At 42.7% G+C, this 108,017-nt stretch overlaps 1 protein-coding gene across 1 annotated transcript; it reads right to left on the bottom strand.

Annotated features, from left to right (window-relative positions):
* Window positions 1-5,807: 5,807 nt before the first annotated feature.
* Casq2 (calsequestrin 2) lies at window positions 5,808-67,459 on the bottom strand. The gene is made up of 11 exons (XM_046458319.2): window positions 67,048-67,459; window positions 45,601-45,685; window positions 42,554-42,654; window positions 40,442-40,553; window positions 35,167-35,240; window positions 28,693-28,823; window positions 27,247-27,292; window positions 21,312-21,366; window positions 10,980-11,080; window positions 8,758-8,832; window positions 5,808-7,104 (listed from the first exon to the last, which is right to left on the bottom strand). Exons 1-11 carry the CDS (start codon window positions 67,279-67,281, stop codon window positions 6,877-6,879), a joined length of 1,242 nt encoding a protein of 413 aa, XP_046314275.1. The 5' UTR covers window positions 67,282-67,459; the 3' UTR covers window positions 5,808-6,876.
* Between the last annotated feature and the right edge of the window lie 40,558 nt (window positions 67,460-108,017).

Below are 108,017 nucleotides of genomic sequence, written 5' to 3'. Positions count from 1 at the left end.
GCTTTCCTAACCCTATCATTTCTCCTCTAAACCTTCTTGCCACTGTCTCACACATGAGCTTTTGGGGGACACCTCACATCCAAACCAAAACAACAACCTGTCATGTTTTTATGAAAACCAAGACAGTTTAATAGATTTGGAAAGTAGAATTACTATTGTAGCAAAAACTACTGGTTGCTTTTTATGATCATTTTATGGTGCAGAAAATGTTTGGAATGAATGGATAACTAAAAATGGAAACTTTAGGCCCTAAAACTTGGAAATGAAGCAGGCCTTTAGATTTTGAGTAAATCCACTGAAAAAGATACTGAGTCAATTAAAGAGGAAAAGTGCCAGACCCTGGATTGGGGTGAGGGGTGAGTACTGGATTGTTTTTGTGAGTGGCTTGCTTGACAATTCAATTTAAATTACTTATTTTAGGTAGGTCTGTTTAAAGAGAACTTGATTATTTGACAGAGAAATGTTGATAATTACCTACTGCTAAACTCAGATATCCTTTACCTACATGGAATGTTGATAGTATACGATTATATTCTTATCAGTTGCGTGGTCAAAGATCAAAGAAAGCAACTGACTTGAAGATATTCATTGTGCAGATTATTGATAAGCTTTTTCTTCGGGCCATCGGCCAAGATGTGCACAGCTCATAACTGTGCATGCAAACCCTCCTAGAGAAAAGACTGAAGCCGTATGCAGATAGAATCCAAAGGCTCTTCTTTTCATTCATTACCCATGACATAGCTATAGAATTTGGAGGTGTTTTAAGAATCTCAGATGACACACCATCTGATCATGGCAGTGGAGTGAGGGATATTGGGATGGCACCAGGTACAGCAGGAGCCAGAGAAAACCCCCCAGTAGGAGGGTGTGCATGGGTGGGATTCCCGCTGTAGGAGACATGAGGCGATTCCCCATCCGTGTTCCTGAAAGTATTCTCTAATCACACAGGCTCACATGGGCATGGACAATCCAAAATCATCGTTGACTTTTGGGTATGCACACTGTGTTCGTATCTGCATGTGCTTCTATGATCTGAGACTTTAAAATGTCTTAGGCAAAATGAAGATGCATTTGTAGAACAGACACAGGTGACTCAAACATTTTTTTCCTTCCTAGCTTTCTGGTCAGTTCTTCCATTCACCCCCACATTTTTGCCTTCAGTCACCTACACATGGTTAGATTTAAGGGTCCATCCTTTTATTTTATTTTTTCTCTTTTTTGTATTTGTTCTATTTAGATATACAGGACAATAGAGAATATTTTGACATATTATACATACATGGAGTATATCTTATTGTAATATCTGTTGAATTTTTGAATGAGCAAATGTTTATTCAAATGAGAACATGATAGTATGCTCAATGCCAAAACTACCAGCTACAATCTAACTGTATATGATTTGGGGGGAATTATTAGAGTTTTATGAGGTCCCAAGATTATTATTAAGAATTCTAGTCATCATTGCTCTAAAGAGTTCAGATTGTTAATTTGTCATATTAATCCCCAAAGAGATTGTTAATTCACCTTGCAAACATTTGGGTCTGTGGATGCATTAAGTAGATGGCTGCGGCCAACCCACTCCCAGAGTGTGGGGCTTGGCGCTTCTCCTTTCCCCCCACCCCACCTTAGTCTGCTTTACTTCTCATGATGACTGTTTTGAAAGACTTTACTCACTTCATAAAAATAGACTATCCCACACTGGAAATTTTCTCACTAACTAAACCAAGGAGATTTTCTGTTCCCATTTATGTAGTGAAATTTATGTAGCAATTAGCTATCCTAAGAAAATCTGAATAGATGATGGTGTGTGGCCAAAAATCTTTTTCTGATAAGATTTACCTTCAATAATCACTAGATTTGGGTTTTTTTTTTTTGCATATTCTTATTAGAGATAATCCTTATAAAATTCACTTTGCATTGTGATTAAAGAGTATTTAGATAAGATTTGTTAAGTACCTATCAAAACGTAGGCACTGAAGATGTAACTAAATCAGCCTGTCTTTTCCCTAAGGTTAATTTCAGACTAACAAGTGAGAAACATGCTGGGGAATGAATGGTCAATCCGTTGTAGATTCCATAAGAGAAGGCTGCGCAGGATGAAGTGAGGATTCAGTGGAGGAAATGGCCATTTTGCCTGAGGCATGACTGAAAAAGGGTCATGGTATTAAGACAGCCGGGAATTTGCTGGGGCAGGACAGGCATTCCAACAGACAGAAGGGCATGAACCACAAGGCTTGGAGGTTTTAAGCAACCAGGTGGCTTCCACCAACTTCAGGTTCTAAGATTAGAGGGTTAGGGAGTGGGAGATGGCATGAGAGATGTGACAGGAAGCAGCTCATACTGATCTTAGAAGTCCTACAGAGGAAATTGACTTTTTCCCATGACAAAGCTAGACTTATCCCCCTATCTTTTGCCACTGGTGCTAACTTGACTTCTGCTAAATTAACAAATGGGTGCCATAATCCTGAACTAGGTAGTTGGATGCCATAATCCCAAGATGAACACTCCATGTGTGATCCATGTATATGGTGGAGGTCACGCCAGCTAGTCCAGTGCTTCTCTAACCTGTGAGTCTGGCATCACTAGACTCAGTGCCACTCAGACTTGGCTCTTCTCATAGGGAGGAAAGGACTTTGGGTTTTTACAAGACATACTTGTAACTCCTCCCCAACCTCAGACCCCATATCCTAGACTCCACATTTGGCAGTCAAAATGTTTCCATTCAGAGTTTACTATTTGGCCTCTTAGGCTAAAAAATAATGTATAAACATCTATCGGGATGGCATAGCATATCAGGAATAGAGTGCCATTAAAAAATGTCAAGCATGAGCATGGCGTGATCAATTTTCTGCTGTGGAATGATCACTTGATTTCAGTACGCAGTCTGGACTGGAGCTGAGAGGCCAGTTGGAACCTTGGAGGAATCCAGATGAGAGAAAAAAAAGCCTTGTCAATGTAGTGATGGTGGTGGAAGAGAGGAGGGCAGGGCTTGCTCTCCACCAGACGTAGGAGTGAGAGGCACTGAAGGGCCCTAGGGCTTCTGGCTTGAACACTGTCAGAGGGGGGTGCCCCTTCCCACCACCCTTCTTTATGAAGATGGACCTTTTCCAAAATGCTGCTGAGCTTTTTTTTCTAGCCCTGATTACTGTCCTGGTTAGTAGGTGACCACCTCTTGTCCAAGTTTCTAAGGGTAAAGTTCCTATGTGGGGGGTCTAGACTTTCGATCCTCCTTAGGCAGGCTCAGTTGGGGGCAGGAAACTGGGAAGTGCATTTTCTTAAACTCTAGTCTCCTAAGTTCTGCTTTTCCATAATAACGGTGATATTTTGGAATGTGCTGACTTTTTGACCTGATTTTTCAATTGGTAAATATCTTAGAAAGAGAGCTACCTTTTAAGGAAATCGCTTTAGAGCCCCAAAGCTTTGTTGATCCCAGATGCCCATGGGACACACAGAGGAAGCTTGCCAGGGGCAGTGGACTCGGGGCTTAGAACTCAGAGAGGCCAGGCCACAGAGAGAGGAAGTGGGGAAGCCACAGGTGGGATAAGATGACCCAATCAAATGGGAAGTTGGGTGGTCCCCAACCTTGGCTTGTGTCAGTCCCCGTGACTATGGAGATGTTCAGTACCCAGCTTTGGGGATGGCATGGACATAGCTCTGGGCTGGTGAGAGGTGTCTGTGTTTTCTAAAAAAAAAACTTGAGTGTGATCCTGATGCTCACTTCACAGGGCTGCAAAACCCTGGAACTTAACCTGGAAATGTTAAGTTTTCAGACAGAGCCTCAGGAACCAGCATTTAAGAGGAATCTGGGTTGTCAGGGTCTGTGGATCAAAAACCATTTGATAATGACTTATAATGAATAATATTAACATGATGGGATTCCCAAGGACCTGCATGGGACACAAGCTTGTTACAGAAGAGACAAGTTCATTTCAAGTTCTGGGATTTGTTTTTTAAACAGTAATACATTAAAAATGTTCATTCTGGATAACATAATGAATCTGATCTCTTTTTTTTTTTCTTTTTCCAACAGCATGGCCAAATCTTGTGTTTCTAATTAGTCCACATTTCAAATGTTATTTAAGTTGATTATGGTCTCAGAATGAAAGAAAAAGGGGCATTTGGTTGTAGCGATAAAAAATATTATGGGAAATTCACTGAGTCCATCTTTGCACAGTATCTAAGAAAAATAAGCAATCCTTTGATCTTTAAGGAATCAATTTAATTTAAATCCTTGTAAACAAAAAAATGGGGTTGCATTTACATTCCTTCCAAGTGTTTGTGTGATCATGGGAAAACTACTTGAGTCCTTTGTCTTAGTTTCCTCATCTGTAAAATAAGGACAATAGCAAGATGTGTCTCATAAACCACTGAGGATTAAATGAGAATGAGATAACACATGTGAAGCACTTAACACAGTACTCTAGGTACATAACAAATGTTCCATGACTGCCAACCTAAAACATTAAGACTAAAAGGCCCTAGGACTTACAGACAGGACTGGCTTAACTCCTCGTGATTCTAATGTGGGAGCACCATAACAAGATTTTAACTTAATGCACATTTCTCAGGCCTCTGAGAATGAGGAAATTTTCTCTGTCTGTGAAATAGAGACCACATTCGTTATGGACCACACTCCTTGGCTGCATGAAGGATTAGCATCATGGACTGCTTTGTACAGTTCCTTCTCTAAGAGCTTATTTAGGGTGACTGGACCTGGGTGGATAGCAACACAGTACAGCTTGAAGAGCATCTCCCTGATTTTGTGAGAGGAGAAATACATACATAATGAGGCCCTGTATTGTAGACCAAAGTGTGCTCCCCAAATTTATGTTCAAGCCTTAACCTCCAATGTGACTGTATTGGGCTTTATGGAGGGAATCAAAGGTAAATAAAGTCATAGGAATGGGGCCCAATCTGATAGGACAGGTATCCTCATAAGAAGAGGAAGAGACATCAGAACTTGCCTGTGCACCCTCTCTCTGTCTCTGTGCTGCTGAGGAAAGGCCTTTCCAGAACATAAATGCCAGGAAGAGAGCTTTTACCAGGAACCAACCCTGTTGACAACTTCATCTTGGACTTCTGACCTCTGGAACTGTGAGAAAATTTTCTGTTGTTTAAGCCACTGGATCTGTGGTCTTCTGTTATAGCAGCCCAAGCTGCCTAATACACTCTATAAGCTCCATTATCCAGTAGTGCTGGAGAATTATAGCTCTACAATTATTAGCTCCATAGAGGAGCACCTACTTTGTGATGAGCAAAGTACTAAGTACTGGAGAGTCAAAGATAAGCAAATTTCTTGCTGCTAGGGAGCCTGCAATTTAGTGAAAGGACAGATGCGCAAATATAGGTTATAATTAAAATGATAAATGTCATGACCGAGAGCATGCACAAAATGCCATGGAAGCAGAAGGGAACAGGGTGCACAGACAACGGTAGAGATGGCCAAACTGGGACTCCACGAGGAGGAGGAGAAGCTGTTTCAGGTGGACGGTAATAACTACATGTTGTGTTGTGTTGAGTTTGAAGTGTGTGAAGTGCATTAGAACCAAGATGACCAGAGGCAGTTGAGCAAGTGGATCTAAAACTAAGGCAAGAAAGAAGTCAAGGTTAGAGAGCTATATTGGAAAGGAGTAGCACACAGGTGGTAGTTGATGTGCAAGGGTGATATTGCCATGGACGAGTGGACACAGTGCAGAGACAGTGAAAAAACACCAACAAAACAGAGAAGAAAGAGAAAGGAAGGACTGGACCAAAGGAGAATGAATGGAATCCGAAACACCAAGACAGGATTTTCAAGGTAGTCTCAATATTTTCAAAATACGAGTTTAATGACCATTAGTTAACTACTATTCCACAAAAAAAAAATTTGCCCTAATTTCAAAAAATTTGCATAGTATCTTATATTTGTTAACAGATTGAGAAAATAAATTAGAAATTGTACTGCACACTTAATACTAAACCTATCAAGCATAACGTAACTTTTAGACAGTTCAGAAGGCACTTTGGGTCTTGGTTTTTTCCCTTTCCCCATGGCCTCAGGGCATCATTATGAACTCCAATTATTTTATTGCCCTGGTCAACTGTGGGAGTGCTGATAAATTGACCACTGGATAAAGTGACCTTTACATGGGGAGACTCACTAGCAGCACAGAGAAGGGGTATTCAATGCCCTGCTCAAACTAAGGGGTAGCCCATTCCCAGGAGAAAAATAAAGAGCCTCTGAGCCTTCAGTCTCTTCCCTTCTTCCCCACTGCTGGTGAATACGTGAGACTTGTCACCTGGTAGGAAGTTCAGAGAGCAAATCAACCTCCCGCCCCAGCATCCGAATAGCCTGGAAATGACAGTGACATCTAAACAGAAGTCCTGAGGCCTCTCAATAGCCATCCAAGGGCTCCGGTCAGAGTCCACCGATGTTCTAGGTCTGGGGGCTGAATTGATAAATAGTGTGCCCTCCCTGGGCTCTGATGACAAGGTCACACCATGCTTGTGAACTAGCAAAGGGTCATCTCTGTTACTGGCACAGTCAAAGGTGACAAGTAAACTTAAGTAGAGGTGTTAGGAGATGGTTCTGCCCAGACTGCCAGATTCAGGCATGGCTAGGACCCTGGATGGTCTAGGAAAGAACCAGAACTGTTGTGTGACAGTCAGGACAGGTCAACATGGAACGTGCCTCTCCTGTCCCTGCTGAGTCGGACTGCTGGATTTGAAAAGGCATCTGCTGAACTGTATCGCTCCTGATGAGCAGGGTGACATTGTTGGGAAAAGGAACACAGAGTCGGCTAGGTGTGAGGCGGGGCTGCTCTCTGCCACCCTGGCCATCATATGGTTGGAGGTGGCTGGGATTTTTTCTTCATCCAGAACCATTTGGAGTCAGAGCTATTCATCATCATCATCACTGTCATCATTCTCCTCTTCATCAGAATCATCATCGTCATCCTCATCGTCCTCCTCGTCATTGTTGTTATCATCGTCATCATCTTCGTCTTCGTTGTCATCATCTTCAGTGTTGATCTTTCCAGAAAGCACATCCTCAATCCAGTCTTCCAGCTCCTCCGCTGTGGGCAGGTCATCATCGTCTGGAATCTCCATCCAGACACTGTCCGCCTGCAGCAGGGGACACAATGAACCAGTGAGCAGGTGCATGAGGGCAGGGTCAGACCAGAAGGTTCCAAGCAGCTGTGTGGAGTGGCCCCCATGTCTCTTACACCTACCAGGAATATGTACACATTGTTAAATGCCAAGGTGCAGAATGGTATGTGCAGTGCTCTGTTCGAGTAACATAAAATGAAATGTGCATCCCACTGCCCAGTGGCTATACACATATATGAAATTTCTGGTAGGACACTCATGCAGCAAGCAGGCATGGTAGTGCATGCCTATACTCCCAGCTCCTGGAAGGGTGGAGGTGGGGGCTGAGGCAGGAGGATTGCAAGTTCAAAGCCAGCCTCAGCAACTTAGCGCACATCTAAACAACTTAGCAAGACCCTATCTTAAAATTAAAAATCAAAAGGACTGGACATATGGCTCAGGGGTAAAGTGCCCCTGGGTTCAATCCCCAGTACTGCAGAAACAAAACAGAACAAAACAAAATAACAACAAACTCAATGTAACAAGAACCAATGATTTGTCAAGGAATGGGACTAGGGATGAAGTTAAGGCAGTGAGAGGGGGAAAAAAAACACTTTTCCTTTTCATTTATTATCCTACTATTTCATTTTTATCATTTATATCACCTATTTCATTTATACCCCCCCTATTTTATTTAAATTGTTTTAACTTGAACATATATTCATTTATTCATATTTAGGTACTGGGGATTGAACCACTGAGTTACACCCCCAGCCTTTTTTATTTTTTTCGATAAGACAGGGTCTCACTAAGTTGCTGAAGCTGGCATCCAACTTGCAATCCTCCTGATTCAGCCTCCCAAATCTCTGGGATTACAGACATGGACCACCAAGCCCAGAAAGCATATTTTTTAAAAATTATTTTTTATTATTACTAATTTTAAAAGTAGTTTACAAAGTAAATGAATGTAGAGCTCCCTGGGTGATTGAACAACTAACAACAAGGCGAGAGGACATTGCTAATGGTCCCTGTTCACAAGATGGTCGACTTCAATTACTATGGCTCTATTGCGGGCTCTGGTGACCATCGGTTCTGTCTGCTGTTTGCCTGGTTGAATCTGTTCTCACTTGTTATGGTGGAATTGCTTCAGAGTCTGGACTGAGGTCTGAAATTCCTCACACTCTGCCAGTCCAGCTCACTGGTTCTTCTCACCTTAGTTCACCAGCACCTGAACTGTGAGAAGAATCCCCTTAACTGTGTAGGATTTTCTTCCTTCTCTTCATAGCCTGCTCTCCAGCTGTGGGACAGCTGTCTGCATGAGCTTCTGCACCACAACGACCCCTCACTGGGGATGCAATGACCGCTCCAGGTGTGGGCTCCCTTATGTGAACAGACCTTGTTGTCTGGCGTTGGGAAGAGGATTTTCTTGGGTGGAAGGTTATAGATGGATGAGTTGGACCAGGCTGGTCTCAAGCAAGGGAATGTACCCAGGGAGCAAAGCCACGGAACTGTAGCTTAAGACTGGCTTCAGAGACCAGGTTTGGCCACAGTGGCAAGTTTCCCGAGCTCGGGCAGGGCCAAGGGTTCTGCCCGTCGCTAAAGCAGCTGATGATCTCACAGTCTGGGCCACAGAGCAGCAAACCATGCCCGCTGAGGGTGCCTGAGCAAACCTTCATGGGAGATACTCACGTCTGTCACATTCACCACCCCAATCTGTGGCTTGAATAGATCAATCTTGAAAGTCTTCTCCCAGTAAGCAACAAGCTGCAACAACAACAACAAAAAAATCAGATTAGACAGCAAGCAGAGGGTGATCCCTGTTACAGCCACTTTTTGTGGCTGGACTCACCTGCCATTCTACCATAGTAACTGGGTCACCATTGGTTCAAGGTCTTCCGCACACTTGTGGGTACTTAGGAAATTGAAGACTTGGCCCCAGCCCTCAGGCACTTTAAATAAGCACTTAATAAAAGATGTCATAGCCCAAACTACGAAAACATATAATATAAAAGCTTCTACAGCTGTAAGGAAGAAAATTACAGAGATGGTCCAACAATGATTCCCAAATTACTTGTGGCTCTTTTATAGTTCAAGGGTGATGAAAGAGCTGTTTCCCTCCATCTCTCTCTCAGTGTTCCATTCGAAAAAAATCCCTTATCTTGTGCCACTTTGATACAAGAAATGGCAAAAAAAAAGCAGTGATCTACCATAAGTTGGCATAAAAAATAAATAAAAGGAAGATTTCTTCATTCAGCCAGGCTTGGGCTCCATGTGGACAAATATCTGGGACAGGACTGCAGGAGCCAGAGGCCATCGGGCTGAGAAAATGGAGATACCCTGTGGTAAAAAGTGTCCCAGGGAAATATAGGGACTGATGAGCACTGAGATTTTCAGGAATCTGGAAATCACAATAGTGTTAAGCTTACTCCTTTGCAAAAACCAAGTCAAACACACAGAAGTGACCAAGAGCATTGCAGATTATCTACAAGCTTACATAACAAAATAGTAAGATAAACAAGAAATACAACCAGGCAGAAGCAAAAAAAAATTTTTTTTAAAAAAAAGCTGTGCTCTGTTCAGTCATATATGGCCAGGACTTTCTAGAATTACTCAGAATTACAACATTGGTTTCAAGTGTCATAGAAGTCTCTGCCTTTGATTCACCCATCTCCACACAGGATTGGATATTAGGATACTTGAGATCATTATATCCCTCAATTTTCTGTATTTAATCATAGTATTCATGATTTTCTGGATTTAATCATCATTTATAACCTACACAACTAATATTAATTCCTGGGAGATAAAGTTTTTATTTACTGAATGATAACTTATACTCATTACGTGCAGTTAGCTCTACTGGAAATGATCACCATAGACTTGGGTTGGCAGATCTCTTCAGCTGTCATTCTTTTCATCTGTCTGATAGAGATCATGATAGCACCTGTGTCACAGGGTTGTTGAGGGGAGGAGTTGTGATGGTGCATGGACAGAACTCCCTGTAGTTGCAGATACCCAGTAGAGGGCATTATCTATATTCATAATCATTACTACCGGATTCACGTACCATACAAATTCTCTTCATTCTTTTTAAAGCCAAGCATAATGAAAGCTTCCTTGATCATTGACACTGGTTAGAGTTCGGACTCTAAGGTTCTTGCACCTTTAATACATGTTAGATACTCCCCAGCTCCTGGGGGACGCACCATGGATGAGGTAGGCATGGTCTCTGCCCTCAAAGAGGTCTCTCCACCAAGTTCTTAACTCTACAAAAAAATATTAATCTCTGGATTTTATTATGTAGTAATTCGAGTTGCTTCAAAATGATGGTCCCTGCTGGCCAGAGCAGTGCATGCCTGTAATCCCAGCAGCTCAGGAGGCTGAGGCAAGAGGATCACAAGTTCAAAGCCAGCCTCAGCAATGGCGAGTCGCTAAGTAACTCAGTAAGACCCTGACTCTAAATAAAATACAAAATAGGGCTGGGGATGTGGCTCAGTGGTTGAGTGCCCCTCAGTTCAATCCCTGGTACCCCCTTCCCACAAAAATGATGGTCCTCACCCAGAAAATGAAAGGAGTTACAGGGAGGGAGAGTGGTGGGATGAGGGGCATCGATGGAGAATGGCAGAAGGAATCCACCCTGCTCACTTGGGTGGGTCTCTCTGAGAGTCTCCAACTCCTATCTCTGGGTTATGAGAACAGTAGTAAGTCTGGCCATTTCAGTGACTGCACCAGGCCCCAAGTTCAATGCTCTCCCATGAGCCAGGATCTCCTACACCATAACGGGTGGCCCCTGGGCTTCTTTAAGTGTCCTTACTTATTTTATCTCCTCCTTCATGCATGAGAGCCTCATGCTACACACAAACATGAGACTGAAGGAGACCAGAAATGGGGCCCTGGCCTGAGCCACTTACCAGAGGAAAGTCATCTGGGTCGATCCACACGATGCTCAGGTCAGGGTTGTCAGTGTTGTCCCGGGCCACCTGTTTCAGGATCTCCAGGAACTCATAGCCATCTGAAGTAGGATTCAAGAAGGTTGAGTAACCCCTGCACACACATGGGTTCCCACACGGAGAGCGGAGAGCTCATCTTTCCATGAGGGTGTCTTAGGCCATTTGGTGTGTACCCTCAATTATAGGATTAGTCTATAAAATGAGTCATGTGAGGGTTCCAGCCACAAAGCATCTTATATGAAGGAAACCATAAAAGTTTTCAATAAAGAAATTAAAAGCTCACACAGAACTGACCAGTTTCTAACCTAAAGCCAAATCCCATTTTTTCACTTGCATAGCCTTAGTGAAAAAGCTTAGTGCCCAAGCAGATGACCCTTGCCTGTTCCCAGTGACCCTGAGCCATCTCTTACAGCATGTGCTATCCGTCAGAGTTTCCCCACATCTGCTCTATGGGCCAAGAACATTTAAGTCTTCCCTTGGTTCTGTGCAACCTGGAATTCCTAAAATCTTCCAACAAAGTGTGCTCCTGTTCCACAGTCAAATGGGGCTTCCCACTCCCTCCTTCACCAGTTCTGTTTATACTCTGCCCTCCCTCCATTCAGTCAGCAGTATTCACTGCCCTCAGGGAGGGATGATTCATATAGGAAAAGCAAAGACAAGGCTTCTAACCTTCAAGAAACAAACTTTCAAAAGCCTAAACCTTAAAGAGCTGGTGCATAAAATCTTCACTATAAGCAAAAATCCTAGAAGAACTCTTTGGTAAGAGATGGCATACTATAAACCCTCAGTGCCACTATTCTATCCTTAGCTAGAACAGATAAGAGTTTAGATTCTGGCTTGTCCCTGAGAATAAACAGTGTGTGTGTGTGTAAATGTGTGTGTGTAAGTGTGTGCAGGAACCCAAGCTGTGTGTGCATATGTGTCCACCTATAGAATCTCCATAAGGTCAGGGAATCCAAAAGTAGAGAGGACTCACACTTTGCTTCAGAATAAAACTCAGGCAAATGGAGGTCCCCAGAGTGTTTTAGAGACGCCCTTAGCACGAGGGCAGAAGGAGTCAGGAGGCTTCATGGAGCTGTCTGTGCTTCTGAGAAACATGACTAGAGTCAAGGTGGAGGCAGACCTGATGATTTACTACAGGTAAATAGTAAGGGACCGGGCCAGTGGTGACCTGCTTAGAACAAGGGCTACCTGGCAGAGAGAATGACAGACTTCTCTGAAGAAGCCCATGTGGACAGATGATGATGATCCCACCAGCTATGCCTGGGAACCAGCAAGACCCGAGTCCTTAGGATGGTTGGGTGGGGTTGAGGGACAATTAATTCGGTGGTACACAACTCCAAGTAGACATTTAGGTTCAGCTCTAAACGATTCAGTTACTTTCTCGCATAGCTGAATTTATGGCCTGAAGTTTAGACGTTTATTATAAACAGCTCACCAACTGCTTGAGAATTCAGTCCAGCAACTTCCCTTTCTTTGAAAAGCATCTTCCTTCCTCCCAACTTCCCACCCATGCCCCATGGCCTCAGTTTAACAAAACTCCCTCTCCAGCAACTGGCCTCTGTTTGGCTATTTCAGCCCTTTGGCCAAAGTGTTGCTTACAATTCTTCTTCTCTAATATATTCCAGATATAACGCATACTATTAGCAGCTCTGCTTTGGGTCTAACTAACTCATACTGAGGAGTCCCACTGGTGCCCTTAGGCATTATTACCTGGAAATCAAAGTGACATTAATGGAGAAGAGGGTCTTTATGGCCTGCAGTCTCTTCCTGCAGAGATGACTGTGTTGGCCTAAGTGGTTTGTCAATCTCTGCTCATCCTTATATTGCAAATGAGATTATATGGCAGTCACCTGAGATTGACAGGTCCTGTGCTTTAGAGTTTGTGCATCTATCACCTCAGGGATGAGGACAGGGATAGAGGAGGCAGGGGTGGGGTTCTGCTCCTGCTTCCTGTAGGTGTGACTGAGAAGGTCAAGCCCCTCCAGAATGTCACCAGCTGCTCTATGTGGTGACTGTGGCTCTCCTCCAGGAACGTGCCCATGTCATAGGAGAAGGAAATAAGGAAATGCACAGAGCATTTGTGGATTCATGGATCATAATGCACAGACAGCTAGGAGGAAGCCCCCCCCCCAAAAAAAATCTACAGTTACTGCTTTCAGCAGCAGAGTAGAAAAGGAAGAATAATTGAGGTGACATTGCCTATTTTCTGGAAGATGAGATTCTAATATTAAAGTGACCTTGACGGATCTATAAAACAAAGAGGATGAAACCCAACAACACAGACCCAAAGGCAAGTAGAGAGTAAACCTGAGGTGCAACCTGAGACTGATTTACATAAAGAAAAGGAGAGAACTGAGGCCACAGAGAGGAGCTCAAGTTCTCCAGAAGCCATGCTTAGAGATGCAGAGGGCACTGTCTGTAGTCAGAACTACAGGCTGCATGACAACAGAGCACTGCAGTTTTCTGATGGAAAAAAATTCACATAATGTTAGGGTTCATAAAAAGGAATGTTCCGTGAAAGAACCAACAGCACATTTCTATTCTACATTTTATAGCAGGTTCAGAGATAAAAACAATGGAAGAATAAAAATCCAGTTGTAGAAGAAAAAATAAAGTGGATTAGAATTTTGACATAAATAAAATAATTCAAAAGTGGGGGTTTAAAGCCTGTTTTTAAGAATATGAATGGTGTTTGTGAAGAGAATATTCTTCTTGCCTACAAAGGAACAAGGAAAGCTCAAAAACCATTCAAAGAAAAAAATAAATAAGATTGGCATTAAAGCAGAGAAATTTCATTGAGATCCAAGGGCAGCCCTTTTTGGGAGTGGGTACCAGATATTTTACTCAGGAGCACTCAGCCACTGAGCCACACCCCCAGCCCTATCTTGTATTTTATTTAGAGACAGGGTCTCACTGAGTTGCTTAGCTGAGGCTGGCTTTGGATTCACCATCCTTCTGCCTTAGCCTCTCAAGCCGCTGGGAATACAGGTGTGCACCAATGCGTCCAGCAAGGGCAGCCCATTCACTTGTGGGGTGAGAGATTCCATAATGGGCACTCATCAATGGCCCCGGATATTTTCAATAACAGAATAGCCCGTTCTTCAAGGAGGTAGCCATCACAACACTGAAACACATGGGTTCTGGGGCCAAATGACCTTGTCTAAATCAGCATGTGATTCAGGCCACATTATTTAATGTCTTGTTTCCTTGTGAGTAAAATGGGGCAATGATGATACTACCTACTTCATGGGGTGATAGTATGTTAAACGAGTATCTCTGAGGCACTTAAGACAGTGCCTGGCACGCAGTAAGGTTCAGCCATTATTTTTCCTCAATGATCTGACATTTTTCTGAATGCAAGGAAGCTGAAGAGCCCCCAGAAGCCCAGCCATTCATCTGTGTATTCTACACATATGTATTAAGAGCAGTGACCTGGGTGCCAGGAGAAGGTTAGGAACAGTCTTGGACCCATAAGACAGTGTGTCCAGGGGTGGTTCTTTGTGGCTCCTGTTGCTGATTCTGTGAATGAAGAGTTTTGGGACATCTGTACCAGCTGGTTGATGGAGAACCTTGCCTTCATAATTGAATTAGAGCCAGTTTAACTGCTTTGTTTGTAAGGCATTAGCTCACTTGAATCTTCCTGATTCAAGGGGTGCAAGCCGCCAAGGCTGTCCCCTCTTCAGTCTCCAGCCCGGAGTAGAGCTGTTTGAATGGCTTCTCATCAGGCTGGGAAACCTAAATTAGGGCAGCTCACCTTGTGTCATATGTATTCCATTGCTAAAATCCTAAGTTTTAAGTTCCTTTTTCTGCTCTGGAGAGCTTCAGTTTCTTGGTAAAACTGGCAGATACCCTGAACAAGGAAAATAGCCACTGGGGAGCCCCCTCTGCCCAGGACGGCAGCTGCAGAAAGCCTATTTCACTTTTGTAATTAGACATTAAGCACAGGATTAGAGCACAGCTGGAATTGTGAGAGTGGACCAGTGAGTTTGAAGTGAATAAATGTTTCCTTTATCAGTGATGGACCTGGCTTCAAGTTCTTTTTAGCTTGTGACCAGCTAGCTTTCAGAAGGAATAGCCCATAATTCAAAAACTACATGTAGAGAAAAGGGGGGGGGTGGGATGCTATTCAGAGACCCGCAGGCCGAAAGCCCCCTAGATTTGGCAGCTAGAGGACTATTCCCTGAGGCTATTAGAGAAACACCAATTTCCAGAGCCACAGAAAATCCCCAACATCCTGAACACCAGGCAGGTGCACAGCCCCCTGTCTTTTCTTTTGAATATCTGCAGGGTTAAAATCCTTTGACCCTCCTAAAGGCCAAAAATGAGATTGATAATCCTTAACAGTCAAGAATGTCTTCTTTGCACCCAACTCCTTGTGAAATCTCCTTCTTCACAAGAAGTTCATTTCCACATTTCTTCCTTTATAGACACAGGACTTTGTTCTTTGTATGCAGAAAGTCCATAATCATGCTGCCCCGACATTTACTTGTTGAGCACTTACTGAGCACAGAGTACTTTTGCATTTAGTCTTCACGTCTGGTCTTGATGGTCTTATCTTCATTTCACAAAGAAAGGAAGCAAGATACAGGGAGAGGAAGTGACTTGTTCAGACACATATGAGCAAGTGGAAGATCCAGGAGTCTAACTCAGATCTTTAGTCTGTATGTCTGGAGCTGTTTCCACCATTCATCTTCCTTCTAGGGTCTCAGCCCTCTTCACAGTAATGCTGCCATCTTCCTTCCTTCCTTAAATCTGTGCCCCCCGAGAACCTCAAACCCTGAGTAACAGCTTCAACATCAGGGAGGCAGGGGCTGGGTCACAGAGGGACCAGTCCGTGTTGTAGCCGTGGCACTGGTGGGCTGCTCCTGCCTTTCCCATGTTGCAGGGTAGTCCCGCCCTACCTCTGATCACACTCCTGAGCCCTGTCCTCCCCACAGCCACCGTGAGATGGGTGGGTTAGCCTGGTGATGATGTTGAATACGACGACTAGAATCTCAGATATGGACCAAAGTAAAGAGGAGGGCCCTGCGAACTCCAATTCCTTTCCAGCTACTTGGGCTTTAGTCCCCAGAGTCCAGGACCCAGAAGGTTTCCCACGGAAAGCAAGTGGCCTCTGGGAATCATATCTTTGTGGGAAGAGAAACCGGTGATTATCCTTTCCTGATTCCCTGGCAGAGGCTGGTGGGAATGAGCCTGTACCAAGCCCTTGGGGACTAGCTCCAGGCTGGGAGCAGCCATGATGGGAGCCAAGGCCCCATCTGGCAGAGGCACATGTCTTAGTCAAAGCCATGGCCCAGGAGCAGACAGGCCTGCCGTGCTGCCCCCCTGCCCTTAACCTCTGTCCTGTAAGCTAATCCTGGGGAACTGGCTGTGCTTAACCTACTAGGCACTGGAAGGATCCCTCCCCCGACTCCACATCATGGAGAGTTGTGAGCCTTAGGGTCTCTGCCTAGGCATAGAGACTGAGGGTTGGGACAGCCATGTGACAGGTACACAAATAAGTAGGCCAGGGGCCAGCCCGTCGCGCAGCTTAGAGGTTATGTCTGGAGAGGACATTAGGTCTGAAGTTGGGGGACCTCACACAGGTTCCTTAACCCCTCTGGGTCCTCCATTTCTCCCTCTGGAAATGGAGCAAATAGCTGCCTTGTTACTCCATAGGCTTGCTGATAATTAGGAGACGCTATTGTCATCATGTAAAGACGGTGGGGCACCTGTCCTGGGCCTTCTTCCTTTCCCTCCTATACTCATATCAACCTTTTATTCATTTGAAGTTTTTTCTCACTACTTTCATTTTTCATTGATGGGAAGGTTTTTTTCTTTCTTCTTATTGCCTTCGGTAGGTATATTTTGAATCTTCACAATGTTCCAGGCCCAGGGCCAGGTGCTGGGACACACAGGTCTTCTCTCAGAAAGGCTCAGGGGGTCCTCAGGCCAAAGCCTACTTAGTAGGTATGGAATTCTCCATCAGCAGAATTCTGTGGGCCTGTGCCCTATAGGGAGCCTCAGAAGGACAGACACGGCTGGCAGTTCTCCCTGACAAAACACAGTCACCCAGAAGCCACATGTGAGCGCAAGATGTCTACTTAGAACGGGGGACATTGTGTGGGCCGCGTATTTTTGAGATGGTGCCTGAGACATAGGACCCTGCTGCTCCTTACTTAGACTTATTTCTATGTTCTGTCTTCTCCTAATCCTTGAACCCCAGAATTCGAGAGACAGATGCATTTTCATGATGGAGAGAAGCATAAGGTGGTGGTTACAGAGCCCAGACTTGAGGCTGGATTGCTGGGTTTGAATCCCATTTCTACCTGTTACTTGATATATGACTGTGGGATACTCTTTAATTTCTCTGTACCTGTGCATCCTCATCTGTACCCTGGGGAAGATGAAATAACAGCCCTTATCCAGAGAATTATTGTAAAGATTACGTGCACTAATGTTTGGAATAATGTTTAGCATCTAAGCTAGTAAGAATCAAATATCGAACTTGCTAAACCAACTTTAAATTTAAAAAACTTAAAGAAGCATTTAGTGTTCCTGATGGAGACAATTGGTCTCAAAATCATTTTTACAAGAACCTGAGGCAGTGGAAGCTCAGGTGCAACAGGGCTTGGAGACTTGCTTCTAGGGCCTGTCACTAATTCTGTTCCACTCCTCAAGACAGCAGCCTGTCCTTGCCTTTCCAGCTTGTTAGTGCTAATATTCCTGGTGCCCTTGGAGGATATCCATCCAGCACGCGCTCATGTAGAAACGCTGCTTTGCAAACCTTTCATCAAGTGTTATAAAGAAGATGTCAGCCTGATGCAGACACATCTGGGGGAGGCAGGCAAGAAAGCCGTTCATTTTCAAAGCTGTCAAACAAGCAGCTCTGGGCCGGCACTTGAGTGCTGCTGTGGGAAAGAAGGTTTGGGTGGAGGTACTTGGGCTGCTGTGGGTCCCCAGCAAGACAACAGAACCCAGGCAATGTCCTTCCCAGCCAGGTCTCCCTGCCAGCACTGGGATGGGAGCTTGCTGCAAGGAGGAACCTGACGGTTTCGCTCCAGGGTCAGGACAGAGGGCACTGCCTTCTCCCAGGAGGCCTGCCTATCCTCAGCTTTCTGTGGTGGGCCACCATAGCCCTGTGAAGGTCAGAACTGCAACAAGAGTCCTTGTGGGTCCAGGCCACTGGGAGAGATATGAGTGATGGATGCTGCTTTATAATCTCAGATTCCAAATCCCGGAACATCAGTGAGCAGCAAAGAAAGTGGGATTCGTCTTCATTAACTGGGCACTCAAGCTCCCAGATGGCTCTGCTCTCTTCTCGCTTTCCTGCCCTCCTCCTGCTCACACAGCCCTTGCCCTTTCTCCCTACACTGCAGCAGCACTGAGCATGCTCAGAGCCCGAGGCCTGCCGATTGGCAGGGGCACTGTTGGAGAGGTGGTGTGATAGGGTGGACTTTTTCCCAGAAGAAGCCCTCAGGAAATCTAAGCTCACATTTCTGTGGTCCCACAGCCCTGTGATCTTGAGCATGCTACTGAACTTGTTGGGTTTCCATTTTCTTGTCCTTCAAATACTGGAGGTGGAGGGGGTGGTGAAAGACAGCGGAGAAGGGAGAAGGTGTACTGAATGGTAGGACTCAGAATGGCATATAAGTAAATGTCTGCAGCATGTCTCCCCATAAGGGTGTGGGTGGGGAGCCACACAGCCCTCAGCTTAATGCCACTGCTTCCCAGCAAGTTAACCTCTCTCAGCCTCAGCTTCCTCCACTCCTAAAATGGGTATAAAAATAGAACCTCCCTTGTGGGATTATGTCATATAAGCACACAGTGAATGACATTATCACCACCTTCATCATAATCACGATACCTAATCCTGATGCTCTAGAGAGCCTACTAGAATGTGAACTTTAGTTTAGGTGCTGTGGGTGCTACAGGCAAGTTACTTAATCTCTAAGACTCCCTTTCCTCATATGTCACTGGAATAATAATTAAATCACCATCTACACATCACCGAATGACTTTAGGACTAAATGAAATCATCTACAGAAAACTCCCAGCTCAGTTCTTCAATACTGTTAGCTCTTTAAGAAGAATCGTGCTGCTTTCCTGGATGTATACCCTTCCTCCTTTGGCAGGGCAGGTAGCAGTCTGGTCAGGCAATAGGTCCTGCGCAACTTGTTAGCAAGAGCAAAGTTATCCAAGGAACTGTCCTGGGCAGAATTGAAATTCTTAATCCTGTAGCCAGGCCTCTGGGCCCAGGTTACACATGGATGCCCTGCAGGTAAATCACTGACTAACCACAAAGTCAAAGTCAGGGACCAGAATGGAAAAGCCCTTCATTTTTCCAGTCTGATTGGCAAGGTCCTCCCTCTGGTGAAAGATGATGCTTTCAGAGCTCCTCCCCCTCCCCTCAGTGCAGTGCTTCGGCTTCTGAGAAACAAGCCCCAGCTTGGTCTCCTTGGGAGAAAGGCAGAGCTTTCAGGCCCAGGGATATTTGTGTAGGGAGGAGGTAGAAGAAGTTTCAGGAGCTTGATTCATTGCAGCAGCAATCTCGGTCAAACAGGTTTCTGCAATTCAGGGAGGGCTCTTTGTTCCATTGTTGCAGAGAGCCAGACAGGCCTCCCCACAATCCTGGAAGGGGGCAGTGGGGCGGGAAGGAAGTTCCCTGGAGTCCTGCCAGCCAGCAGCTGCCAGTAGCAACTTCATCTCAGTTCACACAACACCAGGGATCCGATTCTGTTTGATTATTGCTTGTAAACCTTGGGCAACTGGCTTCCTTTGGTATTTTCTCCCCCAGGGATAGAGGATGGTCAGAAACTGTGAAAAGAAGTTGAAACTATTCTGGCTTTTATTTATTTACTCACTTATTTATGGACAAGGCCACAATCTCCTTGAAGAGGTTTTCCAACTGTGCAAATTTATAATAAGAAATCTGGCACATTAACAGATATTCAAAAAAATGAACAGGAGAGGTAGAGGAAGCTCTCAGGTGATTTGGAGTATAAATTTGATTTTGATGTAATGGAATATTATTTGATCCTAAAAATGAATGAAATACTGATACACGCTGTATCACGGGTACACCTAGGAAACATCATGCAGGATGAAAATGTTATAGACTTAAGTAGTATCACAAAGTTGCACAACTTGGTGATATCCAAAACCCCACTGAACTGTGCATTTTAAAAGGGTAATGATGATGTGGATGATATTTTCATTTTTTTTAATTGTAAAAGAATTTGGGTTGCAGTCAATCTGACAATCTGTCCCACAAATATTTTTTGGGCACCTGCCATGTGTCAAGGCATTTTGAAGAATTAGGTATACTGAAAGACATCTGTCTCTCCTTCATGATGTTCCACCAAGTGTGTTTCTTGGATAGCTAGTAAAATTTCTCTGAGCCTGTTGGAGGTCACCTCTCGATGTCTCCCTCCAAGAGTAGCTAAAGTCCTGACAAACACCTTTCGAGTCCACATTTCCTAGAGCAGTGCTTCCTAAGTCTGATGGTGCATACAACTTGGCTAAGGTCTGTCTCAGGTAGCTCAAGGGATCTTTGGTACTTTGCAGTCTGGACACTGTCAGGTTTTGGAATCCTGCCCAGGCACCTCATGGCCCAAGGCCTGGCTGCTAAGCCATTCATGATGGAGCTCCTTGCATCCTAGGTTGCATTCTGGATGGTTTCAGGTCTCTAAAAGGACACAGGATCTCTATTTTCACTTTCTTTTGGGGACCACTGTATCTCACAGAGCATCACCCTAGGGAACCAGCATTTCACCTCCTGCAAAATTCAATTTTTCTGCACTTCACCAGGGAAAAGTTGTGCAAGTTGCAATAAAAAGAATTACTCATTCAATTATAGAGTCAGTCTTGCACTTTGTAAAATAAGCTGCTTGGTTTGCTTAGTTCTCATAGTTTAGGGAAATATGTTTTATTCTGTTGAAGGATACATGTGTTATTATATTAACATAAGATGTGATTTATGTAGGCTAGATCATGAAATTGGTGACTAAATATTTAAAGTGAACAGAAGTTCATACACACATGTCCTGTCGAGCTTGCATATTCTAGTGCTCTCGCCAGTGCCCAACACTCCTCTAGTTGGGGCCGCTAAGCAGAATGTCTAAAGTTCTAATTTGTCCACACCTCCTCTTCCCTTAGCTGTGTGCACAACTGAAGACAGATTCACACCTAACAGGTGACCACCAGGGGGTGCCCAATATCTTGCGGTTGCCACATAGAAAGGATGCGAGGGAGGAGAAGGTAAGGTGAGACAGTTTCTGCTAACAGCTAAGCAGATGGGGGGTGTCCTACCTGGGTCACTCCTCTCTGCAAAGGCCACGATATGGATCCCATTCAAGTCATCCTCCTGAAGGAGAAAAGAAACCAAGGTCACACTCTCAGATGGAGGAGTGAGCCAGGGACAGGGACACAGAGGTTTGGACTGGAAATGGGTGGGTGGAGGTTTGCAGGACGTGGAAGGGGAACGGACATGGAGATACAGAGGAACAGAGCAGGGCATACATTAAGGAAGGGGACAGAGATGAGCAGCTGGCAGGAATGCATAGAATTTTGATCAGGGATTTGGATAAATGGGTTTGCTAGATGGGAGAACACCAGCTACACATACCAAGACATAAGCACTACATGGATCTCACTCCTGGGTTTGGTCAGTCCAGAAGAGCAGCAGTAAAAAGTGAAATGAGGAAGAATGTGAGTCTGGCTTATCAGGAGCTTCCGGGGAAGCAAGCATGCAGAGGCAGCTCAGTGACTGTGGCTACCAGTCTGTTTCAAGAATTTGCCACCAGGAGGTATCATCAGCAATATATCAGATTATGGGAACTTCTGCATGCTGCTGATAGATCCTGAAACCATCCCCAAGTGGGCAGCAGATGAGAACCCTCCAGGTCTATTAGGATGTGGGTTGTTGTTGTTTATACAAGTTAGGACTCTGGTTGAAGAAACAGCCCATGAAGTTAGTAGGGGGACACCCTGCTGGCTGTGACCTCCAGGGGTTTCCTTGGGGTCCTTTCTGCTCTCAATCCAAAGCTTGCCAAATCAGTATGAGCATTTCTATGAGTGTGGGAGGCCTCAAGAAGACTCATGAATTGGGGTGTCTGGAAGATTGAGGGTATATGATTGAGGGAATAGTGAGTGTGGCGGTGGGGGCCAGGACAAGGAAAAGAAACCAGAGAGAGTATTTCAGATAATGGGCAAGCAAGAGGCATTTTGTGTTTCCACATCCTGGACACAAAGGGCCTTCTGCCTTGTGTCTCCTTTGCATTGATTGTTGCAGGAGGAGGAAAAGTAGGAGCATCGGAGGGGCCCTGTGAAAAGAAATGTGATGCCTAGGAGACTTGGAGAGGAATATGTGTGAGATAGAGGCACCTGGGGACAAAGCCAAGTGAATACTGATTATGACATGGGAGAGGTATTCACTGGGCACCCTGAATGGCATACCAGAATCATCTTATAGGGGAAAAAAAACAAAACTCCATGCATCTCAACCCTCCCCAGATCTCCGTTTCCATTTCAATTGATTTTAATGCTGTTGCAATCCTATCTAAATGCTAATTTTTCCCCTATGAGTATAGAATGGACAAAACCCCAAAAAAATTCTAAGAGAGATTAAATAGAAAATATTATTATTAAAAACAAGACAGTGGGCACTGCCTTGGTCAGATTCTTTGGGGAATTGAATTTTACAGATATAGATATGTGTGTGCGTGCCAGTTTATTACACAAATCCGATAGCAACCAGAAGGGGAGTCTGAGGTCTCACTGTTTTACATTTGCTATTCTTGCCAGATGGAATATCCCGGTCAGTTCTCATTAGGCTGCCCTGCATCTCTGTCTCCTGCCATCAGTTGGAAGTGAGTGCTGTTAACTCTCTGAAGCAGGCCTCATTTCTGTGTGCCCTTCTAGAAGGCGTTTGGAAATTGGTTTTTGAATTAAGAATCCATATTCGTTTTCTAAGAGGCTGCTCGTAATATGCCTGTCACTCTCCAAGGCCTGACATTGTCCCTGGCTGGAGAGCTGTAACCAAGGGACAGAGCCCCTCTCTGCCTGCATCTCACAGATTCAGCACACAAACCTCTTTTGAACACCCAAGAAGAAGCAGGTGCATGCTAGGGGCCAGGCATTTTCAGTAATAAACTCACAAGAGTCCATGGCAAGCCCATGAGTCGGTAAGAACCCAGTGTGCACAGGCCAGAAAGAGGTGAGCTCCCTGCAGGACTGAGAAAACTAAGGGCTTTCTCTGAACCTGGAAGTCTTTGCTACCTAGAGCAACCATCTGGCCTTTACATCATACTGCCTTGGAAATTCCCTTTTTAATTGCACAAATATTTTCTTATCAACTAGGTGGTCAGCTCTCTAGGAGAATTATCATGCTTCAAAATAACAATGATGAGGGGCTGGAGTTGTGGCTCAGTGGTAGAGCACTTGCCTGGCATGTGTGAGGCCCTGGGTTCAATCCTCAGGACTGCATATAAATAAATGGGTAAATAATTTTTTTTAAAAGATCCATTGACAACTTAAGAATATTTTGAAAAAATGATGATTCAAATGTTGACAGTATCTTCCACTTGCCACTTTTGTATAAGTACTTTGTAAATATATTATCTCTAAATCTCAAATAAAAATCCTATTCCTACTTAATACTTAAAGAATTGGTGACTTACCCAAGGCTGCAGAGCTAGTAATTGACATAGTGGGATTCCAGCCAGTTCTTTCTGGCCCCAAAGCCCACTGCCTTGGTCCATTCTGACTGCCATAACAAAATATCAAAGTGGGGAGCTTATAAATAACAGAAATCAATGAACTTTATTTCTTACTTTTCTTGAGGCTGGGAAGTCAAAGAGGAAGTCACTGTCAGATTCAGAGTTTGGATTTTCCCTGCACTTTGGCTCATAGATAAAAGGGTTAACTAGTTCTTGTGACTTTTTGCATAAAGGTAATAACCCCAATCATGAGGGCCCCCCATGATCCAACCACCCTTAAAGGCCCCACCTTCTAATACCATCACCTTGGACATGAGATTTCATAGAAACCAATGTTATAGGTTCTTTTTTCTTTCTTTCTTTTTAGTTGTAGATAGACACGATACCTTTATTTTATTTATTTATTTTTACATGGCACTGAGGATCGAACTCAGTGCCTCACACGTGCCAGACAAGCTCTTTACCACTGAGCCATAACCCCAGCCCTATAATTCTTATTAATGTTGATTGATTAAAAAAAGAGTGTGACTATAAAAATCTTAGATTGTCACTAAGGAAAACTAGATACTAGTAGAGATACTAAGAAGAAATTAGCCTTATCACTTTTCTAAGAACCAGATATGTTGCCAGTGTCAATATTTTATTTCCTTCATCTCTTTTGAATGTTCTCCTATTGAATGAAGAGGCACAGAGGGGAAAAATAAGTAGTTTAGGCTAACAGGCTTCCTAACTGAGGTGCAGTGTAGCGGCCTCGGCCTTGTCTAGGAGTCTTTGGCCTCATTTTGGAAGTGCCTTGCTATTGCAATAGAGAGAGGATTGTTTTAGAAGAAAGCAGTGATTCTCATCCCCTCTGGACACTTGCCAAGGACTCTGACTGACCATTTGCCAGGATGGGGGTGGAGTGTCCAAGGAGAATGACAGGTCAGCACTGCGTTTGGATTGCCCTGCCTCACCTTGAAATTTTTCTAGTGTTATAAATAAATAAGTGTTCTTGGATTTACACATACCAAATATTACTAGGCACCAATTTCTTTAGTAATAATACGATAGGTTGCAGATGATCTGTGACTTTAGAAACCTGCATAGGGCTTGGGATGTGGCTCAAGTGGTAGCGCGCTCGCCTGGCATGCATGTGGCCGGGGTTTGATCCTCAGCACCACATACAAACAAAGACGTTGTGTCCGCCGAAAAAATAAAAATACATAAATAAATAAATTCTCTTTCTCTCTCTCTCTCTCTCTCAAAAAAAAAAAAAAGAAAGAAAAGAAAAGAAACCTGCATAATTGGAGTGGGGGGTAGAAAAAGGTAAATAGTTACTGTATTCTAGCTAGCTTTCCTATCTTATTTAAAAGTTTTTCAATGTCTGAGAAAGTGGCTGTTGAAGATAAAGATTCTTAAGTTCATTAACTGGTCACTTTCCATAATATCTGATTAGGTGGTCTATGAGGATATCACTCTGGAGAAGTGCTCTCCAGTTGGACATGCACATTCTGGACCAGTCACAGAAGCCCTAACCAGACCCAGACAGCCCTCATCCAAGTTTCCCAACAGGGAGGAAGGCAAAGCAGGGGTGTTAGGAAAGAGCAAACCATTCTAGAGTCCTTTCTCGACTTGGTTAAACTAAATACCCTTGCCTAGATCATGGAGAATTGTTTTGTAGGGATAAGGGAAATAGAAAAACTAAAGATAAAGACACAACAGAACAGACTGGGAGTGATCGTTCTCAATTTAAAATGGTAATTTGTTTTATGAAAGAGAGAAAGATCATGAATCTATTCAGGATTAAAGGCCGCTAAAGAAACATAGCAACTGAATGCAAATGTGGGATCTGGCATTGGCTCCTAGGCCAGGAAAAAAATAAAAGTTTTTCTTTTGCAATGAAGGACATTAATGAAATAACTGGTCAGTATAAATAACGTCTATGGATTAGATAGCAGAGTTAGATCAGTGATGATTTTGACCATTGTTCTATGACTATTAGAAAAAATGCTTACGTTTAGAAATTCTTGAAGTATTTAGGATAAAGGGGAATCACATCTGCTACTTACTCTCAAACAGTTCTCTCTTTCTCTCTCTCTCTCTCTCTCTCTCTCTCTCTCTCTCTCTCTCACACACACACACACACAAATATTCATGGAGAGAGGGAGAGAGAGAGACAGGAAGTCATGATGGCAAAATGTTAACATTTGGGGAATTTGGGTGAAGAAATAATGAAATTCTTTGCACTACTTTTGTTAAGCTGAAATTATTTTAGAGTAAAAGGTTAGATCAATTTTTAAAAGGAATATTACATTTAAAGCATTGTTATACCCTTTTGTTGTTATTATTTTTAAACTTAGGAACGAGACCTTTTAAAGGTTAATTTTTTGAAAGGCTTAAATGTTAGGAAAATAGGTTTTTAACTATACTTGGTTTTTCTTAAATAATGCACTCCTCTAGACTCAGTTATTCGTCCTTCAGTGTCTATGAAATATTTTCTCTCCTTTCAGAAATTCATCTGAGTTACATGCCGACAAAACAGTATGTATAAAGTTACTCCATGGTCCTGTTTATCCATCATCCCTGATCATGAATTAGAGTATTTAAAAAAAATGCTTCCATGTTAATCCTTTAACCCCTACTCCTACCCCAAATGGCACCTGGTGGGGACAGGGTCACTCTAGGGAGGCATACTGGAGACAACATGAGAGTTGGCTTCAGATGGCCTTAATTAAAGTCCCCCAAACTAATGAGTTATGTTTCTTTGAGTAATTAACCTAATCTGCATGATCATCATTTTTTCCATATGTAAAATGGGCTAAAGTGATACTTGTTCTACCCCAGTTTCTAGAACTGTTGAGAGGCCCAATAAAAAGGACATGCGAAATACCTTGGAAAATGCTCCACAGACTTTGGTTGTTATTGTTGATGGAATCTGTACAAATCTGAAGCCAGGGTGAGGAGTATATCTCCAGGGGCCTCTTTCTAATTACTATCTGGCATAGTGTCTATGTCACTGACCACAAGGACATTCTGATTCAGTCACTTTCCAGTGCCTTGAGTTGATATTTTTTTAAATGTTACCTTTCACTAATGGAGTACTTACCATATTCTAAACTCTTCATCTCACTTATCCTTACAGAAAGTCCTGATTTTAGATGGGGAAACTAAAGCTTAGCCAGACCACATGGCTTGATGTAGGATACTAAGCTACTAGGTGGCACATTCTGAACTTGAGCCCAAGTCTCTATGACTCTATAGCCTGAGCTCCTTCTACTATATTACTCTGGGTCTCTGATGGTCTATCAATGGAAGTCATCAAAACATGTGAGAAATGAGCTCAACACAGTAATTTTGCCCAGTGAAAAATACCGAAGAGGGTTACATTGGATCCACGGAAAACTGGGTTCAAACTGAGCATGGCACTGTCCACGTTCCAAATAGTCCACCATCTAGACATCCACCCCAGCCAAATAAGACCTAGTTTGAGTCCTGGGACTTAACCAAAGGGGTGTCTACAAGGCAGGAAGAGTTTGCCAGTTTCTTACCCATGTTTCAAACATATCTTCTGGGCGCAGGCGACGTAGAGTAGGTCTGAAAAAAAGGAGGAGCTTCCTTGAGGAGAGATCGCCATGTGGGAGACCAGCCTCAGCCCCACCAGGTGTAGATGAGACATGATGAAGAGCCCTGAACTCCTCTCTGCCTAGGAAAGCAGAGCTGCTCTACCCTGCTGTATGGGGCTCGGAGCTGGGTCTCAGTCACTCAGCCTCTTCATAGGCCCATTTGATCCAAGGCATGTAAAGCCTACTACAAACAATGGGTCAGAGGCTTCAGGGGCCATTCATACCCAGGGCAAGAAGCATTTCCCTCCTAACTGACAGCTCCACTCCTGAGAGCCCAGAACAGGCCCAGAAGGAGGAAGCTGGAGAGAAAAAACAGGAAGTTTTGGTTGTCCCAGCCCAGAATCTGCCATTGTTTGTTATCAGAGTCCATCCATCAAAAGCTCCTTAGGAATCTTTGAGGGGGGAAGGAAGGATCTACATTTGCTCACAGTTTCATTTCTTTCTGAATGTTGGCAAATAGTGCTAGACTTATTAATATTTGTTCCTCCAAGTGCTGCCTCCCTACAGAGACTAGGACTATCCAGGCACTGGGATCATGATTCTCCAGGTTCAATGGACACACTTTTGCATGTGCGGGGTAGGAAGGATGGGCGAGGCAGTGAACCCACTGACATGGTCCATGTTCCAGTATTGTCTCTCCACCAAGAGCACAGCCAGCAAACTACAGCTGGTGGGCCCAATCAGCCAGTGACTCTTGTTTTTGTAAACAAACTTTGATTGGGACATGGCCACATCCATGTGTTTATGCATGGTCTATGGATGCTTTCATGCTACAGGGGCAGAGTTGAGCAGCTTCAAGACAGGCCATCTGGCCCACAGAACCTGGAATATTTACTAGCTGTTCCTTTAGGGAAAAAGTTTGTTGATCTCTGCTAGAGCTACTCTAAGTGGTATCAAATATTCCTCTCCCAGAAGTTGTATGTATAGAATGTTTATCCTTGACTCGTTGTTTAAATACTCTGAGTCTTATTCCCTGGTCTGTCAAACTGGGATAATAATGATCACCTCGTAATATTGGAGATGAGATCAAGTAGCTCCCATAAAGCACCCAGCACGGTGCTTGACACAGAGGAAGTTTTCACTAAACAGATATCGTTATTAGGGTAGAATTTTACTTATATTTTACTATGACTTTGAGGGGGCTTGCTGGTGAGGGGAGGCAGTCTGACCTACTTTCAAGGACAGACCCATATTCATCAATAATAACTTATGGGAGTAATGCTGATAAGCATATCAATGACTAACAAAGCCATACTACTGAGTTCTCTTCTGCTAGGGAACTTACTCTATCTAGGTTGCTGCTCTTGTGGGTCTGAGAGGTTCTTCCTAATTCCCCAGCCCCCCACTCTCCCCATCTGCCATCTTTGGCACCTTTGGTGTTCCTTCACAAACTCCACAAGTTCATCTTCTGTGTGAGGTTTGTTGGGGATGGTAACGGGCTCGTCCATAAATGGCTCGTAGAAATCGACCTCATTCATCTTCAAGGACAATTTCTTTGCAACCTGTAGCACAAACAAGACAATAGTTTAGTTTGTGTGTTTGGATAGTGATTCAGAGTAGCAGTGGGTTGCCCATCCGACAGAAGTGTTCGTATTCTCTGATGAAGACATGAGAGCGTATGTGCAGTTTTAGCCCGAAGGTTGGAACAACAGGACCTCATCACATGTGGCCTGGGCTGGACCAATCTCCTTCTGTGATCAAAGAGGCAAATGAAGGTCAAGCAGGGGCAGGGAAGAGTTGGAATGCAAAGTTAACTGTATAATCACCATCTCTCTAGTGCATTTGCCAGCGCTGGAGGAGGAAGGAAATGCCAATGGAGCACGTTTAATACACTGGGTTGAATGGATTTAATTGAACCCATTTTGATGAAACAGGTAATTGATGGAAACTGTTAAAGCATACAAGTACACAGAATCAAGAGTCAATCCATTAATCTGTCCTGCACCAGCTCTTGCACCCTAACTTCTGTTTAGGTGGAAGCTCGGGCCCTAGGATTCAGTCTCTCAGTACCAGCCTTGCCTGGTTTGGCAGGCTCTGGGAACTGCCCAGCCTATTAACCAACAGTTGTAAAGTGACCATTCATCCTGCTTTGTTCAAGGCAGAGGGGTTTCCTGGGATGTGGGAATTTCAGTGCTAAAATCTGGATAGTTCCCAGGAACCCAGGATGAGTGGCTCACCCTATAATAGATAAAAAGCTTGGGGGCCGAGGCCTTAACCTGGAACACATTTTCCCTCTTGATTAAAGTGGCTACATGTCTGTGTTTGCCTGCAAAGCCACTGAACTCAGGATCTTTCTTCGTGACATGATTTGAGAGGCCTGGAATGTGCAATACTCAATAGAAAACCCATGCCATTCTTTTCTAGCTCAGAGCTTTAGTCCAAGAAAGTGCTGGGATGAACAGTGGTTCCCTTGAAACTACAGAGGAATTGCCTAAGAGCTGACGCCCTGTGGTGGTAACCACAATGCAGTGACCCAGTGACCTGAGGGCTGTGACTAATTGGGGAGGGGGAGGAACTGGGTGTTACATAAGCTCTTACACAAGGAGGTCCATTCTGAGGAAACACTTGGTTTCATATGGCTTTTGTCATCAGTTGCTGTTAATTCCAGGTCACTATATCCCAAAAGATATTTCTTATAGTACTTAGGGAAAGAAATCCCCGCAGCCTACCCAGAGTTAAAGAAACAGGCCACGTGAAGAGTAAGATCATGCAGTCTACAGTCTTATTGTCATGTTGATTTTATTTTAAGAGAGAGAGAAATGTGGGGTTTTCCTTACTTTCCTCGCTCTCTTTGTTGGGGTGAGTATGCAGTGTGGATGAGGAAGTGATCAGGCAGGAAGCCAGGGAGGAGAGGAAGAGCAAACATACAACCAGAGTCTGGGTTTACTAACAATTCTTTGTTTTGGAAGGGGTGTATTCTATTTATTAGACATAAGGCATTAGCTCCAGCCCACATTCAAGGAGAAGGGTATGAAAACTAGGAGTTGGGGCCCTGCCAGAGAGGTCCCATGGGGGGCTGAGATGGCTAGGTATTTCTGCCCCCCCGCCCAACACACACACAATTCTTTGCAAAGCTGGATCTAAGCTAGAATGAACTTGAAAAATGACATTGGATTCTGGTTTCTTTGAGATTACTTGATATGTTTTCTAGGAACCAAGAACCTGGGCTTCTCTGAAACAGGAAGCCATTGGGAGAACAAAAGGGGTAATAGCAAACACAAGGAGTGCTTACTGTCTGTCAGGCAAAGGGTTTCAGGTGGATTACTTTATTTAGTCCTCATTTTGTATGAGGTAAAAACTGTTTTAACTGTTTTATTTTACAAATGAGAAACCTGAGGCACAATTTGGGTTACCACTTCATGAGGGTCACATATCTGGTGATGGTTAGAGTTAGAATTCAGAATTTGAAAACATCAGTGAAGCACTGCAAACCTCCAGCTTGCCTGTCATCCAACTGTCTTTTTATTTGAAAATAAATGATAATTTATTTTAAGAATGAGAGAAAAGGATCTTCTGGGAGACAAGATGAGGGCATTTTTACAAGGTGCACAGGTTTGGGACCTACACTGCCCGTTCCCCATGACGGACTGAAGAAAGTTGGACTGACTGAAGCATTTATTTATTTATTTATTTCACCAATAAATATTTAGTGGAGTCTTCTGTATCCAAGGCATGGATCTAGGAACAGAACTGCTACAGGGGCATTGCAATTATCTCTTGATGGCATAAGGGAAGGATATAAATGTCTCCCTATAAACATTACGTTGGTGCTGCACATGTTTTATTGAGATGTTTCTTTGTGTTTCTTGTAATATGTTCTCATCAATTCACCCCCTTTATGATCTGCTATATTTCTGGCTTCCTGACAGTGGTAGAGAGCTGGTCAGAACCACTGTCAAGGCAAGCAGAATGGGCATTCCTGCGCGCGTGTGTGTGTGTGTGTGTGTATGGGTGTGTGTGTGTGTGTGATGGTGGTGGAGGTGGTGGCCCTCTGGCAAGTGTCTGAGTGTTAAGTCTATGAATGTAAAATTGGATTGTCACATTCTTAGCTGGAATACTGGGAAATCTGAATAAAATTTTCCAGAAGTTCTGTTATGATTTAGATATGAGGTGTCCCCCCAAAAGCACAGGTGTGAAACAATGCAAGGAATCTTAGAAGTGAAATGACTGGGTTATGAGAGCCATAAACTAATCAGGGCATTAAACCACTGATAGGGATTCACTTGGCTGTAACTGGAGCAGGGAGGGCGTGGCTGGAGGAGGTGGGACATTGGGGGTGTGCCTTAGGAGTATATATTTTGTCCTTGGAGCGTCGCGGAGCCTGGGGATCCTTCCCTCTCTCCTTCCTCCTCTCTCTCTCTCTCTCTCTCTCTCTCTCTCTCTCTCCCTCCTTCCTGTTGCCATGTCCCCAGCTGCTTTCCTCTGCCACACATTTTCACCATGATGTTCTGCCTCATATCAGGTCCCAAAGAATGGAGTTGGCCATCTATGCACTGAGACCTCTGAAACCCTGAACCCCCAAATAGACTTTTCCTCCTTAAAATTGTTCACATCAGATCCTTTGGTCATAGCGGTGAGAAATCTGAGCGAAACAAGGTTCTTCACTCTCTTCCCTCCACCCTCAGGGAGTGACCTCATCTTGTCTCCCAGAAGATCCTTTTCTCTTTCTTACAATCGTGCCTTGGGTGACAAGGACTGAAGGAGGTTTGACTGTCTGAGGCATTTATTCATTTATTTCATCAATAAATATTTAGTGGAGTCTTCTGTATCCGAGGCATGGATCTAGGAACAGACCCTGCTACAGGGGCATTGCAATTAAATAAGAATATTTTCTACTCTTAAAAGTCAAGTTGGGTCTACAACACTGAGAAAAACTGATTCCTGCCCTTATAGAATTTAGATTTTAGTGTGGGAGAGAAGATGGGAAAACAGAAAGTAAATAAGTGAATAAACTGAAACCTTTACCATGAGTTGAAGAACTGTAAGGACAGGGACATGTCAAAGATGGTCATGTAGATGTGGAAGTCAGTAGTCCTTTACCACTGTCAATATTGGTATTTGCCCAGGAGCTTTTAAAAGTAATGATCTGTGATATCACTCCTGGAATTCGGTTGTGACAGGGCCCAGGAATCTGCATTATCAGTTACCTTCCCGGGGACTTTTACAAGATGCACAGGTTTGGGACCTACACTGCCCGTTCGTTCCCCATGATGGATGCAATAGCCTCTGTGTTCTATGTGGAGAAAACGCGTCTCTTTTTAAATGTTATGAAAAACCCACATGAACAGTGGTGCTTATGATTCAGTGTCTGTCGGAGTTTTTTGAGAAGCTTTTTAAAAGAAGGTTTTGGAGTTTTTAATTATAGCCTGACCTCACCTTCTTTACAGGCCACAGATGTGAAACCATCCAGAGGGACTGGGAAGAACTTCTGAAAACAAATACTACCCTGAGCTCAGAATGGAACCACCCCTCCAAAAAACTAGGGCTTTGTCGCCTGGCCAAGTCCATCTGCCTGACTCTCTTCCCTTCAGATGGGTTCCTAACCAGCAGCCCCTCAGCCACTCCTGGCCTGTCAGAATTGAATGCCAGAGATGGACTCAGCCTGGGCTTCTGTGTTCCTTCTTCTCTAAGTTCCCATCCCAACCTCTCATCATCATGGGCCTAGATGTCCACTGTCTTATTAATAACATTCTGGCTAACACTGAATGAATATTTACTACATGCCCAACACCAGTTAGCATTTTACCAATGCTGCTGCTTTCTCTGGAGTATGGGAATAGAGAACCTACATCAGGCTTCACCATTCTCAACTATGTGACCAAAAATCGCTTGATCTCTCCTTGCCTCAGCTTCATCCTCTATGGAATACTTATTCTTCTCTTACAGGCCCAGTAAGAGACTAGAATGAGAAAATCCACAAGAAGCTCTTAGCACAGAGCCAAGCACATAGCAAGTACTTAATAAGCAATAGTTGTTACTGTTTGGGTGTCGTTGCTTAAGATCTCTTTCAACTCTAAAATATGATCAAGTACAGTACACTTGCTTAGGTTCAGATAACATTACATAGATTATAGACTTTTCTCCTGAATTGTAGGCTTAAAGACAGGGGCCACATCCACAGAAGAGGATATAAAACAGAATGTGATCTCTTTATTGTGCCCCTTCCCTAATCCAGCATCTACTGGTCCTGGTTTCCCTTATTTTTTTGAGAATATTTGAAGCCATCATGACATAAAGGCCCATGAGCACTGCCCACCAACTACCTTACTCCTTAGGAGGCCACTCTGATTAACTTTTATGTGAGTTTGATCTCAAATTTAGTTTGTCTTAGATTTTCTTGTTCTAGTAAATGTGTTAGTTTATGGTTTTCAGTTGGGGTGTGTGTGTGAGTGTTTTCTCTCTGTGTGTGATGTGTGTGTTATGTATATGTGTATCATGTGTTGTGTGTGTTCATGCGTCCTGAATCTTAAGGGCAGGTATAGGATCTTCTTTTTAATGTCATGATATAGGAGAAAACACACAGGTTTGGGGCACAGATTGTCCTAAATTGGGATGTCAGCACTACCATTAATTATCTTAAGACCTTAGATGCTACCTAGTTTTATATATACATATATATGTGTGTATATATATTAGTTGTAGGTGGACACAATGCCTTTATTTTATTTATTTATTTTTATGTGATACTGAGGATCGAACCCAGTGCCTCACACATGCTAGGCAAGCACTTTTCCCTCTACCTAAGCCCCAGCCCCACTACCTAATCTTTCTAAGTCTCTTTTCTCTGATAAATAGGAGTCTTACCTCTCAAGGTGGTTTAAAGGGTTAGAGATCATATAGATGAAATACAGTCATCCCTCAGTACCTGACGGGGGATGGTTCTCTGGGACCTTCAAGGACACCAAAATCTCTAGATGCTCTGGTCCCTTTGATTGAACGGCATGTTATTTGCTTATGATCAAGTAACATCTTCTGTATAGTTTAAGTCATCTCTAGACTACTTATAATACCTAATATGATGTAAATGCTATGTAAATAGGTGTCAAACTGTATTATTTAGGAAATAATTACAAGAAAAAAGTGGACACATGTTCAGTTCAAACAGGCCTTTTTTTCCCCAATTATTTTCTGCCTGAAGTTGGTTGAATCCTTGGATGCAGAACCCACAGATACAGAGTTGAATTTATATCAAACTTGCCAAACTCAGGAAAACACTTAATAAGTAGTGGTCATAACAGTAGTTATGAGAACCAGAGGGGAGTACTCTGATTGTAATAGACCCCAAGTAAACTACCCATTGGTTTAAGGTCTATTGGTCTCTGCTGTTGTTTGGCTTATAAAATCGCATGTAACAACCAGTCAGAAAAAGCAATTGGATTATAGAAAATTACATCAACGACATTTCCTGAAGGTAACTTTCTAAAGCACTGGGGCTTCATGTGGTCAGTGTTCCTCCCCATTTAATTCCCCATTTTAACTCAGCAGAAGAGGTCATGTGCAACCCCAGGAAGGGAGAGGAACAGGAAAAGGATGGCTAGTGCCCTGCACACTCTGGGGTCACCTGCTTCCCATTCTTAGTGCATGGGAAATTAAGAGGTGGCCCTCATCTTTCACTGGCTGTGTTAAGAAATATGCTTACATCCTCTGAATTAATCATCTTTGCATTCATCTCTCAATCAATACTGAAACAAAACTTCTAACTCTTCTGGAGAAAGAGGCAAAGGAGGATGGTTCAGGCTGCCAAAAAAAAAAAAAAAGAAAAGAAAAAGTGATAGAAAATTCAGTCTTTAATTCTTCTTGCGTTTAACCGGGGGGGGGGGGGGGTTGGGGTTCATAGGTACTCACCCCTTTGTCAAAGGTGGCAAAAAACTTGATATAAGGCTGAAAGTGTTCAGCTGCCTCTTCAAAAGCCTTGTAATCTAGGAGAAAAAAAAAACAATCAAAAGAGACAAATATTTTCAAGAAAAACTGCAACTTCTATTTCTTCTTTTCAGTGCTTTGGTTGGCACCCAGGGCCTTTGTGTGCTAGGCAAGCACTCTACCACTGAGCAGCGGCCCCAACCCCACATTTCTTTTTAAATGATGTAGAGAGAGTACAAAGCCATGAATCCTGATTGAATAATTATTTAACAGGTATTATTTAGATAGCTAGTTATTGAGTGCTATCTAAACCCATATTTTCTTCAATGTGTTTGAATTGACTGGCACTCAATTGCCAAAGAAAAGGTCTCTTCACCATACTATAAAGAAGATTTTGGATGGAAAGCAGGAAACAGGAAAGAGAGGGAAAAGTGAGATTTAAAAAAAAAACATGTAAAAAGTCAAAAGAAAGTCCACTTGAAGAGCTGTTAGTTATGCATTGACTAGACAGAGTACAGTTAGCTATATAAATGAGCCCTGATAAAAAGGAAATTCACCTAAGTGAAGTAATCTCAATCAAAAATGTCATCACACAAGGTATTTTAAACTTCTTAAAGCAGGAGTATAGGTTTCGGTGAGTTCTAACTTTCTTTCCTTTTATTTTTATTATTTTTTAAAGTTTTCTTTTCTCTCCCTCCTATCATTTTTGAGAGAATTATTTAAATTTAATCAAGCCTCTGCTTGACTCTGGTCCTAAACTTGAGTCCAAACTGGCCAAGGTAGGCATGCATGCCCATGTGATGTGGGGATGCTGTGCCCTGGTACACCGAGGCAGGTACTTGGTAAAGATACCCACAATGGAGGCTTAGTTGTGTGGGTGATGGTAATGGCAGTAGCAGTGGTTGTTCCAAATAAATTTAATAATCCTGAGACTCCCTGAGTTTATGATTTATTCTTTTTTTTAAAAGAGAGAGAGAGAGAGAGAGGAGAGATTTTTTTTTTAAATTTTTATTATTGGTTGTTCAAAACATTATATAGATCTTGACATATCATATTTCATACATTTGATTCAAGTGGGTTATGAACTCCCATTTTTACCCCGTATACAGATTGCAGAATCACATCGGTTACACATCCACTGATTTACATATTGCCATACTAGTGTCTGTTGTATTCTGCTGCCTTTCCTATCCTCTACTATCCCCCCTCCCCTCCCCTCCCCTCCCCTCCCATCTTCTCTCTCTTCCCCATCTACTGTAATTCATTTCTCCCCCTTGTTTTTTTTTCCCTTTCCCCTCACTTCCTCTTGAATTTTAATATTTATTTTTTTTTAGTTTTCGGTGGACATAACATCTTTGTTTGTATGTGGTGCTGAGGATCGAACCCAGGCCACACACATGCCAGGCGAGCGCGCTACCGCTTGAGCCACATCCCCAACCCCTTTATGATTTATTCTTAACAAGATTAACTTTCTTCTATTTCATGGAATTCCATATCCTTTATCCATCAGGAGTGTAGCTTTTGATAGGATTCTGGGACCGTGCAGGATTTTCTAAGATCCTATCAAAAAATATTTTGAGAATAATGCTGGTTTAAGGGGGGATATTTTTAAGATGAGTTTTTTAAAAAAGACTGATCTTAAAAGCCCCAGGGAGGGCTATGGATGCTTTAAAGAATCACGGTGCAGGGTGACAGCTGCTCTAATGGAGATGACAGCCGCATGCATAGGAGACGGGGCTGAAGATTTACAAGAACACTGGTACTGATCATACGATCAAACCCCATCCCCCACAGTAAAGGGAAGTCAGGAAAGATGCCCTGCAGCCTGATAATTGCAGTACAGGTTTGGGTACAGGGGGAGAAAACAGGTGAGGGCATTTGAAGAATGAGGAGACAGATAGGGAGGAAGTGGAATGGTTAGAGCAACACCAAAGAAGCAGTGGGCACCTTAAGAATCCCCTGTTCCCACTTCTCCAGTGTTCCCAGTGAGTCTCTCAAACTCAGACTCTGATGGAAAGGATTTACTGGTCCTGTGTCAGGAGCCTCTTCTCTTGGAGATCCAATGGGCTCTGGGATGAAGGATGGAGCAAGATGACTCACCAGGTTGGTGATTCAAAATGTGGTTGAACTTTTAGCACTTGTCTTCCAGAACACCTGGTCTTCTTGTGTGTTCTGTCTAGGGTCCAATAATCCTGAACATTCATCCCTCAAGCTCTAGCTTACCGAAGACTTAGGGTTCCCTCATGTCCCCCTTCTCTCAGGGTTTTTTCCCACTGGGATATTAGTATATCAGACTTGAGTAGCTGGGTGTGGCTAATTGCACCAGTTAGAAACCTTGAAGAGAAATGATTGAGATAACATCTTTTGTCTTATAAAGAAGAATCAAACCATGTTTTGAGGCATGAAATACTCAAAAGGGTAGACGAATGCCATCTCAACAGATTTTGGAAAACTTCTAGTTTGTTCACTAATGATGCAACTGCAGCAATGAGAAGGTGTTAAGGCTTATACATAGTTCTTTCTGAGGATCTTGAGATTCTGTGACATTCATTCACAGAAAAGCTCTGTCATATAAAGTTTTGCCTATGAGTCTGAACTGCACATAAAATGAGAAGGTACCTCCCTGGGCATGGTGGTGCACCCTTGTAATCCCAGCAACTTGGGAGGCTGAGGCAGAAGGATGTCAAGTTCAAAGCCAGCCTCAGAAATTTAACAAGGTCATAATCAATTTAGTGAGACCCTGTCTCAAAAAAATAAAAGTAAATTTAAAAAAGAAGGTGACTTAACATCCAAACCAATTAAACCCTCCTTTTGGTAAAGAACCCCCCACTTGTTCTGTATCACAGTGATGCAGATTAACTCTCCAAGGAGAATCTTAAGAGTTTATCAGCAAAGATATGAATTAAAAACTAAATTGTGAACTGTACTCACTTTGGAAAAATTTTGGAGGATAATCATTGACTTTGAAAAACACTGAATCTTGCAGAGCATTTTACTGAACTTAATTAAAATATGCCCATGTGAAACATATAATGTACTGAAAATGTTTAGCAATACTGAAGTAATAATTCCACTTAAAAAAAGGAAATAAAAATGGCCTACTAGTAGTTTTGTTATTTAGATTTTAAGAATGATTATAAAGACCAGGAAAATAGTACCTATAAATTCCTAAGAAAAAGCTTTATTATTATTTCAAAATATACAATATGATGTAAAAGGATTTGATTTGATTTGAAATTCAATCAAATTATCACAAGAAATATGAACATTATATTTGTCAATGAAAAGCAGAGTCATAGCTGTCAAATTGAATGGATTATCCAAGATTGAATTATTATTATTAATTATTAATGATCTGAACTATGTCCAAAGACAAGAAAGAATTTTCATCAGTTAAAGAAAAAGCAATGAATGCTATCCAGTCATTGGCCACCATTTATATGTGTAAGCAAGTCTCTTATCAGTGGTGACCATCAAGAATTTGAAGAGCTCTTCACTAAAAACCTTGGTCAGGAGTTACATGCTGCGACTTCAAGCATAATGCTTGATATCAAAAGGCTTCATGCTTGGAAACAAGCTCAAGATTCTTATTCAAATTCTAAAAAATACTTTATCTGAAAAATTTTTACAGCGTGATATGGTGATGTGTTTCCTATTTTACCTTCTACCATTATTATATAAAATAAACTCTTTTTTTTTTTTTTTTTTACTAAGCCCCAATCCCTTCCAGTTTACCCTCATTCTGTGCTTTTAAGCATTATCATATTTTTGGTGTGCCATGACCTGAAGTCTCAAAAGTATAACCCAGTAGTTCTAGTAACTCTAAAGTTCTGGAATTAGAATCGTGGTTCCCCCATCTACTAGCTGCATGATCCTGGTTGAGTTCATTGACTCTTTTGCTCCACCCCTTCCTCATTATTAAAATGCAGATACAGTGATAACTACCTCACCGGCTTATTGTGATGATGAAATTCTCCATATGAAGCTCCTAGCTCAGGCCCTGGACTGTGATAGGTGTTAATTAAATGGAGCTATTATGATTATTAGCTCAGAGGAAGAAAGGTAGGAAAGGTGCTCCTCATGCTTAGCTTCACCTTTGACCTTACCAGCCACCTGAGCTCAGTGGAGAAGGAGAGAGAAACAATGAAGAGGGAAGGACTGAACAGCAAATGGGAAACAGAAGTAAATTATACAAAGAGGAGAAAGCAGAAGACGGGAGAAGCTTCCTGGAGTAGTCAGTGCCCAAAGAATTGGGGTGAAATTCTCTGGGGCTGGCACTGTTCCTGAAGGCACCCCTTTTGAGCACTGGGAATGGAGGTTTTAATGAAGCGAGTGAGAAGAGGGTTAAGTTGGGGCATGGAAGAGAGAAAACAGGTGGGTTGTTGTTGATGAGGTGACTGAGGGTGCCAGTGGGCAGACTGAGTAAAGACACAGCTTTGCAAATAATTTCAAAATATTTGGAGGTTTCCAGAAATAGTCAGAAGCAGACCATATTTGTACCTCCTACTTGTACTATGCTACCACCAGATTCTCTCATCCTTATCCCCACCCTCTTTCATTTTTCCTCTCTCCAAGGCTGAGACACAAGGAAAAGGCTCAGTTCATTGGGTCCAGACTGCCAAAGCAATTTTTTTTTTAAATGCACTCAGTAGTTGCCCTTTCTACCTTTCTGGTCCCTTCTTCCTGCTCTGCCTGACTCCCACCCACCACCATCTCAACCTTGAATGGGCTGTGATAATGCTCTGCTCAGTTCCTGTGCCCACCCCAAACCTGGCCACAAAGCCTTCATAAGGAAGATGCCCAAGGGTGTGGTGGCACTGGGGCTGGCAGCCTGGTCATCAGCTGTGGGTTTGACCAGCAATTTCCACAGTCGGTAGCAGCTGCTAAGCCCATCCCCATCCAAATTTTCCTCTAATTCTTTCTCAGTTGACTGAGAAGCTCTCCAACTGGTGACCACAAGAACTACCAGTATCAGGGAGATGACATACTGTGTGTTCCAGTTTAGAGGAGAATCCAACTGGAAGGTGGATGGGTAGGAAAGTGGAGGAAAGGGGCTTTCTCCTTGCGGAAAGGCCAGAGATCATGGCCCCACTTTAATGTTCTTCCAGCACGTGTTCCCCTGCACAGGGAAGAGGAGGGATTCTAACCACTATCCTGCCCAGAAAAGAGATGCTGAAGACACATCCTCCATTAAGATAATCTAACATCCTTGCTGGGAATCTGGCCTTTAGACTTGCAGGCAGGGGTGGACGGAACTTACATTCCGAGTCTTCACTCTTGAAAAAGCCAAGGAGTTTGATCTGGTCCTCGAGGCGTTCGAAGGCCTGGACTTCCAGCTTGGTATTGATGATCTCCACTGGGTCTTCGATCACCTGAAATGTCACACACACACACACACACACACACAAATATGTTCAAATCAGAGAACTCTGTCCTCCCCAGCGGGGAAACAGAGTGCTTCCTGGGGAAGCTGTAGCAGGCTTTGCGGTTGGGACCTGAAGCATCCATCCCCCACTCCCCAAGCAGCTCAGCCACAGTACTTTTGAAGAAACTGACCTTATAATAGAGGGATGAGATGATTGTTCTGGGGGCCACTCTTTTCCTATTGCCATTTTTTTAATATATATATATATATATATATATATATTAACAGTAAATTGACAAATTGTGATTGTATATATGTGTGGGGTATGAAGTGATGTTATGAATTATGGTATGATGCCAAATAATTAAATCAAGCTAATTAAAATAAGCACCACCTCATATATTTGTCTCATCACAAAAAGTGACGAGAACATTTGAAATTTAGTGATTTTTTAAATGTACAATCTGTTACTATTTACTGTGCTTGCCATGCTATGCAACGCATCTCACAGGGAAAAAAACTTACTCCTTCTGTCTGATCAAGGCTTGGCCCCATTTGATCATCTTCCCATTCCCCCGCCCCCACTGGAGTCTCTGGCACCATTATGCTACTCTCTGCTTCTTTTTCGTTCAGTTGCTTTCAGTTCCACATATAAGCAAGAACATGCAATATTTGTCTCTGGGGGTCTGGCTTCTTTCACTCAGCATAATGGTCTCCAGTTCCATCCATATTGTTGCTAATAACAAATTCTCTTTTTCTAAAGCTAGATAGTACTTTATTGTGTAGATGCACTACATTTTCTTTATCTATTCATGAATTGATGGACACTTGGGTTCATTCCATCACTTCACTTGCCTCTTATTGATTCATGAATGGACATGTGGCCTATTTCTGGCCCTACGAGGCTCTGGGAAAGTTTGGGATTCTTAAGGGAACAATGAGAAGCCAGAGTTGGGGTTTTTCTCTCATGGATATCAATGAGGAAACATCAGCCATCTTCCGGCCACCTTATAATTAACTTGAGAATAGTCAGCTGAGGACCAAGGCCAGATTCTGAAAGCAGAATTATCTGTGATTTACAGAGCTAGAACCCTGATTGGATAAAGTCTGCCCTAACTCTGACTTTCTACCTATGTTGGTCAATCACATGGCTTATTGTTTGAAGAAGGTAGAGACTCATTTGCAAAGCCCCATCCTCATTGATAAAGCTGCAGGGGCAAGGGGCACCATGGTGGTCCAGAGTTATTACTATGCTACTTCTCTCAACTTTTTCAGGGCTTATAAGTGTAAGCCAACAAGATGGCAGAGAGAGAACAGGTCAGAATTGAGTTGTAGACTGTAGACAGGAAGCAATAAACCACGGGGTGCCATCTGGTAGACAAGGAATGATCAGTATGGACAGAGATTCAATGGTAGATCCTTTATCTTGCAGAATTTGTGTTCCAAAGCATTTAGCTCCACAGCTGGTATTGAAAATGTGAGTTTATCTATGAGTAAAATATTTTTATAGCATTTACTCCGGTTTCTCTGAGCTTATGGATCTGAGGTTGTAGTACCTCTTCTGCTGGGAGTGAGTGTGATTTTGGGGGGCTCTTTAGTGCTCCCTGCCTCTCCTTGATGCTGTTCTGAGGAAACTTGGGACAACTCAGCCTTTTGGTCCCTCCTCTCTCTTCCAGTGACAGGTTTCCCACTCTCTCCCATAATCCCCAGCTCCTCCTCAGCAGCACTGGAGCCCAGCTGAGGGAATTTCAGTGGACGTCAATGTCTACTGGTAAGAAAACCCTTGTGTTACTACTGCATGGTCCCAATCTGTGACTCTTTGATCACTGATATGCAATTTCTAGGGTGATTTAGGGGCCAAATCCCAGGAAAAATAGTTAGCACGGGGATAGAATTGTTCTTTCATTTTTTCTTGAAGCCTGAGAAACCTGTCTTCTCACCATCTCCTCTGTTCTTCCTTGTGGCTTTACCTCCCTCCATGCAAGACCACTGTGCATAAATGCTCACATCCAAAAGAAACTCCACCAAGACATCAGCTGCAAACTCGCCATCAAACTCAATTGTGCGATCCCCCTTGAGAATGTACAGGCTTCCTTCTTCATTGAAACCTGGAAGATACAAAGAGGCCCAAGAATAAGGTCGTTCTGATGTAGGAAGTCACCACATTGGCCCTGAGTGGCAGCAGGATTGGGATTAGTGGAAATAGCCTTAACCCAAGGACGGGTCTTCTCAAAACAACCCATCTAAAAGGCTCTCAAAGTGGGCATAATTTGAAATAGCCAAGAACTAACAATTGCATCTGTATTTTAACTTAAAAGAAAAATCTATTCTCTATCCTACCACTATGTTTTAAAAACAAAACAAAACAAAAAACCACTGCTGGTCCCACATCATTCTCCTTATTGGAAAAATTTAACACCCACTACCCACCTCACTCCTTAGCCTGGTGTTCAAGTCCCTCTGCCCCTGTGACAACCCTATGTCTTCCACCCTCCCTTGGCTACACCCTCTCCTTTGAGACCTGCTCTCTGGCCACTCATACCGTTCCCTTTGCTTCCTGCCCACATGCTGAAATGACAGGCTGTGGAAAGGAAGAGTCCCAGAGCAGGGTTCTGTACATTTAGGTTCTCCTTGCTCCCCAAGCCTGGGGTGACCTCCACTGGGCCACCCTCCACCCTGTCTTCATTAGCTCCTTCAGGTCTTAGCTTAGGACTCATTTTTTTTTCCTGAGAACATCACTGCGATCTCACAGGGCTCATGCCATTATTGATCTTCCCTCAGTTCCATTTGCAGGGACTCACTTTAACAGGTTCTCTGAGGATAGGGTCATTGTCTTCTTGGTGTCGTAGCAATTTGCACAGAGCTGTACACATTGATCGGTACCCCATAAATGCATGTGGACAGCCTGCATTTCTATTCTAACTGAAAGGCACATCTTCCTTACTCCACTGATAGATTAAAGCAAAGACGGCTCTATATCTTCTTTGCTACCCTCCAGTGCCCTTGGTGTACTGACATGTACTTCAACAAATGCTTATTGAAAAACTGCATTTCCAGCCCCTCAGTGATGGTAAGTAGGTGAGGCTGGTATTTACTCCAATTGCAGAACATCCCTAATTCCTTACATTAATTTTTTTCCAAATTCTCTATTAGTTGGAGAATGCTTTCTCCAAATGAACTCTTCTGCCTAACCTCCAGGGGCAGGAAGGCTGGATTGCTGAGGAACCCTTGGCATATCAGAGAGCGTTGTTCATAAATAAAAAGGAGCAATGTGCTAGGTGTCCTTGAGGCTGGCAATAGCTGATCTTGGAAGGGACTACAGGGAACATCAGCCAGCGTCCTGCTGATGTTGTGTTTGAAAGAATGTCCAGTAAATTTAGCTAGAAGAAAATGCTAGTGTTCTAGCAATCTACAAATGTAGTTAGAACAAGGTGGACAAGAGTGCATAAAAATAGATCAGCAAAAGACATGAAGGGGCTTGATAGGTCTAAATAAACTTTTTGTCCTGAGCAGAACCAGTTACCAAAGACCAGACTATGGCCAATGGAAGAGTGGTCAAGGATAAAAGGGCTCATTAACAAAGTGTGATCACATCCTGTGGACCCCAAGGATCAAACAGTCAGAAGAAACCTCCTGCAATTCCCCCAAGGTGAGCTTGTTTTTAAATTTTGTATTTATTATTTATATAGTTATCACAGTGCTGGGGATTAAAACCAGGGCCATATGCATGCTAGGCAAGTGTTCTACCTCTCACTACCCCCCAGCCCTTCCTCACTGAGCCTAGAAAACAGTTTACTTGGACATACCAAGCCCTATCCCAACTTTTGCTGTTTTTTTTTTTTACTTACTTACTAACTCTTGCCCATCTTGTCCTAACTGAATTTATAGATTGCTAGATACAAGCAGGTTCTTCTAGCTAAATCTACCAAAAATTCTCCCAAATGCAACATACTCGTTAAAACAATGGCTAGGAGACAACTAGGACTCAGTCGGCTATCAGGGGAAGAGGCAGAATTCATAAAATTGATTTTGATTCTAGGAAAACAGTTCAATGTATTTTGCTCCCATACTCAAGGAGAAAAAAAAAAAACTATTCCTTAATATTTTTTTCCAGGGAAAGAGATATCCTAGGCATTCTTCATAAGTCATTATCATTTTCTAGGCATGAGTTCTTCCTTGTGTCTGACGTAAATAGTTTTCCATAATTTAAGTCTTCTCTAGAAAATAAAATAGAAAATGTTTTTTTTTTTTTTGTAATTCTCCAGAATAACGAACTTTCATGTACCTGAACCACCACTAAGCTATTTTTTTTTCTTTCTGTGCTTACTACTCCAAATCCAATTAACCTTTCTTCAAAGGTCCTGTTTTATAACCTCCTGCTATTTTTTTTTAATAGCCATTCTTCACTGGTCATGCAGAAAATGCCAAATGGGCAGTACATACAAGTGGCTGTTTGGAAACTAGAGGAGTTACCTATATCCTCTCTCCTTGGGATTGTAGAGTGAGAATCTTAAAGGGCACTTGCACTTAAGCATGACATATTGACACGAGAGATTATAGCTCCCACCTTGTAGTCACTTAACCGTACCTCCCCTAAATCCTCCTCCTCATCCTTGGTGATAATGTCCAGCTGGGGCTGATCCTTAAGTTTAGAAACTCCTGAGGCCCTGGAGTCACAGCCATCAATAGTATCTTTTGCTGGCTGCTTTAGCCAAGAGGCAAGAAAATAGTAGTGATGGAATAAGAGAGCGTAGCTTTCTCCAAGAGAGGGAGGAGAAGCCTTCAGCTGTTTTAGGAGCTAGAAATAAAGGCTGGAGTCTTTAGAGTCAGCTTCTAAACCAGAAACCTTCTGTTAAACTGATAACAAAGATGCATTCAATGATTAATATGATGAGATTTAGTTTAGGCGTAGATTTACATGAGGTATGCAAGATCATTTTACAGGTATTTAAAAATAGTCCAAGTTAGCATGCAAGGATAAATGCAACTATACTTTTTTTTTTAATAGAATACACCATTGTCTCTTCCTCGTATATCTCAAAAATCACACTTACCCAGTTTCTTGGCAAGCTTGGCTTCTTTCTTGGCATCCACCATCACGAAGCCTATATCCTTATGTTCCAGGACCTGGGCCACAAGCTAGGGGACAAATAAGAGGATAAGTGGGCTAAGGGAAGAGAGACGGTAGAAAATACCCCAGGATAATACTTCAGCGTGTTGACAGGAGGGTTCTCCTCCAGACTTCTGCTATTCTGACCTATTCCAGAGCAGCGAAGGGACTCGATACTTATCCCCGAGGAGGATGAGTCCGCAAAATGATGAGAATCAAAGGCAGAAAATGAGAGGAACAGACCTATGATATAAGATTTGGAAGACTATAACCACTGTCAGATACCCTTTTGTGTCATCAGGGTAGATACACTTTGAATTGAAAGAAAGGAGTATCAGAAAGGAAACAAAGAGTAACTGATCACCCATGGATATCCGTCAAGGGGCCCTGAGCCCTTCCCCAGCTGCCAAATGAACCCAGGCAGGGGGATCATCAGCCCCAAAGATGAGGAGGTACAGCAGTGAACTAGATGGACAGGTGGCTGGAAACTGCTCTGGGTGGACACCAGCACAGAAGACGACACCAAGTGCAAGACTGGCATCGAGTTAAGTTTCCTGAAACATAGAAATAAGTATTGTGGGAGACTCAACTGACCAAGATCTAATTCTTGGCATCTAACTAAAATGGGGTTTGAAATAGAATTGAGGAGAAGTTACCAGAGAGATCATGAGATACCAATACTATTTTTTTTTTGGTGGTGTTGGGGATTGAACCCAGGATCATGCGCATGACAGGCAAGTGCTGTACTACTGAGCTTCACCTCCCCCGACTTGATATTACTTTTTTAAAGGTAAGCTTTAAAAAAATCATTGATTAATATGCAGTTATAAGAAATAATGCAGAGAGATCTTTCATTAATTTTATCCAGTTTTCTCCTATAGTAAGATCTTATGAAACTGAGGTACAGTCACACAACCTGGATATGAACATGGTTACAGTGAAGATATAGAACATTTCCATCACCGTAAGGACCTCTCTGTTGTCCTTTATAGTCATATCCACTGGCCCCTGCCCCATCTCCTGTTTAGCCCCTGGGAACCACTAATTAATCTGTTCTCCTCTTCTATAATTTTGTCATTTTCAAGAATGTTATGTAAATAAAATCGTATAATACCTAAAGGGATTGTCTTCTTTCACTCAGCGTAGTTATCTAGAGGTTCGTATTGCTGCATGTACCAACAAGTTGTTGTTGAGGAGAAATCCATGGTGTATGTGAACGTTGTGTTTAACCATTTGCCCATGGAAGCTAGTCTGCATTTTTTTCCAGTTATTGACTATTATTATATTGAAGAGAGTTGACATAAATATTTGTATAAAGGTTTTTGAGTTGAATACTAGTTTTAAGTTCTCTGGGATAAATGTCTAGGAGTAGATAGCCTGAGTTACATGGTGGTTTCCCATCTAGTTTTTACTGGAACTCTCAGAGCACTTTCTGGAGTGCTATTCTCATGAGCAATGGGTGAGTGATTCAGCTCCACGTCCTTGGTAGCAGTTGGTGGTATCACTATTTTTTTTTATATTAGTCATTCTGATATGTGTGTAGTGATATTTTGTTGTGGTTTTAATTTGCATTTTTCTAATAGCTTATGATTTTGAACATTCTTTCCAATATGCTTATTCACCTTATGTATGCTGTCCTCTCTGAAATACCTATTCATGTGTTTTGCCCATTTTTGAATTGGGTTGTTTTTTTGCTTGCTTTTAGGGTTCTTAAATATTTGCTCTTTTTTTTCCCCTGATATGTGGTTTATAAATATCTTCTCCCACTTGTGTTTTTATCTTCTTAACCAGGATCTTTCACAGAAAGTCTTCAATTCTGCTGCATTTTGATCTATCAATTTTTCCACTTATAAGTTGGGCTTTGGGTGTTCTTCTCCGCGTATTAACCCTGGGGTGACAACTCACTCTCTATGTCCCTCTACTCTCTGACTGCTCTTTAATTTCCCGTTTCATTCCCATGTCTTCTTTCACTGAGCCTGGCACCTCCTCCCTTGAGTTTCCTCTCCTGAGTTTCCTTAGGTCTTTCCTTACCTCTCTGTGCTTCCTCCCCTCACCTTCTCACCTGATCCCCACTCCTTTTCCTTATCTCTGGCTCCTAACCATTCCTTTTTCTCTAAGGTTAAGGTTGTATGACAGAGTGCAGAGAAGCACGCTGAAGAGTGCCCTCCTGAAGGCGGAGGGAAGGATGGAGGGGCAGAGAACAAACTACATCCCCTGCCCCTCGTGTAGTTTTCTCTTCTGTCTTGGATTTTGGCTGGGACCACAGAAGCTTAGTGTGAAAGGGTTCGTGTCAGTGTTCTTGCAGTGCCTAAACAGGTGCAGTGTTTGTAAAGTCCCTGGGCTCGTTAGGCTGCTGCATTGAATCTATCAAAGTTATTTTAATGGCTGGTTTTCAATGTAAGTCACTCTGTCCTATTTAGTGCTGTAAGAAACCTCAACTTAAATATTCCTTTGTCTATCATTCAAAGTCAATAATGATGAGATTTAAAGGCCTTCTGATATGGTAGGTTGCCTATTTCCAGAGCATGAGCCTCTGACAGTGGTTCTTAAACTTCAGTGTGCATAAGAATCAGCTGGGGAACTGGTTAATAGGGGTTCCTGGGCCTCAGCACCAGAGAGTAAAGAACAGAGCTGGGCTGAGTTCAGGAATTCACATTTGTATCAACCACACTACCACACCCCATGATTCTGATGCATCAGATCTTCAAACCACACTTGGAAAACAGCTATAAACAATTGTTGGTTCATCCAAAAGTGATATGACATAGTGCTCTTTTATGTTACGGTATGAGTCCATGTTGGCTCTTTTGGCCTCTCTACTTTTGGTGCAGGAGAAGAGTGGTAATAATAGGAAGAATAACATCCAAGAAGGAAAATAAATTAACTCTAAGAATTCAACAAGGAATTGAACTCAGACTTCCCCTAGGTCCATGCTATCCACATTTTGTTTATTTTTAGGTAAATACAAATGTGTCTCTCTTAAGCATGCAGAACATGGTCTTCTAGTTACCATGTTGATACTTCACGTGACTTCTGAGGCTATATGAGTTAAGAGGTGCTATCTCAGATTAACCCAGTTCTGTTTTCCTGATTTCCTGGCAAACTAAGCCCAGCTGAACACTGTCCCCTGTGGTGCATAGATAGACAGAACAGGCAATTAGAGATGGCCAGCAGGCCACATCAGCCGAGACCTGCCCACCTCTTCCTCAGCACCCTGATGCACATAACCTCCAGTGCCTCTGGTCACTCTCACCTCCCACCCTGACTGGGCCCAAAGCCTGTTCATTTGAGCTCATCACTGCCATCAGCCCTTGCAAGCACCCTTTTTGGGCCTGAATTCAGTGTGGCCAGGGCTGGCAGCAACTGTAAAGTGCCTTGAGACTGGGTATAGAGAGTGGCTATAGTGGAAGCCTGGGGCCTTCTGGATCCCTCAGGACCAGGGTCCCCTGTTGGACTGTTTGTCTCTCACACTGGGCTTGACCTTGTCTCCACCCTACTCCAGCCATAAGTCTCTAGCTTACTTCTTCTCTTCTCTCCTGCAATCCAGTCTCACCACACTCAGGTGACTGCCAGCCCTGGCCACCCTTGGCTGCAAAGCTCAACTCTAAGCTCATCTTTCACCTCATTCTCTTTTCTGGAATTTCAATACCCCATCACAGGGACAGCACTTGGGTACCCAGTTTGTAATCGTTAGAGTTGGGTGTAAGTCTCTTCCATATTGAGACTCGTTCGTTCCTCCCTAGGAGAGAGACTCTGCTGTGTGCTTCTTTTGTATCTTGCACAGCTCTTTGGAGACACTCAGCACACTTGTGGATAAATGCATGAGTTCAGCTGAGTGCTTCACAAGTTCCAAGGGCTTGTCAGCTAAAGGGGCAAGAAGCAATTTTCACCAGAAACCGAGACTAAGAGTTACTCTTCGAGTATGAGGAGAAGCAAAGGTAGAGTCAATGTTTTCCTAAATGCCCAGAAACCTGGAATACTCTCCAGTCATGATTGCAGTTTTCTTTGGTTAATTTGCAACTATTCGTCTGCTGGTTTTGTTTTTTGGCCTGTTGGTTACTTCTCAGTTTTACCTGATGGGTCCAACCTAGAGAATGGGCTTGTCTACTGGTTGGTAATGTGAAACACCTGGGCATTGGTACTGTGTTCAGTCCTTCCAAAAACATGAAGATTTGCTTTAACCATCCATAATTTTTTAAGTACAAAAAGAACTTTTTATAAAGTTCTACATAAATAACATGCATCGCAATAGTGAAGAAGGGGATGTTTACAGTATATCCTTACTGTATACTGTATTCTGTAAGTATTTATTGCACCTCTGTAATGATGAGATCCAAGTAAATGTCATCTTTAAATGAATGCCCCATGGGTCCCAGTGGTTAATAACACAGAACTTGGCATCAGAGACCTGAATTCTTTACTTGGTCAGAAGCCTTTGCTGTGACTCCACTGTCAATTTTAGACAATGGCAATATCTATTTCATAGGACTGTTTTGAAGACAAACTGAGATAATGCATGTGAAGTGCTTGACACTAATCTTGACAATGCAGTAAGTTCTCAATGGATGCTACATTTCCTTCTAAATATTATGGCAACTGGATAAGGTTATGGATCTTGTGCTAATTCAAAAATACCAAAGTCCAAATTATCAGAATGGAAAGAGAACCACAGTCATCAATTGGGGACCTACTATGTTCCAGGTAATTTGCAAAACAAAAAATGTGTAAAGTATAAGACACATGTCAGTTGTGAGGATCTTGTGATTTATCAAGGGATGAAGGTAAGGCATGAGGTCAGAAAATAAGGGATACAGAGACAAGGAAGTCAAATCACACAGGGTCTAGAGGGCTGTGATAAGTATTGTGGATTTGATTTCCATGCACTCAGGGTGGATCTAAAATCCCCCCAAAGGTCCTGCCTGGTTGGGCTGACCACTGCACCAGCCTCGTTGGGGGCGGGGGCACTCTCTATCTTACTTAATACACTCTTCTGCAACTCCTCAAAATTGGAGCTCTTTCCTGCCTCTAGTCTTTGCATGGGATCACCTCATTCAGCTTTGCTCCCAAGCCCTAGGTCTGGTCACAGGCTCAGCTGCCTACAAGGAGAACCTGTCCCAAATTTACACAAAGTCACAAAAACACACTCTGCTTTCACATATGTCCTTCACTCTATCTAGAGGACTTCTGCACACACCCCCACCCCTGCATTTCTTCAACTCCAGCCATCCTTGAAGTCCACAATTAAGCCTCAGCTCCTCAAAAGGCATTCCCTGACTCCCATCTTCAATCAGGTGCTCTTTTTAGCCTTGACTGTGTCACCTTGTACTTTTCCCATTGCAGCTCTTTCTCAGTTTGTAAGTACCCATTCATTGCTATGATTGCCTTCCTATCAACTGCCCATGTTGAAGCCTGTGGGCTTTATATCTGTGTCTGTCTTTCTCTCCATGCTATCTCTAGCACCTAGGATAGTACAGGAATGGAGCACATTTAAAAAAAAAAATCTTGAATGAATGAATGAATGAAAGGGGAAGTTTCATGGAAGGGCTGAGGCCAGTAAGATCTTGAAAGAAGAATGGGTGGCTGGGCAGAGGAGAGCAGCACAGACATCCCAGGAAGAAGAAAGGACATAAGCAAAGGTTTGGAGACGGGACTATGCAGGGGGCTGTAGGAGATCAGGCTGATTGATTCAGGTGGGGCAACTCAACTTTAGCAGAATATATTTGGGGGAACTGAAAGGAGTCCTGTGTTTAAGACATATTGGAAAAAGCATGAGGACCTTGAATATTAGGACTGGGAGTTCTGATTTGGGAGTTGTCTGATTGAAAGAACAATATAACTCATTTGAAGGTGAATCTGAGGACACAGACCAGACAGAGAGAAAGGGGAGAGGGAAGGAAGGTGGTCAGTTGGGAGGAGGATGCTATGATCTGACCAGGAGACGGCCCTGGTCTCAGACGAAGGCAGAGGCATGAGGAGAAGTAACTGGAGCAGGTGACGCTGTCAGTCAGACCTGATGGCTCCTCCTTGGCTTTGGAGAGAGAAAGGGATCTAGAACAAAGGGGAGGAGAAGGCAAGATGGTGTCAGGGCCTCTAGCCAGGGAATGGAGTCAAGGACAAACAGTGACAATAGGAGGGCGTGACAGAGCCAGGGGCCAGTTTCTCGGTGTGGATTCAGATGCAGTGAGTTCGTGGTCACAGAGGTCCAGCCAAGAGCTGGGGGTGCCAGCTAGGAAGGGAGGCCCCAAACAGATTTGTGGAAGTTAGAGCTGGAGGCATGAGGCTGGTGACATCTTTGGAAGGCAAGTGCATGAGAAAGCCACAGGATTCAGGGCCTGCCATCTTGAAGGCCAACACAACGAAGAAGAGCCTGCCCTGGAGCAAGAGAGGAGCTTTGGGGAAGCTGGAGGAGGAAGGGATCACTGTGCCCCCATGACTCCAAAGTCACGAAGGAGCCAGCAGTCGTGTTACATGTCAGGCCGACAAGGAGGCGTGGGACCCCCGTGAGGTCTCTCCTTTCAGGACTGGTAAGTCATGGGTGACCTTGTAGAGAAGAGCTGGGACAGAAGCCAAAGCACTGGGAGCTAAGCAGTCAAGTGGGTGGCAAGGACAGGCTAGAGCAGGTGTGGGTCACTTGTTCAAGAAGTCTGCCCAGGAAGGGAGGGGGGGACACACATTGCTGCGAGAGGGGCATGCTCCCTGTGCTGCCCGACTGTCCCCTGGGCCTCCGAGGACAGCACATCCAATACGCCTATGTCTTCCAAGTCCAGTCCCTTCATGGAATTCATCAGCCCTAATCCAGGGAGAGGGAGGAAGAATCCAGGGAGGAAGAAAGTTACTTTTGTACCACTTGCCAAGATCTGCCTTTGTAGAAAAGACTAATTTCCCTCCTGATTAGAGGGGAGGTGAGAGAGAGATGGAGCTACAAAGAAAGAGGAGGATGTCCCTTACTCAAGGGAGATGGGTGGGGATTACTTTCTATAGAGGCAAGAATCTGAAAAAAAAATTAAAAAATCAAGAACTGAGATGCCTGAGGGGAAATATCACAGATCTCTGCTCAAAGTGAATGTCCCTCAGGCCAGTCATTAAAAATACTCTGGCTGCCATCCTGCTCTTTCCACATAAGCCAAGAGCCAAATGGCTGTTTTTACCCACTGTCCCTGATACCATCTGGCAACATGTCAAACTTTTCAACAACTGTGTGCCCTCCTCTGAAACCAGAGAGCTGACGTTTATCTCCGGTAATCTCCTGTCACTTTCGGCTGCCCTCACATTGGACCTGGGCTATGTATAGCTAGCTGGGCAGTTGGCACGTGATGTGTCCAGAATGAGTCTGGTTGAGGGAAGACAGCAGCTACTTTATGAGAATCAAGACTATAGAGGTTTCTCAGGGATGGAATAAGTGGTCCCTCAAAGAGCTTTTGGGGAGGGGGAGGATGTGGATTATTTTTATTAGCACTTTTGGGACCATCACCTTGACCGACGCCTAGGAAGAGACCCGAGTGCTTATGCTGTTTGCTTATTGCACCCACCAGACTGAGAGGCAGTAAAACGGCAACAATAAAAATCGAATTTGTTAGGTGTTCACTGTGCCAGCAACTGCCCCAACTACCTTCCATGAATTGGCTTTTTGAAGTTTCACAAAATTCTCCTGCGATAGAGGTTTGCAGATGAGGAAATAGAGGCACAGAGCTTAATCAACATGCCCTAGGCCCACAAAGCCCTCACCCACCCTGGGATTTCAACCTGGACACTAGCCCCAGAGTCCAGGCTTTTGACCTTTACATCTAATCTGTGTGAGGTCCTCAAAGGCACCTGGCCCAAATCCTGCCTCTCCTGCTTATCAGCTGTGAGACTGAAAAGGTTACAACTTCTCTGGCCTTCAATTTTCTAATCTAAAACAAAAAGAGAGAAAGAAAGAAATCTAATGCTTGCAGGAGTAACACGTATGCCAGTGTTTAATGAACATTTATTCCCTATGAATTCATTACAGGGCCGATCCCATTTTGCTAAGCCTATGGTTCTCAAACACAAGTGAGTGCACATCAGCATTTCCAGGAAGGAAGGCTGATAACAATCCAGAGTGGTCTGCCCTGGAGGTCTGATCCAGCAGGTCTTGGACAAAACCCAAGTGAATGCATTTCTGACCAGGTCCCAGGTATTGGATGTGCCTGGCCCTGGGGACATATGTGAAGAACCTTGGCTCTACTATCTCAACATGCAATCATAACCTTTTATTGTGTAGCATTTTGTGATGTCCAAACAGACAGACTGTCCCTGGGACCAGGGGTTTTGTTTTGGTTTTTAATTTTATACTAACAATACTGTTGCATGGGATTTTAAAAAATTAATCTGATCCCCAAGACTATCAAAAATGAAACCACAAAATACCTAAGATAATATTTTATCTTAGGACTGGGGGTGTAGCCCGGTGATATAGCATTTGCCTATCATGAGCAAGGCCCTGGGATCCATCCTCAGTACTGCAAAGACATAAAATAAATAAAATTTAAAGATCGATTTGACGGACATGGGGCTAGTCCATGCCCTTTTCCAATTTTTCTCAGCAGAGGTCTATGCTCAAAAGCTTTTTAAAATGCAGTCCAGCAGCTTGAACCCCAACATGCCCAGGAAACGCCCTCTCCCACGCAGTATTTAGTAACTTTCTGGAGGCAGAGAGAACTCATCCCTTTTTAGATTAAGCTTTCATAGTTGGTGTCTTTGTTAAAAGGGAGGTGGGGTGGATTCTTTATGGAGAGATCTCCTAAATGTTAAAATAATGGCCAGATGAAGGCAACCTTGACTTTTCTCTCCCATTGTGCACATTAATAAAGCAGAATAGGGGCCTGTTACTGCTTGGCTGAATTTTACAAAATGTCTGTTGGTGTTTATTTTGATAGCATCAGCTAACGCCAGCAGACATCATGGATAACTAACGTGCACAGAGAGGTGTAGGATTCAGGGGCTCACACATCCACAATGAGTTCAAGATCAGCCCTCCACTGAGCCCCAAACCTGTGATGGCACTTTACACATGCCAAACACCTCTTATCATCATAAGATGTCCTGGGAGGAAGGAACATATTGTGGTTTATATTTTACAAAACAAAACAAACACAGTCTTGGGGAGTTACGTGACCTGCCTGCAGCCACACAGGACTCAAACCAAGGAGTGTCTGAACCTTAAAGCCTGGGCTTCCTACACTGCTTGGTGCTGTCGGTGGTTGTTGATTTATGTGTTGTAATCACTTTTTCCTGAATTCAGGGAACGTTCTCATTTCCTTCATAGAGAAATTGGGGGGTTTTGGTCACGCTCATTAATGGTTTGATATCCTGAGCCAGAGTGTGTGTGTGTGTCAGTGTGAGGCAGAGGCAGGTGAGCATGGAAGGGCCGACCTGTTGGCTCCCTTGGCCCACCCCGCACACAGCAGATGGGGAGGAGAGGCCTGCCTGGCTTGGGGTACTCGGCAGCAGGAGGGAGCTCCTGGAACCAGGCACCTCGGCACACAGAAGCGGCCCTGGCTTGCCTACCCACAGCACTGCAAGATGGCACGCTGGCCATCTTCCCATGTGGCTGTCCAAACAGAAACTGCTATCTGGGTAATTCTGGCCTTGTGCTTTCAATTCATAAACTAGGGAAGTCTCAGATGCTACTTTAGACATGCTCAATACTTGAGGGGGATGGCTTTCTAGGTGGAACAAGTCATTTTTAGATAAGCACTAAGTCATTTACACTCCTCACTAGCCTATAAAGCACAGACAGCAAGAGAGGAGGCCAGTTGATTTAAAGAAAACTCTTGTGATTCTAAAACTGATTTTTACCTTACTTTTTATGGGAGTACTTTATATTGTAAAATAAAACTTACCATATCTCCATGATGATGACTTTCTTGATACCTGTGTCCCCCTCTAAAAAATGGGGACAGAAGTCTACCTCAGAAATATGATGACTAGGTACCCTCTTTGGTCTTGAGTACTAACGGGCGTTTCCCAGGGTGGAGTAATGAGAATGTTCCAGTGGTCTAAACACTTATGCATCAACAGTGTGTCTTCTATTTTGTAGAATCTTTATTCCTTATTGATTCTATACCTAGAAGGAACAACTTAACTACAGTCAACTCAATCCATGCATTTACAGCAGCACTTCTTGTTCGTTCACCATCTCACTCCAAACATTAGTTGCATTACTTAACAGTGTCCAGCAAATGCTCGTCTAATAGCTCCACGGCTTTGGGATTTTACCACGGACTGCAGTTTAAAAGTGAGTCTCTCCTGGGACAGCATGGGCTCCACATGAGGATTCGTTCTCAAAGCCAAACCAAAATAAGCCTGACCTCATCTGATTTTTCAGAGTGGAGCAGGTGTGAGTTTCAAGACTGCCATCTTTGGGGCAGTGAGCAGTTGGAAAAAATATCCAAATCCTGTGTGTGTTGCTATTCTCTGCCCAGTATTCCCACATCTCTCCATCTGTAGATCTACTTGACTCCAGCAACTTTGTTTTGCCTTGAGGTTTGGAAAAGCAATCACTGGGACATTTGCCAGTACTAAATAGGTTCAGAATACAGGTCAGCCCTACAGAGCCTAGAAGTTTCTGCCCATGTGTATTTATGTCTATATATGTATATGTGTATGTGTGAATGAATATGCATATATCTGTGGTGTGTGTGTGTGTGTGTGTGTGTGTGTATGTATTCCCTAGTTGACAAAAATCTGTTTTACCCACTGTTACAATTTGGTTCTATAATGTCTCCCAAAGTTTCATGAGTTAAAGGGTTTGTTGCAAGCCTGTGATACTATTAGGATGTGGTAGAAACATAGGAAGTGAAGCCTAGTAGAAAGAATTTAGTCATTGTGGTCAAGGTCATTGTGGCATGACCTTGAAGGGGATATTGGTACTCCTGTCCCCTTCTTCTATCTTTTTGCTTTCTGATCACCATGAGACCAACAGCTTTGCTCCGCCATGCACTCTTGACCAGGATGTTCTTTCTCACCACAGGCTTAAAGTGATGGGTCCAAGTAGCCATTGACTGAAATCTTTGAAACTATGAGCCAAAAATAAACATTTCCTCCTTTTAAGTTAATTTTCTCAGGTATTTTGTCATAGCAACAAAATAATGTCTAACACACCCATATTTCATTAAGCTTAAGCAAGTGTTTCACACAGGTCCCTGGATCTGATAAATTCAAACTCCTTATTATTGTACTCAATACTTTAAAAAAATATGTAACAATTTTAAAAAGAGATCAGGAGGGCTGGGGATGTGGCTCAAGTGGTAGTGCGCTCACCTGGAATGCGCAGGGCACTGGGTTCGATTCTCAGCACCACATAAAAATAAAATATTGTGTCCACTGAAAAAACTAAAAAATACTTTTAAAAAATCCCCCCCCCCCTCTCTCTCTTAAAAAAGACCAGGAAACATATATTTCCAATTTAGGTGATGTATTTATAATTCCTTGCCTTTTCCTTCTCTCTCCTAGCATTTATCTAGGCAACATTTATTAAATTCCAAGCAAGTGCTAAGTATTTGTCCATTTAATCTCGCTAGTCATTTAGGCTCCACACAGAGTTAATGCAGTTGTACAATTTAACCTTGATAAGTGTGGGTGAAAATCCAGAGTATAAAGATACTTGCCCTTTCCTAAGTTGTTACTGCTTATGAACACGAAGGTATTCCTATCAGCTGTGCCTTGCTGTAGCAGAAGGCACATGCTATTTAGAACCAAAGAGGTATATGTTAAAATCCTGATTCATGTTCTGCTATTTTGTAAATTTGCAGTTTGGGGCAATTTTTTTTACTCAATTCTCTTGTTCATTTCTCTGTAATATGTTATAAGAAAGAAGTAAAATATGTAAGTACCAGCTTGGGCCTGGTTTATGATAAGTGAATGATAAGATACTCCCTCCCTCTCCTTCTTCCCCTTCAGTTCATTCAACATTGGATCAAGAATACTATTCAATACCCACTGAGTCAGACCCTGATGTAGGTGCTTGGGTACAACAACAAATAGAACAAAGTCCTTACCTTTGTGGATTTTTTATATTCTATGGGGCATGTCAGACAGTGTGCAATATGTCGCCCAAGTACTATGGAGACAGATAAAGCAGGATAGAGGAGGAAAACCGGGTCTTGGAGGGTGTGATTTATATAGGTGGTCAGGGAGATAACCTCTTTGATAAGCTGACATTTAAGTATAGACCTAAAGGAAGTGACTTCTTATCATCAACAAAAGAGGACCATCTTAGATATTGGGCACATGCCGTCTGCATCTTTCAAAATAAGATGAATATTCGATGAATAAAGGCAAACATGAATATTTCCATTTGGGCTTCCACAGGACTTAGCTTCACATTATAGAACACTCACCAGTTTGCTCTAAGAAACCTTCCTGTAGGTTCCCATTAAACATCTTCATATCCCACATCCATATGCCTCCAAGATTTTCAGAGTTTCCATCTTTTTTTGTAGAAAGGGATAATAGGACTCAGCAATCCAACAGACGCATGTCTTCCCTTTTCTAAGGTGAATCCTGGACCCACTGAGACTTAGAAGGGCACTTTCTGATTTGGTCTTAGAAAAACTAGGAAATTCAATAGGAAAGCTCCCAAAGAGCACAAGATTTCTCGAGTACCCAGACCATTTCCTTTTAAGGAGGCTCAACATACAAATTTCTAACTGTGTGACTGTAGAATCAGTGGGAGAACCCTGGGAGGTCTGGCCGAGTCCCAGAATAAAGCCGGATCCCTGTAATCTCAGACCCAATTTATTATCTCAGCCCTCCTTTAAATCAGAGGAATGATGACAGGTCTTAATATCACTCAGGAGAGTCAGAAGACCAAAGGTCCAACAGGTGCAACACGATCCAGTCATCTGAAAAAAAATCTTTCCAACCCTGTAGATCTGTATAGTGCTTTGCAAATTGGAATGGACCTTGTCATCTAGGGAACCCATTTAAATGTAATCCTGTTTCTGGGATGAGACCTGGGGTTCTTCATTTTTAGCATGTTCTCAGGCAATGTCACTACGATTGGCTTGAGGTCTATATTTTCAGCACCGAGGCTCAAGTGGTCCTTAAACTTGGCCATACATTAGAATCACCCAGGGAGTTTTAAAATTATAGTGTCTGGCATCACTCCTTGTGCAGTTAAAGCAGTGTCTAGGGGGAATAAGGTCCAGGAATCAGTATTTTTAAAAACTCTTTAGGTGATCCCAGTATGCAAAGTTGAGAACTACTGAAATTGGCCAACAACATGCTTGAAAGTTCGATGACAGATAAAGGAAAACCCTATTTGGTAAACACCAGCTATATTGCTATATTTCAAGTACTCAGGCATTCTACATAGATGAATTTCCTCAACAGCAATTGACATACAAAAAAACAGGAATACCTAACTCTTGTACAGCTTCTTATAGTTTTAAATGACATTCTTATTCCTTTGTTTTCATTGAATTTTCTTAATTCATTGACATAAATGATATGGTTGATTTTATGCAAGAATATGAGGAGGTAAGTCTTTTTGGCTTGCTGCATATCAAGTAAATGGGAGAGAATTCAGGTCCTCTGATGTCCATTTGTCTGCTTTTCCCAATCACAGCTACCTCAGTTGAGGTTGGACACACAATGACAACCATGTTCAAGTACTCTAGAGAGTCTTGTCAATGATGCTGGGCTCATTGCAGATTGTGAAAAGGCCATAGTCACTCCCAGCTAAAGATTGGTTTGCACAGATATACAGATCAGTTAGGGACTGAGATTTGCACAAAGAAGGGAGCTTAGCTGTTAGGGACCCTCATAGCCTGAGAGCAGAGGTATCAGGAGATTCACCTAATAGCTGCAGAACCCAGAGGCCTACACTGCATGAGATTCTGATTCTGGATTCTGCTGTGGATGATAGAACCAGCCTCATCCTTCCTATAGTGCCTAATGGATCATCTGTGCTAAAAATTATTAGAAAGTAACCTGCATCCCAGCACGGGGAAATTAGTCTTAATGGTAATTTTTCTTGCTATGGATAAGTTGTTTCCTGCCATTAACACTCAAGAGGCTTTAGTAGAGTGAATCTATGAACGTTCTGATTGGATGACAGAAGAGTCCCCATAGCTTCTCTATGGTGAGCTAAAGTGGGACCTTCTTAAACAGGAAGAATAGGTGTCCCCACAGAGGGGACACTGAAAGATAGCTCCAGACCTCAAACTCTAACTGCTGCCTATCGAGAAGCTGGTCAACCTTTTGTCTGACTATCAAGATGATATAGCTCTCTTTGTGCCAAGCCCCAGGCCTGTCAGTCCAATGGACCTTGCTCACCCAAAACAAATAAGCTTCGAATATTCACAATATAGAAAGTGTTGCTGGTTTATCATCCATAGGTTCACTCTTTCATTCATTTTATCATGCTAAGATTGTGGTGTGTTTGCTGAGGGCAATGAATATTTGATGAATGAATGAATATTTCTATTCAGGATTCATAGTATGTATTTTCATGTTCCAAAGCACTAACTTGACTGAGGGAAAAAACCTAGGACTTGCCTCAGTCCAATAAATGTTACCAGTTGGTCTATTTAGTTATTCCCCACCTCCCACACCCTCTCTAAATACATACACTCAGTTAATAGCATCAACTTTAAATTTAATATATGTGAGTTCAAAACAGAAAGCACCCAAATTGTCTAAAACTGAGCTCTCAGATCGCCTTCCTCCTTTCCTTCTGGAGAAAGTATAAAATGGTCATAAATTATTTTTCTATATAAGTAGGAAACCTGCCAGGAAAAACTTTTTTTTTTATTTTTCCTTTCTTTTTTCCTAGCAGAGGAGTGATGGAGAGAAAAGATATGGGCTTTGGAATCAAGGATGAGATCTATGTGAAGGTAGAAGGAGAAAAAGAAGTAAACAATTCCCCCTTGCTGGTTTAGGTCATTGGCAGATGGTGTTCCCATTTCAGGAACTCTTGGAAACTCATCCTGTGGGTGCCATGTTGCTTAAACACAGCCAGCTGGGACTCCTGACTGTTTCACATAACCAGTTCATTCACTCCATTGTACTTCTGCTTCTCAGGCATTTTCCTTGATCCTCCTTGCCCAATGTGAACTTGATTCAGTTTGGGGGGTTGCTGCTGTTTTGCTTCCCTTACTATTGAATTGCTTATGAGTTGAGGTTGCTCTCAGGAGGCTGACAATCTGGAGGGAGAAATCTTAACATGTGTCTCCAGGGGGAGAAAGAGTAAGTTAGAAGGACTTAGAAGAGAAGTGAGCAGTCAAGTGGAATTACATCTCAAAGGGAGGGAGATGAAACCATGGCTGAAAGTGTAGAAGGGCTAATTTAATAAAGAGTGTTGACAAGGTTGCCACATGCATCTGACTCAGGCTCAGCAAAGCCGTGGAGATCAGAAGGGGATCTTCAAGAGTCCGTGATCAGGCACAGGGCATTCCTCCTCTCTGGGGCTTAGCTGGCTGCTGTGTAGGCAAAATGGCAACACGTGCCCATCTCAGCTTGATGGAGTTAGGCTGGGTTGTGTTGCAAATCCTGACTGAAACGAGCCAGTATTTATTAAGTCCCTTCTGTGTGGCAGAAGCTGTGCTCTTGCCATGCAACCTCACTCAGTCCTCACATCAACAGGATTATCTCCACTTTATAGATGATCTGAATGCTGAGGCTTCTTTCTTGGGCATGGAACCCAGGCCTGTCTGATTTAGAAGCCCAGGTTGGAGTGCACCATCTCTTAAGCATTTCAACCTGAGAGAAGACTAGTGATGTTGGGGGACTTTTTCTGGAGGTGTTTATAGGACATGATAGGAGCAGCAGCTTGCACAGCAGTTTCAAGGAGAAAGAAGAAGTAGAAAACGAAGCAAAAAAGAGGAAGCCCGTTCACTGCTCATTTCTGGCTCTTGAGTCTCTGAGCCTCTTAATGCTACCAGGAGTTGGTTGCTGTAGTGTGAATAAACTTACTACCCTCTCTAAGGCTGCAGGAGACAGCGTTGAAAACAATTAGAAACTCCCTTTCTGATTATTATTGATGCCCCAATAGAAAAACAGGGAAAAGGCATAGAAAAATAAATTAAATACAAAAATGGCAAATAATGATATTACAAAATCAGGCTAGCTAGAAATCAAAGAAATGTTCATGAAAACAATAATGAAAATCTAAATAGATAAAGATTTCTGAAACCCTGAAAATTGTGTCAGGATCCAAACACAGGGAAGTGACATTTAAAGTGTGCATGGTAGCTGGGTAATCCCAATAACTCTGGTGACTGACGCAGGAGAATCGCAAGTTCAAGACCAGTCTCAGCAACTCAGTGAGACCCTGTCTCAAAATAAAAAAATAAAATAAAAAATAAAAACGCGCTGGGGATGCAGCTCAGAGGTAAAGCACCCCTGGGTTCAATCTCCGGTACCAGAAAAAATAAAAATAAAATTTTTTTTAAAGTATGCATGGTGATATGCATATACTATATTAGCATTAACATTATGTGTACAACGGTTAAAAAACTAATGACATACTCCCAATACAGGGAAATTTTAAATGCGGAAAATAAAACTGTATAGATGATATAATCCTAGTTCAAAAATGTATATTTATTCTTGAAAAATACCAGAAAGAAATCTATCAGAAGATTACTTTTAGTTCCCCTATGGCTTCCTTTATTCTTTTCTACTATTCTACTTTTCTACTATTCTTCTTTTTCTGAAATTTCTAAAGATCATATGCTATTTTCTCGATGAAGCAGGCCCAACCAGAAATTTGGCTTACCAGCTGTTAAAGTCAAGGCCATATCTAGGAAGTGGGGAGTTCAAAACAATCCAGATGATTCCAAAGTTTCTTTTGAGTTCTGACTTTCCATGCATTCACTCAACAAGCAGGTATAACACACCTGTATATAGAACTATATATCATGTACCAACCCTGGGACCTCAAACACTTGACCCTGGCCAGATCTGAAGGCAAAGTTTGAGTTTGGTGCCTCCTGGTGACATTGAACTTGCCCTTTTCCTGCTAAGCTTTTAATGACGATATAGTCTCTCCCTTCCTCTCTTCTTGTCAAACCTTGTCTTTAGGACAGAATTCAGATTCAGTCCTAGGGAGGTGTACGTGATTGCTAACATCCTAAAGGGCCGCCTCTCCCAGAAGGACTTGACAGGTAGGGCTAGAAATCTTATCTCAAAGAAGGAAAAAGCTAGCAGGTGGAAAAATAGTTGAGAGTTGTTGGAATCTTTGCTCTCTCTGTCCTCTCCCCTACCCAATAAATTCTTATTTCACGAAATGAAATAAGTTCTTCCCTATCATGTCCACCTCTCCCCCAAAAGACTGGAGCTCTTCCTCTTTCCTCTGCACTCCTGGAAAACCTTACTCAGCAGGTCCCTCTTATCTATGTTTTCCAGTTCCATGGTTTCCAGTTCCCCTGGATTCAGTTACTCCTGGCCCTCAACTGAGAACCCAAAATATTAAGTTAAAAAAAAATCCATGAACAAACAACAGATAAGTTTTAAATTGTGTGCCATTCTGAGTACAGTGATGAAATCTCGTGTCATTCTGCTCCATTCTATCCAAGATGTGAGAATCAATCCTTTGTTCAGTGTATCCATGTTGTATGGCTTACCTGCCCATTAGTTACTTGGTAGCCTTTTTAGTTATCAGGTCGACTGTTGTGGTAGCAATATCACAGTGCTTGTGTTCAAGTAATCCTTATTTCACTTAATAATGCCTCCAAGGTGCAAGATTAGTGTTGCTTACAATTTTTATATATCAAACAATTGCCATAAACTGCTTCCTTTAAGTAAAAAGGTGAAAGTTCTTTAGTTAATTAGAAAAGAAAAAAAAAAGAGTAAATACAATACAATAAGATATTTTGAGAAAGAAAGGCCACATTCACATAACTTTTATTATGGTGTATTGCCATAACTGTTCTATTTTATTGTTAGTCATTGTTGTTAATCTTTTAATGTGCCTGATATACAAATTAAACTTTATCATGGGTATCCAGATAGCTATGGAAAAAACATAGTATATGTAAGTCTAGGTACCATCTGCAATTTTAGGCATCCACTGAGGGTCTTTGGAGTGTATCCTCATCAGCAAGGGGGGGACTGCTCTAAATTGCTCTGTTGTTCTAGTGACCCACAACACTGCGGCCTTTTGTTTGCATGTCTTCTTCTGTATTAGGCTGTGAGCCAATTGAGTTGTTTTCCCTGTGTCCACAGCATCTACACCAGGGCCCAGCATAGAGAACCTGCAGATGCACAAATAACGCAGCATTTCAAGGGCCCCTCCCTAGGCAGTGATTCCCCTCCTCTGTGGGTGGAACTGTTTCTGGGTCTTTTCCTTGGTGTGGTGCTTTAGAGCAGTGGACAAATCATATATGTCTGACCATAGTAGCTTTGGATTTTTACCAGAACCAGATGGCCTTTCCATGATTAGTTATGAACATCTAATCCCTATATTTCAATCCTTAAACATTACTCAGGTGTTTCAAACTGGAGATGGCAGAATGAATCCAATTTAATAGGTTGGGATCAATATTTTTTTAAGTAAAATAGAACAGACTAAAAATCTAAAAGAATTTTTTAAAAATTCAAGGATGCCCCAAGTAAGGGTAAGTATTGTCCCATGAAACTCATGTTTCAGGTGTGTGTGTGTGTGTTATGTACTAAGTCACACCAGGTTACAATAACATCATGGGACGTGACCTTCCTACACCACTGGGAGGAAACGAGCCCCCCTCTGTTCTTCGGTGGCCATGCCATAGCCAACGCCACACTGCCTTGTGGACAGGGAGCTGGGGCCTCCTGTTGTCCCTCCATATGCTGAACAGCCCCCGCTCTGGAGCTGGAAGAATATCTTGCATAGTGTAAATCTGGGGTTTAGAGAATTAAGAAGAGTTGCTTTGACCAAGAAGAAAACTTAAAGGCTCATTCATATCCACCCTATCATTTCACCAATGGGATTTCTGGAGCCATTTTTGTCCTAGATTCTGAAAACCAGAACTAAGAACTGACAGGCACCTCCAGGAAGGCATGTCCTCCCTGCACCATTGCAAGGGAGTAGGGCCACCTCCCTGCTTTGGGCTTTTGCATGAGCCGGGGATCAGGGCTATGGGATTCTAAAGGCGATGCAGGCGAGCTGAGCAACTCTGTTTAAGGCAGATGGCTGCGGGGTGTCCAGCAGCTGCTTTGCACTTTGTCTCATGGACTCCTGGAGTTGTGCCGTGTAGGGGTTAAGCCTACCTTTATGTGCACTAGCTGGGTGACATTGGGCAATTGGGAAATGGAAGCTGTGCCTCCATTTTCCTATCCACAGAAGAGGACAGTAACTGTGTTTATTTCACACATTTATTGTAAAGATTAAATCAGTTAATGCATACAAAGTGCTTTGAACAGTCCCTACACACAGTAAGCAGTCCATAAATGTTAATTATTATTAACCTTCCCTAGGCCTGTATAAGAGTTATTATTTCTTCCATATTTACCAATAAGAAAATGAGGCTCCAAGAAATTAAGTAACCTTCTCTATGTCATGTGCCTAACAGAGGCAAAGCCAGAACTTAAATCCAGAGCTCTGGCAGCAAGTTCCCCTAATCATGCCCTATTACTGCTCTAGGTGCTTAAGAAATATCAGGCTAGCTCCTGTGCTGAACATCCCTTCATCTGTCTCTCCCAGGCCTGGCACCTATGCAGGAAGATGTACTTTTGGATCAAAGGTGTCTGGAAGGATGGGGAGCCCAGAGGAAGCCCCTTCTCATGATTTTGAACTGGGGTCCAGAACTTAAGTTGTTGGGGAGGTACATACTTGGGGTATACACACACACACACTCACACACACGCATGCACACACACACATACATACATACATATATATACACACACACATATACATATGTTTAATTAAACATGATAGGGAATCACACATATAGTCATACACACATGTATATGTACACGCATACGATTTAATATGATAGGAATCAGAAAGGCGTGCCATGGCTTGTGTGGCCACCTATAGGCATTCGTTTCTAGGTCTAGGCTAACTGGACAGTGATGAGCATATACTGTAGAATCCTTATGCCTTCAATTAACTTTTTCATAAAAATGTCTGTCAGTAATTGAGCACGGCAGTTAGAGATGGAGATGACAGTGTAAGTGCTGATTTCATGGGCTCAGAAGCAGCCACGATCCCTGTCCTGTTCTTTTCCAGCCTGTGATTTTCCCATTTCTGTAGTACAAAGGACCTAATCACCAGCCCTGCTTTCTCTTCCCTTCCAAACCAGAGAGAACTGAACTTGCACATTCAGCCCCCAGGGTGGAGCCTGAGGGAAAATGCAATGGTAGTGATGGTAGTGGTGATATTTTTAAAACACCAGCGCTCTCTGATGACCAGGAGACACTTAGAATTCTGAAGGGCTTTATAAATCTTCCAACCTATTTGGATGCATTTAGGGTAGTTTTGCTGAATTTTATTATAGTCAGTAACTTTTTTTTTTTTGAGAATTTAAGCCCACATGGGTTCTCTGTGCTAATTCTGTTAATCAAGGTATTTGATTAACCTGAGCTCCCTATCTGCACTGGCTAATCAACTTTAGAATTATCAAATAGCTCTTTCAACAGACTGGGGACTGGGGGGACACTTGGTGTCTTCTAGGATGCCTGGCAGCCTGGGTGCTCTTAAAGGGTGAAAGTCTTTAGCTCTGCAGGGGGTGCTGCAGGACAGTTGTTAGGGTCCTGGCAAAGGATTGGAAGTGGCCCCAGTGCCAGGTTACCAGCAGGCCACGTAATGCAGATAAAATAAGAAGTGACTTCAGCATCTTCCCTAAGCTCACACCAAGAACTTTCTGAGAAAGAAACAAGTCCCCATTAATGAACATGAAGCTCACACATCCACACTCTGTAGTGCTGCCTAAAAACGAATCAGAGAGAAAAACCATTTAGTGACATTCTCCATCTGACCCCGGAAGAGAGGCAAGGTCGAATGAGTCTTCTTTCTGCAGGATCTAGGGGAGACTTGAGGGAGCAAAGAGTGGGGAATTGGAACGTCGAATGAAACCTACAAGCAGCCCCCAAATTTTTCAGCCAACAGTTTTAATAATAGTTTGAACATTCTTTTGGAAGAACAGTGGATGAGATAACAAGAATAAGAGAACCACGATTTGAAAACTTTAGATCAGTCCAGTGTTGTGCCACATGCTCAGTCCCCTCTACTTTGAGAGTTTAGACCCATCCCTCCTTGTTCACAGCCCCACCCCCGCCCTGCTTTGCAGCAAGAACATCTTCATTTTATAGGATACAAAAAAAAAAAAATGCAACAGACTTCAGTATCCCTTCCCTGCACCCTCATTCCCACATCCCAAGCCCTGGATAGACGCCCCCACCCAGTTTACATCAGGGTGTTCCGCCCACCCTGTGGACTCACCTCCAGCACAATCTCCTTCAGTTGGAACTGTTTCTGCACCACCTTATCTGAAGACACTGGCTCGTGGTAGTAGAGGCAGAGCAGGTCGTATTTCTTCAAAATCTGCTTGAAGTTCTTCTCAGAAAGGCTCACCACCCGGTCCTTGCCATCATAGGTGGGGAAGTTAAGCCCCTCTTCTGCCCTGCAGGAGGACAGTAGATAGACCCCCACAACAAGCAGGTGAGTTCTCTTCATTGGGAAGAGTTTTGTTTCTGCTTCCCCAAAATATTGTGTGCAGGAGAAAGGATGGAAGACTCTTGAAGGCTTTGGTGAGCCAAGTAGGGAGCAGGGAGAAGGTGATCTCTCCTGACCTCCTTGGGTCCCAGGAGCTGTGTAATCTTGGGCTCAGGACAAAGAGCCAAGACTCTTGCACACATGCGCATAAAGTAAGAGCCAGGCAGGGAGGCTGGGAGGCCAAGCCCCAGATACCTTACATAGCTCTGCCCACCCCTTGTCTCATTAGGAGCTCCATTTTTAGGATGCAGTTGTTTCAAGCTAAAAATAAATCATGCAATGAATAAAAAAAAGTTAGATAGGACACAGTTGAGGGATTCACTGATACAGTGTGTCAGCATAGTGGAGAGGCAGCGGGCAGGAGAGAAGGAAGGAATTGCACGTGTGAAATACGGAGGCTTGAAAAGTCAAAGAAGAGAGAGAAACTAGAGAGGGAGGAATTTAAAATAATTAGAGAGAGAAATAAGTGATGATGGTGCCAATAAGAAAATGGATATGCAAAATGAAAATGCCACTCACGTCATCGCCTTGCTGAGTTCCACTGGAGGAGGATGCAACCTGTCCTTTCCTGGCTGCGCTACAACTCTCACTGTAACACGGGAACCAAGCAGAGGCCAGAGGTGGAATCACATTCCATACCTGTTTTTGCAACTCTTCTTGGAAATCCAGCCCTGACTGTGCTCACTTGGCTTTCTCAGGCCCTAGGCCAGGGACATAGGGACACCCTTTCCCACCAGCCCTGCACGCACAGGGCTCCAGAGGCTCCGCACCTGTTTTGGGCCTCAGCTCCTTCCCTACTACCCACCCCCACTGCTGAGTCCTGCCAATACCAGGAGAACCCTTCCTCATTTCAAAATTAAATAAAACAAAGCTTTAGCAGTCTCCCTCAGAAACCCTCTTAATTTTCTGCTATCAACTTCTTTTGTTTTAAGTCAACTCTTAATGCACCATTTTGCCCCTTTCCTCTTCATTACAGAACCTCTGGTCTAGAGGTTCTCAGAGCTGGACACATCAGAGTTCAAATCCCTGCTTTGCCTTTTAATAGTTGATGGACTTTGGAGGATCGCTCGCCCTCTCGGCTTCTCAGATCCCCCTGTGTAAAGTGGGGAGAATTTTAACTAGAAGGTTTGGAACACATAGATGGAAAAACATGGCGCCAAGTACAGACTCAAAAATAGCAGCTGTTATACTGCATTCTCACTGCAGGGGGTAGAACACTCCTTATTATGACTATTTGTCAGTCTCCAGTGTTAACTGTTTCTGGACTCTTTCCTGCCTACTCTTTCCTTAAAATCAGCAAGTGGTTGGGGGCAGAAGTGACTCATGCTCATTTTACAGATGAACTGATGGAGCTCCAGAGAGATCAGCAGCTTGTCCGAGATTGCAAAACTCCACAACCAGCCTGAGAATTCAACTCTTCCTGAAAGTTTGGGGCTCCTGTTGCTTCACCTCTCTCTCCTAGGCAAGCCCCCTGCAGACACCTCTTTTCTGAAGTGACTTCTCGACAATCTCTTTAGGTCTAATCGTGGTGGTCCAGTCATATCCTCTCACTCCTTGGAGGAGCCTGACCCTTACAATTCTGGCCAAGTTTTTGTCTTCTTTGGGTTGGAAAATCAGTCACTGCATCCTTTGCAGAGGCTGGAAGGAAAGTAAAAGCCCAGCGGCCTCTCCCCATTGGGCAGGGCCCTCTGCTGCAGGCAGGAGCGGTCGGGCAGAGGAGGGAATGTCTTGACCAGGAAGCCAGGGCCTTGAAAACCCGTCCTTGATTGCCTTGAGAGCATTCAGTGATTGCCAATAGTGTGGCCTCTACACTTTCTAAAGACGGACCCAAGGCACATAACCATTCCAAGGCACGCTTAGCTTTCCAGATCATTGGCAAGCATATGAGATCTCTGCTTTCTTTTTAAGGGGGAAAAGACTCCTGAGTGGAACACCGTATGTCTTGTCTTTTTGAGGTCAGCTTCCCAAAATGGGTCCCAGTTGTCTCAATCTCATCGGGGTTACCTTTATTTAGAATTTGCTTCACATTTCTTAGTGTGTGTGTGTGTGTGTGTGTGTTTCTTCTGCTGCTGAAAAATCGGGATACACTGAAAGTCAGACTCATTGAATTTCCTATTGACTTACAATTGACAAAACTACAAGGCGGAGGGAAAAAATTTTAAATGTTAATTTAGAATTGGAGTCTGGCTTCTGATTGAAAGCCCCCTTGTGGAAAGTTCTCGTCCCTAAATCATGGACTGTTTGCGGCTTGAGCAACCCTGAGACTGCGTAGCCCTGCCATGCTGGAACCGGGGATCAGGTTTCCCTGTGCATCCATCATTGGTGGGTAGAAGTGTCTGTATTCATGTCCCACCCTTAGGAAGAAGCAGGGTTTTGGGGTTTACAATTTATGTACCAGCCTTCTTTTCTGCCTGCTCTTTGTTTTCCAATTTTTTGGTTTTTCTTTGTATTATTGCTCGGCAACTTTGGTAAACAATGAAAGCTTCATTCATTTCTAGGTCAATCTTGCATTTCTGCAAATCAGCTATTTCCTTCCAGTCTTAGCCAGGATGGCACGCACTCCTAGTTTATGTGTGTCTGCTGAGATGTGTATATTTTTATGTGCCATTAGTACTTAATTATTGTCACAACATATGACATAGGTCCCGGTTTTTCTAACAGTTTCTATGTGGGTACCATCAAGAATCCCTTTATCTAACATAGTGCCTTTCATTTGTTTATTCTTGACAGGTGGCAAAGTGAGTTTGTATCCATTATTTGATTTTCATGATAACTGCATTTTACGAGTGAATGGGGATTGGAAGGCGTGGCCTTTCGTTCACTTGTCAATTAAACAAATTTTATGGAGCATCTTCTAAGTAACAGACACTCTTCTGTGTACAGGGGATAGATACATTGTAAACCTGAATTCATGAGTTTATATCCTAGAGGAGAGATAATGGTAAACAAAAACAAAATGTATGTAGCGCATGCACAATATTGTATCCAGTAGAGTTATATGAAGAACAGCCGAGGGAGGCTCAGGTCCACTTAGTGACTGGTGGCCTGGTGCTGGGGGAAAGCATCCCTAAGGAGGGCTGGGAACAGAAAGCTGACCGAGGGGAAGGAGTGAAGCCGAGGGTAAGCTGCCTAGGACACTCGCCGCAGGGTGCGGGCAGGGTGCCTCCCCCATTGAGCCTCCCACCAGCTCTAGGAGTAGAGCCTCTATATACTTCTTCCTTTCCCTAGGCCAACATTAGTTTTCTCATGCGAACTATTTTATTTTGTAATAAAACACATGTGTTCATACCTACATTCCCAGGTCACGCCTGAGTGCAAGGTGTCTATCTGAGCAACTAAGAGCCAAGGCCAGGAAGTCAGGAGACCTGGCCCTGGCCCACCCACATGGCCTAGGTCAGCCCTCCTCCTTCCTCAGCTCTCACATTTCTAAAGTGTTAAAAACAGGATCAGACGCTTGATGTATGGCCCCTTTCTGGCTCTTTAATGTGGAAGTTTGTTTTGAGATTCCCTTTAAGCACAGCACGGGGTTGTACTCCAGGAAGTGTGACAAGTTCCCCTGCCAGGAGGGTCCTTATGGGCGCGACTCTGGACAAGTCCTAGCTTGCCTGTCTCCACAGCACAAATGTCCTCACTGAGTGCCTCCTCTGGGCCTTCTCTGGTTAAAATACTCCCCCCAGTGGGTGAATCAGAACACAGCACCTTTCTTTGTTGGATTCCTTTCCTTCCTCCTTTTTGCTGGGCCACTGCTGAGGCAGGGCAGCTTTGGGGCTGGTGAGGAGAGCACAGAAATGCTTGTGTCTAGAGCCTAGTGCACCTGGCTGGCCTTGTGCTCCTCTGGTCAGCTCAGCACAGGTGTGGCAGCAACCCCAAAGCCCTCCTTTCTTCCTAACACTGTAGTCCCAGGAGCCTTCCCCCTCCCAGCACCAGCAACCAAGCAGAAAGGGTTGACGCCAGGCTAAAGATGAGCCCAAAGTTCTTCCAACAGGATCCCATGTTTTGACCAATGTCAATTCCTCAGGGACACTCTCAGTGTAGACCATGGACGGCCATTCACTTCCTCTACACACTGTGCTTGTCCTCAGATACATTCCTCCCATGGGGAGTGCTTTTCCTCTCAGCTAGGCCTGAGAAGAAAGATGCTGGACAATAAGGAGGGTACTGGGGAGACAAAAGCCTACAGAGAGAAGAAGTGAGGCTGAGGTTAAGGTGCACTTAACCTATTGAACAGAGGCAGCATCTATTCATAGCATTCCTCATAGCCACCCTGGGGCCAAGAGGAGTATTCAGCAAATATCTATTAAATAAATGTGTAGCGTTATTTGTGCTGGGCCTTTTTAAAAAAAATGAACACAATACTTTTATTTTATTTACTTATTTTTATGTGGTGCTGAGGATCGAACCCAGTGCTTCACACGTGCTAGGCATGCGCTCCACCACTGAGCCACAACCCAAGCCCTGTGCTGGGCCTTTTTAAAAGTACTTACAGATTTAACTCATGTATTCCTCTTGACCACCCACCGAGGTTGGTGATTTTAGTATTTCCATTTAACAGATGGGCAAACTGAGGCACAGAGAAGTTAAGGATGTTATCCAGAGTCATATGGCCAGTATTGGCAGAGCTGGGATTTGGCCACAGCAGATGGGCTACTGTGTCTATTCCCTAGTGCTTATAGTCACCACCAGCCCAAGGGCTCTCAGGGACCTCAGGTCACATAGGCAAGCCAGGAATTGCTGTGCAACTATAGGTGGCCACCCACAATGGGGGACTGCTTCATCAGGGAGAGGTCCTGGTTTCTGGTCCTGAACCAAATCACCTTCTTTCCTGTGTCTGTGGAAGGGAGAGAGAAAGAAACTAATGCTTTCAGTGTTTGCTATGGGTCAGTCACTGGCTCATTACACTTTCCACATCATCTCATTTCATCAAACTGGGTGTTATTTCTTCCATTTCACAGATGAGGAAACTGAGGCTGCTTAGCAAGGTCAAGATAGCTGTCCAAGCCACAAAACTGCTAAGCATCAGAGACTGGATTTGGACTGGTGTTGGTCTGGCTTGTTATAATCCTAGACTGCTGTGCTTAAGGAGGGCAGCCTGCGTTGTCCCCTTCAGAGGAAAATAAAAATGGAAAATCAGATTACATAGAATTACCAGGACAAGAAAATAAAAGAAACCCAGATTTGCTTGTTTTTTTTTTTTTTTTTTTTTTTTTGGTACTGGGAATTAAACCCAGGGATCCTTTACCACGGAGCCACATCCCCAGCCCTTTTTGAGACAGTGTCTCACTAAGTTGCTGAAGCTGGCCTTGAACTTGTAATCCTCCTACCTCAGCCTCCCCGATTCCTGGGATTACAGGTGTGTGACACTGTGCCCTGCTGGAAAGCAGATATTTTAATAAGAAGAGTTAGAGGGATGGTGAGAGAGAGGGAGGGAGCAAAGAAAGAAGAGAGGGAAGGAGGAAATGAAGGAACATAGGACTGAGGTTCAGAGAAAAAGGTAAACCAGACACAGGGGCCACCTGTAGCTACTCAGGGAGCTGAAACAGAAGAGTGGCAAGTTCAAGGCCAGCCTAGGCAACACTGTCTCAAAATTTAAAAGGCTAGGGTGTAAGTTGATGGTAGGTAGAATACTTACTTAGCATGTGCAAAGCCTTCCTTAGAATTCCCAGCACCAAAAGGGAAGAGAGAGAGAGAGAGAGAGAGAGAGACTAGGACAAATGGAAAGATAAGTGTTAGGTTGTCCTGGACCTACAGAGAAAATGAAGACTTCTCAGGGTGGGTAGTAAAAGAACAGGGAATAACTTTAGACAGAGGCCCTATCAAAGTGTCCAAACAGAGGGCGAGGTCGGTAGAACACTGCTCCTCTCCCCCTAAAATGTCCAGGTGCTCATCCTGGGAACCTGAGAATACGCTATCGTACATGGCAAGAGACTTTACAGATATGATTAAGTTAAAGCTCTTGAGATATGGAGATTAGTCTGGATTGTCTCCATAGCCCAGTCATCTCAAGGATCCTTGTGAAAGAGCCAGGAGGGTCCAAATGAGAGAAGGAGTTGTGAGCATGGAAGTAGGGGTTGGAATGATGCCAAGCCACCAGCCAAAGAACATGGGCAGCCTTCAAGTGGTAGAAAAGGCAAATCAAGGACTCCCCAAGATCCTCCAGAAGGAATTCAGCTCGGCTGGCCCATTGACTTTGAGCCACCATACCTGTACCATCACACATGTGTCTTGTTTTCACTACTGTGGCTAGGTTGTTACAGCAGCAGTAGGGAACTAATACAGAGTGTAAGACACGGAAACTGAATCCTAAAGTGAAGGACAGCAGCCTGTCCCACATCTCAGCTGCTTTACCTGTAATAGCACCCTCACCTAGCCCTATTGTCAGCACCAAAGACATGAGAGAACAGATCAGCACAGGGAATTAATCAGGCCTTTTTGCACTTATGGGGCCTTGGCTCCTCACTTCTGAGGGAGCTGGGACAGTGTCTCTGGGTCACTCACTTCTCACCTCTCTGGCTCCCTAAAGGAGGGGAGATCAGCACTCTCCATCTTCTAGGCTGTTTTATAGTAATATACAATCTCTCCACATTTATTCTCAGGAATTAAAGCAAAAAATAAAAAGTTGTCATTTTTACATAATATATTTTAAAAATAATTTTTTTCAAACATGTGTAGACTGGTATATTATTCCAGTCTCTAGTATAATATCTGTTATGGGTTAGAGATGAGGTGACCCCTAAAAGCTCATGTGTGAGACAATGCAAAAAAGTTCAGAGTGAAATAATTGGCTTATGAGAGCCTTAAACCAATCAGTGCATTAACCCCCTGATAGGGATTAATGGGTGGTAACTGTAGGCAGGGAGGATATGGCTGGAGGAGGTGAGTCCCTGCAGCCGTGCCTTTGGGGTATATATTTTGTACCTGGTAGGAGCTCTCTCCCTCTCTCTCTGCTTCCTGGTTCCATGTCCTGAGCTGCTTCCTCTGCCATACTCTTCCACCTGCTTCATCTCAGGCCCTGAGGAATGAAGTTGACCATCCAGACACTGAGACCTCTGAAACCAAAATAAACAAAGCATCAAAATAAACTTCTCCTCCTATAATTATTCTTGTCAGGTCTTTTGTTCCCAGCGCAAAAAAGCTGGCTAAAACAATATCATTCCCAACAATAATTATTATATACAGAATAAGGATGAATTTCAATTTGCAAGTTTATAAATTATTCATTCTGCTTAAATTAATTAAAATAATTATGCAAGAGAAAGGTTGCCAATAAATGTTTTAAGTAGCTTATTAGTTTGAGAAACACATATGTATGTAAGAAATAAAGATTAGAATTTTTCATCCTTTAAATTTACTTTTTTAAATTGATCTACAGTAAATTGCACTTTTAAAATATAAAACCTGATGTCTTGACATAAGCAGACACCTATGAAACCATCACTATAATCAAGATCATGAATATATCTATGCGCACAAATTTCTTGAGTCCTTTTGCAATCCACCTATCTTTTTCTTCTAATCTCTTCCCCTCCCTTCAGTCCCTAGGAAGTCTCTTTTTCTTTTTCTCTTTGTCACTACAGGTTAGTTTTCATTTTCTAGAATGGCATAATTATTTTAAGATTCAATAACATATTCCATATATTACTAGTCCCTCATGTTTATTGCTCCCTAAAATTGTCAGTATACACTATGTGTTTATCCATTCCCAAAATTGGTGGAAATTTGGGTTGTTTCACACATAAAGCAGTTAAGAACATTAAGTTTAGGCCTGGGATTCATTTTAGTTTACATGATTTTATATAAAATAAGGATCCAATTATTATAATTAACATTATTATTTGCATAGGGATATCCAATTGTGTTTTTTTAAATCATTTCTTGAAATGACGATGTATCTCCAGTGCATTGCCTATGCAACTTCATCAAAATTGGGTTATCTGTATATGTGTAGATCTATCCCTGGGCTGTCTATTTTGTCCCTTTGATCTGTTTATCTTTTTAAATGTGGATACCACATAGTCTTGAGGACTGTGCCTTTGAAAGTCTTGAAATCAGGCAGTGTCAGCGCTCAAACTTTGGTGTTCTTTTTCAAGTTGTTTTGGCTACTGTAAGTAATTTGGTTTTCCATGTGAACTTTAGAATCATCTCACCAAGTTCTAAAGAAATGTCCATTGGGATTTTGACTGGGGTTGTGTTGACTCTATAAATCAATTTAGGGAGAAATAATATCTTCACAATATTGGATGTCCTCAAAGAGACACTTGAACAAAGTGTCTCTTTCCATAGATTTAAGTCTTCTTAAAATTTCTTTCAGTAATGTTGTGTCATTTGACCATATAGGTCTTTTCCATCTTTTGCCAGATTTATCTGTATTTTATGTTTTTGATGCTATTAAATATCATGAATTTATAAAATTTTGATTACCATTTGCTTGTTGGTAGTAACCTGTGAACTTGCTAAACCCCCTAGTTCCAGGAGATTTTTGTAAATTCAGTTAGACTTTCTACATAGTCATGTTGCCTGCAAATAAATAACTTTACATTTTTTCATGTGAAATTCTGATCCTTTTTGTTTCTTGCTTACCTTATTGCACTGACTAGAATTTCCAGTACAATATTGAATAGACATGGTGAGAGTGAGAGAATAGACCTCCTTGCCTTGTCCGGATCTCAGGAGAAAAGGGGTGAATCTACTCACTGTTAAGTATAGTGATAGCTGTAGAACTTTTATAGATGCCCTTTGTTAGGTTGAGGAGGTTCACTTTTTGCCCAGTTGGCTGAGAGTCAATCAGGAATGGCTGTTGAGTTTAGTCAAATACTTTTCCAACAATTATTGGGATGACCCATGGTTTTTCTTTATTGATTTGGTAAGTTATCAAATCAATCATTCTTTGAGAGTTAAATCAACTTTAGAGTTCTCAGATAAACTCTGTTTGGTCATGATGTATTATCCTTTTTACAAATTCTGTGATCCCATTTACCAAAGTTTCTCGACTTTGTTCATGAAGGGTACTGGCCTGTCACGCTTTGTGTAGCCATCCATGTTGTGTTTTGTGTAGACATCCCCATCGCCACCTGATACCATTTTCTTTTTTTTTTTAATTGATTTTATTTTTAAAAATATACAACAGTGGAATGCATTACAATTCTTATTACACATATATACCACAATATTTCCTATGTCTGGTTGTATATAAAGTAGGTTGACACCCAATTTGTGTCTTCATACGTGTACTTTGGATAATGATGTCCATCACATTCCACCATCCTTGCTAATCCCCTGCCTCCAGCCTTTCCTTCCCTCCCCCTTCCCTATCTAGAATTCATCTATTCCTCCCATGTTCCCCCTCTCTACCTCACTATGAATCAACCTCCTTATATCAGAAAAAACATTCAGCATTTGTTTTTTGGGGGGATTGGCTAACTTCACTTAGCATTATCTTCTCCAACGCCATCCATTTACCTGCAAATGCCATGATTTTATTCTCTTTTATTGCCGAGTGAAATTCCATTGGGTATATATGCCGCCGTTTTCTATCTGTCAGAGGATTTCCTTGAACATTCTTCATGTTTGTTATTATCGATTCCTTGAGTTTTGTTTGTTTGGAAATGATTTATTTTGCTGTAATTTTTTAAAGATATCATTCCTGGGGACGCCAGTGAAAGTCTCAGGCGAGCAGTTGTAGTTGTGATTTTCTTTCAGTCCCTTAAAGCTGTTGCTCCACTACCTTGTTTGCATTTGCTTCATACAAACAATTGCTGTCATCTTTATATTTGTTCCACTCTATGTAACTTTTCTGACTATTTTTAAGATTTTTGTTTTTTAATTTGTGGTTTTAAGCAATTTGTTTGTGACCTGCCTTGCTTTAGATGTTCAATTTTCTTCATGCTTGTTGTGCTTGGGAATTGTGAACGCCTCCGGGATGTGGGTTCATAGTTTTCATCAGATGTGTTCAGGTTTGGTCATTATTACTCAAATATCTTCCCTGCCCCAATTAACCACTTCCTCCAGCCACACCCCACCTGCCTCTAGTCAACGTTCAGTTAATCCCATCAGGGATCAATTCACTGATTGGGTTAAGACTCTCACAATCCAATCATTTCTCCTCTGAACCTTCTTGCATTGTCTCCTACGTGAGCTTTTGGGGTACACCTTACATCCAAACCATAATACAGCTTCTCCTTCTCTTTCTCCTCTTCTGTCCTCCTCATTATCATCATTACTGAGAAAAGAGGAGAGGGGAAATTCTTTCAATACTTAACTTTCATGCCAGAGTCTATTTTTAAGAATGAAAAATTAACATAATCCTCTGTCTTAGCCCATTCCTGTTGCTATAACAAAATACCACAAACTGTCCAATTTACACATAATAGAGATTCAATTCTCATAGATCTGGAGACTGGGTCATCCAAGATCAAGTGGCCAGCAGGTTCAGTGTCTGCTGAGGGCTCACTCTCTCCCTCCAAGATGGCTCCTCTGATAGCTGACATGGCAGAAAGGAAAAAGGGTCTAGGGGTTCCTTCAAGCTTCCTTGATAAGGTCTCTAATCTGGGATCTCAGATGACATCATCATTTCATAAAAACCCCACCTCTTCATACTATCACACTGATCATTAAGTTTGCACTTACTCAAATACAAATTAGTGGGCTTGTTGGGAGGTCATATGGAACTGGCAATTGTGCACTAGACCTTTCTCCCTCTCCTCTCTCTGCTCCATAGTAACTAAAGATCCTCCCTCCTTCCTTCACTTCCTTCCCTTCCTTCCTTCCTTCCCTTCCTTTCTTCCTTCCTCCCTTCCTCCTTCTCAAACCCCACAATAATGTGCACACCTTCATTGTGTCTTTCTTTATTTTGCCCTATCCTTGTAAATATCACTCAAGTGACAATTCTATTGAGAAAAACAATCTAAGCCTCCAAGTCCTTCACTCTATATGCTTTTAGAAGCCCTCATCTTTTTTTTTCTCTTCCAATTATCCACATGTATCAAAAGGATTTGCATTTAAACACAAGATGAAAGTCAAAAGGAAGATTGCTAACTCCACTTGCCTTTCCTCAGTCCTTTTACCCTTTGGTTTCTAAGTAGCAGGCAACTCTCTTAACCACGCCATACCTCCTTTGTTTTCCATCAGTGCATCATGGTGGATCACCATCCTGTTACTTGGCTACCTGGGAGAGTACATTCTCTGCTGTTTGGTAGGAACCTTGCCCGAGTGTGTCTCCTTGATTTTCTATGATTTTTGTCACTGTATAGTGATGATTTCTATTAAGAGTTGACTTTATGTGATCAAAAACTCTATCAATGTCTATGCCCAGGAGTGTTGCACGTGTCTCATTTGTACTGAGGTATTCTACTCTTCAATACCATACTTTGCTTTCCAGCCTAAGGGATGCCATTGTTTGTCAACTCCCTCTGTTGTGAGTTTTCTTATACATCTTTTGGTCTTCTCTCTCAGTCTCTGCATAGAAATAGTTGGCAAGTACTGTTTATTCGAAGAAAGAATATAATGAGTTATCAAGTCAGTCTTCCTCTAATCTGTTATTTTCTCTTCTTTGTTTTTCTCTTGCAAAACCACAATCATCTCCTAACTAGTCTGCTGCCTCTTATCTCATTTCCTCAAACAGATGCATGAACTGCTGTATGGAGAAGAGGAGACTTCAGCCTCAGATTATTCAGCATTGTAAACAACTCCAGAATCTCAAATAACAAAGACATATTTCTTATATAAGCAAAAAAAAAAAAAAAAGAGAAAGAAATTTCCCTGTTTCCCCGCTCTTAAGGACTCTGTGGGTTTGACTCCGTTAGTGTACTTTTCGGTTTCTAAAACTATTTTTTCCTTTATTTCATTTTGGGTAGTTTCTATTGTTATGTCTTTGAGTTCGTTAATCATTTTTCTTCAACGGTGAATCTTTTGTTAATATCATCTAGTGTATTTTTATCTTGGTCATGATAGTTTTCATCTCTAGAAGTCTGACTTGGTTTTTTCCTATACTTTCTGGCCTTGAGTTTTTCAGCATACGGAATGGAATTATAATAACTTTTAACATCTTTTGTTAATTCTAATTTTCTCTCAGTTCTGGGTCAGTTTCCATTCTTATTCTCATCATTATGAATCATATTTTCCTGAATTTTTAAAATGCCTGATAATATTAGATTGGATGCCAGTCCTCCTTGTGAATTTTACCTCATTGGGTTCAGTATTTTTTTTTTTATGTGAGTCTTGTTGACCATTGTTCTGCAATGTAGTGAAGGTATTTGGAAAAAGTTTGATTCTTTAATTGCTTAATGTGCAGTGTCTTAAAAATGGTTGTTTCCAGGTCTTATGTTAAGATTTTATTTTGTTTTTAAGGATCAGAGCAGCAACTAGCCCAAGAATAATTATTCTCCATTATTGAGGCAAAAAGTTACCTGGTGTCCTGTGAGTCACATGATTTTCCAGTCTAGTTGGAGGAAGCTGGACCTATTACTGCTCTGTGGGAGCAGTGGGTGATATTCCCTCTCTTCTGATCTTTTCAATTGTTCTTTTGTTCAGTCTCACATAATTTCCTTAAAATACCTGTCCTCTGGCATTGATAACTTTGCTCGGTCCTTGAGGGTGACCCTGCAAGTTTGTCTCTCTGGATGGTTCTCCTCTTCGATGCTCTGGTCAGTGAACTTCAGCCTCTTTGTGTCCTTAGACTCTTCTCTCCACTTCCTCCACACAGGGACCCCACCTTGCTCACACTCCTTTTGCCCCTACCAGAAGCTCTTCAGGCACTCTGCAGGGCCACTTGTATTTAAATCACTTTGTACCTCTCAAGGATCACGTTCTTTCATTGCATAATGTGCAGTGTCTTAAAAATGGTTGTTTCCAGTGTTTTATTATTTTGTTACTTATTTCTTATTTTATGATGGTTTCAGATGGAGGGTAAATTTGTCTCTTTTATTGCATTTTGGCTAGAAATAGAAATACTAGAAAACAGAAATTTTGTTGCTTTGTCTTTTCTGACTATCATAACAAGGTGGCATATAAACAACAGAACTTTATTTTTCACAGTTCTGGAATTCCAAGATTAAAAGTGCCAGTAGATTTAGTGTTTGTTGAGGGCCCACTTCCTATTTCATAGATTGTGCCTTCTGCTGTAACCTCACATGGCGGAGGGGTTGAGGGGCCTTTCTGGGATCCCTTTCATAAGGGCACTAATCCCATTCACAAAGCCTCCACCTTCGTGGCCTAATCATCTCCCCAAACCCCACCTCTTAATACCATCAAATTGGAGGTTGGGATTTCAGCATATGCAGTTAGGGTTGTATGGATATAAATATCCAGTTTGTAACATTGAGCTATGGATTATACAAGAAAAAATAGGCAACAGCTTTTTATGAGCTGATGTCAGTCATTTTTGCATTCTTATCTGAGTAGTTTAGCTTTTATAATTTTTTATCTATTTCTAGCTAACTAGAAATTATTCAAATAATTATAAATTATAGATATGTCAGTGAGATTGTGTTAAGATGCAAGCAACCACGCCACAGTGCAAGTTAGCTTAGCTTGTGTAACTGGAGGTGGGAGGGCTGTTGGCTGGCATGATTCATCTTCTCAACAAGTTTCCTGCCTTCTCTTTTCTTAAACTCTCGTCATATTATTGACTGTGCTTGGTTGCTGAAAGATAGCTGCAGACAATTCATGGGCTCTATACTTTCTCTTTTGCTTCCAAAAAGAGAGCGTGGAGATTTTTCCCCCCCAGAAACCAGCAACAACTATCTTCTCCAATCTCATAAAATAAAATCATCTTGTGTCCACCTCTGAAAAATAAAGTCCAAGCAATACGCTCATATGGAATCATTCAGATTCTGAGGAGAGTCAACTCCCCAGAAAGTCCTTGTGTACCCAAAAATATTAGGACCAAAGAATACTCAGGTCACTGTCAAATGGATGAAACTGGATAACACTGTGAGAAGCAAACAAGCCAGACTCAGAAAGTCAAAGGCCAAATGTTTTCTCTCATATGTAGAAGCTAGGGAGCGAGAGAAAAAAGGAAATAAAAGAGGGGATCTCACAAAAATAAAAGGAGACTAATAGAATACAAGAAGGGAGTCAAGAAGGAGAAAGGAAGGGAGGTTCTGAGGAATGAAGTCTACCAAATTATCCTATTGTCCATGTACAAATATACCACAATGAATCACATACACACACACACACATATAACTATCATGCACTAATTTAAAAATAGTAATAATATTAACTGAGGGGAAATCAGTAGAGTAGAGCAAGCCAAACAGGGGGAAGGTGGAGGGGAGGGAAAAGGAAGGTACTGGGGAATGAGACTGAGCAAATTGTTATGTGCATGTACAAATATAGCTTAATGAACCCCACTATTAAGTACAATTATAATGCACCAATAAAAAATTTAAAAAGAAAAGTCAGAGCAATGTGAGGAAGCCATGACAGTGTCCTCTTGGACAGGCATTGTGCTACTTGTAAACACTTTGGGGGGCAAAGAGCACAACACAGCAGTGATCTCTTCATTCCTAATAAATGGAAAGCCAGATTTATTATAATTGTGATGGTTCTTTTAGACTCTGACTTTGGATATTTTAGAGACATCTGGATGTGTAAATTGGGATTTGTGTCAGATAAGTTAAACTAACAGGGTTATAAAGATTATCTCCAGATGAATCTGCAAAACAAATAGCATTAGAATGCTTCCACTTAACTTGTGTCTCTGAATCTCAGCACCAACATTCCTTGTGGTTCTTGTCTGTGTACAGGAGTGTTTTACAGGCACAAAGGAGACAACATAATGACAAAGAGTAAAGGTAACTGAAAGCTCTGCAGTCATTAAAACCACCGTGACAGCTGAGTGCAAGTCTCAGTCTGAGTGAAAGCCTGAGTTAGGAGCTGGCTCCTCTGCCCTGCAAAGGGCCAAGGGGTTAATAATTGAAAGCTGTCATCAGTTTTATTTTTTTTAAGTTCATAGTTTAGGTATTTATTAAAAAATAAAGTAAAAAAAAAAATAGACCTCAGTGCTATTACCATCATGAACACTTGGAATATAGTCCCAAGTACCTGGCTGACAAGTGCTGGCAGAGATCATTTGCAGGGCTTGCCATGTGCCAAGTGCTGTGCTGAACACTCCACATGCAACAAATGAATATATATCCTCACAGATGCCCTGTGAGGTGTCACTGCCATTATCTAATTTATAGAGAAAGAAACTGAGATGATGCAAAAAACACAGAATTCCCTTGCCCAATGTTGCACATAGTCAGGAGTAAAGCTGGGATCTCCGCAGCTGCGATTCTGGCTGCAAATTATGTATAATTAACCATGTATTTCATACCTCTGTTAAGTGCTGAGGGAAAAAAAATCTTATATAAACAATGACTTGTGGCTTCACAGATATAAATAAATCAATGCAAATGTCAGAATTTTAGCACAGGTGTCTAGATTTCACACCAAGCGCTAGTCTCCGGAAATATTATTGCAAATGCAATCATTTCTTCTGAGGCTAGATCAGTGGTTCTGAATCAGAGGTAATTTTGCCCCTCAGAAGACACTGAGCAATGTCTGGAAATATTTTTGGTGATCAGAACCCAGGGGGAGTTGTTTGGGATGTTACTGGATAGAGGCCAGTGGTGTACTGAACGTTTTACAGTGTACAAAATGTCCCATGGAAAGGAATTGTCCAACACCAAAATGTCACTGGTGCTGAGGTTGAAAGATTCTGGGCTGAACTAAGTTAGAACTCATATGTGTTCACTGAGATTCCCTCTCTGTGGACATTACCCAGGGCCTTGGTAAATCCTTGTGACCTGAGTAGCAGTAATCCTGACCCTGAAGAATATGTGGCACATTTCATTCCTTGTTTGGCGCACGAGCTTGTGTCCCAAGCTCCAGCTGTGGGGCTTGTTGCTCTTTATGGCTCCGTCTCCTGGCCTCATGAGCTATGAGATAAGTTTAGACTGGGAAGAGCACTCTATCCTTAACTGTTCCAAGGCAAGTTATTCAAAGCATGCCTGGTTCTTTATCTGCCCTCAGTTATGCTTTCATACAGTTCATTGGTTCTATTTCTGCCTCTCTTATTTGCTAGATGCTTGTAGTCGCAGCCACCCATTATCGAAATTCCCTGATTATTATCCGCAGCACACAAACCTACTTGGTGGAGTTGAGAGGCTCATGCTTCTGGGAGACTCTGTCCTCTGGGCAGGTTTCTCAAGTGCTTAGTAATGCATGGACACATGACCAAAGCAAGGCAGGGGGTGGGTCCTGCTGGTGTTGGTGCAGCGGCCCCCTGACACCTGTGGACTGTGGCAAGCAAGAGCGACAGCCTCTACACCATCATCTCAGCAATGCTCCAGGAATAGCCACTGTGTCTTGCAACGTGTGGTCTGGGCTCATAACATCCAGAAACAACCCTTTCCCCCCTCCTTCTGAGGGCACTGGAACTGCTAATCCTTTCTCTGACTCATAACTGAAGATAGCTTCCAAAGGGGTGAGGCTCCAGAGCCTGAGGGAGGGGCCCCAAATCCTGTTCCACCTGTTTCCTGCTCCAACTAATTCCTACACAGATAATCTTTTTATCATTCCCTCCAGTTCCATACACAAGACTTCTCAAACACAGAGAAGTTAAATGATTTTCCCTAAGGTGACACAACTAACACTGTAGATGGTCCGTGTCTACATATTTTTGAATTCCTTATCCTTTGCAAGGTTATTTCCAAGAAGTTTCTTGACCTTACTAAGTACTAGGGAAGACTAGTCAAATTCTCTAAATGTCTAAGTAACAAGGATATGTCCCCAATAGCAAACCAAAATGGAGCTTCTAGCCATGAAAACGAAAATATCTGGAATCAAAAGCTGATTAGACACTGCAGAACAACAGACAAGTAACCCAAAAGAAATAGCAATTTAAAACTTTCTAAAATAAAATACAGACAAAAAAAAGATGATGAGATGAATTGAGAGCTCTAATGAGACAACATCAAGGAGCCTCTGAAAGAGGAGAGAAAGAGGAAGAAAAAAATTCTGAAGAAATAAACAATGAAACGATTTCCAAATTTGATGAAAACTATAAACACACACATCTAAGAAGTTCAACAAACCCCACCAGAGAAAGGTTAAAAAGGAAACATGAAAGACAAATAGTCAAGTATCTGGAAAAGATGATAAAAATACATATTAAAACCAGCCAGAGAAGACACTTAAGTACAAAGGAAAAAAAATATATAAGAATATTTCTTGCTAGAAACTGTAAGATTTAAAAAAAAACTGAAGAAAAATGATAAAAGAAAAAATCCCTGTTATCCTAGAATTTCTTGCTAAGAAAAAAATATCTGTCAGAAGGGAAATGGACTAAAAAGGAGTAGGAAGACATTGTGAAGTTGAAATGTTCAGTATCTTGATTTTGTTAGTGGAAATACACATATGCACAGACAATCATACTTTGTTTACTATAATTTAGGTTAATTTTGCATCAGTAATTCTAAAATTAATTCTAAAATTGCATCAGTAATTCTAAAAATTATCAATAAAAAGGAAAAATTAAAACTTTTTCAGATAAATAAAAGCTGACAAATTCATGATCCATAACCTGTGCCATAAGATATGTTAAATGAAATTTTCCAGCCAGAAGGGAAATGATATCAGAAGGAAATTTGAAATTCAACAAAGGTGTTGATAGCTTCAGAAGAATATGGTATGTATGACTGTTTAGAGAAAAATACATATAAATGTATTGTGATGTATGTAGCATAAATAAAAATAAATTGCAATGATAATAGTAGAACAGAGGACAGACCAGAGAGAGGGAGTTTGCTGTCATAGGGTTCTTACATAAAATGGGAAATAACCATATGTAAAAATGCAATTATCATTATGCATTGTTTAGTGACTAGTTTATGTTCTGAGAAATGCGTCCTTAGGAGATTTTATCCTTGTGTTGAACATCATGGAGTACACTTATGCAAACCTGGATGGTGTATGTCAGTCACTTGACATGGCCTCTTGGTACAGTCAAGACACACAGTCAACACTAGGTGTGTGAGGCTGCTGCTAGTGTAACAGCATGCTGTGTTACTGTGAACTTTTTGTACATAAGCAGAAGAAATATACTCTAGTATAACAATGAAAAGCCTACTGTAGTAAATACCTACACCAGTAGCACAGTCACTTATTATCATTGACTATTAGGTACTGTACATGTTTGTGTGTGTTATACTTTTATACTACTCACAGGCAGTGCAATAAATTTGATTATACCAGCAACCCCACTAGCACACTAAGTTGCTTGGGCCTTGCTAAGTTGCTGAGGCTAACCTTGAAATTGTGACCTCCTGCCTGAGCCTCCAGTGTCACCGAGATTATAGATATGCACTGAACTGACCCTTGAAGATGGAATTGAGACTGGCAGAGAAGAAAGAAGTGGCCAGGCCAGGTAAGGAAAGCAAAAATAAGGGACAGCCTGGCTGGAGTGGGAGCTGTGGGCAGCAGCGTGGACAATAATGATGGGAACATATATTGGACCCAGACAGAGGGGAGCGTTGAATGACAGATGTAATGGTTAGCTGTTGTTTTTCTTTCCTTTCTCACTCTTTCTTCTCATAATAGCCTTCCACCTCTAGCCATGTTGCTCCAGGGGACTCTGCCCACCACAGAGCATACACCACCCTCTGTCCATAGTGACAGGTCCATCCACAGCCTAGGATGGCCCAAGCAGAGCCCTGCCTTTCAGGCTTTCAACTAGATACGGTATGACAGAGGAAGGTTCCCCCTTTTCTAATTATTAAACTTGAAGGATGGACAGTTCAGAGCTGTCTCTAGCCCACTTCATGGAGAGGTGACAGAATTCACACATACTAGATGCAGAGATAAGAGAAGGAAAAGAGAGTCTTTGGTTTTCATTGTCTTCAGATAAGCAACACCTGTCTTTCCCCAGGCTGAATGTGTGAATAAACAAATTACTGTTTTTCGTTTTCTTGCTTAAGCTTCATCAATCTTCTTCTGCCCCTTTCCACCAAAGATTTGTGAATGGTCCACTATACTCGGGATTTTAACATGTACTCATTATCCCTGAAAGCCTGACTGTGTGTAAAAGAGCAGAAGGGAAGCAACCCCAGCCTTTTGCATGACGTTTGCAAGTCTTTAGTTCCAGACTTTCACCTGGATGTAGGGGGCACTCTTACTGATGGGGTGATGCCCTTGGTCCTTGAAACAGGAGGGATCTTTGAAGTCATCTGGGCCCAGAGTTTGTTGTGGTTTGCAAACTGAATTCCTGGAGTTGTTGGCTTCCACAGGAGTGCTAAGGGGCCTGCAGGAAACTCCTGACGCCCCTGCTGTAGTGAAGGCATCTCTACTGTGGATCACAGGGCACTGGAATCCTCTGAGCAGAGAGTGGTTACAACCTTGTGCTTATTTATGCTGTTGTCTAACATTTCATGCACCCTACAAGGAAACTGTTTCCTTATAAAATAAAACCCCAGAAACCATTGTGGAACCAGCAGAGAAAAATGCTAGAAGGAGAGTCCTCCCCAAAGAAGAGGGGCTTCTGAACAAGAAATTCAGAGTTCCCTGAGTTTCTTCTCTCACTTGGGATTTTCAGCCCCAGGGTACATCAGCTTCCACTTAAAACTCAGGCTCAATAGTGGGCAAAACTGTTTCCCTTGGTTCTTCATAGCACAGCTGAGACAACCTGACATTTTCAAAAAGAATTTAACTAAATACTAGGGAAGAACAAAACGGAAATAATAGCAGACGGTACAAATAGTGAGTTTCCAGGGCACTGGTTTCTGATCCTCAGGTAACCATACATCCGGTGGCCTTAAGGATGGTGAGATAATTTGGATTATTGTTCGGCAAATATCCATTCCCCACCCCTTCCCACTCACTGCGTGTGGATTGTACATTCTCGTCCCGTTGGTGTGGAGCCAGGCCCTGTGATTTTCTTCGTCTAATGGAATGTTAATGGACATGATATGAACAGAGGCCTTGAATGCATTTATGGGGCTTGACTTCTGTATTCCAGTGATGTGCCGTGAGAAGAACGTGCCTCGGGTACCACTTCCCTTTCCACCTGGACGCCACAGATGGAAACCCAGCCTAAAACCAAGATGGCCACTAGCTGGCCCACAGCCTGCAACTCAGCCTCCCCGGCAGCCAGCCCATCCTAGAGTAGCTCAACTACAGAAAACCTGCAGGCCACAAGCACGGCATGAGCACGTGGTAACCCCTGGGTGCTGGGACAACTGGTTCCTCATAGCTGACTAGTACACATGACACTGTTATTGGTCCTGTCTGAAATCCCTTCCTTGTCCTATCCATCTTCCTGCCTGTTGCTCAGGTACTACATCAGAACAACTTGACTTTGTTTCTGCTGGCCAGAGAGCTGAGTGAAGCAGAGGACCGGCCTCCAGCCCCCTGCTGAAGGAGAAAATCCTACTTAGAAACAAAACATTAACCAACCAACCCTGCTTCATCACTCCATCCTAGAGTGGAAAGCAACCTTGCTATAATAGTTTAATAGGATGGTATATGGTATATGGTATGGTATGGTATGGTATGGTATGGTATGATATGGCATCATTCACTATAGATCTGAACCAGATAATAATGAACACAGTGAAGAACAAAACCCGATTTACCTCCATCTGCCTGTGCTGTTCCAGCAGCTCAGGGCTTATCCTTTCCTGCTCTGCAGAATTAGCTCCACTTTCTCACTGGCCTTCCCTAACCGGACCAAGCTCCCCACCAGCCACGCCCCTAACTGTTTATTTCCTCACAGAACTTAGAGGTATGATTTGACACTTACTCTTAGGAATACTTGTTCAATGTCCATGTGTCCCATCGATGGTGGGCTTCATGTGGGTAAGGAAAACACTTCAGGTTGATTGTGCTCTGCGCTGTGTGCTCAGTGTCCAGCACTGTGCCTGGCACACAGAGCTCTTAATGGGTATCTATTGAATCAGATAGAGTTGTGTCTCTCACCCAGCCTCAGAGCTGCCCTTTCCCTAAATAATCATGTGGTTTTTCTGGGTTTTTCTTCCTTTTTGTAGCACTTTTTAATCCCATAAGTCACAAACTAATAAGGTCCTGGACACAATTGTGAAGTCCCTTTTGGGGACTTCAAGGTCACAAATGTATGAATAGAAATGGAGTCTTCTCTAAATAAAGATCTTACTGTCTACACCTTGGATGTGAGGGCACATCTCCCTTAATTAACAAAGGGGGAGACTGAGGCACATTGTCACCCAAGTTTACTCAGCTGGCGGTTGGCACGTGTTAGAGCTGTTGACAGGAAATTAGTTCTGCCCTCTTCTGTTGTCACTGTGGGCACAAATTGTTTTCCTCCTCTAACGATGACTTTGGCACCAAATGCCATCGATCTGCAACTCCCATTCCTTGTTAAGCAACCTTGGCTTTGGAGGGTCTGTGAGTGAATGGGGACAGCTTGGGAGCCTTCCACTGGCCAGGTGTTCGGTAGCAGCTGCCACTTCCCTTCCTTTGTTTTTGCTACCATCACTGGTTTTAACCCTCATCTAGAAGGCCACTTTGCCTGGGACAGGGAGATAATTTAGTCTTGCGTCTGTTTGGCAGTTCCCTGATTACCAGCTGAGCCTGATTACACAGTCTGCCTGTCCCAGGACAGATGTGGGCTGCTGCGCCGGAGGAGAAGACTGCTCCAAGTGTGCGACGGCGTGTTGGAGTCTATGTCCAGCACCTCTCTGTGGCTGACCCAGATGCAATTCCAGTGGGGAACCAGCTCCCAGCCCCATGGCTGGCTTCAAAGCTCCTCGAGCACCCTTTTATTCTCCAGCAGGGGGTCCTAGTGCACAGACCAGGCTCTGTCTCTTTCCAGACCTTAGATCTGCCCCTTGCATAGGTAATCCTTAGATTTCTTAGGGGTTTTACCCCTTTTCTCTAGAAAGACAGCTTCCAATCATAAATTTAACAAGTTTAGCCAAAACACTTGGCAAAAACTTACTGAAGGTTTCTGTGTCAGAAATTTTGAAGGTGAATTGAGTAAGACACAGTTCTGACCCCAGGAGCTCTCAGATTAGGTAGAGAGAGACGTGTAGTATGTAGAGTTAGGAGTTCTAACAGTGAAAACTCAGAAAAGAGACCAGTTTTCTCAGAGAAGGGGAGGAGGGGAGCAGTTCTGGAAGGCATCACAGAAGAGGTGCCATCTTGTTTGAGACTTAAAGAGAATAACTGGGATTTACTGTTACATGTAACTGAGAAACACACCGTGGAAGTCCAAGGTGGGTAGGGTAAGGGAGTCCATGGTGGATTGGAGAATTGAGAGTAATCAGCTATGCCTGAAAGACAACATGAAGGCCTCGGGGAAGGGGAAGAGTGGAAGATGAGGCTCCAGAGTTGGGTGGAGATCAGAGGGTAAAGGATATGAGAAGCAAAGGTATATGAGTAAAGGTATATGAGAAGCAAATCCAAGTGAGGTTTTCTTTCCTCTCTGTAGCACTTTTTATCCCATAACTCACAAACTAATAAGGTCCTGACCACAATTGCAAAGTAGAGTTACAAACTAGGTACAAATAGCAGCTCCTGTTTGATCATGGATCAGGTCATGGAGTTTCCATGGAAAAAATCCCATTTTTATGTGCTAGATTAAATATTTTTTTCTTATAAGATAAGACATATATCATAAGTAAGCCCCAGGAGATTACTTTTAAAAGTTCCTTTTGTAAGATGATTGTAAGATGATCTCACCCATTGAGTGATTGCCGTGTGCCAGACACTGAGGAAGCACTTGATGTACATTTGCCTCACTTAGCCCCTAGAACAATACTGGAGGCAGATATTATTTTTATTACTCACATTTGGTAACTGAAGAAAGTATCTAAAGTCCTGGGCATTTGGTGTGTGGTTTATTTGAAACCAATCAGTCTGATTCCAGGGACTGTGAAGTAACCTCTATGCAATTTGGAAGACAGGATTCTAAATTAAGGAATGCCAATTTCTTTGCAGGTACTGAGGAACCATGGAAGATTCCGAGCAGAGGGGAGATGTGATCTGTTGATGGACAATTTCTTTCTTTTTTTTTTTTTGAGCAAATAAGGAAAATAGAAGAAATACTTGCAGAAATTTCAAGGGCAGCACTTGGAACAATGTCAGACATGGAGCACTGGGAAATGAGACCCAGGGAGGCCAGGATGGCAGGTTGTGTCTCCCAAAGAAAAGCTTCATGCTAACTGTACATTGAAGCAGGCACGCTGCATAGAGTGGCAGGCCCTGAGGACAGAGTCCTGACTGTGTATATCAGCAAACAGCCTTCTGTGGTTCGCCACGTCACAGGCCCTGGCTGCGTACTGGCTTTTGCAGTCTTCTCTGTTATTTACCCTCAGCAGAAACACATGCAACTATGAAGCAGAGATTCTAACTTAAATTCCCTTTGTCACCATGTCACTGAAGCCAGCATTCTAAAGACAATCTCATGATGGTAGGTGAAAAATGCCTTTATAGTTTTTTGGTCCAGTCACTTAAAAGGATGGATGTGCATGTTTCTCAACAAGGACAGGTAAAACTTCATGTGTTTCAGAATTCCTGCCACTCAAGATGTGGCACTGGAGGCCCTGAAGGCATTGAGCTCGGATTCCCCATCTCAAGGCTTTCCAGTCTGTATTTTCTTTGTTCTTTCCTGACTACCTTTCCAAACGAACCTCAGATTTTCATTCCTGCTCTTCCTGGGGTCTGCAAATCCTCTGTAATGAATAGCCATCTGCAGATTCATTTTTATGCGGCTTCCCCTCCCCCTTCAGATTGATAATAAAAATATGAAACAGGACTAAACCCAGTACTGACCCCTGCTGCACCCTGCTAGACAGCCCCCCTTGGGATAGGCTGCCTTTTATCACGGGCCTTTTTTCTTGCAGTTGTTTGTCCAATTTATAGTCATCTACCCCTGTCCTCAATGAGGCAGCCTGAACATATTATGAAAGTAAAAATGTGGAGAGCTATCCCTAGCTTTCCAGTGGAAGTCCAGATCTAGGTCTTTTTCTATTCAGCAGGAGGAAATCTGGTTAAAAAACCCGAATTGCACCACATGAAGTATGTATGAATGTAACTTGAGGTGATTGGGATAGTTGACTGAATGTTCCATTTTTCAACAGGTTCTTTGGCATCGTGTGTTCACAACTTAACAAACACTGATAAGGAGAAAATATTTTGCTCAGTCTCTTTTGGAGCCAATCAGTCTGATTTCAGGGACTGGAACACATGACACATAATCACAAAGTCAAATCCAGGACATTCTGTGGCTCAATATCTTCCGATGTAAGTAAAGTGATCCAAGACATTTTTTAATAGGACCACAAAGAATTATTTATTCCCTAGAACTGCTTTGTCCTTTGACACAAACACTCCCCCTATTTGGGACCCCAATGAAAGAGAAGCCAAGCAGATCCACTCTCTGGAAACCCTGGGAGAAGAGGAGCTTCCTGCTCCCCAGGGCCTGCATTCCCAATGTATGGCTGTGCTATGAAATACAAACGCACCTGCTCCTCCTGGACTGGATTCTCTTTCCTCCCTTTCCCTCCTAAGACACAGGCTCACGGCATCAAAAGCTCAGGTGCATCTGGCCACGAGAAGGCATCTTTTTAGGCTTGGTTTGTCTTTGCCTCAGTACCCTCGTCATGGTAATGAAGATGGACAGAGATTTAAAAGCAAATACGATCTAAAAAAAAATAGGACAGAACACTTTCTAGTCCACATCCCACACAAAAGAGAGCAATCCCAGAATGAGCTCACCCCATCTCATTTCTAAGACCTTTCTCACGCTCTCAAAATATCCAAAGGGTTACCCCCTTTCAGAAGGGTTGCAAAGAAAGAGATTTCAATATTTAGTCTATGTGTTTTAAAATATTTGTGACATTTTTCCCACTCAGGAACGCTGTAACACCCAAGATAGCCCACACTGGAAACTTCGATCACAATTTTTACATCACGACTAAAACAAGAACTTGAAATAAGAACCCTACCCTTCTCAATATTTTTTTATTATCCATTATATACAGAAAAGAGTTCATACAAGTGAAAAGGATTGGCTAGCTCAAAGAATATCTTCAGTTTCAAGTACACTATCTGCACTCTTAAAATATCATTATCCGTGATGAAGAATTTCTAAAAACAAGATCTTTTAAATAGAGTCCATATAACTGATTTATTTTACACACATATGATTTACTGTTGCTGTCTGTTATATAGGCATGTGTTTTTGTGAATGTATTTCTAAAATTCTTTATAAATGTAATTGCACTGGTGAGCAGTCTCATTGATGTGGCGACCTGGGCGCTCAGCCTGGCTTCCTTTGTGTCTCCGCACACCGGTCTCAATGGCAATGAAGTGGGAGCTGTCCAGTTTCCGAGTCCCTGAAGCTCAGGTTGTGTTTGTGTATGGGGAGAGTTAATGAGAACAGAATGGCTTTCTTCCCCCAGCTTCCCCAGTCCCATCTGTTCAAACAAAAGGCTGAAAGGGAAACAGAACCGAGACCCTGCTGGTCAAGGGGGGAGGAATAATAACACATATCCTTGGGCGACATTTCAGCACATGCAACCCTTTTATACTGTGCTTAAGCTTTTATTCAGACAAAAGGAAGTCAGGCCAATGTAGTTTCCATTTATTTTTAAAATTATAAAAAAAAAATACATTAGGCCCAAGGGCTTCGTTGTTTTTTTTTTCCCCCAATGACTACATTTGTCAGCCTAGATTGAAAAGTGGAAAATATAAAAGGAAAAGACAAAAGCAATTTGATTATAGTGAAATATGCTGAGTAACCCACCTGTGTGGGCAGCTGTGGAAGCCTAATTTCACTTATTTTGTATGAAATTCAAAATGCAAGTAATCAGTGTTAGAATAAAAGGAGTAAAAGAAGGTACTTCCCTCACTTCCTAAAGACAGTCCATGAAACTATTGTAATTTCCAGTAGTAGACAAGAAACCAGTTGCCTTCTGACCTTTAGGTCATTGGCTTATGCATAGAAGCTTGGCCAGCTACTCGGGAGAGTCAGAATAACTCTCCCCAGAGCAGTTACTTCATTGATGTCCACTGGCTCCTAGAGATGGCTCCGGAGTCCCAGTGGACAGCCTCAGGGTTGTTTTCTTTTCTCCCCCCCCAACCCCAAGGCTGGCCAGTGCTCTGATAGATGCTGCTATTCATCGAGACAGGAGAAGGAAGGTTTCCTGGTTATGGCTCCACTAAATTTAAGTTGGAGCTATCAGATATTCTTATCATAGCCAGGAAAGTGAATTTTCCATCAAGCCATTAATTTTCTTTTATCTGTATTACAAAACTTCTATTTTCAGTCAGTTCTCACAGTCACTGTGTTGCCTTCCTTTTACAAAAAGCCTTATCATTTTTTGGGGGGAAAGTGTCTGAAATGAATTCTACTCTCTCCTCTTAATTCTGATGCTATCACACCTATGATAAAATAGATAAGAAAGGGAAGATAAGGTTCACCAATGCAGCTGAGGAGCTAAGATGTTTAGATCATTATATGTTGATAAACAAACAGCCATGTCTTTAAAATATTTTCCAAAGAATGGAAAAAAAGAGGGCTGTGGAGAGAGAAGTGTCATCTTAGGATCTCTTGGGAATTGGGAAAATCCAAGGAAATTCCCAAGGAAATACTGATGGAATGAATACCCAAGACCCATTGAGGTAGGAAGTATGGCTCCTTTGACAGGGGGTCCCTCAGCTGCCCACCAAAGGCAAACCAACACTTATACCTAGGAGGTATGGCTTTCAAAATAGGGAGAAATATTCTGAATTAGGGGATGGGGCTTTGAAGTCCAGTGAGGCACAAGTCCAGTGCCTCTTGACCATCTTGATAGAATATATTGTCATAAATGCTCATTTTCTTTGTATTGTGAGCATTCAGTTGTCCATGGGAAAAGCAGAGAGGGTAGCCCAAAGTGGTGATTAGCAAAGCTGCATTATCTGGTTTTCATCTGTGTTATATTCTTCCTCTTTCTCTCCTTCTCCTTCTCCTCCTCTTCCTCCTCCTCCTCCTTCTTCTCTTTGTTCACAAAGCATTTTCTTTCCTCATTATTTACTTTTACTTGGGCTAATTTTAAAATGAGTTTTATTCCCCTGGTACACCGGTCAGTGTTGACCCAGAATGAAACACACACCCCCGACAATCCACAGGGAGTAGAATCCACGGCATTAATAACTGGTACCCTGCATGCATTTGACTCCTGTGTTTCCCTCCTTTATCTCTGAAGGAAAATAGGAATGTAAATGCACCATCTTTACAGAAAATATGGGTTCTTAAAGGGTTGGCTCCAAAAAATTTTTTGGTGAGCAGAACTAGGTTTTGCTATGAATGCTCAGCATAAAAGTCAAGCTGCATACCATGTGAAAAGTCTTGCTCTGAGGGGTAACCTCACTTAAAGAATAGCAAAGCTCTAAAGATCGTAATGAAGGGGCAGAAAGGTGCGATACCTTGTCATCATAAGGGTCATGAACAATACACCTATAACAAAAGACAGGTTAACAAGAGAAAAGCATAGCAAAAGTATTTGATCATAGTTTTATGTGATTCCAGAACCTTCAAATTGAAGACCTGAAGACTCTGGGGAAACTGTTTTTATGGTTAGATTCTAAAAAAAAAAAAATGAACAGTGGAGTAGAAATGTGATTTGCGTTTATTGCTGTGACCCACTTATCTGACACAAACAATTTAGAGGATGAGGAAAACTTTGTTTGGCTTGTGGTTTTAAAGGTCTCAGACCATGGTCAGCTGGCTCCAATGCTCTTGGCTTGAGACAAGACAGTACATCTTGGTGGAAGGTTGTGATGAAGGAAAGTAGCTCAGCTCATGGTAGCTGGGAAGCACAGCGGGGTGTGGACAGGACAAGACATGGTCCCCAGTGGTATGCCCCCATTGACCTACTTCCTTCAACCATGCCCCACTACCTACAGTTTCTACCCCCTCCCGTAGTCCATTCAAACTACTAATCTATCAAGTGGTTTAACCTACTAATAAGGCAAGAGACTTTATGACCTAATCACTTCCCCAAAGTCTTACTGTGAATACTGCTGTACTGGGGACCAAGTCTTCTTCAACACGTGAGCTTTTGGAGAGAACATTCCAGATCCAAAACATAACATGACTGGATGAAAGGAGTTCACCTTAGTGGGAACAGAGTAGCGGGGGAAACCCAACAAGGCTGGTCCGTGTAGCATTTCTCCCACTTATCTGTAGGACAAGGATCCCCTCAGGGATGATGATCTTTAGAGGATTTAAGGAAAACTATTGAAAATATATTCTTCTGTCTAGCATAGTATTTGGCTTAGGATGAGTACTTAGAATATAGTTGGTCTTTGCCCCTGGTTCCTGGCGCAGAGTTCAAAATCACATGGAATTTCCTAAGTGATGGGAGTGCCTTTATTTTCATAAGACTCTCTTTTGATCATACCTGAGTTTATGCTAATGAGAAACTCATGGTGGGGCCTTAGATTAATTCGTGGGAGGGACCAGGGACATCAGAAGCACCAAGTATGTGATTAGAGGCTGGGATTTCCAGGCCCTCTCCACACCTCCAAGGAGAAAGGGACAGCTGGAGATTGAGTTCAATCATGTGGCCATTGGTTGACTTGATCTTGCCTCTGTAATGGGAGCCTGGATGAAAATGTTGGACACCAAGGTTGAGGGGAGCCTGCTGGTTGGTAAAGAGATGGACGTGCTTTCTCATCCTGATACCTCCCAGAGGCCAGATAAATGGGATGGTTTCAGCCTGGTGACGAGGTGGAACTTCAGCATGGATGACTTTGTTTTGATTTTTAGTTGGGTCTGTGGGGACCTAGTTCAGAAGCTCAGCCCAAGACAATGGCTTCCTGAGATTTTTGTCTGACATAATGGAACGTTAGTTGTAAGCATAGTTCTTTCAGTGAATTCTATGTCATTCTAGAGAATAATGGGCTCTGAATATGATCGTGTGGACCCCGCAAAGGTACAGCCATGTCAGGCAGAAGCGCAGGTTTCCTGGGGGTACCACCTGTGGCTGGCGTTTGAAGTAAGGGCAGCCTAACTGGGGACATTGCCCTCCGTCTTGTGGGATGCTAAATTCAGGTGCTGTCAGAATTGAAGGACTTTGTCCTTGTATCGTGGGGAGTGTCAGAACGGCATTACAAGACACCTTGTTGACTTGGAGACTAGCGGTTCAGAACGCAGGAAGTATTTTCACAGGTCATAATAGATAATATTAATAAGCACCCACTCTGTACCTGGCGCTCTGTGTCTCAATATGTATTGCCTGATCTAATCCTCACAACAAAACTATAAGATAGATGTCATTATTATCCCCATTTTACATACCAAAAACTGAGGCAAGGAGGAGTTATTTCAATGTTACACAGCTGGTAAAATTGGGATTTGAACCCTATCAATTTGGCTTTATAGCCCATATCCTAAACCACTACCCAACCTAGTCCCAATACTTCACCCTTTCTAATTGATCCTAAAAGTCAGTTTGGGCACGCCTGATGGCAAATACTCTTTAAACATCAAAAAGGTTTCTTCTGAGACACTTCATAAAAGGCTGTAATGTGGTTGTGAGTTCCCTGAGAATTGAAATGATGCCACCTGCCTCATCTCAACTCAGATATTAAGTGTGAAATTCCTCAGACCCTATTAATCAAAGCAATCACTGGAATCAATATTCATTAAACAGCCACATGCATGAACAAAAGTTAATCACAAAGAAGACATAGATGCTGCTCCCAAATTGATTCTGTGCAAAAGAAAAGATAGTACTCACAGAGAGAGACCTTCCTTCTTGTCTTGGGAAGAGAGAGGGAGGAAGAAAAGTCACTTACCAAATGGATTTGAAGTACTTTACAGCTGTCCCTATTCTCTCCTCATATTTCTTCATATGTAAAGTATTTTCTATTTGGAGGACAGAGCAAGACTAGATTAATGGCAGGTCTGGTGACCCCTATCTGTAAAGGGTGTTGGCCTCTCATAAAAATACTTAATAGAGTTCTTTCCCTTTAATTGCATGCCACAATCTTTGGGGGCCCATCCATCTCTATGGATGCTCCATGCACTAGCCTCCCTTTGTAATGTGGCTCTGCCTGAGTGTGGAATCAGCTGATGAGGCCAGGGGTCCCAAGGCAGTACACCATCTGGCCAAGGTCATGGGTGGCAGATTACCAATTAGGAAGCATGGCAGGGAGGATGTTGTGTGGCTGGGGGCCAGGAAGAGATGGTGGATCAGGCATTAGTAAAGAAACTGGTATAGGTGTTGCAATAGATTAATACACAAATCTTTACTCTCAGGGGACCTGCACAAAACCTTAGATTTGGTCTCTGGAAGCTTTCAGAAGTGGAAAATGAAGCAAATTTATTAAAAGATGTGGATGCATATGAGAGTGATGTTTCTCAAACTTTCATGTGTATATAAATCACCCAGGGATCATACACAGCTTTGGAATTAGTGGATCTGGGGTGGACCTGAAATCCTGCACTTACAATAATTTAAGAGATGCCAATGCTGCTGGTCCATGGACAACTCTTTGATGCAAGGTGTTAGAATACATCCCACCTGGTTCTGTGTCTCCTCCAGAAGACCTTACCTATAGTAATTTATGGCATTGGAGCCTGGCTTCTTTAGACCTGTCTTCTACTCCAGCTTCTTAGATTAAATTCAATGATAATTTGTGCTGTAAATAGGAAAGATCTTCTCCTTATACTTTATTTTTTCTTTCTCTTTTCACTTAACTTTTAAGTATACAAGTAGTATTTTTAGTAGTAGTATACAAATAGAATATTTTAGCCAACTGCAAAAATCATATAATTTACTCTTCCTCATCCATCTCTAAAATACTCATTATTTTTCCCCACAAAGTTAATAATAATTCATCTAATATCCTAATCCATGTTCAATTTCAGTAATTGCACCCCAAAACTCTTTTTGTGCCTGATTTGTTTGAAATCTAAACCATATCTACACAATGCATTCAATTGGTTAGACTCTTTAATATTCTCTTTTAATCTCTAATAGTTTCTTCTCCCCACCTCTTTTCTGTGTCATTCAATTTATTTGCTGAAGAAACTATGTTACTTACCCTGTGGGGTTTCCCTTATTCTGAATTTGCCTAATTGCCTCCTCCTTGTGTCATTTAACATGTTCCTTTATCCCTTGTATTTTCTATAATTGGGTATTTGAATCCAGAGACTTCATTAGACTCAGTCTTTTTTTGCTTTTGCTTTTTGCAAGAATACTTTGTAAATGGTACCGTGTGCTTCCTACCCCATCACATTGGGAGGAACATAATGACTGTTAGTTTTATTTTTAGAGATGCCAGGATTCATCGCTGGGTCCAGATGATTTGAACTGAATCAACTATTATAAAGTGTCCCATCGCCCTTCCATCCAACAGTTTAGATGTCATTGATAATCCTCACTTGTACCCTTGAAAGTGCTCCTGTAGCACCTCTCCTTCCCTATTTCAACACTTTATTCCTCAAACTTTCTCTGCTTGATGGTGTATCCCCTCAAGGCAGGATCATGTCTCTCTCTGTCCTGTGCACTTAGCCCAGTACCTGGCATACAGTTGGTACTCAAAAGTTATAGAATGAATGAATTCTGCACCCAACTTCTCCTGAGCTCAGCAGATGCCTGCTATAGGAATCCTAGATTGCATTCTCTCTAGGGATAGTAGGGACTTTGAAGCCTTCTTGATATTTTAAAAAAATATTTCCTCTTAAGTTTTAGGTAGACACAATATCTTTATTTTACATTTATGTGGTGCTGAGGATCAAACCCAGTGCCTCATGCATGTTAGATGAGTACTCTACCACTGAGCCACAACCCTAGCCCCCTTTTTGATACTAAGGGCATTCCTCTTAGGAATTCTGCCCTGGTTGGACTCAGTGCAGGCTTCAGGGACAGTTATTTCAGCCATGGCTGGAGTTGGCAAGTCCCATGGTACCACAGAGAAAATAACAGAGATATTTTTATAGAAACTTTTCTAATCTTTTACTGAAGAGATATATCCTGGTCAGACAGAGTCTCATGTGAGCACAGATAGGTGCTTGCTTTGGGACCAATGAAGAGGCACTCCGGCCAAACATGTTTTGAACAGTCATTGACTGAGGAGACCCTGAAATCCCATTTCAGAGTAGGAGGGTTACTGAAGCTCACTCACGGGATGGTAGAGGACCTTTGAACTTCTTCAGTACATTAACGACAGGGTAGAAAGAGGGTAGGCATGGGTTTGCTGGAACAGCTGAGTTTAAGCAGCAAGATGGAAGCTTTTGAAAAATGAAGGGTTGAGAACGGCATGCCCACTAGGGGGAGCCCTTTTCAGTGATGATGTCTGGGGTATGCTGGACCAAAGAGGAAATGCTAGGAGGAGGTATTTGCTCAAGTCCTGAAGACATCCTTAAAAAATATGTAAGATGAAAAGCGATTGGCTGACTTTCCAGATTCCGGATGTTTGCAACCTCATTCTCTTCCCGACTTGCACTGCCAACATGAGTCTGCACACTGATGCCAAAGCCTATAGCTTAAGAACGGTTCTCAATTAGGGAAGATTTTGCTTGTCTTCACCACTGCCCTCCACTCCTTCAAGTCCTGCCATTCCCCATTCTTGTATTTTGAATAGTCATCAAAGAGGTGCCCTGCATGTGCTCAAAAACCAAAGTGCCCACTGTGATCACTATGTGACATCTGTCATCGCTTTTCTCTTGTACTCCCCCTCTAATTGATGTCTACTAATTAGGAAGACTCTAGAAGGAGAGGCAACATTGCTACTTTAAATGGCATCCTCCTCCCTTCCTCTAAGGAGCCAAGATCCACTCCATACATTCTCCGTCATCACCAGTCCTTAAAGTTTTAATCTGAGCCGAGGTTCATGGTAAATAGAGACATATCCTTTCCTCACCTCTGTTTGCTGCTGCCCTCAAAGTTTTGCCTTCATGAAAGCATTGCCTGCTTCCGATGCAGCTAATTGACCAACACACACACACAAACACACACACACACACACACACACGGGCTCATATAAATAAGTAAACAGCAAAGTCCAAATCTCTTTTTAGAAAATAAGCATTTTTTTAAATAAACAGGATCTGCAGAGAAGTAATTCTGCTCAGAATTTAGAAAACATTTTTCTATTTTTCACATCTCTCCTTTTAGTTAAGGTGTCTCAAGTATCTCACTGCCTAATTATAGGACCCGATTCTCATTTAAATTTCTAAATGTTTATTCTAGGACATTTCCAAGACTAGAATTTATGTGTGTGTTCCATCCCCATTCCTTGTAAGAATTGAAACTCCTTACAACTTTGAAATCATAGTTTCAGAAGATATTGTACCCTTTCCGTGAAGGCCTCTGGACTATTAGGACAAAGCTTTAGTCAGAATCCAGGTTCAAGTTTCTTTGAGCTTCTACTCACCCCAGCACATGACCTGGATATCATCTCCTCCTAAGGCAATGGTCACTGAAGGCATGCTACCTTCCTCTGTATCCTTCTCTTGAAATTGCTGCATTTTCCTATTCAGGATCCTCGTCATGCCTGGAATATCAGATCTTGAAGGGACCTTAATGACCTACATTAGATGCAGCAAATCACCTGACTCAAATTCCATCCTCACCTCCTAGTGTGTTTCTGGTACTTCAGCTGCTGGGAAGTTCACTGTTTCATTTCCCAAGCTTTGCTTGTAACCAGGGTCTTGCATGCAATTTAAGTTCTGTCATTTATATGCATGAATGAGATTTGAATATTGGAAGTCAGGGAGGGGCCATTTTCTTGTTCTATGGGCTGTTGTTTTTGATGAGCAAGGACAAGGACAAAAGCATGTCCTGCAATAATGTCAGTCCTTAACTTCTTGGTGTCAAAAAGTAGTCAAGGTGAAGGCAACCAAGGGTGCAGATGCTGGGTCAGCAGGCATGGCAGTATGAACCTGAGCTCAACATTTTTGATGGCAGCTTTTTGGAGACCGAGCCTAGAATCCATTCCTCCACCTCTTCAGTACTTTGCACTACCTCATTTCCTGCATTAAATCCCTTTCTGTTTAAAATGAACAGATTCCTATTTCCTACATTGAACCCTGCTTCATATAAGTTAATCAAACAATGAAGAATTCCCTGTCTTACTCACCATTAATATAGGTGCAGAATTGGGAGCTCCAAAGCTAGCAGAGAGTGGGAGATGATGGAGAGGAAACTAAGCCAGGCTGCGGCAGGACCAGGGGAAGGGTGTCTGCTGTTAGCCTCGGTTGATGGAGACCCCAGAAAGGCTTTACAAGTATGTTCAAGGATGTACCCGTAAAATTCTTCAGCTTAACTGAAATACTGTAAAAGGTTCCTAGTGCCTAGACTTGGGGTTGAAAACAAGAATGGGCTTAGATTGCATAATCCACAGAAATATCTGTTAACCTAAGTCTTTTCAGATAAACCTGAGAGGAGGAAGGTACCGCTTATTAAATATATCTCGTGTGCTATAAATAAGGTGGTGAAGTGACAAAAATAAGCAGTGGGGCTGAGCACAGAAAGCCTGTGTTAACATCAAACCAAACCTTAGGCTTTCTGGCTGTGGATTATACCCATTGCTGAGAAGTTTAATTGCCCTGTTGTATCACAGCATGTTATTTGAATAACCTATAAATTTCTAGCACAGTGATGTATGACATTCCTGGGGCATACTGTAGATTGGCACATCTGTTGTTCAGGGTAAATTCTGCTTTACCATATTGGAAATTTCCTACAGTTACAGGTCCAATTTTGACACAATTATCTGGCATAAGAAACAAACTGGAGGGGTAGAAGGAGGGCAATTAAAATTTTTGTAAAAATGAAAATGTAAAGGTGAAATGCTCTTTTGGATAATAAGATAAGGACCAAAATAAAACTCCCAGGACCACTGAGAGAGAAACAGAGTGGCCTTGGACCCTGGATAAGCAGATGTCCTCCCGTGTTCTCCAGAAGGTTCATCACAGCCCACCAGAGTACTCCACTTATATCACTTGTGCAAGACCTACTCCAGGGACAAAATGCTGGGTTCTGGTTTGCATGCTTTCCCAGTAGTCCTCTCCTCTGTCACCCCAAGGTGAAGTGTGTGTCAAATTGCCCAAGACCACATGCAGAAAAGCTTCTGCACTCATGGTTACAGCAAAAGGAGACTGATTCAAATAAGGGCAGGAAAAGGCACTGAGGCAAAGTCCAGGAGAATCGGGGGCAAGCTTCCAGGTGTCCCCTTCCAACAAAGTTGCTTGGGATGCGGTTAATTCTCCCAGCAGCTGTGTGTGAGAGGAGCACATGCAAATTGCTGCCTCAGTGTCCAGGGTTTTTTGTTGGACTCTGTCCTGTAGACATCCTGTGCTTGGGTGACTTCAGCTACTCAGACTCTGCTCCCCCCGCAACACCGCCCCCACCCCCCAGAGCGAAAGCCAGGGCTCACTACAAATCACACTGTTAACATAAACTACCTGGTAGAACTGGTACCATGTGGCCCAAGGCTTCAGGCATAGAAAAGGCCTTTTGTCAGACAGAACATTCCAGAGGCTCAGAGCTGCTCTCCCAGGAACTGGCCAAGGCTATTCCTGAAGTCAGGCATTCCTTAGGAATGTGCAGGTTTGAGAAACTCAGACCCCCTGAGCTAACCCTTTTCTTCCCTTACAAGGAGGGAAGGGTTGAGAGCACCCTTCCTGGTCAGTAGCCCCAGGACTGAAGTCTCACGCCATAGAACTCAGCGCCCCCATGAGAGCTGCGTCTTATAACCACAGGCATTCAGTCAGGCCTCTGTACCAGGCCTACTGATTGGTCCATGTCCAAAGTGCCTGTGCAGAGCTGCTGAGAGTGAAGAACTTGTTGGAGGCAGCCGAGATCAGGAGTTCCTCAGGGGGACCCCAGCCCTTTGACTCTATCCAGGATCACTCACTAAGGGCTAAGATCTGGGACACATTTCCCAAATCTGCTCCTCTGCATTGAGTCAGCACGGTCCCTCCCTTGTACCTCTGCAGCAGCCTCCTGGGCGGCTGTCTCTTCCCCTCTTCAGGGCTCCTCAGTGGCTCTCCATGGCCTACAGGAAGAAACCCAAATTCCATGACTTAGAATGGAACATTCTCTCACCCCCACTTCAGCCTCTCTGTCTTCTGCTTCTCATCCTTGTCCTTGGCAACCCGAGTCGCTTGTAGTTCTCTGTACAGAGGTCATTATTTCTTGTCTGTCCTGTGCCTTGGCACCAGCCCTCCATCCTGATCATTATCTCTTCTCACTTCCTAGTCACCCTCAACTCTTTCCTAACCAAGCCCACATGTTACCCCAGAAAGTCTCCATCTCCCTCCTCACCTCCACAAGCCAGGTCAGCTCTCCTCCTCTATGCATTATAATGATCTGTTGACTTGTCTGTCTCCACTTCTAGAATATTCTCACTGAGGACAGATGATGACATTAATTTTTTTTGTGTGTCCTAAACGCTTACCACAGTTTCCACTACATCACAGGTGCTCAGTAATTTCTTGGTGCAGGTATGTATCAATGCATGAAAAATTTCATGACTAGATATGAGAGTGAACCCATCTTGAGCCAGACTTGACTTGTCTGCATTTTGAGAATTCTCTCCTCTTCTTGGGGTAGTCTCTGGCCCCCATCAGAAAAGCAGGGAGTCTGAGTGTGGGCCTCAGTTCTGCTGCTAAGTAGCTGTGCAAGCTCAGGCTAGTCACTAAATCCCTCTGAATGTGAGTTTTCTCTGAGTAACACAGGGAGCACAGCATAGGATCATTGTTAATATTAAGATAAGGTCTACGAAGTGCCCAGCTCAGGATATGCCACATTGTGGGTGCCTCACATAGGAGAATGCTTTATTGGTCTTTGTTAATTTCCTTCAACATCCTCTCTGGTCTCCTACCTGGGTCACATGGAGTAAAACCCTCTTTGCTCTAGCTCTCCTGAGTATGCAAAACTCACATTTAGTTGGTAGCAAAAGGATCTCTTCTCCTAAGACTGGAATTTGGGTGGGAGCAGAGGAACTAAGTCCCCAGGACTGGGGTCTGCTGGCATGGTTTACTTGGAGTCTTTCTTTCTAGATCTCCTGTCACTTGCCTCCATTGGCTTCAGGAGCTAATTTGTCACCAGGTCCCCATGTCCTCTAATTCTACCTCCTCAGAATTCTAACTCCAGTTCTCATTCCTGTTTCTAGTAGACTCTAAACCTTTGAAGTCATGGCCTGTGGTCCAGTCTCACACTACTGTCCAAGTTCACCCTGCTCATGGGGTCAGCGTGAAGGCTAAGTAAGAGAATGACTGTGAAGGGTTTAGCTTGATGGCCCACATGGTAGTGAGTACTCAATAAGTGGCCATCACTGTCAGATCCAATATCATTCCTCAGCTTAGACATTTTCCCAGGTCTGCCACTATTACAGCAAAGTTCAAATTCCGGAGTGCAGCTTTCAAGGACCCAGATGATCAGAATTCTACCTGCTCTGAACTCCTCCAATTCTGTCTTTGTCTGACATCACGCTTCCATTTGGAATGCCTCTTCCCCACTCTGCCTGTTGAAACCTGCCCATGGAGGCCAAGTGCAAATACAATTTCCATGAAGCATTTTCTGATTCACTTAGTTATAATTAATCACCTTTTCTCTGGGATTCCCATAGGGTTTAATTTATATTTCCATTCTTCCTGCTTTTGGCCTATGTTTGTATGAGTTAATTCTGTTATCAGACGTCTTATCTCCCTCCAAATAGAGAATAACCCCACAGTGCAAACAAACATTGGCTGAATTGCTGGTACAGAGATGTTGGCAATCAGCAGTTGAAAATATGTGGGTGGGACAGGCCAAGTCTGCAAGTTAAGAGTTTCAAGAAAGGCTATGGGAGTAGAACTAGAGAGTGCATGTGGCACTAAGGCAAAGAGAAGCTTATCAGCATCAGGGGGACCAAGCTTAAGTTTCTAAGGGCCAGAGATTTCTGTTAGTAGTTCGGAGAGGTTGTCTGCCCTTAGAGAAGATGTGGACTTCATTTGAGTAGAGACTGGTCTAAGATTTACTGGCTCCACTTTATGAGCCATGCTGCCTCAGGGACACAGAGAGTGGAAGCCTCCAGGTAAGGTGGTGCACGCCTGTAATCCCAGCAGCTCAGGAGACTGAGGCAGGAGGATCTCAAGTTCAAAGCCAGCCTCAGCAATTTAGGGAGGCTCTAAGTAATTTAGCGAGACCCTGTCTATAAATAAAATGTTAAAAAGGGCTGGGGATATGGCTTGGTGGTAAAGTCCCCATGGGTTCAATCTCCCCAGTACCCAAAGAAAAAGGAAGTAGAAGCTGTTTATATTTGTGCTTCCTCCTCCTTCACCTGTAGTTCACAGAGATGGGCACGGGCTCCAGAACTCTGCACTGATCTGTGGAGAAAAAAAGGCTTAGGGGGCAGCCCTCTAACCAACCAGTCACCTAGTGTGGAAGGGATGAGATTCCACCTGCAGGTGGCTCTGAGGGTAGTCTGGTACTTTGGCCAATGAATAGCAGGAGCAGGTAGACCTTGAGGGTAGGCAAACTTGTCCCCCAACTCACATTTTGTCATAGTTCCATCTCAGACACAAACCTCCCCGCCTTTCCTTCAACCCTGCAGGACTCTCCCCATCTTATTCTTATTAATTTCCATCCTTTGCTTCTTTCCCTCCCACATCTGGGTCACCTTAGGTCATCTTTATAACTGTTTCAAAGCTGAGACCAATAGCTTCCTTATTCCAGTCTAATGTTTACAAACATAATTCATTTTCCTGGAATAAGTATGTGGGTCTTTCCCAGTGACAAATATCTGGCAAGTCAAGATGGGGGAGGTGTTTCCCAGCACATAGGACTTGGGAATGAAGTCGTTAGGAAAGGCTTTACTGAGAGGTCCTGGACAGCTTTAGGGACTGGTGGTGTGATGAGTCTTGGACCTTTTCTAGATACCAACTGAAGAAGCCTCACCTTCTGCTTTCCCAAATCACTGCCTATATGATTGTAGATTGAATTCAGTAAATTCATCTCAGTAATTTATAACCTACTTACTTTTCCCTAATGAGTATAAATGATCAAATTAATTCCTGCAATTTAATTAAAAAGAAAGAAGCCCCCTTTGGGGTACAGGAAGAAGATGGCGTTATGTCTTAGGTATGAGGTGTCCCCCCTAAAGCACCTGTGTTAACGTGGGAGTATTCAGAAGTAAAATGATCAGATTATGAAAACGGTCATTTAATCAGTCCATCCTAGTTTGGATGGACTGACTGGGTGGTAACTATAGACAGGTGATGGGTGGCTGGAGGAGGTGGGTCACTGGGGGTGTGCCCTGGAAGGGTGCATCCTCTCTGCAGCCCATCCCCCACGACTCCCAGGCTGATGTGTTCTGAGCAGTGCTCCTCTGACACATGCTTCCACCAAGACATTCTGCCTTATCTCCTGAGCAATGGAGGCTGCTGACCATGGACTAACCCTTGTAAAATGTGAGCTGAAATAATTCCCCCCCTCTACGTTGTTCTTGTCAGGTACTTTGGTCACAGCAATGAAAAGCTAACCAACACAGATGGGAAAGGTGAAAAGACACCCATCATCTAGTTCTTGCCTTCCCTGCCCAGGTGCAGCGAGCTGTCTGTAGGGTTGGGAATTGTTGCACATGAGTTGGTTTATAACTTTAGCTATCTGTTATTCAGGGGGTGGGGAAAATTGCAAAATAGGCTTGGATCTCCAGGTACTGATTGGCCTGATGTCAATGACCTGACTCAGAACCTTTGTCTTGCTATACCTCTTTCAACCCCTCCTCCTTTTCTTTTATCTCTCAATTGCAATTAGCTTTCCTTTCTCTCTCTCTCTTTTTTTAATATTACCATGGTTGAGGGTATTCTGTTTTTTAACTATTACTAAGTCTGTTATTTATCTATAGCTTTATTTTAAAGTTAAAAACCAATAAACAAAATAGAGCTGAATAAATGAAAAATTATATACACACATATATACAGATATGTGTTTATACATGCACATATGTGTATGCATATGTATGTGAGTTTGTTTGTTTGTTTATTTATTTATTTTCTGTGCTGGGGATTAAACCCAGAGCACTTGACCACTGAACTATATCCTCAATCCTTTTTTTTTTTTTTTGAGACAGAGTTTCATTAAATTGCTTTGGCAGACCTTGAACCTGTGGATCTGTGATCTTCCTATTTCAGCTTTCTGAGCCTCTGGAATTGCAGGGGAAAATATATTTTCTTGAGTAGCAAGATGCAACATCTTCTCTTCCTAAGTTTATAGACAACATGATAGAATAAAATATCAATAGCTCTTTTCAATGTATCCAGACAAATTGGTTATAAAGTCCATTTTGAGAGAAAAACAAGAACAGTTAGAAAAGTTCTAAGAGTAGTGGGACAAAATCGAGAGCCTAGACTACCAGAACAAAGCCCTTCTGAGCCATAATAAAAAACTAGAATAGTATTTACCTGTGAATAGACAGAATAATGGAGTAAAATTTTGGAAAAACCCAGCAATATTCAATTGCATATGGAAATTTAAATTGCTATATATTCTTGATATGTCTAGCTGTGAAATGTCTTAACTCATTTTTCAGTTGCTATAAAAAACACTTGAGGTTGAATATTTTATAAAGAAAAGAGGTTTATTTCACTCGGTTTTGGAGACTGAAGAGCATAACACCAGCATTTGCTGGGATCTGCTGAGAGCATTCTGACAGCATCTCAGCTTTAGGGACTGGTGAAAAGGGAGAGATCACATGTC

This window comes from Marmota monax, unplaced genomic scaffold (assembly GCF_021218885.2).
Source record: "Marmota monax isolate L192 unplaced genomic scaffold, Marmota_monax_Labrador192_F-V1.1 WCK01_AAM20220418_F8-fsc00087, whole genome shotgun sequence".
Classification (NCBI taxonomy): Eukaryota; Metazoa; Chordata; class Mammalia; order Rodentia; family Sciuridae; genus Marmota; species Marmota monax.
Note: the sequence above shows the minus strand (reverse complement) of the source record. Positions and strands in the feature narration are given on the sequence as shown.

Excerpts from the sequence above, each read along its gene's own strand:
- Casq2 (XM_046458319.2), bottom strand. The coding sequence starts at position 67,281 with ATGAAGAGAACTCACCTGCTTGTTGTGGGGGTCTATCTACTGTCCTCC. Across the intron at positions 27,293-28,692 it reads TTTGTGAAGGAACACCAAAG|ACCTACTCTACGTCGCCTGC; the intron begins GTGCCAAAGATG and ends CCTTTTTTTCAG. Across the intron at positions 21,367-27,246 it reads AAGATATGTTTGAAACATGG|GAGGATGACTTGAATGGGAT; the intron begins GTAAGAAACTGG and ends TTTCTCCTTCAG.